Genomic DNA, 144179 nt, shown 5'->3' with positions numbered 1-144179 from the left:
TGCGTCCATCGATTCACTAGAAAAAACGCGTTCTAGCTCCAACTGCTCTTGCAATTTCTCAATAAGGGCATCTAGCTCTTGGTGCCTTGCTTTATCCCCATCGTCTGCTCTCCTCTGCTTGATTGTATCCATGCAAAAGCAATCCACTACACACTCCTCTGGTGATGACAACCAATCGGTAATGTCATTGTCAGAGTCATTCTCCGAAGAAAAATGCACTCAATATTCTCCCATACCGGCATCCAAAGCAAAGTTAGAGCACTCTCTCTTTTGCATTATAGGCTCATCCGTATCAACCATTTGCATTTGATACCCATTTTGAAGAAAACGAGCATACTTATCTTTATTTAATGCAAAGCGTTCTTGGACTACTTCCTCACCAACGGATGTATCACTTCCATATCCCGTCATTTCTTCAGTTGTAGGAGATGGTTTAGTGAACTCCCTCAAGAATTCTTTAGACACAACCCTCAATTGAACTCTATCCGTGCGTGGACCTATGGTTATTATCCCTTTATGCCACTTTTGAACACATCGAGCTTGTACTAACCAAGGTCGTCCTACCAAGATTGGAAACGCTGCACCATAGGAATGCGGTCGCACTACTAGATAGGTAACGCAAAACTCCAATCCAGCTATTATAGTCTTTACTCCTTGAAGCAGACCTAAGGGTTTCACTCGACGCTGATCTGCTACTCACAACATGATATTTGTGGGCTCTAAACCCTTGAGGCCCAACTCTTCCATTGTGTGTTCAGTCATGAGATTCACCGCAGCTCCTCCATCTAGCTGTACCCCCATGACCTGATGATGTCCAATTTCTACAGTAATAGTCGGAGCCTCAGAATCCATAAACATATCAATTACTTGCACTCCTGTTTCCAAAGGTTCTTTAGGAGTCACTTCTTTTCTCACCCGCGAACGTCGACGTGCAAGTCGTTGATACATCTGCTTTCGACATCATATTGGAGAGATCTCCGCTAATGTAGGTAGACTAATAGACACCTCACACCGTTCCAATATATCCCATAAGTCAAATTGAGGTTTTGGATCAACTTTAGCACCTATCCCGACCTTCTTAGCACGTGGTACTTTTAATCTATCAGGGAAAGGTGTTACACCAAGTTGGAAGTGAGGGCCTTTTCCTACGCACGCTATGGGAGGTTGATCAAACGATTGCTCATCCGACACTGGCTCTTGACTCTCTGCAACTTCCTCTAAAGATGCCTCCTTAAACATGCTTACTTTTCCTCCTTCTAATTGGGTTGATTTCGGCACGCTTTCTGCAGTCCTTTGCACTTTCCCCTGGGATCTAGTGACAACTCCCACCATTGGATGATTATGAGCAAATGTCACCTTTCTAGATTTTCTGTCTGTCGATTCTTTCCTAGCACCTGCTATAGGGACTACTTCCACTAAATTTGCTGAAGTACTTGGACCCTCATCTACAATTTGCTTCCCTTTGTCCCCTATTAATTTTGCATTACTTTTAGGGCAATCTTTCTCCTCGTGGCCCTCCTCACTGCATTGCTTGCATAAAGGAACATAATCTTGGTGTGCCCTTGCATTCGGGCAATATGCAGCAATGTGGCCTTCTTGGTGGCAGTTCCAACAAATCACTGTTCCTTGGGTAATTGGATGAGGACTTCCATTTCCTTGATAACCCCGGCCAAAATATGGCCGATATGGTGACCCTGGCCTTTGTCCCCTCATTCCACCTTGCCCTCGCCCTTGTGGAAATGGAGGTCGGGCTTGTGCAGGTAATCCTTGCTGCAATTGTTGCTTATAGGGTTCTGGGATTCCTCTTTGCATAAAAGGTCGAGGTGGAGGTCCAATTTCATAAGTAATATTATTCTTATCCATGCAATTAAAATTAGTGTTCATCCCCTGCGCTTGCCTTCTCTCATGTGCTTGCTTAATGAAGCAATTTTCCTCTGTATGATTGTTTCTCAAGCAATAAGTACAAAACAAGATTCGTGGTTGATCAGGTACGAGTCGAGATACAGTAGGACACTCTGTCGCCAAATGGCCATAGCCATGACATTTCCCACACCATATATTCGATCGGGGTGGAGTTTGTACACTGGCTTGCATAGTAGGCAGCTGTGGCTCTATAGCCATAACGTCCCTTACTGGAGCTCGCACAGCACTTAAGATCTCCTCTTTAAATTTTCCCAACATACTTGTCACAATGTCCCCCACCCTTGCCTCGCTCACTAAAGGTGGTGGTGGTGTTCCGGTCTGAAGCATATATGCCGGTGCAGTCATATATGGGTTTGGAGGCATGTATGGTGCTGGATTGGTATTAACAACCACTTGTGGTTGTGAGGGACCGGCCATTGTTGAGACCTCATGGGGTCTCATAGAGCTAACCATAGGTGATGTCCCCATAGGGCCATAAAGTAATTCCCTCCGTCGTTGCTGTCCCAGTTGTACCTCTTCCCAGTTTCTAGCTTCTTGTTTGGCCGCGTTCAAATCAATAGGCCGACGAAGCCCAACATACTTCTGAGCCTCTGGATCCCTTAGACGATCAATCAAACGACGCTTTTGTGTGTCATCATTAGGGGCTGCTACTCCCATCTTCCTCACAATGGGCTCCATGCATTGTATGTAATGGTCAATGCTCTCGTTCACTCCTTGCAACAAGTAGTCTAATTGCTGGGCCAATCTATCTTGAAAACCTTGCCTTCTAAATTTGGCCAAAAAAGATGTTGATAGATCTTGGTACGTGGCCTTGGAAGCTGCATCCAAGTTGCCATACCAACTTGCTGCTTCATCTTTAAAAGTTGCCGGAAAGATATGCAGCTTTTGATCTTGATCAATTATCTCAGCAACACATGTCACCTCAAACTTTTGTAAATGCGCATCAGGATCCTCGTCCCAAAGTCCCGCAAATTGCACAAAGTCGGCTAACCGGATTGTTGCTCTTTGTGCTGGAACAGCCATTTGGAAAAATGGTAATACCTCAAAAGTTGGATCGTCCAATAAATTTAAAGCTCTAGGTCTTACCCTAGGTAATCGCGGATAGCTTCTAAGTCCTTTAGGCACACTACCGCTAGTGCCTGCAATAGTCTCTCTTTCCTCTCTTAATGGGCTATCAACATGTACAAGTCGATTGCTGACTTCTAAATCCCTTATTGTTTGGTCATCACATGAAAGATCTTCCCCGCTTAGACTAGAAGGAACGCTAACCTTAAATTGACCGCTATCCAAGGATCTTCCTTGTGTCCTGTTCAGTTCTTGCTCTCTCAACAATAGGTTCACTAACTCTAATTGCGCAGCGAGACGGATTTCAGCTCGTTCAGCCCTCCTTTTCCTCCTTTCTTCCCTTGCTTGTCTTGGGTCAATTGTTCGACCCTGAGTAGACTCACTCATACACTTCTTACTTCCTGAGGTTCTTCATGATTCTCTGGATTATCTAGCTTGATGGACCTTAAAATTGCCTTGATAAACCACTTCCACCAAATTGGTGCATGGAACAAACCAAAGGGCTCTATGGATCTAAGATAATCCTTGCAATACGTGGCCTTGATCTTACGTATCACATCACTAGGAAACTGTGGGTAATATTCTTGAATGAATATGTCCTCCCACTCTTGTCGTTCATCTTCGTACGGAACCCAGTTAGCAAAACTCTCCAAAAAATCACATGTGTTTACCAATGTCCCTCTCTCATTTAACTCATCGCGGCCACTCCTAAGTTCTTCTGATCCTAGGGGTCGTGCCGTTTTTTTCCTTTTTTTTTTTTGGTTTGTTTTTTGTTTGTTTTTTGTTTTTTTGAACTCCTAAACCCTGGTTATCACACGCAAAATATATGCGCCGAGATATCCCGCAGCTACTAAATAGCTAGTGGTCTCCCGGCGAACGCACCAAATGACCTGCCTTCCCACTCTCTAGTCCAACGCACTAAATATCCACTAAAACAATGAATGCGTCCTAGATAACAACCACACAGAGCCTAACTCCTAGAAACACACACCCACACGGACACACAAATGGAAAAAAAAAAAACAAACTACGACCCCAACAGATCTTCAAGACACAACTTCACTTTTTAAACTGAATAAAGAAATTTAATATTAAAATGATTTTGTTTTAAATTGTTTCCAAGAAAGAACCGTTATTTCAACACTTCCATGTTTCAGCAGACAACAGCATCACTGCACTCCACAGTTGGCTAATCTTCACTTTACTCTACTCTTTACTCTCTCTCTCTTTCACACTTCAAAACTTTTTTTTCTTTCTTCTCTCTCTACTCATTATTCTCATGAATTCTCTTCTTCTTCTTTTCTCTTTCTCTTCCTCTTTCTTTCTCACTTTCTCTAGCTCTTTCTTTCTCCAGCCTCCTCCTCCTGAAACACAAACACAAGAATAAGGCATACAATCTAATACATTCTCTCACACTCTCATGCTTTTACTTTTAAGTATGCACCATGTCAAAGTGATCAAATCTCTTTCTCTCTCTTTCCTATTTTGCATGTACACACATAGCGCTCACATAGCGTAGTCATATTACCCTCTCTCTTCTTTCCTTCTTCTTCTACCCACACACAATGTCTCCTCTATGGTTCCCCACCTTCTCTCTCCTCATTTTAGTTTGAGAACATGGAGTCCTCCCACATACACACACACGTTTCTTTCTCTCTCGCACAGTCTACCATGGGTGGCCTTCCTAGGTGTATGCTTGCTCTCTTCATGAGCATCCCACTTTAGCGGCCCGGCCAAGGTCCTTACTATGTGGGCCAATCGGCTCCAAGACCTCACGCATGACCTTGCTCCAATTTCTCTCTCCTAAGGTGGTCTTCTTCCTAATCCTTTTTAGCCCGATCGGAACTCATGGATGTATTCTCCATGGCCTAAAACCTCCTAGGGTGCTTTTCTCCTCCTCCGTCAGCCTCCTTCACCCCGCTCTCCTCGTTGACGGTGGCAAGTAGATGTCGCGGTTTGCATAGAGTGATTCGAAAGCCTTTCTTTATTAAGTTTATTAAAGGCTTTTAAAGCCTTTTAAGCCTTTGATATTAAATATATATATATATATATATATATATATATATATATATATATATATGAGAGAGCTTGATGATGTCATAACCCGGATTTTAATCGGATCACCTCCAACTTGTCGGAGGATTGTCGGATGACGTCAGCATGTCGTCACCATCTCCGTTAGTTTGCCGGATCCGGATGATGGGTTGTATACCTGTGAGAATCACAAGCGCCTGCCGCGATCTGGATCTGCTCCGTAATCAAGATTCCACTGGACCTTGGAACCTTTGATATTATATATATATATATATATCAACCTCCTTCTCTCTCTCTCTCTGCGCCGACCACCTCCTTCTCTCCCAGATAATCGGCTGTAGCCACCGACCAACACCATCAATTTTCTCTCTCTCCCGCCTACGCAACTACAGCCATTGCTCTCCTATGTGCATCTCTTTCCCTTCGGCCAGCCCACCTGGTATGTGCGCCGATGATCAGCCTGAAATGGCCAACAATCTGCCTCCCCCATGCTACCTCACACCAGCCACGCCTCCACTCTCCAGCCCTGCCTTCACGCTCGAGAGCCAACTCATCGCTCTCTCACAGATAGTGCGCATGCTTTTCAACGCTTTGCATCGTGTGAGCAAACCAGCACAATGAAAAAAACGTTGCCTTTACCTCATTTACCAGCACGATGTTCGCCTCCTTCTCCCTCACCATGCGGTGCACACTGCAACCCCACAAGCGAAACACGGCATCTTGCTTCCTCTCTTTCCTAAAGTCAGCCTCTCTCATCACTATGCAGCATGGCACGCCTCCTTAAAAGATGCGCCCTGCTCCTCTCAAGCAACCGGCCAGCCCACACGCTGCCTTGAGAAGCAGATGGCCAGCATCAAACTCACCTCTCCAATACGCTCTCTCCCTATGCTCCTTCAACCGAAACACTAACAACCCATCGCTTCTCTCCCTCACAGATACAGACCTCTCTCTCTTCTTCTGGTTAGCGTGTTCTCTCTCTCTTTACGTACAGAATTCACACACATTCATTAATCAACAACCAAATAAACAGAAACAGGCTTACCTCCTCCTCCTCCTCCTCGTATTCTTCACGCCAGCCAGAAAGAAAAAAAACGTTTTCTCTCTCTCTTCTATTCTCTCAAAAGGGTGCCAACTGGTGCTAAAACTACCCACCTCTCCAATTTTTTTAATTTAGAATTTTTCATTTCTACCCACATTAAGGTCTACAAATTTGTACCCACATAACTATACTAACCCTCGATCTCTCTTCTCTCTACCCACTTACATACAACCTCCTCTATCTACAAAATAATATTAATCGTCACCATTCCCATGCAATGTGCTTACACCAAAGGACAACATCGACAATCATGATGCATGCAAATACCATGACATTCCACACACATATGCTTTCAAATACTATGGAAATACACCTAAAATAACCACAATTGACCCTATGTAAACCCTAAAAATTGCTAAAAATGACTTCGATCCAGGGGTCATCAACCTCAACCAAATTCAATGGCGTAATCTTGGGTGCATTAGGATTATGTGGACATTGAGCGATCAAATGATCTATGCCACAACGATTACATGTAAGTACCGGCATTGACCGTGTAACTACATTTGCGGGTACAACGGGTGTGGTTCCTCATGCTTGGTTGGTGACCTCAACCAAATTCAATGGCATAATCTTGGGTGCATTAGGATTATGTGGACATTGAGCGATCAAATGATCTATGCCACAACGATTACATGTAAGTACCGGCATTCCCGATGTGCTCCCTTGATTTGGTTGCATTTGAGTAGCGATCTTCTGTAGCCTATTAGGGCACTCCGCTACACGATGCGGTCCACCACAATCGTAGCATTGAAGAGGTGGTCTCCTTGCCAAGGTATTAAGGTTTTGCCCTCTTGTGGCGAGAGCAGCTGCTTGATATACAGGCTTGACTTACCCGGAATGATCCTCCATGTAGTACTGGGGAGTCATTTCAAACGTATCAATCCCGTATGGAGCAATGGAGTCTATCTCCTCTTCATAATCTCCACATGCACTATGTGACTCACAACCCATCTGGTTTATAGGGGTAATCCTTGGATGTGGAGGTTGTGGTCCTAGCACTGGCGGTGGTAACAGCACAGACTGGACTACATTCGGGTTCCTTGGAACTATGTGCTGTGACGGTTGCTCGACAGGTTGTGCAGGCATTAGCGTGGGTACTTGAGGTGTGTTTGACCAGGCTAGTGGTGCCTGATTTGCCAACATTCGCTTAAGTGCTAGGCAATCTTTAGATTGATGGCCATACTTACCACATGCATTGCAATTCCCATTGAATTTGACTCTGAATGTGGGACATTCACTCGTGCTATGTGGTCCTAAGCACACCGAACACCATTGTTGCTCTCTCCTTGGGTACATATGGCTATTCTGAGGAGCTCGATTACCCCTAAAGTATTCTTGGAGAGCCTTAGTAAGGTCGGTCTCACAGACATTTCAGATATCTTGGGCTCCTTGGCAATAGGTTTTACCGTCATTGGCTCATGCCCAGATACTTGCGAACTAACGGATTTTGTTTCTGAAGACACCTTTTTACCTGCAATCATCAAGTTGTCTTCTAACTGGATTGCATTGGCAGTGACTGCTTCCCACGTTGTAAGACCTCTAATGACTAGGCCATTGTAAATGTCCTCGTGGCGCAATCCTCGGATGAATCTATCGAGGAGTTGGTTGTTATTGAAGCGTTCATCGGGAGTGCAGCGAGAATTTAGATGCTTCAATCGACTTATAAAGTCTCTCACTGACTCCCCTTCCTCGCGTTCAGCTTTTTGGAGTTGAGATGCTACTCCCCAAAGCACACCCTCACGTATGTATTCTTTCAAGAACAATCTCTTGAGAGTGGGGTAGTGAGTGCGCTCTTCAACCCTTAAGGTTCGATACCAATCTCCGGCCTTCCCACTCAAGGTTAAGCCTAGGGCTTTACACTTATGCAGCTCATTGTGCTCTTCCAAGGAATCACACACGTGTTCAAAGACTTTAATGTGCTTCCTAACGTCCTCGTTACCACTGAAGTTTTGAGTGAGCTTAGCCACTTGTACTGCCTTGCTTCTAGGTTCTCTCTCAGGCATGCCCCGCATGTTTTCCGCAATGGATCATCCGATCGTCTGAGCAAACGCTGCGAGATCACCTAAGTGAGCAGGCATAGTTGGTGGAGGCACTTCTGGGATAGCCTGGCTAATAGGAGTTGGCGTTGGTCTGAGTATGTTGGCAAATGACGTAGGATATGATATGTGACTAGGCCTAGCTCCTCTTGGATAAGGGTGGTGATAAGGTGGTCGTGGAGCATACGCCATTGGCATACTAAGAGGCGTAGGAGCTACATGAGCATGAGTAGCGATAGGTACATATGGTTGATAGGCACTAGCACGCACTGTTGTAGGTACTGTTCCACTAGGTAGCGGTGTCGTACTAACTACAGTGGTAACAGGTGCACTTTCAGCTATGCTCATCATTGGGGTAGGCATTGCGGATTCCCTAATGGAAAGTTGAGCCAAGGTTGGAAAGCTAAAGTTACTACTCGTGGGCTCAACTTGCATTGAGACTCCAGGCGAAACAACATACGAAGGGTCTATGGGACTCACCGAGGGAGTCTCCAATTGTGATAGGGTTGGTTGTTTGGCCTTGCCTGTATCCAAAAACCTCATAGGGCCAGTGGAAACTAGGTCCACTTCCCTATTTTGCCTCTCAATTTGGATAATTCTATGAATAACCTCACATATCATTTGCTGTTGCTCTTCTAGATTAGTGGCGTTAGATATAGATCGTAGGACTTCTAACCAACCTACATGGTATGTGTAACCCGTGTATAGGTCCGTTAGAGTCTCTGTGTGTAGATCATATTCCCAATTTTCATTGAGAAATATCCCATCTAGACTTGGTGTGCCAAACGGTTCTCTTGAAGTGGACGCAATGTCACTTCTTATGGATTGGCTTCTAGGGACCTCTACTTTAGGAAGAGCAACGGAATGTGGTAGCTCAGTAGGGCCTCATTAAACGAAGTGGGTAGAATATCCACATGGACACTCTTTGGGAGGGTAGGGTCTACATAAGATGTGAATGGCGAATCTACTACCCCTCCTTCCTCATTTACTTCGCTTGTCGCATGTTCAAAGCGTGTAGCTCTACTAAAGGTCTCTATTAGACGACTAAACATGCTAGATCCGGGTTGTGGAGCCCACACTGGCATGTTTTGGCTTGTCTCCTCAGGGTTCTTGGTAGGGTGCCCTTCCATGGCTTCTGAGTCAGAGGATGAGTCACTATCCACTATTCGTGGATCTTGGGTTGCACTCCCTTGGGTTCCAGCCGAAGGCCAAGATGCCAACGTGGAGGGATGGTGTGAGCCTGCGTAGACTGAAACGCTTTCTAGTGGTTCAGGCTCTAGCACCCGACCAGAATGTAGATGCATGTGACATAGGTACCCTATGTGCGTTGGTAACTATCCTTGAAACTCACACAAGTGGTTTCTTAGGTGTTTCGCACCCCGTTTTTACTTGTTTTTAGATTGTTTTTAACTCGTTTTTGACCCCCTTACTTACGGTCGAACCTGGACTAGGGCGTGTGATAGCTCGAAATGAGCGTATCGTTTAAAGGGTCCTAGTGTGCTTTACAGCACTGTGTTCGCCTATCTAGAGCTCCTGTAGTCCTCAAAACAGTCCGTTTCCTTTGGGGGGAAGGGGCAAAAGCCTATTTGCTTGTGGAGGAAAGGGTGAGGGCTTTATCCCACATGCTCACTTTACTCCTTGGGGAGTGGGCTACATATAGGGCACAACTTCCCATAAGCTCTCACTTGAAAGAAAGCTATGGAGGCTCACTCTCTAAAATATATATATCAAAAGACCGAGACCAGGGCTGGGGTCGTGGGTCAATTGGGGTTCTTTCTTTTCAAAAAAATTTTCTCCAATTAAAAAACCTTTCCTCTCCACACGTTTGGTTCTTTCTTTAAAAATAAAATTTAATTTTTTTATTTTTTATTTTTTATTTTTTTTTATTTTTTTATTTTTTTATTTTCTGTTTTTTTTGGAGATAAGTTTTCTAGGGTTTCTTTAGGGTTTAGCCTTGGCCACGGCGCAGTTCGCACATAGCACAGGTCTGAGGATTCAGAAATCCCCCCTCACACGTAGAAAACCAGATAACAGAGCACACGCCCACACGCGGAGCGGCAAAAATAACAGAAATGCAGAAGACAGATTGCAGAAACAGTTTGCAAAAAACGGAAACAACTCAACAACAAACACACAGTCGCTTTCCTACAGTGTGAATTAAACTTCACGCAGCAGCCGAGCTGCAAACTGGAGCTTGGTGCAGGGCAACTCCCCGGCAGCGGCGCCAAAAATGTGCGCTTTTGCCGCACAGGTCGTAGCTGGGGACTTGCTGGGCACCGTATGCGAGCCACAAATGGCTGCAAGCATACAACCAGGGAAGGAAGCTCAAAACAGAATACAAAAGGTGTGTCACTCACCGCTTAACTGCCGCCTTGAAGGATTCCCGCGTCGCAGCCGTGAAGGAGGAGCCGCCCGTCGCCGCTCTACCGCCTCTCCGCCGCCGTGCCGCTACACAGTGCTCGATCGCTCTCTCACTCTCTCTCTCTCTCTCTCTCTCTCTCACACACACGCAGGAGAAGGAAACCAAAGAGATAAGGCAAGAGCACTCTTGTATTCACAGCACATGAGAATGAGGATTTTAGGGTTACATTTGACTCTTATAGGTGACTTGGCCGTTAACACTTGGGCGCCCATACATGGCCGGCCGATCCTAACCCTTATCCTACTGACATTCAAGGTGCGCCTCTCATCGGCGATCACCCAATCCCTTTATCCTTAACATATGGTGCCGGCAAGCCCGGCCCATGACTCAGAATATTTAAATAAATGACGTAAAACATAGTACGTCTCAATGTCCGTCATGGGTTAACAATCTTTCTATGCATAAAAATTACATTTAATGAGAATAACACTTTTGTAATAAAAAAAATTCCTTTATGCATCTTTCTATGCATAAAAATTTAAATTTAATGAGAATAACACTTTTGTAATAATCATATTTCTATGCATAAAAATCAAATTTAATGAGAATAACACTTTTGTAATAAAAAAAATTCCTAAATTCCTTTATGCATCTTTCTATGCATAAAAATCAAATTTAATGAGGAATAACACTTTTGTAATTAAAAAAATTCCTTTATGCATCTTTCTATATGCATAAAAATCAAATTTAATGAGAATAACACTTTTGTAATAAAAAAAATCCGTTATGCATCTTTCTATGTATAAAAATCAAATTTAATGAGAATAACACTTTTGTAATAAAAAATATTCCTTTATGCATCTTTCTATGCATAAAAATCACATTTAATGAGAATAACACTTTTGTAATAAAAAAATTCCTTTATGCATCTTTCTATGCATAGAAATCAATTTTAATAATTAATATCATTGATATACATGCATATTCATAGATGAATATGTACATGGAGTAATTAGAATATTTCTTTTAGATTCAAAAATGGTTGGAATTACTCTTTTGGAATAACATAAAAACAAACTTTCTTTTCCACAAAATTTTGAAAATTTTTGCCATAACCTCCTTTGTATGGCTGACCTTCTCTCATTTTTATCATTATTAATTTAACTTAAATTAACCCAAATTAGATTTATAGAACTCTAATCTACATAAGTTTCTAAATTCAAGAGAGTAAAAATAAGAAGAGTTTAATTAATCCTTTAGTTAATCTTTCTAGGATTGAGAAAGGTTGGAATGTAAAGAGGAGAAGGGGGTGGCCTTTTTATCAAAGGCATAGCATTTGAATTTAATTCAACATTTGCAAAACATAAAAATTAAGAAACCCATAGATTCTTTATTAAACAAGTAAGAAAATTAGCTTACATGGAGCTTGTAAGCTCTCCTTTGTGGCTTGAGGGATTGAGGGTTCTACTCTTGTTTGAAGCAAGAGTAGCCACCAATTCACTTTGGAGAGGATTAGGCCAAAAATAATTGAATTATTTAAAAATGTCAATGTAGATGGCTCAGGACAGGAGAGCAGATTAACAGTGCATAAACACCATTAAGCTTTTACAAAGGGGGAGGCTTCTATTTATAGGAAAAAGTGAGCCTCTAACCAAGCAAACTGATTCTAGAATTTTCCAGATCAGTTTGGTCAATTTTTGACCATTTTTGGGTCAGTTCAGCTTACTTTTTGGATCTAGTTTTGAAATAAGAGAGAGGAGAGATGAAAATATCTCATTTTATTTGATTAAAAATTGGGAGTAATGATGAGAAAAAGACGCCTACTTCATGAGGGGAGATCCCCACACTGAGGTGTTAAAATTCAGTTTTTTAATTCTTTTCTTTGGTCCTTAGTCCACTCTTCATCTTATGTGAGCATTTACTCATTTTTGGGGGGTTTTTCTTTTATTCTTCAATTTATCTCCTCCCTACATTTGGATTAATCTTATTGGTCCATAGGAACCTTAATTGGACCATAATCCAAAAATTTCTGAAAATCTGGACCCTTAGGCTAAGGTCCTTTATACCTATTTTTAATTAATTCCAATTGCACATTGAAAAGTTATTTTTGAATTTTTGTTTCAGGGAAAATCATTTTAGACACTACGAGGATTTTTATATCCAAAAATATCTCAATTTTGAATTACCTCCCTCTAGACATTTTCTCTCTCTAGGCCAAAACAGGGTAAAACAAGATCTTTCTTTTATTTCAGAGAGGGGAATAATTATAAGATGAGAAGGGGAGGTTCTTACACCTGCACACCTCAAAAGATGGAGAGAGGAATCTTACAAGATGGAAGTATTAGCAAGTATAAAGCAAGATTGGTTGCCAAAGGTTATGCTTAAACTTATGGCATTGATTATGAAGAGACGTTTAGCACCATTGCCAAGATGGAAACCGTGAGAGCTGTTATTGCGGTGGGTGCATCAAAACGATAGGTTTTAGAACAAATGGATGTTAAGAATGCGTTGCAAGAAGAGGTGTATATGGATCAGCCACCAGGTTATGAAGATGTGGGTCACCCTGATTTTATATGCAAGTTGTGTAAAGCCTTGTATGGCTTGAAACAGGCACCTAGAGCATGTCATGATAAGATAGCACAATATCTTATCACCATTGGCTTTCATGTGGTAGATGCTGATCATTCACTCTATGTGCAAAAGAGTGATCATCACAATCTATGTGGATGACTTGATTGTTGGGGGTGACAGTGGAGAGAAAGTTGAGAGTGTAAAATGTCTCCTCAAGCAAAAATTCAACATGAAGGATTTGGGTGAGCTGAGGTACTTCCTTTTGGCATTGAGGTCATTAGGACGACCAAGGGTATATGGCTGCCGCGCAGAGGTAGTATGCATTGGACATGCTGTCCAAATATGGTATGGTTGGTTATAAGCCAATTTCTATGCCATTAGATTCAAATGATGGCAAGTTGAGTGCAGTTTGCGGGTGATCTTCTGGTGAACCCCACTATGTACAGAAAGTTAGTGGGTCTATTGATTTACATGACGATCATCAAGTTAGATTTGAGCTATACAGTTGGATTGCAATGTTAGTTTATGAACATTTCTCGAAAGCCACATTTGGATGGTGTGAGGCACACATTGCACTATGTGAAGTCTACAATAGACTATGGTCTCTTTTATGAGGCTGGTACAGAGTTGAAGGTGTTTGGATACACTAATGCAGATCTTTTTATGAGGCTGGTATATGGAGTTGCAGGTGTTTGGATACACTAATGCAAATTGGGATGGTAGTATTGCAAATAGAAGATCTACTAGTGGATTTATGTTCTCCTTTTTGGGAGTGGTGATGTGACATGGATCAGCAAGAAGCAACCAACAATTGCCTTATCAAGTATAGAGGTAGAGTATAGGGGTGTTGTTTTGCAATGGCAACATGTGAGGTAGCTTGGTTGCGCAAGCTACTTGGTGATTTGGGGATTTAGGTTGACAAATAGGTTGTCATGTATTGTGATAATCTTAGCAGTTATATAGTTGGTGAGGAACCCAATTTTTCATGCACGGACCAAACACATAGAGGTCCACTATGAAAAGATGCAAGGGAGAAGAGAGCTTGAGCTCTTGCAAAAGCACACACACACTCACAAAGAAAACCCTAAAAGAGAACACACAAGGTGAGAGGCTGACGACTCCTCTTAGCGTGCTCACATTATGGACCGCTTGTGTATACTCTATTATGTGTGTTAGTCACTTTATCTTCTTTGTAGAACTCTTTTGTTGTGTGAAGAAGAAGAAGAATTTTCAGCCTCTCACCTTGTGTGCTCTCTTCTAAGGTTTGTGTGAGTGTGTGTGTGCTTGCAAGAGCTCAAGCTCTCTTCTCCCTTGCATCTTTTCATGTTCTACAAATCCCTTCCTCAATTTCTCCTTATCCAAGGGAAGCTCTTCGGGTTCTTGGGAGTGGCTCTCTAGCAAGGGAATCCTGACAGAGTGGCTTAACATCTATGTGATAATATAAGGGTTTACTACTTTATTCCCACGCTTTCTCAAGTAGTGAGTGGTCCCTATTATGGAGCATGCTCGCTCAATCATCCTTCTCGCCTCTATGTTGTCTATAAAATTTATGCATGTCAATTCTATTGTACCTGTCTCCTAGCTTAATCTTTGTAAACTGTATGCATGTCAACTTTGTTGTATTGGTGTGCTAGCTTAACCTATATGATCATCGATGCCACCCTATAGGCTTTCTATTTTGGATCCTTTGAGGGCAGATAATTTGGCTCCATTGTTCTTTACATTCTTAGCTGGGCATATATCTGAAAAATCCAAGTTTCTTGGAGAAGGGAGTGGGCTTGGTACCAAAGGGTAGGTGGAGAGCTTCCCTCTAATGAGCTTTTACGTGATTAAGATGGCATTCTTGGACCCATCTCGGTGGTAGTGAACCGTACCTCTTTTGGACCCCTAATGATAAGAGGCCATAAATTTTGCGTAGAGTTTGTATTTATGTTGCATTATAATGCTTCTATGAGACTTTCAAGCCCTATTTTATTCATCTTTTCCTTGATCTTTGCATCATTCACTAGTTGCATACACCAAGGAGAATGTGTTACAGGACCAAGGTACATGGAGATTTGAATATTTCATAAATTGATTAATAAAAAAATAAACCATAAACACCATAGCATAACTCAAGAGCATAAAAATCAAAGAACACAAGATTGGGTGCAATCTTCCCCCCTGTCATGTGTGGCTCCTTTCCTACACGTGGTATTTAAATCATATTTAATAAATTTATCCCTTGGAGCCATGAATATCATAGCTTTTAAAAATTGGGTGTTTACAAAATTGAGCCATAGTATAATTCTTTTAAATTATCTCATTGAAAATAAACCTTGCCCAATATATGTACAATGGGCCAAACCATACAAAATTAATTATTTTGCACACATGTGCATGGCTAGATAATTTGTTCCAATGTCCACCTTCACGAATTCACTTACAATCAAACTCACACCACACATATCACACATGTTATCGGCCGTTGATCGAATTAACTCACAATAAACTTAGCTTGGGCACATCTCACACGTGTTACAATTGATCGGATTTATTCACAATCAACTTAACCCAAGATATTCTTTTCACTTGTCGGGTCACCCAACAATTAATAAATTAGTTACCATGTAACATCCCTCTTGCTTGGGTTGTAGCTGTCCTTAATTGCATATTTAATTTTAGTAAGTGACAAGAGTCAGGATCACACATATAGAATCCCTCTTAACACTTAATTGTGATAAGTTATCCGTTTCACAGATAAATATCACTAAAAGTATCCATCACGGACATCCAAAAGAGTATCCTCAACAGGAGTATCCTTTGCAGACAACTCATTAATTTTTCTTGGTATTGAGATGAAGATAATTGTAATAAATTAAAGTAATTTTATGTATAATAAAATCTTTGGGCTCAATGTGAAATGACAATAAGTTAACATATATCATTCGGTGATCGAAAAACATATGTGCATCATTGTTAGTTCACTTAAGTCTGAATAGTGAATGGTCTAATATTTATATTCTTCTGCGTTTAGAAAGTACATATCAGTCATTAAAAATATTATTATAAATTATAATTCAAATTTAACTAAGCACTATTCTTGACTATTTAGGAAAATAATAAGAGAAACTGATACTTCATGTAGACATTTTGCCTGTCTAAGCCTCTCATGGCTCCTTGTATTGCAAGTACAGGCCTACAACTTTCAACCACTATAACTCTCTAGTTTTTTGCTAGAATATAGTCAAGTTGATACTTAAAATTATAAAAATAGGCCTGGTCTACAACTTTACGCACGGGCCGTTTTGAATGGTCTAATATGTCTTTTCTTTCATGTTTAGAAAGTACATATCAGTCATTGAAACTATTATGATAAATAATTTAAATTTAACTAAATACTATTCTTGACTATTTAGGAAAACAATAAGAGAAAGTGATACTCCATGTAGAAGTTTTGCCTGTCTCAACCTCTCCTGGCTCCCTGTATTTGTAGGTACATGCTTGCAACTTGAAGCCACTATAACTCTCTGGTTTTTTGCTAGAATATGGTCAACTTCATACTTAAAATTATGAGAATAGGCTTGGTCTACAACTTTTTGCAGGCCATTTTGCTAAATTCGACCGTATGCAAAAGTTGTTGAAATGTCAAGCTCATATACAGCTGGAGGATAGCACATGGGTGCTGACAGAGTGACAGTATGGTAGATAGATATCGTGTGGTGTGTTTATGACCGCGTCCAGCTGGTCATGTGTGGTGTGGACATTACATTAGGTTTACTTTGTAGTGTGGACATAACACTATGTAGTGTTCTCCTTTGTGTGTGTGAGAGAGATGGCGACTATGGCTTCTCTCCTTCTTGATGATTGATGGATATGGATTAGGGTTTGCTTCTCTTGTGTGTGCTCCCTCCTGCTTCTGTTTTTTATCATGGTATCAGAGCCTAGAGCTCATTAGCTGTGTTGTGAGAGTGAGTGAGAGAAGAGGGAAGAAGAAGAAGCTGTGAAGATTTCCATTGAAGCTGTGGAGCAAAAGAAAGCTGTGGAGCTCACCTCGGTTACAGATCTGAAGCTTGGCCTAACTGGTAAGAGTAGCAAAACTCCCTTGAGCGGATTGCAGGTGCCAAAGAGCAAGTTCAGTGAAGATTGAAGTGCATAAAGCAAGCAGAAAATTTCTGGTTTTTTCTCTAAGCTTTCATGGAAAGCTTGAAGTGAATATACTCTTGGCAAATGTATACACAAAGGCACATGTATTTGAACTAGCACATGTATTAGCAAAGTGGGCACAAGCAACATACAGAATCTTGAAGCAGATTGATGCATACAGATTTGAGCAAAATCAAGTAGTATCATTTGGTTTCAACTTTGATCGAGTGTACATTGTTGATGAATCATTGTGGGATGTAAATGCACACAATTTGCAAGCATTTGATGTGATTTGGAGAGATTTGAAGCTTTACAGGTCCTACATACAACTTGTCAAAGGGGTACATCTACTATATTTTTGCAACAATGGGAGATGGTCCGATACAGATTGTTGGAGAGAAGCTTGACAGAACTAACTTTCAAGTGTGGAAGTTTTGAATGAAGAGTTTTTTGAAAGGCAAAGGTTTATGGAGTCTCGTGTCGGCGGATGAAGACCCGGAGCCATTCCTACCTCCTCAACCAAATAATGCTCAGTTGCTGGCTCACAAGCAATGGGTAGAGCGGTCTTCGAAAGTGTTGCATTATTTTTCAATATGTGTAACAGATGCCTTGCTTATTCACATCCAAGATGCAGATACACCGAAAGAAGCATGGGGTATATTGTGCCGAATGTATGAGACAGACACTGGTGCAAGGAAGATACAACTAAAGCAACAGATTCACAGTGTAACACGAAGGAATAGGAGTATACATGAGTATGTTCAGGAAATCAAGGGTTATGCAGATTCCTTGTCATCAATCCATGCCCCAATGGATGATGATGATTTGGTTGCTCTCACGTTGCGTGGTTTAGGCAAAGAATACAAATCTTTTGACACTTCCATCTCAGTAAGGTTGGGAGGAATGCCAGACTTTAATGAGCTTGTGTCATTGCTCATTGTGGAAGAATTGAAGCTTGGACTTGTTGGTGGTATGAGTCTTACAGGTGGTGCATCCTCGTCGAGCAATGATGAGCATGCAAGGAATCAGGCTTTTTACTCATCTAGAGGCTTTTGAGGCAGGGGGAGATTTACTCCTCGAGGCCGTGGAGGACGTGGTTGGAATGACAGGTCTACTTAACCACAATCAAATCAGAATTTTCAGAACTCACAGTCATCATTTGGATCACGTGGAGGTCGTGGATTTCAATCCCATAGGGGGAGAGTTGGAACAGGTGCTCGTGGTAGAGGACGATGGCAAGGTCCTCAACAAAATTTGAATGGGATTGAATGTCACTATTGTGGCAAACTTGGACATATGGCAAAAGATTGTTACAAAAAGCAGAATGATGTGAGGAATGGAAGACCACAACATGGAAATTATGCATCTACTAGTAACAATGATGGGAGTTCAAATCATCTTTTTGCGATGAAGCACATTATGGGGACAATGGATTCTTAGAATGCTGGAGATGAGTCATGGTATATGGATTCAGGTGCCTCAAACCACATGACATGTCATGGTGAGTGATTTGAGAAGATGCAACCATTGGGTACAAATGGTTATGTGGTCACAGGAGATGATACTCAGCATCTTATAACACATGTTGGCAGTGTGCCTTTGAGGATGCATGATGGAAATGTGAAAAATATGTCAGAGGTACTATATGTACCATCCATTACAAAGAATTTGGCATCAGTAGGCCAAATGGTTAAGCAGGAACTACAAGTAAGATTCAATGAGCATGGCTGTTTTGTGGAAGACTTTAAGCATGGTTGTAGATTGATTGCCAAGGGCAAGAAGGAAGGAAGGTTGTTCAAATTGGATGCAGGAATACCAGAATTGAGCTCAGCCATGTTTTCAAAGAGCAATGGGATTGTGCAGGACATTGACATGTGGCACAAGAGGATTGGACATGTCAATATACAGAGATTAAAGAACATGCAAACAAGAGGCATTGTCAGTGGATTGCCTAGATTCAAATATGATGGACATATGCATGTTTGTGAAGCCTGTCAGTTTGGAAAGCAGGCAAGGTTGAGGTTTCCTAGAGAAGGAAATATGAGTAACAGGCCACTTGAGATAGTACACTGTGAGAATCCGGTCTCCACCGCGCAACGGATTCAGGATACTGGCAGCGGAAGTAACACATCATGCGCGGGTAGGGGTCTCACACTCAGGGCCTCGCCCACGGATATCCAGACAAGAGACTAATCCGTCGGTTTGTCCAAAACCGAAACCGGAAAAACTTCCTTTACCCGGAAAGCATGGGCGATTCCACCAGGATAACTCTTTACTCTAACGTAGTCAAGATCATTACGGATCAACTGATCTGACTGCACCTTTAACGGTACTTGGTCAAATCAAGGAAGAAACTTGCACTTGGATCATTGGGATCAACGCTTTTTTCCCCATCAAGAGGCACAGCCGTTGATTCCTATCCATAGAACAATTTCTATCCGGGATTTACTTCATCTATCGTAATAATAGAAATTAAATCTCGATTTACGGATCCATCAGTCCAGCCTAACCCCATCCAGTCCCATGGGTTAGCCAACCGCCCAACCACTGTAGTGATGGGATCCAATTTGGAATTTGGTTAGGTTTTGTCCCGGGTACCAAGGAAAAGAGTTCCAAGGCCCCCTAGCCGGAAGTTCATGCAAACATAAAACTAGCCACACCACTTACACACCCAATATGAAATTGCCTTTTCCTTAGCATCAGCTAACTTTAAAACAATCCTTTAATGAAACCATAGTACCACTGATCACAATCTTCCAATTTATCCAGTTGATTCATAATTTCCCATCATTCCTTCATCAGAGTATCTATGGCATCATTGGCAACTAGAACGCTCACCACCTGTCCACACAGGGGCCTTTTCAATAGTTCCTAGCCCATAATACTCGGAAATATAATCATTTATAAAAATCAAGATGGACTCTCGTTGAAGATCAGCAAGATCAACCAACAGATCCATATAAAGAGCCATGGACTCATCCATGGAAGACCAGCAAGGTCAATCAACCAGATCCATGCCCGGTTTCACAAAACAACTCTTACTCCTTGTTCCAATATCTTCCTCGACGCACGCGTGGGTATCCTGAGCCGACCACCGTATGGTCAGCACCCTCTAGGATCCTTCGCAGGTGACCTAGCGCTTCACTCATAGGCCGCTTCCTTGGTCTCTCATCCACCGTACCGGAAGCTCACCATTTTAATCGAACCGAGGCTGGTCAAGACCTCGGCCGACCTTGCTACGCGAGACATCCTCCATTGACTCTCCGTCAGCAGTTGCAACTTTAACAGTTAGGTCTCCACGACCTTAATCACAAGACGGTCAAAATGCTTCCCCAGCATTCTTGACATAAAACAGTCATTTACAAACAGTCACAAAATACAGTTTCTAAATCGAACTCTCGTCTTTCCACATTATCCCTCCTTAGTCCACATTACTTATTCCATATTCCATTCAATGTGTACTCATTCTCATCCATTTCCTCATATCGACGACACATTAATTCACATACACATTCACATTCACATCCATACATCCACATTTACATGCATACATCCATTTTCACATCCTCATTTATACATCCACATCCCATATCCACATTCATACATACACATCCATATCCACATCCATACATCCACATCCACATCCACATTCACATTCACATCCACATTCACATTCTCATTTATACATCCACATCCACATCCACATTCACATCCATACATCCACATCTACATGCATACCTCCATTTTCACATCCTCATTTATACATCCACATCCCTTATCTACATTCATACATACACATCCATATCCACATCCATACATCCACATCCACATCCACATTCATATTCACATCCATATATCCACATCTACATGCATACATCCATTATCACGTCCTCATTCATACATCCACATCCACATACATACATACATCCACATCCACATTCCCATTCACATCTATACATCCACATCTACATCCACATACATACATACATCCACATCCACATTCCCATTCACATCTATACATCCACATCTACATCCACATTCACATCCACATTCCCATTCACATCTATACATCCACATCTACATCCACATTCACATCTATGCATATACGTCTTCATGTATACATCCATTTTCACATTCATACATCCATACTCCCATCTCCACATCCACACATCCACATACATACATCCATTTCCACATTCCCATTCATGTAACCCCATATGCCTTCACATCTAATCTTTTACATCACATCCATTCTCGCCCTATCACAACCCATATACATCTTATCCTATCACATACACTTCTTACCTCATCCCATACACATCTTAACTCATCTTATCACATCCTAACTCATCCCATAGGTCTCTTATCACATCTTAACTCATCTTATCACATCCTAACTCATCTTATCACATCATAACTCTTCTCATATATGTCTTATCACATCATATCCCTTTCCATATCTATTTATAGAATATAAGAGAATTCTTATATTTGATATAAAATTTCTTTACGCATCTAATTATGCATAAATTCCATTTAAGGATACTAACACTTTCGAAATAAAAATCAATCTTTTATGCATCTTCCTATGCATAAATTCATTTTAAATGAGAATGACACTTTGAATTAAAATTCAATCTTTTATGCATCTTCCTATGCATAAATTCATTTTAGATGAGAATAACACTTTTGAATTAAAATCAATCTTTTATGCATCTTCTTATGCATAAATTCAATTTAGATGAGAATGACACTTTTGAATTAAAATCAATCTTTTATGCATCTTCTTATGCATAAATTCAATTTAGATGAGAAAGACACTTTTGAATTAAAATCAATCTTTATACATCTTCTTATGCATAAATTCAATTTAGTAGGAATTACACTTTTAGAATAAAAGAATTTCTCTTATACATCTAATTTATGCATAAAGTCTTTTTATGATGAAAATCACACTTTTAGTATAAAAATATCTTTTATGCATAACCCTATGCATCAAAACCAATTATGACAAAAGTAACATTTTTATAATATAATAATCATCTTTTATGCATACCTCTATGCAAGAATTTCAAATGTGATAAAAGCAACACTTTTACTATAAAAAAAATATCCTTTATGCATACTTCTATGCATGAAAATTAAAAATGATAAAAGTAACACTTTTGATATAAAAAAATTATCCTTTATGCATACTTCTATACATGAAAATTAAAAATGATAAAAGTAACACTTTTGATATAAAAATTTTCTTTTATGCATACTTCTATGCATGAAAATTAAAAATGATAAAAGTAACACTTTTAATATTAAAAAAAATATCCTTTATGCATACTTCTATGCATGAAAATTAAAAATGATAAAAGTAACACTTTTGATATAAAAATTTTCTTTTATGCATACTTCTATGCATGAAAATTTAAAATGATAAAAGTAACACTTTTAATATTAAAAAAATATCCTTTATGCATACTTCTATGCATGAAAATGAAAATTGATAAAAGTAACACTTTTGATATAAATTTTTTTTCCTTTATGCATACTTCTATGCATGAAAATTAAAAATGATAAAAGTAACACTTTTAATATAAAAAATTATCTTTTATGCATACTTCTATGCATGAAAATCAATTATGCATAATATAAAAATCAATTTCTCTATGATTACAATGAATATTTTTCAATTTATCTAGGATGATAATTCCTAGAATATGGTAGGAAGTCCTCTTTTTATGCTTTGAATGAAATTATTTTATGCATAGTTTTTATAAAAATTTTGCCATAGCTCCGCTGCTATGACTGATAAATCTCAATTTTTCTAAGGGATAAAGCTTATCATTAAGGAAATAATTAAAATGATCTCTAATTGGATCATTCATCCATAATGGATTGAATCATTAATATACATAAACTAAAAGCATAGAAAAAAGCCATTAATTTGGCCTCAAGCATAGCTTAATCTTGGGTTAAGGAAAAGCTTTATGAAAAGCTTGATTTGGATTGAGAATGGGTCATGAGTATGACCATTTCTTGAGTGAGAGAGAGAAATTACATAAAAACCATTAGAATTTAAACATAAATGGAAATTAACTTCAATAGCATTTATTAAATTATGTAACTACTATTCACCAATTAACTTCAATAGCATTTAAAAAACCATACCAATTAAGCTTCTCAAGCTTGAGAGGGGTTGAGAAGAGAGAAACCTTGAGAAATTATAGAAAAGATCAATATTCACTAATTACCTTACAAATTGCTTGATTCTTTGTTCACGGTAGAGGCCCCCAACCAATCAATTGGTTAAGTATGTTGATGGAGCCACTAATGGGGATTGAAGAAAGAGGGAAGCTCCAAAAACTAGTGAATTATTAAATGAATTCACAGTTCTTGGCTTAGGTGGAGTAGAGTAACGATGCATAAACACTATATATTTTTCAACAAGGGGGAGGCTTCTATTTATAGGAAAAATTGAGCTCCTAACCAAACAAACTAATTCTAGAATTTTCCAAATCAGTTTGGTCAATTTTTGACCATTTTTAGGTCAGTTAAGCTAACTTTTTGGACTAGGCTTGAATGAGGAGAGAGGAGAGATGAAATATCTCAATTTTTATGAGTTTAAAACTCATTCAAGCATGTGAAATATGCACCTCCTTTAAAGAACTCCCCTTCCTTACATATGTGTCATAATGGAATCATTTTAATATTGCTCATAGTTTTTTACTAATAAACCTTGTACATTTTCAACTCTTCATCTTATGTGAAATATGCACCTCCTTTAAAGAACTCCCCTTCCTTACATATGCGTCATAATGGAATCATTTTAATATTGCTCATAGTTTTTTACTAATAAACCTTGTACATTTTCAACTCTTCATCTTATGTGAAATATGCACCTCCTTTAAAGAACTCCCCTTCCTTACATATGTGTCATAATGGAATCATTTTAATATTGCTCATAGTTTTTTACTAATAAACCTTGTACATTTTCAACTCTTCATCTTATGTGAGCATTTACTCATTTTTGGATACCCAAAATATCTCATATTTTTAATATTGCTCATAGTTTTTTACTAATAAACCTTGTACATTTTCAACTCTTCATCTTATGTGAGCATTTATCCATTTTTGGGTATCTTCTTTTACAAATTGAATTTATCTCCTCCCTACACATGGATTGATGCTATTGGCCCATAGGAACCTTAATTGGACCATAATCCAAAAATTTCTGAAAATCTAGACCCTTAGGCTAAGGTCCTTTATACCCATTTCCAATTAATTCCAATTGCACATTGGAAAGTTCTTTTTGAATTTCTGTTTCAGGGGAACTTATTTTAATAAGATGAGTTATTTTTCTATCCAAAAATATTCATAATCTGAATATTCTCTTTCTAGAATATTTTCTCTCTCTAGGTTAAAACAGTTAGAAACAAGGTCTTTATATTTCTGAAGAGGGATTGATTACAGGGGAAGATACTAGACATCAAAAGGGGGTTGGGGGAGGAATCTTACATTCTACCCCACTTAAAAAATGCGAGATGTCCTCATCTCGCAAACTGGGATAATTTCGCAAGATGCACGAATATGAGACTTAGAGAAAAATTTTAATCAAGGTTAACCACCAAGAAAAGTCTTAAAGAGAGCAAGATTCAAAATAAGAACAAGATTTAAACTTTATTCATTCTTGAAACTTATACAGTAAGGATAGAAGAACTCTTTACACTTCCATAAGCCCGTCCATCATATGATCACAAAAGCAGCACTCACAAGCTGCGCAAGTATAGGGTAACTCATCTATGGGAATGATTTTGCTGGTTATTGCCGCACCTATCTCAGTGGTATGAGGTGATCTAACAAAAGGACCTCTGAGAGGTAAGCCAAAAACAGGGTAAAGGCATATCTTCTCATGAGGAAGAAAACACGCCAGTAAGAAGACTCGCTCAGAAAACCCAAGATGTCTTGATCTCATGACGCAGTAGTATCGGGGACCCAAACCCAAGGCTTCGATAACCATGGCCAAGCGGACATTGTTACGAAAGTGCTGCTGACCCCAGGGTGTTACCCTAGTTATGTCTTGATAGGTCCGCCATTTGGTCTGCGCTACAGAAGTTCCTAGGTGAGGAAAAAGTGAGCGCTCATACTGTTCTATAAAGTCTTTCTTCACAGACTCTCTTGCGTCTTGAAGATGAGAAATCATCATGGATAAAACTAATTCCTGTTGCCAAGCCATGAAGGAGATTAAGAAGAAGGGAGATCGATGGAAGTAAGATTACTGTGAGCGACAAGTAAAAGTTACGACTTATATAAAGGAAGGAGCTAGCGTAACTTAGAAGCCAACGGTATCTTGCCACTGAAGTTTTACCGTCTTTCCATGATTTGGGTTTGGCACATATTTCTATGAAATACATTAAGAACTTTGAGATGAGGAGATAAAAGAAGCTCATAAGCTAAGTCGCTTACTTTCTTTGAATTCAGATAAGGCTCACAATATCTGGGGGATAACTTCTTAAACTCCCCAATAGATAAAGAACTTCTTTTGGGCCGTACTCGAATGAAGACCAAAACCTTGGTATCCAAAACACTGATTTTTACTTCTGAACTCATTGTTCTGAATCCTTAAAACAGGTGGAACTCCTGAGAAGTATTCTAGGGAAAGGGTATTTCTTTCTTAAACAAAATCTTTCTTTTATTTTAGATATCAAAAAGGGAGATTCTTACTCCTGTATACCTCAAAGGCTGGGGAGGAATCTTACATTCTACCCCACTTAAAAAAGTGCGAGATGTCCTCATCTCGCCAAGTAGAGGACAACTCTTTTTCTAATTTATTCTAGGGTTCCTTATATTCTGGTCAACCCAACAGAATACGGGGATAAATATCTCTTATATAGAACTCATCATTAAATAACAATTCATTTTAGATCATATCATTCATATCTTTAACACGATAATGGTCCATCAGATCGAATTTTTTTTTCTTTCTGAACATTCCTCCACGGGAATTTCAGTCAAGCAAGTTTTCAATTTGTCATCCCTTAACTTGATATACCGAGTCTAGTGTTAACAGTAGCACTTTGATAGCACAATCCACTAATCTCATAGTGATTTGCTGAAATCATTATCATCATTCCAGTTATGAATATCATCACAGGGACTCGTCCCATTCATCCTCATTGAGGTTTCGCTTAGCTTATTACATTTCAACCAAATTTCAGGGATCATCATTTTTCAATCAGAATCCAAATCAATTCATCAATTCTCAAACAGAATTTAAAATCATATCAACCACATTCGAAATCATCCTCTGGATAGCATTAACGCTTATAATTTCAAGTCTTAGATTTACTCGTATATACTGTCAGTAAAGAGCTGCAGTATACTCTCGGTATATACGGATAGTCATGACCCTTGGAATTATAAGGTAAATACCATCATATCTAGGCCTCAAGCAAGTCAGGGATTCTATATAATTACGGTATTTCCATCTGAAGACCCAATTACCAATTTACGAATTGCAGTTTGAATATCAAATTGTATGAATTATATCACACAATTATAACCTTTTTGTGCTTCTTGATAAATTTTTGACATATTTGGTTTCTCAGTTGATCTTTATTAGCCAAATGCTCTGATACCAACTGTGAGAATCCGGTCTCCACCGCGCAACGGATTCAGGATACTGGCAGCGGAAGTAACACATCATGCGCGGGTAGGGGTCTCACACTCGGGGCCTCGCCCACGGATATCCAGACAAGAGACTAATCCGTCGGTTTGTCCAAAACCGAAACCGGAAAAACTTCCTTTACCCGGAAAGCATGGGCGATTCCACCAGGATAACTCTTTACTCTAACGTAGTCAAGATCATTACGGATCAACTGATCTGACTGCACCTTTAACGGTACTTGGTCAAATCAAGGAAGAAACTTGCACTTGGATCATTGGGATCAACGCTTTTTTCCCCATCAAGAGGCACAGCCGTTGATTCCTATCCATAGAACAATTTCTATCCGGGATTTACTTCATCTATCGTAATAATAGAAATTAAATCTCGATTTACGGATCCATCAGTCCAGCCTAACCCCATCCAGTCCCATGGGTTAGCCAACCGCCCAACCACTGTAGTGATGGGATCCAATTTGGAATTTGGTTAGGTTTTGTCCCGGGTACCAAGGAAAAGAGTTCCAAGGCCCCCTAGCCGGAAGTTCATGCAAACATAAAACTAGCCACACCACTTACACACCCAATATGAAATTGCCTTTTGCTTAGCATCAGCTAACTTTAAAACAATCCTTTAATGAAACCATAGTACCACTGATCACAATCTTCCAATTTATCCAGTTGATTCATAATTTCCCATCATTCCTTCATCAGTATATCTATGGCATCATTGGCAACTAGAACGCTCACCACCTGTCCACACAGGGGCCTTTTCAATAGTTCCTAGCCCATAATACTCGGAAATATAATCATTTATAAAAATCAAGATGGACTCTCGTTGAAGATCAGCAAGATCAACCAACAGATCCATATAAAGAGCCATGGACTCATCCATTGAAGACCAGCAAGGTCAATCAACCAGATCCATGCCCGGTTTCACAAAACAACTCTTACTCCTTGTTCCAATATCTTCCTCGACGCACGCGTGGGTATCCTGGGCGACCCAGAGCCCGAGCACCGTATGGTCAGCACCCTCTAGGATCCTTCGCAGGTGACCTAGCGCTTCACTCATAGGCCGCTTCCTTGGTCCCTCATCCACCGTACCGGAAGCTCACCATTTTAATCGAACCGAGGCTGGTCAAGACCTCGGCCGACCTTGCTACGCGAGACATCCTCCATTGACTCTCCGTCAGCAGTTGCAACTTTAACAGTTAGGTCTCCACGACCTTAATCACAAGACGGTCAAAATGCTTCCCCAGTATTCTTGACATAAAACAGTCATTTACAAACAGTCACAAAATACAGTTTCTAAATCGAACTCTCGTCTTTCCACATTATCCCTCCTTAGTCCACATTACTTATTCCATATTCCATTCAATGTGTACTCATTCTCATCCATTTCCTCATATCGACGACACATTAATTCACATACACATTCACATTCACATCCATACATCCACATTTACATGCATACATCCATTTTCACATCCTCATTTATACATCCACATCCCATATCCACATTCATACATACACATCCATATCCACATCCATACATCCACATCCACATCCACATTCACATTCACATCCACATTCACATTCTCATTTATACATCCACATCCACATCCACATTCACATCCATACATCCACATCTACATGCATACCTCCATTTTCACATCCTCATTTATACATCCACATCCCTTATCTACATTCATACATACACATCCATATCCACATCCATACATCCACATCCACATCCACATTCATATTCACATCCATATATCCACATCTACATGCATACATCCATTATCACGTCCTCATTCATACATCCACATCCACATACATACATACATCCACATCCACATTCCCATTCACATCTATACATCCACATCTACATCCACATACATACATACATCCACATCCACATTCCCATTCACATCTATACATCCACATCTACATCCACATTCACATCCACATTCCCATTCACATCTATACATCCACATCTACATCCACATTCACATCTATGCATATACGTCTTCATGTATACATCCATTTTCACATTCATACATCCATACTCCCATCTCTACATCCACACATCCACATACATACATCCATTTCCACATTCCCATTCATGTAACCCCATATGCCTTCACATCTAATCTTTTACATCACATCCATTCTCGCCCTATCACAACCCATATACATCTTATCCTATCACATACACTTCTTACCTCATCCCATACACATCTTAACTCATCTTATCACATCCTAACTCATCCCATAGGTCTCTTATCACATCTTAACTCATCTTATCACATCCTAACTCATCATATCACATCATAACTCTTCTCATATATGTCTTATCACATCATATCCCTTTCCATATCTATTTATAGAATATAAGAGAATTCTTATATTTGATATAAAATTTCTTTACGCATCTAATTATGCATAAATTCCATTTAAGGATACTAACACTTTCGAAATAAAAATCAATCTTTTATGCATCTTCCTATGCATAAATTCATTTTAAATGAGAATGACACTTTGAATTAAAATTCAATCTTTTATGCATCTTCCTATGCATAAATTCATTTTAGATGAGAATAACACTTTTGAATTAAAATCAATCTTTTATGCATCTTCTTATGCATAAATTCAATTTAGATGAGAATGACACTTTTGAATTAAAATCAATCTTTTATGCATCTTCTTATGCATAAATTCAATTTAGATAAGAAAGACACTTTTGAATTAAAATCAATCTTTATACATCTTCTTATGCATAAATTCAATTTAGTAGGAATTACACTTTTAGAATAAAAGAATTTCTCTTATACATCTAATTTATGCATAAAATCTTTTTATGATGAAAATCACACTTTTAGTATAAAAATATCTTTTATGCATAACCCTATGCATCAAAACCAATTATGACAAAAGTAACATTTTTATAATATAATAATCATCTTTTATGCATACCTCTATGCAAGAATTTCAAATGTGATAAAAGCAACACTTTTACTATAAAAAAAATATCCTTTATGCATACTTCTATGCATGAAAATTAAAAATGATAAAAGTAACACTTTTGATATAAAAAAATTATCCTTTATGCATACTTCTATACATGAAAATTAAAAATGATAAAAGTAACACTTTTGATATAAAAATTTTCTTTTATGCATACTTCTATGCATGAAAATTAAAAATGATAAAAGTAACACTTTTAATATTAAAAAAAATATCCTTTATGCATACTTCTATGCATGAAAATTAAAAATGATAAAAGTAACACTTTTGATATAAAAATTTTCTTTTATGCATACTTCTATGCATGAAAATTTAAAATGATAAAAGTAACACTTTTAATATTAAAAAAATATCCTTTATGCATACTTCTATGCATGAAAATGAAAATTGATAAAAGTAACACTTTTGATATAAATTTTTTTTCCTTTATGCATACTTCTATGCATGAAAATTAAAAATGATAAAAGTAACACTTTTAATATAAAAAATTATCTTTTATGCATACTTCTATGCATGAAAATCAATTATGCATAATATAAAAATCAATTTCTCTATGATTACAATGAATATCTTTCAATTTATCTAGGATGATAATTCCTAGAATATGGTAGGAAGTCCTCTTTTTATGCTTTGAATGAAATTATTTTATGCATAGTTTTTATAAAAATTTTGCCATAGCTCCGCTGCTATGACTGATAAATCTCAATTTTTCTAAGGGATAAAGCTTATCATTAAGGAAATAATTAAAATGATCTCTAATTGGATCATTCATCCATAATGGATTGAATCATTAATATACATAAACTAAAAGCATAGAAAAAAGGCATTAATTTGGCCTCAAGCATAGCTTAATCTTGGGTTAAAGAAAAGCTTTATGAAAAGCTTGATTTGGATTGAGAATGGGTCATGAGTATGACCATTTCTTGAGTGAGAGAGAGAAATTACATAAAAACCATTAGAATTTAAACATAAATGGAAATTAACTTCAATAGCATTTATTAAATTATGTAACTACTATTCACCAATTAACTTCAATAGCATTTAAAAAACCATACCAATTAAGCTTCTCAAGCTTGAGAGGGGTTGAGAAGAGAGAAACCTTGAGAAATTATAGAAAAGATCAATATTCACTAATTACCTTACAAATTGCTTGATTCTTTGTTCACGATAGAGGCCCCCAACCAATCAATTGGTTAAGTATGTTGATGGAGCCACTAATGGGGATTGAAGAAAGAGGGAAGCTCCAAAAACTAGTGAATTATTAAATGAATTCACAGTTCTTGGCTTAGGTGGAGTAGAGTAACGATGCATAAACACTATATATTTTTCAACAAGGGGGAGGCTTCTATTTATAGGAAAAATTGAGCTCCTAACCAAACAAACTAATTCTAGAATTTTCCAAATCAGTTTGGTCAATTTTTGACCATTTTTAGGTCAGTTAAGCTAACTTTTTGGACTAGGCTTGAATGAGGAGAGAGGAGAGATGAAATATCTCAATTTTTATGAGTTTAAAACTCATTCAAGCATGTGAAATATGCACCTCCTTTAAAGAACTCCCCTTCCTTACATATGTGTCATAATGGAATCATTTTAATATTGCTCATAGTTTTTTACTAATAAACCTTGTACATTTTCAACTCTTCATCTTATGTGAAATATGCACCTCCTTTAAAGAACTCCCCTTCCTTACATATGCGTCATAATGGAATCATTTTAATATTGCTCATAGTTTTTTACTAATAAACCTTGTACATTTTCAACTCTTCATCTTATGTGAAATATGCACCTCCTTTAAAGAACTCCCCTTCCTTACATATGTGTCATAATGGAATCATTTTAATATTGCTCATAGTTTTTTACTAATAAACCTTGTACATTTTCAACTCTTCATCTTATGTGAGCATTTACTCATTTTTGGATACCCAAAATATCTCATATTTTTAATATTGCTCATAGTTTTTTACTAATAAACCTTGTACATTTTCAACTCTTCATCTTATGTGAGCATTTACCCATTTTTGGGTATCTTCTTTTACAAATTGAATTTATCTCCTCCCTACACATGGATTGATGCTATTGGCCCATAGGAACCTTAATTGGACCATAATCCAAAAATTTCTGAAAATCTAGACCCTTAGGCTAAGGTCCTTTATACCCATTTCCAATTAATTCCAATTGCACATTGGAAAGTTCTTTTTGAATTTCTGTTTCAGGGGAACTTATTTTAATAAGATGAGTTATTTTTCTATCCAAAAATATTCATAATCTGAATATTCTCTTTCTAGAATATTTTCTCTCTCTAGGTTAAAACAGTTAGAAACAAGGTCTTTATATTTCTGAAGAGGGATTGATTACAGGGGAAGATACTAGACATCAAAAGGGGGTTGGGGGAGGAATCTTACATACACAGTGATGTATGGGGCCCTGCACAAAATCCATCTATCAAAGGCAGTCTATACTATGTGACATTTATAGATGATTTCAGCAGGATGACATGGATATACTTTCTGAGAGAGAAGAGTGAAGTGCCGAAAAAGTTCATGGATTTCAAAGCTCTTGTAGAAAAGCAATATGGCTGTTGGATTAAATGTTTGAGAACAGATGGAGGTGGTGAATACACCTCAAAAGTTTTTGAGCATTTCTTGAGGAAGCATGGGATAAGAAGACAGTTGACATGCAGGTATACACCTCAGCAGAATGGTGTAGCTGAGAGAAAGAATAGAGTCATATGTGAAGTGGCAAGGGCCATGCTCAATGAAAAGAGCATGCCAGATTACTATTGGGCAGCAGTAAAAAGCAACCTACAGTTGCTTTATCTACCATAGAGGCAGAGTATCGTGGAGCAGCCATAGCTACATGTGAGGCTATGTGGTTGAAGAAGTTGCGAGATGATGTCAGGTTACAGAGTGATATGAGAGTTGTCATTCATTGTGACAACATGAGTAGTATTCAGCTTGCTAGCAACCCAGTTTATCATGCCAGGACCAAACATATTGAGGTCCACTATCACTTCATCAGAGAGAAAGTGTTGATTTGACATGGGCATGTTGATTTGACATATGTACAGACAGATGAGCAGGTTGCAGATATCTTTACCAAAGCACTTGGTAAGGATAAGTTCGAGTATTTCCGTACTAGATTGGGAGTCCTAGAGATGGACATGTCGAGCTTGAGGGGGAGTGTTGAAATGTCAAGCTTGTATACAGCTGGAGGATAGCACATGGGTGCTGACAGAGTGACAGTATGGTAGATAGATATCGTGTGGTGTGTTTATGACCGCGTCTAGCTGGTCATGTGTGGTGTGGACATTACATTAGGTTTACTTTGTAGTGTGGACATAACACTATGTAGTGTTCTCCTTTGTGTGTGTGAGAGAGATGGCAACTATGGCTTCTCTCCTTCTTGATGATTGATGGATATGGATTAGGGTTTGCTTCTCTTGTGTGTGCTCCCTCCTGCTTCTGTTTTTTTATCAAAAGTCGACCTATTTTTGGGGATCTCTATAAAGATGATATTTTTATCACAAATTGATTTTCTGTATATTTTTCTAATTATTTAGAGATAATCATATACTCTCATCTCTAACTCTTTTAAGTATCAACTCGACTATATTCTGGGGTGAAAAACCAGAGAGATATAGGCGATTGCAAGTTGCAGGCCTGTACTTGCATACAAGGAGCCTGTACCTGCATACAAGGAGCCACGACAGATTATTGAGACATGCAAATATCTACAGGGAGTATCAGTTTCTCTTATTGGTTTCCTTATATGGTTTAATTATCTCATGAGTGTGAGATATATATATATATATATATATATATATATATATATATATTAAACATGGTTTGTAAGAATTGCAGGTTCCTTGGATGAAGCTCTCTTTTCTTTCCATCTTCTCTTTTCTCCTCTGATGAGAAGATGTTTGTATCCAATACCTTAATAAATCATCCAAATACACATATGTGAGACCGCGAGTCTCACATATGGGGGGGGGGCAGATTGGACCCAATGCTTTTGTCATGTGTTGATAAATATTTTCCCGTTTAAGTTTTTCATTCAATTCCTCTTCTAAGGTCTATGTATTAACTTGTAGTTAATTTATTTAAAGTAATTGTAAAAATTGTTGAAAAAGGTCCTGTTAACATTAGAATCAAAGCTACATGCCAAATACAAGATCTTTTCACATGCTTGGAAAAAGAAAATCTGAAAGATCCCTATCCCCTCCGCACAACGAATTCAGGGGTGCTCAGTAGAAGTAGCACTTCTTGCACAGGGTAGAGCCTCTCACTCGAGGCCTCGCCCACGGATATCCAGACAAGAGACTAATCCCTCGGTTCTTCCAAAACCGAACCCGAAAAAACTTCCCTCGCCCAGCAAACATAGGCGATTCCTCCAAGATATTTTATTCTAACATAGTCAAGGTCGTCACTAACCAAACTGATCCGACCGAACTCGTAAGTCTCATGGTCAAATCAATGAAGAGACTTGCACTTGGATCATAGAGTCCAACGCTTTTTTCCTCATCAAGAGGCACAACCATTGATCCTTTTCCATAGAACAAGGGTTATCTGGGATTCACTTCAACTATCGTAACTTAACAGAATTGAGTCTCATTTTAGGGATCCATCAGTCGAGCAATCCCATGGGTTAGCCAACCACCCCCAACCGCTGTAGTGATAGGATCCATTTAAGAATTTGGTTATGTTTTACCCCAGGTACCAGGGAAAAGAGTTCTCAGGGTCCCTAGTCGGCACTTCAAGCAAATTTCATAGTCACACCACTTACACACCCAATATAAAATTTCTTGTTTCACAGATTCAGCTGTCTTTAAAACAATCTTTTAAAGAAACCATAGTATCACTGATCATAATCCTCTAAAGTATCTAGCTTGAATTCTAATTTCCAATCATTCCTTCATCGGTGTATCTATGGCATCATTGGCAACCAGAACGCTCACCACCTGTTCACTTAGGGTCCTTTTCAATAGTTCCTAGCTCATAGTACCCTGAAATATATTCACTTAAGAAAATCTAGATGAACTCTCCGTTGAAGATCAGCAAGATCAACCAACAAATCCATATAAAAGAGCCATGGACTCATCCGTTGAGGACCAGCAAGGACAATCAACTGGACCCATGCTCGAGTTCAAAAAATAACTCTAATATCTAATTACATAAAAACGGGGCCGGAACCCAGTGGAGCCCAAAAAGTGACCGGGTCGGTGGGCCCGACGCCCTTTCCACTGTCTCAATACGACACGGTGGGGAGCTTGGGATCTATCCTCAGCCAAAGAAAGTGGCCCACTTGCTTTTCCACCCTCTCACATGTTCATCTGTCCAGCTTAACTGGCCCTTGTGTCAACAAGAGCCAATTTTTGGACAAGGATGGTTGGTGTGGTCATCCCTAATCATAACCAAGCTAGATTCACCTCCCAGTCTTCTTCTTCTAGGTCAACTACTTGGGCCATGTTGACCATGATATGCTTTTGCTTTAGCTTGGCTTGCCTCACTTTGGCCTCTTCTTGCGTAGTTTTTTTCATATCCTCATAGTCTTGTTTTTGTTGTTTTTTAAATCATGGATGGCCTTCAAGGTGGCCTCGGTGAGAGGGACATAGGAGTGTTTAAGTTTGCTACCATTGAAGTAACTAGCCATCTCAACACCCTCAAGTGTTTCAATGCACACTGCGCCTTGTGGTGTGATCTCAGAGACTAGGAAAGGTCCTAATCCCTTGAGCTTGAGCTTTTTCTTGTGCGTTTTGGTGTTAAATAAGAGGACCATGTCACCCTCATTCATCTACTTTTCCTTGAGCTGATCATCAAACCATTGTTTACGCCTGAGCTTCTCTACAATCATGTTGTAGACTACAAAGAGGCGGGTTTCATCAAGTTTTTCAAGTTCAAATAGGCGACAACTTAAGGCATTTTTGGTAAGTTTTTCCTGCATCGTAACACATAGACGTGGGACTAAGAACTCCATGGGCATGATTGCTTCAGTGCCATAGGTTAAACTTAAGGGGGTGGCATTAGTTGTGCTACCTTATATGAAGTTCTATAAGCCCAAAATGTAGCCGAAAATTTTTGTTCCTAGTTGTTGTTTCGGCTGGCTTCCACTACTTTGGTCAGAATGGCACACGGGATTTTCTTTGTACTTTCATCTTGGCCATTTGCTTGACAACGATAAAAGTAAGGAGATGACTTCCTGGGTGACAAGGAGCTCTTGCAAGAGGAATTTAATTACCTCGTTGATGAAATGCATTCCATTGTCACTAACAAGCTTGAGAGGACAACCGAAGCATGTGATTACAGACTCATAGAAACTTGGCCATTGATCTAGCATCAACCTTATGGGTTGCACGAGCTTCTAGCCACTTGGTGCAGTAGTCTGTGTGGCAGTGATATAAATCTGGCTTGAGTGTATTTGATGGGTCCTACGAAGTCTATGCCCCATTTTTCAAATGGTTAAGGGCACAATGGGGTTTAGGAGAATATCATCCTTAAAACGAGAGATTGCTACGCGCTGGCATTCATCACATCATTTGACATACTCATCAGCGTCAGTCATTAAGGTGGGCCACCAAAACCCAGTTTTGAGAGCCTTACGAGTAGTTATGTCTGCTGCAAAGTGCCCACCACCAGCATAGGCAGAGTGAGCCTGTTCAAGGAGGAGGACATACTCATCTTCTCTAACACAATGTCTTAGGATTTTGTCCTTACCCTGCCTCATTTAAGAATTAAGTAAAGTTGGAACAGGGTGACGTCTGGTAAATCATCGTCTACTCCCACTGGCTATCGCCATTGGGGATCCTTGACATGTGGTCTGCAAGAACATGCTGAGAGTCTTTCCTCACCGTAATGGTGAAATCAAACTCGAGCAAGATAAGTAGCCACCTAGTGATTCTACCTATCATATAGGGCTTATTGACTAGGTACAAGAGGGATTGATGGTCTACAAAGAAGACAAACTTGGTCGCCAAAAGATAATGCAGAATTTCTTAACCATGTAAACCATCTCACTAATCCTTCTCTCTTAGTTGTGGTGTAATTTCTCTCAGCTTCACATTGAGTTGGCGCTGGCAAAATTGATGGGGAAGTCCATCTTGTGTTCACTTGGTTGGCCAGCATGCATCTTATGGAAAATGCTGAGGCATCAATATGGACATGGAAGATGAGATCCCAGTTGGGGTTCTAAGGATTGGAGCACTTGCCAAGGCTTTTTTGAGTGTGGCATAGGCCCTTTGGCATTATTCTGTCCACTTGAAATCTATAAGGAGTCTGTAAAGGGGTCTAGCAATATCAGCATACATAAAACAGAATCGTCGATAATAGTTGACGGGTCCCAGGAAGCGTTGGACACCCTTGAAGTTGGTAGGTGGGGGTAGGTGAGCCACACCTTGCTATCCTCAGTTGATATCCCTTGTCTGGAGACAATGTGTCCCAGGATCACTTTGTGTCGAACCTAGAATTGGCATTTAAGAGGCTTAAACAAGATGCAGTATAGCCTGCATCACTCTAGAACCTTGCACAAACAATGTGAGGTGCTCCTTCTAGGAAGAATTGACACATAGGTCATCCATGAAGACTTACAAGAATTTCCAGAGATATTTAAGCCGTACACATTAAGCGTTGGAAGGTTCCAGGGGCATTGGTCAACCCAAAAAGGCATGACTCTATATGCGTATGTACCCCATTTAGTAGGTGAAAGCAGTTTTGTGCTGGTCCTTGGGATCAATCAACACCTGGTTGTATTCTACGAATCCATCTAGGAAGCTGTAAGCTTCCTTTCCTACTACTCTCTCTAGCACATGTTTAGTGAATGGTAAAGGATAGTGATCCCTTATGGTGGCGGCATTGATCTTTTTGAGGTCAATGCACACCCCCTTGACCTTTCCGTTTTTCTTGGGAACTATCACGATCGGTGATACCCACTCCGTATGTTCAATTTCATAGATGAATCTTGTAAGGTTCCTCCCTTCCAAGATGAGAGAAACACTTAAGATAGTCCGCTAAGTCTTATCTTGGGAAAAATTTCCTATTCATCGATACCTTGACCCTGCAGAGATTCAAGGATACGATTTATAGGTATGACCTAGCTCTATCCCGCAGGGGGAGCGTGATTTTCTAAACATCAAATCACCCATAGGGTAATCGATCATAAATTGGGCAACTACTAGACTTGATTTCTAGGGACAACGCTTTTTTCCTCATCTTATGCAAGGCACAGCCGCTGGCCTAGTCTTCTAGAATAGAGTTGCCCAGGAACCTAACTATCTAGCGTAGGCTTTCACTTAATCTGTTGGAAAGCTACCTGACTAATCGGGTCCACCCGTCCGTAGGATGGTGCCGTCAGGGCATTCCATCCTCCCACTTTCCACCCTACTCACGCATCAATTTATTTTCTAATTAATCCTACCACACTGTTTGACATAAATAAACATATTCCTTAATTAAGGCCCTTTTCACAAGGTTCGTTAAAACAGCCTTCTTACACAATACAATCATACCAAAGACAAGACATAATTATATAAAAAGTTTATACATGAACCAATTCCATACAAGCCAAACTGGCTCTCTTATTCTTATTCTGCCGATGATCTAGAATTCGGCCTTCCAGCCTCTACATGCTGGGCAAAACCCTACGGGACCATACATCTCATCGTCGGCCGCTGGCGAGGACTCAAGCCGGCCTGTCACCCTCTCAGGCTCCATCGCTCGATCCTCCCGCCCCTCAGAGGGATGTCTGCACACTAGGGTGGGCTTATTTACCGCACTAGCCTGGGCCCTCAGAACTAGGCAGCCTCATAATCTCTCGCCTCAATCGGCGATCCTTATTCTCCCAAAGGTATGAGGGATACCTTGGGCCATTCCCGAGCTTTGCTAACGACGCCGCCCGGCTACACAAGCACGGAACGGAGTTAGCGTTGAAGCCAAAAAACAAATCTTGAATTCTAAAGATAACAACTTCAATGCAATTTACTAAATATAGCATTTATAATTCATGAAGATAACAATTTCAACGCAATTTATCGAATACAACATCACATAATTCGTAACTTCATATAATTTTTATGTCATCATTTTAAAAGGAAAAGACACCATTCATTAACACTAATTTAAGAAAAATCTCTTCTTTTTAAAAATTAACCAAGCTAACCTGGCCACCGTTTCCTTGAGGGGCTTGAAAAGGGAGGACTGGAGCCGCGTTCGGCGCATCTTCCCCCATCTCGTTGTTACGTGCTCCTCTTGAGGTAATATTTTGTCGTCTCCGAGATGAGGCCATCTTAGGCGTCGCCTTGTAGAGCTCGCTGCTACGATCGAAACGCTTCAGTCGGATCTAAATTCCGAGCTCGTTTGCTCACCGTATGAGCAAAAGAATATGGCGCACGAACCCTCTCTTGAGTCAAAAAACCCTTATTAAAGTCTACGCAAATGGGGGGGATTGTGAGATGTCCTTAAGGGCAAAGGGCAAAAACGTGGAGAGGGCTGGGAGGGGTTGCTGCAAGCCTCTCTGTAAGTCTCTTCACACGGGGGGGAGGGGAGAAGAGTTAAGGACACTGGCTAGCAAGAGGGGGATGGAGGAAAATTGGCTTATCTGAAAAGAGCCAAATGAGGGGGTGTGAGAGGGGTGGCTGCAAGGGCGGCTGTACTTGCAGCAAGTATGCTACACAGGGACGGACGGCGGTACGGACGGCGGCACAACAGGGTATACGCTACCCAGAAATGCATGCCGTCTGAGGAGCACCCCGGGGGTTTATATAGCTGAGGGGTGAGGGTACGGGCGCTGCGCAAAGCAGGGACGAAAGGACGGTGTACCTTCAAAGGCTATGGATCAGTGGCCTGCATGGGTCTAGGGGAAAGGTACGATGTCGGTTGTCCGGGAAAGGAGTGGTACGCATGTACCTTATCTGGTCTGGGGCAGCATGGGTGTCCACGTAAGGGTACGCGTGGACCATACAGTGGGCGACCGTCCTTTGGTTCTTGGGCGGTCATTGTACGGGCACCCTAGTAAGTGTGTATGGACCAAATTTTGGGGCGGGGTACCCAAATTTGGGACGCCCGCCTCGATTTGCGTGCCGGACCACCCCGGGGGGCGAAATTTTTTTTTTGTCCGGGAGGTTCTCCTGGTCGCAGGGGTTCAGACCGTTCGTCAATCGGACGTGCGGTCGTGCATTTATTAAGGTTTAAAGGTCGCCGTTTTTTAACTAAAATGATTGAAATTAGCGTATAGGCTTGATCCGGTGTCCGTTTTGGATGCTGTAAAATCCTATATTAGGGTAAAATCGCACGCAAATTCCAAATTTGGGCTCAGAATTTGAAGATTCTAAGTAGAAATGACTCAAATAATAAAATCATTGATATTTATACCATAAAAACTCATAATTACATGGACATTTCTTTATTAGTGAAGATGGGTACGTTACATCCTTCCCCCCTTAAAGAAATCGAGATGTCCTCATCTCGTCATGAATTGGGGATAATCCTTTAAGAGTGTAGCTTCATCTTCCCAAGTTGCATCCTCTTCAGGGTAATCTTTCCACTGAACTAGATGTTCTACAAGAGTTCTATTTCGGAGTTGCCTTTCCCTAGAATCTATGATGCTACTGGGCTGTAATTCAAGGACTCCTTGAGTAGGGATTACAACTTGTTCATCATCAAGAATATGATCGAGACTGGGGACATATGGTTTTAACAAACTTACATGAAATACATTATGGACTTTGATATGGGCTGGGAGTTGGAGTTTATAGGCACTTTTACCTAGACACTTGATAACTGTATAAGGACCACAATACCTAGGGTTGAGCTTCTTATATTTCCCGAGTGATAGAGAACTTCGTTTGGGTCGGACTCGTAGAAGAACTCTGTCTCCTTCCTTGAAGATCCTTTCAGACCTCTTGTTGTCAGCATAAAGCTTTTGTCGATCTTGGGCAGCTTTAATATCTTTTTGGATTGCCTTGGTTTGTTCCTCCATTTCTTCGAGCATTTTCCTAGATGCCTCAACTCTTATGGTTGGATCAGAGAAATTTAGAGGAGACAGGCATTCTTGCCCATAGAGTGTCTTGAATGGTGACATTCCTATGCTTTGATGATAAGATGTATTGTAGGCAAATTCTACCAGAGGAAGGTATTGAATCCACCTTCTTGGTTCCCGTCCACAATATGCTCTGAGAATGTCTTCAATTACTTGATTGACTCTCTCAATTTGGCCATCGGTCTCTGGATAGTAAGCTGTGCTAAAGCAAAGTTGAGTTCCCAGGGCTTGAAATAAAGACTGCCAAAATTTTGAAGTGAAGTCAGAATCCCGATCACTTACTATCCTTTTTGGGAGACCATGAAGTTTGAGGACTTCCTTGATGAATATTCGAGCAACATCAGAAGCTTTGAAGGTCTTCTTTGCTAGTATAAGGTGAGCTACTTTGGTAAGTAAGTCCACTACTACTAGAATGGAGTCATATCCTCCTTGAACAGTGGGGAGACTTGTGACAAAATCCATACTAATGCACTCCCACTTCATTTGGGGAATATCTAATGGTTGAAGTTTTCCAGGCATCTTGACCCTTTCAGCTTTGATCCTTTGGCATGAGAGACATTGCTTCAAGTACCGAAGCACATCATTTTTCAAGCCTGCCCAATGAAAGCTCCTTCTTACAGCATTTAATGTTTTTGCATAACCTGGGTGTCCTGCAGCAGCAGGGCTATCATGAGCTTCATGGAGGATTAGTTTCTTTAAAGCAGGATCCTTAGGGATACATAGCCTGTGATTGAAGTAGAGGCTTCCTTCATGAGTGGAGTATTCCTTGATTAGATTCTTCTCTTTCTCTGAATGTCCCCCTTCTTCTACTAATTTTTTCATCCTTTGATAATCTGGATCATGAGATGAGACTTCTTCCACCTTGACCAGTATGGGATTATTTGGCATTGAAACTGCATTCAAGAAAGATTTGCGGCTAAGTGCATCGGCTACCACATTATCTTTCCCAGGGCGGAATTTGATGTCGAAATCATATTCTTGTAGAATTTCAATCCATCTCCTTTGCCGCATGTTGAGGTTAGGCTGGGTGAAGATCCACTTTAGACTTTTGTGGTCAGTTACAAGCTGGAATTTGCCTCCCAAGAGATAATGTCTCCATAATTTGAGGCAATGAACAACTACTAAGAGCTCCAAATCATGGGTGGCATAGTTTGCTTCATATTGCTTCAGCTTGCGAGAAGTATAAGCGACTGGTCTTCCTTCTTGGCCTAAGACACCACCAAGTGCTAGACTACTAGCATCGGTAACCACTTCAAATTCCTTGGAGAAATCAGGAAGCTTTAAGACTGGGGCAGAAGTAATAATGACTTTCAGCTGATCAAAGCTGTTTTGATGGATTGGCAACCACACTATTTTGCAATCCTTCTTAAGAAGGTCCGTCAAAGGTGCAGCTACCAAGGCATAATCTTTGATAAAAATCCTATACCAACCCGTGATTCCCAAAAATCCACGAACTTCACGAACTAATTTAGGAGGTGGCCATTCTAGAATATCCTTGACCTTGGCAGGGTCTACTGAGATGCCATCTTTGGAGACGATGAATCCAAGATACTCAATTTGATGAGTAAAGAAGGTACATTTGCTCTTCTTGGCATAGAGTTTGTGTCTGTGCAGCAATTGCAGAACTCTACGCACATGCTCCTCATGCTCTTCCATTGATTTGGAGTAGATTAAGATGTCATCAAAGAAAACAAGCACAAATTTATCCAAGTAAGGACGGAATATATCTTGCATTAGGCGGTTGAAGGTTGCAGGAGCATTGGTTAACCCGAATGACATTACAGTAAACTCATAGTGGCCATAACGGGTATTGAAGGCTGTTTTGGGTATATCTGCTTCCTTGACTTTGATCTGATAGTAACCAGACCTCAAATCTATTTTTGAGAAGACTTTGGCCCCATGAAGCCTGTCAAGAAGTTCATCGATGCGAGGGATAGGATACTTATTCTTGACAGTGACTTGATTGAGCCCTCGATAATCTATGCAGAGGCGGAGAGTCCCGTCCTTCTTTTTTTGGAAAAGAACAGGTGCTCCCCAAGGAGAGCTACTGGGGTGTACAAATCCTTGTTCAATGAGTTGGGAAAGTTGCTCCTTAAGTTCAATGGCTTCAGGAAGGGACATTTTATAGGGAGTTTTTGAGACGGGTTGAGCTCCAGGGATCACCTCGATTTCATGGTCGACTTCTCGAGGAGGCGGTAACCCTGTAAGCTCGTCAGGGAAGATGTCAGAGAATTCTTGGAGCCAAGAGGATTCTGTCTCCATACTAGGTTCAATGACTTTGTTGAGTTTGACTAAGAAAACTTGCTGACCCTTACGTGTTCCCTTGAGAAGATGTTTTGCCTTGACTACCCTAGACTTAGGTTTTCCTGTGATCCCTTGAACAGATATTACTTGGCCATGCTCATTTTCAAAAGTGATACTCCCCTGGTTACAATGAATGCTAGCTTTGTTTGTAATTAACCAATCCATCCCAAGGATTCCATCATAAATTCCTAGTGGCAAGACTCTAAAGTGACCATGAGTTTGCTCATTACCCAGCTCAAAATCAAGGTTTCCTATAGAGTGGCGAGATACTACTTCTTTCCCACTGGCTAACTCTACAATCATTTTTCTAGCTGTTTTTTGACTCAAGTTTAATTTTTGCAAGCACCTAGGAGAAAGGAATGAATGGGTACTGCCACAATCAATCAAAAGCTGAAATGGCTTACCGTGATGAGTGGCGGGGGTTTGGATTACGCCAAATTGTTTATTCGGACCTTGGTGTTCTACTGCCGCATGGACGGTGGCGCCCTCTTCTTTAGCCGTTTCCAAGGTCAGTTCTTCACTTATAACATAGGCAGTTCCAGCAACTGTTCCTCCGCGGCCTCTGCCACGGCCACTGCCTCTTGCACCTTGGTGGGTAGGGGTTCCACGGCCTTGATTTCCTCTGTTACCTTGGGGAAATGATGTTACCATCTTGGGACAGTTGGCTCTAAAGTGTCCCGGCTCATTGCACTCAAAACACAGAGGGCCTTCTCTGGAAGAAGCAGCATATGAGCGGGGGGCAAAAGAGTTGCCTTGTCGCCCTCTGTTGTAGTAGGGGAAATTTTGTTGAGGTTTCTTGTAGGGTTGATCTCTAAGGTTTGCCTCAGGGTAAGATCTCTTTTGATTCTTTGGTTTGTTAGCCTTCATTTCTTTCACAAGGGGCTTTGCTCGTATGAGAGCATCTTGTAATGTGCTTGGCCTCATTGCTTCAAGGCGGGAATCTAGGGGTTCATTTAGCCCTTGGCAGAAACGAGCCACTTGCTGGGAAGTAGTCATAGCTGGGGCATACTTCCGAAGGGTAATAAATTTGGAATAGTAGTCCTCAAGAGTTAAGCTGCACTGCCTAAGACTAAAAAACTCATTCATCTTTATGGATTCATGGGATGGAGAAAGATATCTTTCCTTCACTGCCTGCTTGATGTCTTCCCACGTTTGAGAATGCTCGATGACTTCCTTGTCACGGCACCACTGTTTCCACTAGAGTTTAGCATCTCCAATGAGGCGAAACCGTGCGAGCATAGACTGATTTGCTACTCCAGTACCGGCAGCAGAGAAATAATCGTCCATCGCCTCAATCTAGACTTCAGCATCCTTCTCAACCTTTGAACCTTCTCCTTTAAATGAGGGAGGTTGCATTTGCTTGAGCAGGAGCTTCTTCTCTTGGGTATCGGTGTAAAGCGCATTGGGAAGTGGAGGGTGGTCGTCCTGGCCATCATTGTAAAAACAATTTTAAGATTACAAGATTCATATTTGCACAATGCTTAATTTTTGGAGAGTAAAACATTGAAATTATTTTATTTCCAAATATTTACAAGGACAAGTTTTATTACAAAGATCTGAGACTAATATAATTAGCCTTATTTGACATCAAGGGGAATTCCTAGGCTTGACTATCTATGACATAAGGGTAGAGCGGTCCACATGGGTGAAATATGGGGGTTCCGCTGTAGTTTCTAAGACTCTAAAAACTGATGGTAAGGGTGGTAAACTCTGGATTGGGGTAGATCCCAACACCGCTCCTCTATCAGTAGGTAAGACCTGCATCACTTTGTCATACACCCAACGATCCTGAGGTATGCGAACCCCATCTATAGTCACCGAGGTGTCGGCCCTGGGGGTACCGACGAACCAAAATAAGCGGATCATCTTCAGCTTCTCAATCCAACGAATCCGCTTAAGGTCGGTGGTGAGGTTCCCAATCTGATCTGCTCGGATGAAGAAGTATCTCGGCCCACGACTCCAGAAATCTCTACCCCATCCTCTTTAATACGAGAGAAATGAGGGAGGAATATCTTCTCTAATATCTGCACCATGGTGTCGCAGAACTCGAAATTCGAGGAGTGACTAGCAGTCTCGAAGATGCATTGGAAAACTAGAAACTTGGAGTAGGCATCTTCCTCTTCCTACAATCATTCAAACATCAATTCAACTTATTTGTTTTAGTAGGATGTCTTTACTAATTAGCATTATGTTAGGTAAAACATTTATTACTCGCAGTCCTTAAACTGCAATTCCTAGGAGCCAAACTTGCTCTGATACCAATTGTAAGGTTCCTCCCTTCCAAGATGAGAGAAACACTTAAGATAGTCCGCTAAGTCTTATCTTGGGAAAAATTTCCTATTCATCGATACCTTGACCCTGCAGAGATTCAAGGATATGATTTATAGGTATGACCTAGCTCTATCCCGCAGGGGGAGCGTGATTTTCTAAACATCAAATCACCCATAGGGTAATCGATCATAAATTGGGCAACTACTAGACTTGATTTCTAGGGACAACGCTTTTTTCCTCATCTTATGCAAGGCACAGCCGCCGCTGGCCTAGTCTTCTAGAATAGAGTTACCCAGGAACCTAACTATCTAGCGTAGGCTTTCACTTAATCTGTTGGAAAGCTACCCGACTAATCGGGTCCACCCGTCCGTAGGATGGTGCCGTCAGGGCATTCCATCCTTCCACTTTCCACCCTACTCACGCATCAATTTATTTTCTAATTAATCCTACCACACTGTTTGACATAAATAAACATATTCCTTAATTAAGGCCCTTTTTCACAAGGTTCGTTAAAACAGCCTTCTTACACAATACAATCATACCAAAGACAAGATGTAATTATATGAAAAGTTTATACATGAACCGATTCCATACAAGCCAAACTGGCTCTCTTATTGTTATTCTACCGATGATCTAGAATTCGGCCTTCCAGCCTCTACATGCTGGGCAAAACCCTACGGGACCACACACCTCATCGTCGGCCACTGGCGAGGACTCAAGCCGGCCTGTCGCCCTCTTAGACTCCATCACTCGATCCTCCCGCCCCTCAAAGGGATGTCTGCACACTAGGGTGGGCTTATTTACCGCACTAGCCTAGGCCCTCAGAACTAGGCAGCCTCATAATCTCCCGCCTCAATCGGCGATCCTTATTCTCCCAAAGGTATGAGGGATACCTTGGGCCATTCCCGGGCTTTGCTAACGACGCCGCCCGGCTACACAAGCACGGAACGGAGTTAGCGTTGAAGCCAAAAAAAAAAATCTTGAATTCTAAAGATAACTTCAATGCAATTTACTAAATATAGCATTTATAATTCATGAAGATAACAATTTCAACGCAATTTATCGAATACATCACATAATTCGTAACTTCATATAATTTTTATGTCGTCATTTTAAAAGGAAAAGACACCATTCATTAACGCTAATTTAAGGAAAATCTCTTCTTTTTAAAAATTAACCAAGCTAACCTGGCCACCGTTTCCTTGAGGGGCTTGAAAAGGGAGGACTGGAGCCGCGTTGGGTGCATCTTCTCCCATCTCGTTGTTACGTGCTCCTCTTGAGGCAATATTTTGTCGTCTCCGAGATGAGGCCATCTTAGGCGTTGCCTTGTAGAGCTCGCTGCTGCGATCGAAACGCTTCAGTCGGATCTGAATTCCGAGCTCGTTTGCTCACCGTATGAGCAAAAGAATATGGCGCATGAACCCTCTCTTGAGTCAAAAAACCCTTATTAAAGTCTACGCAAATGGGGGGGGGATTGTGAGATGTCGTTAAGGGCAAAGGGCAAAAACGTGGAGAGGACTGGGAGGGGTTGCTGCAAGCCTCTCTGTAAGTCTCTTCACACGCGGGGGGGGGGGGGAGAAGAGTTAAGGACACTGGCTCCTAGCAAGAGGGGGATGGAGGAAAATTGGCTTATCTGGAAAGAGCCAAATGAGGGGGTGTGAGAGGAGTGGCTGCAAGGGTGGCTGTACTTGCAGCAAGTACGCTACACAGGGACGGACGGCGGTACGGACGGCGGCACAACAGGGTATACGCTACACAGAAATGCGTGCCGTCTGAGGAGCACCCCGGGGGTTTATATAGCTGAGGGGTGAGGGTACGGGCGCTGCGCAAAGCAGGGACGAAAGGATGGTGTACCTTCAAAGGCTATGGATCAGTGGCCTGCATGGGTCTAGGGGAAAGGTACGATGTCGGTTGTCCGGGAAAGGAGTGGTACGCATGTACCTTATCTGGTCTGGGGCAGCATGGGTGTCCACGTAAGGGTACGCGTGGACCATACAGTGGGCGACCGTCCTTTGGTTCTTGGGCGGTCATTGTACGGGCACCCTAGTAAGTGTGTATGGACCAAATTTTGGGGCGGGGTACCCAAATTTGGGACGCCCGCCTTGATTTGCGTGCCGGACCGCCCCGGGGGGCGAAATTTTTTTTTTGTCCGGGAGGTTCTCCTGGTCGCAGGGGTTCAGACCGTTCGTCAATCGGACGTGCGGTCGTGCATTTATTAAGGTTTAAAGGTCGCCGTTTTTTAACTAAAATGATTGAAATTAGCGTATAGGCTTGATCCGGTGTCCGTTTTGGATGCTGTAAAATCCTATATTAGGGTAAAATCGCACGCAGATTCCAAATTTGGGCTCAGAATTTGAAGATTCTAAGTAGAAATGACTCAAATAATAAAATCATTGATATTTATACCATAAAAACTCATAATTACATGGACATTTCTTTATTAGTGAAGATGGGTACGTTACAAATCCGGCATCGATAAGTCTTTAAATCTCTTTGCGGACCATCTTGGAGTATTTGGGGTTCATTGGGTAAGCTCATTGTTTGACTAACCTAGCTCCATCTACCATGGGAATGGTGTACCAGACTACTTCTAGGGGTACTGGTGATGAGAATGAATGTGATGGATATGAGTGAATGTGATGTGAATCAGGATGTGAATACATGAGATGTGATGGATATGAGTGAATGTGATGTGAATCAGGATGTGAATACATGAGATGTGATGTCATGTGAATCGGGATTGATGTGAATGATTGAGATGTGAGGTAAAATGGATGTGATGTGGATCGGGGTAGTTATGAATGGATGAGATATGAATGAATGTGATGTGGAGATGGGTAGATGGGAGTGGATGAGATCTGATGAGGATAAATGAGGAAAGATATGATGAGATGAAAATGATGTGATTGGATGAGAATGGGAACACATATGAAATGGATGTGATTTAAATCAGGTGGATTGATGTGGAACAATGGATGTGATTTAAATCAGGTGGATTGATGTGGAACAATGTGGAAAGACGAGAGTTTGCTATAGAAACTATATTTATGACCTGTATTTAAAATGACTGTTTTATGTCAAGAATGCTGGGGAAGCATTTTGACCGTCTTGTGAATAGGTCGTGAAGATCTAATCTGATAAAGTTGCAACAGCTGACGGAGAGTCAATGGAAGACATCTCGTGTAGCAAGGTCAGAGAAAAAGATTAGTAAATCTATCTATGATTAATTCCTAACCATTTTTTCACATAACTCATTAAGGCTAATGAGCAGTAGATGCTCTTGAGTTGTCAAACTGTCCATTTTGGGGGTCATTTATGAGGTGTGGAAGGGGGTGTCATAAAAAGGTTCTTTTTTTATTCCCACTTACCTTTTTGGGAAAATGCCCATATCTCTCCATTTTTAAAATTTTAAAATAATTTTCCCAAAAATATTTATCCCACTAGACTTCCAAAAAAAAATCAAAAATTGTTTCACATCAAGTGTTTCACGGTGTGAATCCTTAAGTGTTTCACGGCGTGAATCCTTAAGTGTTTCACGGCGGCGTGAACCCTTAAGTATTTCACATCGTGAAATAGTCCCCGTGCAAAAAAATAAAAAAAATCAAAAATCGGTTCACGTCTTTAGCGTTTCACAACGTGAACCCTTAAGTGTTTGATGTCATGAAACAGTCCCCGCACAAAAGAAAATCAAAAAATTGATTCACGTCTTAAGCATTTCACGGTGTGAACCCTTAAGTGTTCACGTCATGAAACAAAAAAATAACAAAAATAAATAAATAACAAATTTAATAAAATCTATGAAGTTCGTTTCACGCCATGAACTACACCCTGCTAGTTCAAATCATGAAAGGGAGTCCATCGGCCCCAAAAAAAAAAGGTTGTATCTTCTAAACCAGGAATTCGATATGAAGGCGCTCTAATGCTCATTGAAAAGCCGACATCGAGCTCTTCGAAATTGGTCTGCTATTCGAGGCCAAAATTGATCATTTTGGCCTCCGACCAGTAGCCTCAAAATTCAACCCGAAAATGGAGCCACAAAACGACCCTTAAAGCACTAAACAGCACCCAAAACAGCGTGAAAACGGCTGCAAACCATATTCAGGCTACTTTTTGAGGGTTTAAACAACAAAATCATGAAAGACTTAGAGAGACAAAGTTGTGGTACTCCAAAAATACTACAACTCTCTTATACAGAGTTTTTCCAAATTCCTTTGGAACACCTTCAAAAACGGGCTGCGAAACGAGAAACAAATTCTCAAAAAAAAAATCATCTTGAGAACGTGATGGAAAACAGGTTTTAGGACCTCCTCTTCCATCTAGGAAAATATGTTTCCGGAAACATATCCCTAAGAGGTCGTTCACGTGCGTGTAGCACCTAAGCTAGTTAGGGCAAACGGACACTCGTTTGACCCAACGAAGAGTACGCCAGGCTTCCTCAAGCTGTAACGGGCTGTGAGAAAATATGTTTTTTTTAAAACACTTGTAAAAGCTTTCAATCGATATCTCTAAGAGAGGATGAGATCCTTCAAAACCAAACATCCTTAATGCCTCTCCAAGTGATGAGTGAAATGCGTTGTGTCAAGTGCAACCACTACGACTATCCCAATCCCTATTGTGTGTACAAGGCACCTATTTTTCTGTACTGTATATATTGCAAAATCTTTGGTCATGAAACTACCCAATGTCCCAATTCATCTACAAATAACTCAAAACCTCCATCTCTCGTGCACTAAACAGAAATAGTCCAAAGGGTAGAAACCGCTCAAGAAGTAGTTAAGCAAACACTTCAGTGGTTCTGTTGTCGTAGACTGCACAAGGTGGCAGATTGCACAGTTTGAAATACTTCCATACCCACAAACAGTGACACTTTACAACCCCTGTGTGAATGTTATGGCATATCGACCACATGTTCCAAGATTTTGTGGCATATCGACCACATGTTCCAAGATTTTCCAAGGCGAGTTGCTTCACTGCAGTAGCCTGCTCACAGAATATAACTCTAAACATCTTAAGTGTACAAAACGGGCCCTTGAATGTGCTTACGTGATTGCAAGCCAAGGCACAAGAAACAGTCAAAAAGAACGTAAAAGATAACACTTCGAAATGGGTAGAAGAACATTTCTTAAAGCAAAAAACCAAAAGAGAAAACAAAACCTTCTAAACCCAAGAAAAACAAGGGACAACAAACTATTAAAACCAAGGTTGAAAGAGAGGACATGGAAAAGGAACCTGTGGAAAACATAAACCCAAAAGAGCCAGAAGCTACACATGATGCAAAAGCATCCACCTCAAAGGCCACCACTCAAACAACACCCACATGTGCGACACATGATACAAAAACCCAAATTTGATCTCGTCACATGGGCAGATATAATGAAAACCTAACGATCCAAAGAAAGTCAAAAGATGAAACAAGTTCTAGTACGTCACTTAGTGAGGATGAAACAAGTTCTGATTCTGTACTAGGTGCACCTCACAGACCAATAAAGAAACTAGAACCACCCCAGATTAAAAATCGTGATCATATAACATATGCAAAACGCAAAAATAAGCAAGCTCAGGAGAGCATGCTTAGCATTGTTGAGTATCTTACAAGATCACCGGTTGTGATTGAACCTCATAATGCCAATCCTAAAAAAGCAACCAAAATACAAAAACCTGAGGAGTATCGCGTTCCCTTTCAAGAGAGGAAGACGTACTCTCTACTATGGAAGAATCATTAGAGGCAGACTGCATGAATTATGAAGTTGAAAAAGAACATAAGGAATTCGGTGCATCCCTTACAAAATTAAAACAGTCTCTCAAAACCTCATTTTCAAGAGTTCTCGTCTCTCATGGGTGGTAAAGCTAGCATAGCATCCCCACTTGCACCTTTAAAGGCTAAACATGAGTTATACCAAGACATAAAGAGCTCCATAGAACAAGACTATGAGGATTTACAAGTTTCCAAATAGAACTTAGTTAGAATTGTCAGAGGACCGAGTGTACCATTGTACACATTGGGTACTATTGAAAAAGCTAAGAGCTAAAACGAGGATGGAAGTGAATGGGAATATGAAACTGAAACGGGATCTGAAGAAGCTAAAACGCAAACTGAAACATCCATGGTTCCTCTTGAAGATTCTATCATGGTGACATAAAGAGCTCCATAGAATAGGACTGTGAGGATTCACAAGTTTCCAAATAGAACTTAGTTAGAATTGTCAGAGGACCGAGTGTACCATTGTACACATTGGGTACTATTGAAAAAGCTGAGAGCCAAAACGAGGATGGAAGTGAATGGGAATATGAAACCAAAACGGGATCTAAAGCTAAAACACAAACTGAAACATCCATGGTTCCTCTTGAAGATTCTATCATGGTATAGTTAGATTTTCCTACGGGCGGACAATGATGTTAAGCACAAACGCACGTTGATTAGCCCTCGAGCTAGTCTCATAACATCATGATGACAATAGACACTTGGGTGTCATTGGGGTAACCTACACTCATCCCTAAAGACAATGGTCTTGCAAGAGGAGCCAATGGACAAAACATTGAAGTTCTAGGTTACTTTAGCTATGCTACTCAAACAATCGATGGAGATGTGGAATTTAGATTCCATGTTACCACAGATCCCCTTGAGTATGATGTCATCCTTGTTGGTGGAACTTGGATACATGACTCGTTGTTTTCACTTGATGAATCCATGCAAACAGTCACCTTGAACACTCCTACATAGGCATTGTGTAATTGCTCTTATAGGAGGAAGAGACCTTGGAGGAGCTGGAACTTCCAACATACCTTACTAAAAATATTCCAATAATTATGGTTGGATTAAAAATTTCCAATAAAATCACCACAATCCAAGCATAGCTTTATCCAACTCGGGAACACAATGTCATGGCCCTCAAGTTATAGGATTTGTTAGGTCAACCAACACTTACCGCTCATCCTGAAAGAATTCCATTAACATACACGAGACTTGAACATACAATGTATATTGAAAATAACCCCCTTACTTGCAAGTCTTTGTGGTTGAGTATGTGTTGTGGAAGCAGATGTGATCTTGGAGCATAAATGGACTATTGCTGCCTAAGCACCACTGTGCTTTGCTAGCAATAGGGTCATCATGACGATCAACGGTGACACAAAGTTGACAATATAATACTACATGGAAGAGGATCCAACCCTAATGGATTTTTATGATGCTAAATGTAAAAGGTTACAAGCCTCTTCCATAGAAGTCCCTCTACACAATGACCTACCATCTACCAATGACCGACTCCAACAAAGCATCTATCCCTTCCACTCCATCCTCACCAACAAATTCTAATGCCACAACCATGCAATCAACCGCTATTCCTTAAGAAGTTCCCCAAGAGCAACCATCTAACAAGGAACTCAAGGGAAAATCCCCAGAGCAAATGCCTCTTCATCATCAACCAACCTCGCCAAAAGAGGGGGCTGCATTCTCAATAGTCTCCACATTAGTAATAATCACCACTCCACAAGAGACTTGAACCTCATCGTTAACAATGCCCATGAGTCTCAAACCTGCAGCCTCAGCGCCAACCAATGTGAAGGAGGGCCCAAAACCTTCCACTTCCACCAAAAAGAAAAATCCACCAAGACAACACAAATCAAGGTATCTTTATGGTATCAAAAGGTGGGTGGAGAAGAAGCTACTAGTAGCCCAAGGCTACTATGAACAAACCAATCCAATTTGGGTGCCTCGACCATCAAAGCCTCTTCCTCAACATAGCACTCAGAGGCCAAGGAAAAATAAAAGTACTACACAACACTGTCCACAAAAGCCTACGCGAGTTCCTCAAAGAACTCCACCAAGTCAACAAGTGTGGGTACCAAAAAAATTACTACAAGGAAACAAACCTCATCACCAAAGGCATCAGCCACCAATTTATAGTGTTCAACATGTGCTTCAACAACAAGGATACTCTGATGTAATCCCATCATAGGGTTGCCAAAATCGAACAAAGTGAAGACAGCCTCGCTCTATCGACTTTAATCCCAACAACTTCACCTAAAGTGCACCAAGAATGGAGGCCCAAGCAACACCAAGCAAGTCACTCAACCACTCTCGTGCATTCAATACCTACACAAGAGCTTGTGTATTCAAGCAACCCCAATGGTAACCAACCACAGGAGTCTTACCTACCGCCTCAACAGCATTTGAGTCAAAAATTGAAGAATCAATTCCCACGTCTACAAAACGGAGACTTATGAGCACATCAAAGACAAACTCACAATACTCTTTTCACCCCTCTGGATGTGAAGTGTAAGTGCAGAACCTACGCAGTAGACATAAGAACCTATTCTCTCAAAAAGGAGAGTAGCCACAAGACCCTATTTCTCGCAAGGTGGTAACCAAAAAAACAAACACACAAACACAAGGAAGTCACACATATGGCCTACCTATAAGTGGTAGAATATCACAAACAACTCCCAAGGATCTTAAATAGGCATGCCATTTTTGTTAAGCTTATAGCTTACTATTCTTTTGGCTAAGTTAATGTAGTAGTTCCTCCATGAGTAAATATCCATACTCATGCACTGGAGGACATTTGCACCAAAGCCTCACCATCAACAACTTTCGAGGTACATCCTTAGATGGGGGGGGGCATGGTGAGCAAAAGCTTGGTCAATGGTACAACCCATCGCCTAGAATTTTCCTTCAGATTACAAACCTCTCCAAACAACGCTACCATCTTCACAAATCAATAATATCCAATCCTTAGTGAAGATATCTATATTATCCTCGCAAGTCGACGTAATTCTTTTAATCCTCACCAACAAATAGCTACTTCAACACCAGAGCAGTTCAATAAGAGTCTATATGACTCACTTCTTATACTTCATGTATATATGCTTCATAAGAGTACTTAAATATACATAAAAACATAAAAAGCACATGGGAAGAAGCATGCAAGAACAAGTCCTACTCAACAACATTTGACAAGAATCCTGCCACACAAAGGGACATCATTCAAGGCCAATTTCTTCAAATGATGAATGTCGCTTCAATGAATCAAATGAGGAACTTAGAATCATCATCTCGTTCTGATGATTATGTCTATGTTCCTCCGGATCCTTCCCTCTCTTCGCTCCCATTATTTACATCTCTTTGCGTCCCCACTAACACAATCACATGTAACCTTGCTTATGATTGCCAAAAACAAAGTGAGCGAAAAATCCCCAAAAAAAAACATGCTCAAACAAATATAAAAATGCAATCACTCATAAAAAACCCCCCAGTTAGGAATTCCCAATAAACCACTAACCTTTTCATTCACTAACTAGATTTTCTTATTCCTTCTTGAGGAACAAAGACCATTGAAGGTTACTCAACATCAAAGCCATCTACAAGCTTGTCAATTCTCCCCACACAAAAGTCTTCAACGTGATCATGAGGACATGATCGCCATCAGGAAGGGGGGAATGTAAACCCTTTCCTAGCGTTAACAAGAGTTACCGCCATTATCTTACATCAAGGAGTCAAGGTGGATATACCAAAAGGTCATACATTCAAGATATGAAGCAATGGTGTCCAAATCTACAACTTGGACAGACGCCCATAATGGTGTGATGGAGTATTTATGGCGATTCTCGCTTCAAAAGCATGTGGTAGTAAGCTAGGATGAAGTCCTAAGTGATGTACTTCATGGATATATTATGAGAGTAGTCATTGTAATAGCATTATGCCTCTTATGAGCCTAAATTGCCTGGTCGGCCACAGTTTAAGTGAGTGTGAACACTTATGGCCATGTATATAAGTGAATATCTCTCATAATACAAGGATACTCTCCCATTGTGCAATAAAGTCTTTATCTTTCTAATCTCTCTCCCTATAATGCATGCTAGTGAGTGTGTGTGAATGAAGTGAGGTGAGAGGAGGGACGAGTACTAGTAGTACAACGCGACGGTGTGACGACGCTCGGGTCGCGGGGAGGCATGGTGGAATTGCTTCTCAAGGAGTTGTAGAGCTTGGAGACCTCAAGGGTTACGAGCTCGGCCATTGGAAAGATCCTCACGACAATTGCGGTTCACCAGGTAATCTCTTGTTGGATGTGTTTCAAGGGGGGTTAGGGTGAGCCATAACAATGTCATCTTGGTAGAGGTGGTTTTTCGGGCTAAGTGAAGCAGGAGGAAACAACCATTGTTACGTAGCAATACTGCCAACAAAGGAAGGGGCCCAGCATAACATGGTAGAGGAGGAGGGCAAAATAAGGCTAAAAAAAGCCCCAATAGCAGTCCCATGAAGCAAATGTGATGTCGTGTTTGCTTTATGGGACGGCTAGGGATTTTTTTCCTTCTTTTTTCCTTTCTCTCATGTTCTCATGGCACTCAAGGCATTCAAGGTGGTAGGTGGACCTCATGGCCTCAATGCCCTCTCACAGCCTCTGTTGAGAAATGTGGTGCCAAAGAGCACAAGGAAAATATGGAGTGAGTGTGTGAGAAGCCACATCACCTCTAGTGAGAATTATCCCACATGCAAGAGAAAGGCCAAGTTGTACTCTCCTCATATAAAAGGAGGATATTTCAAGCATTGGAATATAAGCACAACATCTCAAGTCTTTTTAGGAGTACAAGTTTCCATCTTGTGACCTAACTGAACTTGAGTCTAAACTTAATTAGCACACACTCATCACAATGAGTCTTGTTCATTTTTATCCACCTTAGATTTGTGTTATCATTAGTTGTAGGATTAGTTTATGATTAGATAAATGTCTTGTTATTAGGAAGTTATTTAGGAGAGCTCGATCCATGATTCTCAACATGGTATCATAGCTTAGGTCTAACTCTTCTAGCTTAGTTCATTAGTATTAGTATGTAATTATTGTGTCATTAGAATAGATTAGGACACTCCTTCTTTCTTCTTCTTGCTTCATTAAGGTTTATCATTATCCGTCTACTTTGCTTTTGGTTTTATCATTTATTTAGCTACATACCTTCAAGCAATAGCTCATCAATACTCCCTTCACTCATCAAGTGCACCATTCTCCATTACCATCTATTTCTCTTCAATAACTCTCCACTAAGCGCTCAGCACCACTAATTTGTTCCCCATTCTCAAGTATATGCAAGAATTCTGTCACACTATTTCTAAAATCCTTCACTCCAATCACCCATAGTCTCATCAATCTACAAAGTTCATAAGGTTTTCTCTCATAAAGCTACCTCATGATAGGTGACCTTCCTTGCTAACTGCAAAAGCGCACACCATTGCTATTACCACAGCAAGCTATCAAGTAACATCGTAGCCCAGCAAATAAAGAACACAATGAGCGGAGTCCTACATGCTCCCAGTAAAAGAAACAGTGTCACTAGTAATCTTAAAGTAGCAGAGCAACACAATAAAGAGAGAAGAGTGCAAGCGTTCAATGTGTAGCAAAAAAAAAAGCACACACGACTGCAAGCAGGCCCAAAAGCGTAGAATGATGCATAGAAGCTATTGTCGTCACAATAGAAGCCCAGTATAGGGGCCCAATAGTAGAGAACACAACAGACACCATGGGCAGCAGCGCTGTAGAAAAGGCGTTGATACACGCGCACAGGGAGAAGAAGTAGATATGTTTGTCGAGGAGAAAGAGAAATCAGCTCGTCCGCCAGCCAAGGCCAATAGTGGAAGACGCAGCGCAACCAATAGACTCACCATCACCATCACCAGCACAGCAGTCGCCTGCTATCACCACTTGCAAAATGAAATGCCAGCGCAGCAAAAAACAGCACCAAGCGACAGGGAACGTCGAGTTCACAAACGCAGACAACAGATAAGGTTTTTTTATAATTTAAAAAAACATAAATAAACTAAGAGATAAGTATTTCTTGGTGCAAAAGAGATCCCTTCTAAGAGGTTGTTCACATGCAAAAAAAAATGTGGAACTCAAAAATGCCGTCGTCTTGGGTCTTGTCTCATCAATATGTGCAGTTTGGGCATCATCACATGTGTCAAAATCTTCATATTGTAAAACTTATAGCATGCTTGCATCAAATACATCTTCATCAAAGTGTGCATTGACACATAAGTCCTTAACCGGATCATTATCAAAAGACATAAGAAAAGAATATATTTTTTCCACTGTCATGATGTTCCAGATCTTTAATTGTATTGATCCCTAACTAAGATATGTTTGGAAGAAAAGGTTATTTGCATTCCAATATGGTGACAAAGACTCCATAGTGACCCTTGAAAAGTTGAAATGCCTTGTCACCTCTCTGAAATGAAGAGGAGGACCTTTTTACTTTCTTTGCTGGAGAGTAATCCCATGATGTGAAACATGTATCCGTGCCCATGCAAGATGTGGAATATTGAGGGTTGGTTTCTATCACTCACTCTTGTTGATGTGTACATAGATATCCTAAACTTCATAAATGATTTTAGGAGATTTTGATACCCTAATCTTTTCATGATTTGTATATGCATGCATGCATGAATGTGTGTACGTGGCTTTTGTATACAAGAATTTGTATTATGCTATTGATTTACATTGTGTGTTTGTGTTGTGAAAAAGATGGTTAAGAACAAGAGGTGTTATTGGATAAGATTGAGAGGAATGTCATTACCTCTTTGGAAATCCTATGTGGAGTTCTTTTAGATATGTGCGCCCATTGGTGATCCCAAGGGATTACTCCCTTTCGCATTACATGGATGAAATCAAACTAGAAGAAAGAAAGCATATCTTCACTAAAAGATACCAAGGCAGAGTCAAAGAATGCAATGCAAGGTGATGCATCAACTGTGAAGCCAAATGTTAAGCTTACACAAGTTGCAAGTCGAGTTATATACACGAACACTACATTATCACCGTTGCCATTGAGATGGGTTCTAGTTTGAAATGTTGCTCTAATATGCATGAATAAAACTATGGTTGAATTGTTTTTTTTTTGGTGTTAGATATCTCTTACTTGTTGAAAGAAAAAAGGATTTATGAGATGCCAAAGCAATGCACAAGGTGGAAATAAATATCTCATGTCCATTGTGCCTCTTGTAAATGAATACATAAATATGGGAAGAAAGGTAAAATGGGCAGCAGACTTTGTTATGATAAGACTTCCCCATTGAGACCACCATGGAATAGATTAAGCAAGGACACTGTCAAACATAGCATGACTCGATGCAGCACTGCGGTCCTGGCAAATATTGGTGGTTGGTTCTTTTATGTTCTTTATTTGGTGAGCATTCAACATGCATTATGCCTTTTGCTAGGTTTAAAAATGTTGGTGCATGCCGATCATAAATTGTGTGGCATTGTCTTAAAGGTACTTGCCTTACTTGGGTGGAGCACTACATTAGAGTGTAGGACCTTGAGGTGGCTAGGCGAGTTGTCATGCATGACAAGCGCCCTTATGGGTATACCACATGCATTAGAGAGCGCTGGTGGACAATGAGGACCCTAACCAATAAACATTGATTTGTTTCAAATAATTTTTGTGTGCATGAAGAAATGCATTATAGAAGAATATGTTGAAGCAAGTGTCCTTTTTAAGAATACATGGGACCCTATGACACTGTCATGATCACTATGTGCAATTGTGTGCTTCACAATTATTTGACACATTGCGGAGGGAGGCCCGCCATGTTTATTGTAGATAGTTAGCATCTATTTGACATGCATCAGATCATCCCTTTAGATGATGTCCAGATACAATACATACCAGATGTCCATAGGACTACTACATCATCATCATAGCCTGTTCAAGGTGGCTTGGAGCGCTCTACTAGTTTTGTTTCCTGCATCTTGGAGTTATTATGTATGGTAGGTGGTGTTGTGCTAGAGATGGGGTGTGGGACAGCTCCCCTCATGAGAACTTAGCAGGCATCTAGAAGGCCATGTTTCTCCTTCAACTCGGATGTCTCTATAGTAGATGCCTTGTTTGATGTCCCTCTTGTGCAAGCTGCAGCCTAGCAACGGGCAAGAGTTGAGGATAGGCAGGTGGAAAATGGGGATGAAGACTATGGGAAGAGGCTAGTTGTAAGCCTCTTTGACTAGTGAGATACATCTTTGCTACACTCACTTTTTTGATCACTATGTATATGAACATATTTTGTTTCAGTTTGTGTCTTTACATTTTGAGTATTGGTAGTACCATTGCGGGCTACACAATTTTTATGTCATTTAGTTACTTAACTTTTGTATAGGTGCTTACATTGAGGGCTTCACATTTTTTGTCATTTAGTTGCTTGGAGCATGGCTTGCAAATCAGAATCTTTTTGGAATGGTGTAAGAAATGATCACTCACATTGAATTATCAAATTCATGTGTTCACGTAGCTACCTATTAATCTATGTAGAATCCATGGCTAAAGAAATGGCCATGAATAGGAGATATAATCCATGGAAGGGAGACCGACATCGAAAAAAGAGTGGCTCCATAGATGATACGTGTGAAGAGGATTAGATGTGATTACAGCTGCTTATTGATCATGAGTTGTATAATTTTGAAAACAAATATTTTCATTTATACTATGCCTATGGTGGTGTTACAATAGTTCTTAGTAAATTTTAGTTTGAATTTATTGGAGAATTCTAAATATTTGTGATGACCACATGTATGGCAGTGAGGTTTCAATATGCCATAATATATACTACATTAAGTAATTCTATTAATCCTTGAGAAGGCATGATGCCTCTAGTGCTAATAAGATAATACTAAGAACAGTGAAGTGGATAAAGAATATCAATATTTATAAGGTTGAACAGTAGTCTTGCTAGCTCTATGAAGTGAAATTCCAACAACTTTTGCTTTGTTTTTGGGGTTTCTGGCTTATCGACTACCTCGAATAAAGAGATAATCAATCTTCTTTCATCTTCAATATAGATCCGATGCACATTTCAAGAATGCAACATCAAACATTTGGGACCATCTTGTTGGTGAAAAAATACAAGGCAATAAGGAAAGACTTAAAGGTGATCTATTGCCTAGAGAAACCATGGCTAAGGATAGGTAGTCCTACCCAAGGCACCATAAATATTGACAAGAAAACAAGGAAATCATGTGAAGAATCAAATTGAATCTTATCATATACCTACCGACATCATGTATTCATTTAAAAGTGTGTTTACAACAATTAAAAGAAGAGGGGGTCATCTCAATTGTATGGTTTGAAATCACATAAGACACAAGATGTTATAGGTATATACATGGACTTGTACTCCTTATCTCTTTACTTTCACAACTTTATATGTATACATGTATAGATTGGAATGCCTTTTGCAATAGTATATTCCTTGAGTTTCTATTATTGGTTGTGAAGATGAGAAAGTTTGTGAGGCCATTTATAAAATGGGATGAGTGGTTAGCTTAGCATATTCTCCTCAATTCATGATTTTATTTCTCTTTTCTACCAATATATCTTTTGGATTAACCCAAGTTCATTTGCATGACTCCATGCAATAAGGATATATTCAAAGGAGATGAATTCAGTCTTCATGACTGAGAAGGCTCGAATTACTCAATTGTAGCTTGCGGTATACTTAGTGAATGAGTGGGGCTATGCAATGTTTCATGAGAACTTTGAAGGATGTTGTGAAACAAAGAGCAAGCCCAAAGGGAAGCATGGTGGAGGGTTGATTGATGTAAGAATCCCGTGTTTATATTTTTGAATCTCTCTTTCAAATATATCCTCCATCCCATGATTATGGAGTTATAAAAACGATCAACAAGTGCTATCACAAGTACTACAAGGGAATGGAAAAGTTTGGAAGATGACTAAAGCCATATAACCAAAAGTTGAAGATATCTTATCTCCTCAATGGTTCAATTATAAAAACGTAAAGTGAGATGTATAAAGACGCAAGGAATATACATAATAAGGAGATCGCATAACATCTTGCCCTGCCCATCTGACCTAAACTCTATGGAAAAAAATTTACAACATTCAATTGGTTTTAGAGGTGATCGACCATGCATAAAAGAGGAGAGAAATTGTCATAAGAGAAAAATGGGAGCACGTGAGGGGGGATGCAACTTTCATGTAATTAATTTTTCTTTTCTTCACAAGAGTAGATGTCACAATTTTGAGTTAGTTGTTATATATATGCTCAACATGTATATTGTACTTTTGTTTGGTGGCATTATAAAAATCCCAATGTAATGTTATTAGAAGGGAGACACTTTTACACTGAGCATGTGGACTTTAGAAGAACTACACATGATTGTGTTGTGATGGCAAGTTTTGAGTAAGAGAGTTCAGCTAGTAGGCAATTTATCAATATTATTGCTAATAACCTTGATTATTGGGAAACTATTCAAGATATCTTGGAATTGATTTGTGTTATCTAATGTGTTCATATTTGACGTCATATGGTTCAATGAAGTATGTAAAGATGTTCATGCAACAAACAAGAAGCATTTAAATGGGTTTTTTACAATCAACTCCACCAAATTATGGCAAAATGTAAGACACTAATTTCACCTCAACATTGTGAATAGGTTTGTTTTTAATCTATGCACATGTGAAAGTAATATTGTAGTGAAGGTCGCATTTACGAGTCTTGATACATATTCTACATAATTGTTTTTACTAGGTTGTATTTTACCCCAACCAAAATGATGCTTAAAAGCGGTATATGATACAAGTCACTCCTTCAATTGAAATGGATATAAGTGGATCATGCCACCTCAACAACCAATCAAAATGAGAAGAACAATGTGCAAAAGAAGAAGTCGTATCATACCATGAACAAAATTGCACCATATAAAGGGCTTGCCTTTCATTTCAAAAAATGAGATCAATGAGCCATGTGATGTAACCTCCTCATCAAGTAGTGGAAAAGATATTTTCATTGATACGTGGCATTGATATGCCAAACTTAGTATACAAATTTTCATGGATACATGTGGCATTGATCTGCCAAACTTATAGACATAAAAACATTTGGGATGTATGGATTTATTGGCAAGACAGAGTCAATAAAGGCCCTAGCTAATCATAGAATGCTTTAGGCTTAAATTTCATCTATTTGAGCATCACGCTATCTAAAATTTAATGTGAACATATGTATGTGCATGTTGATTTACGACTCTATCTAATTTGCAGTTTTATCTAATTCAAAATTTATTCATATCAAGGAATTTCACAGCCATTCGTTTTTCACTAAATTGCAAAAGGCTAAGTTTTGCTATTCGCTAAACTGGAAAAGGTAAGTTCTATCTTCATTTGCAAGTGTGATTTTTTAGTTGTAGTGGGTATTGCCCACTTGAGGAAAGGTGAGGCAAACTAGCAGGGCCTTCAAGGCACAAATTAATACAAAAGCTGTAACAATAAGTGCACCTACAGATCAGCAGGGTGAACACAGCTTTTTTACTAGATAAAGCATTGCATCGGCTACGTACGTTAAACCCAAAGTTCATGCTAATAAATACATAACAACAAACATACAGTACTGAGAAGCATGCAGGTATGCTCACGAGGTGCTTCCATTGGAGCGCAGTGGAAGTTATGAAGCTTTGTTCGATAAAAAACTTGTAATTAGCACATCAAGGAAAAGCTTGACATGCTACCTCATTTCAAGAAGTACAGCAAAAACTTTGACATTGCCATAGGCCTCCGTAGCAAAAAAGAGTGGAGTATAAATATGACAAGGTGCACTGGTTTTTCGACTAGATTAGGAAAGAGACGTGCCCAGCACCTCTTACACCAAATATCTGCTGTTAAGTTTCCCCGACTTCTTTGCATCATCCTGCAAAAATCAAAATGTACTCCGTGAAAAATTTAAACGTGGCCCTCAAAGGAACATAAAACATAAGGACAAGGCTGAACTTACATGAGCAATGAAGCTAATAGTCTCGTTGTAATCTAGGAATTCTTTCCATTGCCTGCCGATGCTCATCTGGAGGAGGACATAGCATAGAGTTAGCATATCACCATTACTAGTTTCAAAGTCATTGAAATAACATAGCATTAGCATACATCACCATTATTAGTACCACAGTAGTTGGAATGCTATGTTATTTCAAAGTCATTGAAATAACATAGCATTAGCATACATCACCATTATTAGTACCACAGTAGTTGGAATATTGATTCTAAAGGAAAAAAAACAATAAAATTTCCCGTCTCTAACAGAGTATTATTTGACAAGGGTACATTAAGTATAACTCATAGAGAGGGCCTCAGCCTTCATGATCCTTGCATTTGCAAGGGTCTCAGACAGGCTGTCACGACCCTGTGTTTTTCTCTGGACAGTATGCAAGTGTGCACGGGGACGTGGTGGACAGTGTGAATGGCATCAGATTGGAGTTAAAAAGGAAGCGGACAACCCCAAGTGTGAAGGGGGCAAAGATACTTTAATTTAAAAAGGTCTTATAACCTTTGGTGGACAAAAAAAAATTAAAGTTATAAAGGTTTTAAAGCCCTGAGAGGCCCCTAGGCAATTTATAGAGACTACTCCACTTTTGGAGGCCCACGTCTCTCTCCTCTCTCTCTCTCTCTCTCTCTTGCTTTTGCGGAGGCGTGCAAGGAAGCTGCGTGGAAGAGAAGGAAAACATGGTCGTCAGACTGCATATGTGGGCTGCTGGGTTTTGGCTGCGCACAGAAGAGCCCGTGTGGATCTGTACGACTGCAGTACAGTGTACGGCTGCTGCAGGTACAGTGTACGGCTGCTGCAGGTTTAGACGATGGCTGTGGTGCAGGTGCAGACCTGAACAAACTGACGCAGGCGCATATCTGTCCAGCAGGTACACACGTGTGCAGCGTGTACTACTGCAGTCCTGTCCAGCAGGTACAGGTAGGGCAGTACAGTATCGTACAGCTGCAGGTGGCGCCTCATCTGGTACAGTCGACACATCACCAGGGTACATTGATACGGCTACTACAGGTGTTGACCTGTACGGACAGGTGCAGGCGCATCGTACAGGCAGCAGTGTATCTCATAGGCGGCCAGGCGTGTGCTTTTAGGACGGCGTGTTTTTGCAGAAAGGAGGGGCTGTTTTTAATGGATTCTCAGGTGGCCAGGACTACAGAGGTGCACACGGTGCTGATCCTCCTTGCAACAGGGCTGTTTTGGAAAAGGTTTATGGACTGTTTCGTGGCAGTTCATGTGGCTATGAACATGAGCAATGCTCGGGACTGTTTTGAGATCAGTTTGAGGACTGTTTAAGGGCTGTCTTTGTTTGGCTGCAAATTCAGCTATGTACTTGGGTTATTGGCTGCAAGTATAGGTCACTTGGTTATGTTTCTTGGCATGGGAGTGATGCAAGCTCGCATGGCTGCGTGCTCATGGAGCAGATTGTTTTCTTCCTACTAGAAAGGAACAGAGGGACCTACAATTATGGGCATCTCTATGTTTCCAGATGTTTCATGAGGGAACAGGTAACTAGATGTATGCCGTTGTTGGCAGTGTTGTTGAATGGTGCCATGAATGGTTCTGTATGGAAACACGACAGAAGTTTCAAAGGGAAACAGGCCTAAGGGTTTCATGTGGAAACAGGTCGTAGGTTTCTCGAGGAAACATGTTTTTGGGTTTCTCCAAGAGATAGGTCACATGCAGGCAGAAGGTACAGGAATGGACACATGTTTGGTACAGCCTTGCTATTGATTGGGCAGGGGTCAGGGAATCCATGACAGAGATGGATAGTACCCTTGGAAGGTAGAGAGGGTTGGTACAGGTGTGTCGACTGTATGGTATGCTGTGCTGTGATACGAGTTCTCTTTTGAGAGACAGTTTGGGAGTCTGTGTTGTGATGCAGAAGCACTGGATGTGTCAGGGTGTGATGCTGTTCATAGTGTGAGAGACTATGGATGGTTGTGGCAGCCCTGATTATGGGAGAAAGCTTCTGTATGCAGACTCAATGTGAGAGAGTCTTTTGATGTGAACAATGGCTGGACTTATTTGTGGATGCCGAGTGGACAAGAAGCCATGATGCATCTTTGCAGGCTTCAGGGGTTCTACTGTGACGGCTGAGTTTCCAGCCTTATTGTAATCAAAGCTCTTATAATCAATTAAAGAAATACCGCAAGGAGCGCCATTGCGTTTTGGGGCCAATCGGTGTCCGTGTACTGTTTGCAGGAGCACTCTAGCTCCCCCTATTTGTTTTCCTTTTCTAGGTTCTCAATGGCGTTGAAGTGTTTTATGTGCGAGTGTTTGTTTCACCGCCCGTCAGGCCGGTTTCAAGGTTCCGTTTGCCGGGACATCGTCGACTTTCTCAAGGAGGCGAGCCCCTGGTTGTCACATCAAAAGCTTCAACATGAGGAAAGTGAAAAGGAAGTGCAGGAGACAGTGCAGGATTGTGTGTCTTTGCCTATATGAGGTGAAGAGCAAGAGCTGATGATGAAGCTCAGGAGAAAAGACACCAAGGACAAGAAGTAGTCGGCCAGGAACAAGAGCAGTTGAAGTGTTATGGTGCAAAACATTCGACAGTTTGTCACCGGTTGTATCTTCATAGAGGCTTCATGGGTTCGGAAGACAGTTTCTTTCTATGTTCAGCAGTGGTGATCTACTATGCTTCATCGAGGACTTGTGCTTACCACTTGGGTGGAGTGCAAGCAGGTTTTGGGTGCCTAAGGATGTATCAGATGAGGCTCACACGGAAGTGGAGGAACTTGACGAGGTTCTTATTCCCGAGCAGATACTCGCACATAAGGAAAGAAAGGTACAGGGTAAAGTTTCCCGTCGCTATCCTGTGAAGTTCAAGAGCTGTTCACTGATGGATGCCAAGTGGATGGAGGAGGTTCACTGATGGATGCGAAGTGGATGGAGGAGGGTGACTTAGCAGATTCACCTCAGGATTTGCAGCTTTATCTTGATGCCTTTGAGTTGGAGTCGACAGCTCGCATGGCTGCGTGCTCATGGAGCAGATTGTTTTCTTCCTGCTAGAAAGGAACAAAGGGACCTACAGTTATGGGCATCTCTATGTTTCCAGATGTTTCATGAGGGAACAGGTAACTAGATGTATGCCGTTGTTGGTAGTGTTGTTGAATGGTGCCATGAATGGTTCTGTATGGAAACAGGACAGAAGTTTCAAAGGGAAACAGGCCTAAGGGTTTCATGTGGAAACAGGTCATAGGTTTCTCGAGGAAACATGTTTTTGGGTTTCTCCAGGAGATAGGTCACATGCAGGCAGAAGGTACAGGAATGGACACATGTTTGGTACAGCCTTGCTACTGATTGGGTAGGGGTCAGGGAATCCATGACAGAGATGGATAGTACCCTTGGAAGGTAGAGAGGGTTGGTACAGGTGTGTCGACTGTATATGGTATGCTGTGCTGTGATACGAGTTCTCTTTTGAGAGACAGTTTGGGAGTCTGTGTTGTGATGCAGAAGCACTGGATGTGTCAGGGTGTGATGCTGTTCATAGTGTGAGAGGCTATGGATGGTTGTGGCAGCCCTGATTATGGGAGAAAGCTTCTGTATGCAAACTCAATGTGAGAGAGTCTTTTGATGTGAACAATGGCTGGACTTATTTGTGGATGCCGAGTGGACAAGAAGCCATGATGCAGGTTCTTTGCAGGCTTCAGGGGTTCTACTGTGACGGCTGAGTTTCCAGCCTTATTGTAATCAAAGCTCTTATAATCAATTAAAGAAATACCGCAAGGGGCGCCACTGCGTTTTGGGGCCAATCGGTGTCCGTGTACTGTTTGCAGGAGCACTCTAGCTCCCCCTGTTTGTTTTCCTTTTCTAGGTTCTCAATGGCGTTGAAGTGTTTTATGTGCGAGTGTTTGTTTCACCGACCGTCGGGCCGGTTTCACAAGCTCAGGACATGAGCCAATTGCGGCTGCAGGTTTGCAAACTGCCTCCAAAAAAATTTGGCCAAGAGTCCCGTGGTAATTCAGTGGGGACTTAAGACAAGGCCAACCCTCCACAAGCTTAGTGGATGCCTGCCTTCTGAAGCCCATGTGGGCAAAGTGGAAGAGGCTGTAGACAGGGTCACGGGCTGAGCAAGGAAGAGGGAGAGGCAGCTGCTGAGGGGAGGAGGGGATGTTTCAAAAGAAGCCTAGTCATGCATGTTTGTTTCCAAAAACGTAACCATACAGGTGCTTTCACCGACCCCCCCTAGTTTTACAATAGCATTGTTGGAATATGCCTACTCTGCCAAAACAATGAGATTCAAAGTACCTGTGCAGCTTCGTTGGATGCTGTCTTTGTCCACAGAGAAATTTTGTCTTGCTTGGGTCTCACACTCACAACTACTCCACAAATTTCATCCCCTTCATCAAATTGCTCCCCAATCAAGGCCAAAAGCTGCCAATCATCAAAAATGGATTATTATCTTTACTCCACATACAACCCTTTTTTTTTTAAGAGCCAACTTATTGACCAATAAAACAGAGATATACAGCCTAGACATATAAGTAATCACAATCTCTGCTTGCATCAAGAGAGCTCCATGACCTTAATGTTTGTGTACTTCAACAAGTCTCATCGTCTTATCCAACAGCCAAGCTTCCTTTTCTAACTTTCTAAAACATTTCACGTTTAGAAATTCTATCGCATATCAAATTTTGTGTTAACTCCTTTCACACATGGCCTTTTTTGCCCCCCTTTTACATTGGGGCTCACAGCATGGGCTGATTCTTCTGGTAGACTCTAGCCCTATCCCTAACCAGAAGCCTAATCCTAACCCCACTCGGTAGCCGCATGACTACGCATCCAATGACTTAAGGATGATGCGTGTACAAAATGGCAACCCCCAAAACATTCTGAAGCAATTAAAAATGAAAACAAAAATGGACCCCAAAGTCGTGTCACTGCCTTCTATAGAAAGAAAGATACACGCAGGTGAGCAAGATCAAGTTGATGAATACACAAGGTTGCATCACCAAAAAATGTTGATTGAATACGCACTGCAATGGCAACTGTATGGCTGTTGTAACATGCAGAAGCTTCAGTAACTTCAATGCTGAGAATTCAGCAATTTTTCATGACGAATATAACGCACAAGACTAAAGTAGATGTGCAGAAAATAGAGAGAGAGAGAGAGAGAGAGAGAGAGAGAGAGAGAGAAATGAAATGAAATGATATATTAACGTCTTCAGAAGGCCAAAATGACCTATGAGACCAAAAAGGTTACAACAATTGGTGGATCTGATACAATGTCTATGTAAGAAAAGCTAAAAACAACTAAACAACTAACTGAAACTGAAACAACTATGAGGAAAAGTACGGTACTAGGAGCTCCTAATGGATAACACTAATGGATAACATCTGGGAGGAAAACTCCAACAAATAGAGAGAGAGAGAGAGAGAGAAGAGGACACAGTATTGGGTCCCAAATACCCTCTACAGGACCCCCACCATGAATGGTGTATTTGCTTTATTAGAATGATGCGAATCAAAAAATAAAGACTGAATCTTGACCTGCAATGTTCACCTTGGTTGGAGCCCTCCCCTTGGCTGTCCTGGCCCTTGGAACACGTCAACCCTTTGTGAAGTCTGAGATAGCAAACCTGAATTCAGGCTGGGTTTTTTATACCCTGTCATGCTTCAAGTCCACCAGCACAAAGAAGTCGGCCTGCTAAAGAAATGCTCACGACCTGCTGAAATAGCATTAAATGCTATTTAATCTCAAAGTGTTGTTATTTATGAAGTAGAGCTTGCCGATGGTTCCACATCCTTGTGTAACACCGTTGCCAAACACCTCTCCTTTCGAATTCAGCACTATCGTGACAAATTGGATTTCCAAGTCATGTCTTTGGCACATTATGATATGATTCTTGGTCAAGAATGGTTGTATCAATATGATCCCCTCATCAATTTCCAGAACCATTCCATACAATTTGCTCAAAATGATAAGCTTTTGACACTCGAAGGCATCAAAGACCAACCCTCTACACCAACCCTTTCAGCTCTTCAAGCAAAACGGTGGGTCCACAAGAGTGGTTGTTCCTCAGCACTTTTAATGGTCTATTCAACCAAAGATCCTCCCAAGAACATGGATACGAAGATGATGTACCTCAAGCAACCTTTCTTTGCTCCATACTTGGATCTTTTTCCTCAAGAGTTTCCCGCGGTTCTCCCACCTCGGTGACCAGTTGACCATGCTATTGATCTCCTTCCTAGCAGTGCCTCCCCCTACTCGTGCTCCATATCAAGTTTCTTTTACGGAATCTCAAGAAATACAGTGACAACTTACTGAACTTTTGGAGAAAGGACATATTTGACCAAGCAAAAGTCCTTTTCGAGCTCCAATACTTTTGGTGAAAAAGAAGGATAAGTCTATGCGCCTTTGCATCGACTATCGCGCCCTTAATAAGTTGACTATCAAGAATAAATATCCTCTTCCGCGCATTGATGAATTGTTTGATCAATTGCTCCATGCAAAGATCTTCTCCAAAATTGAACTTAAGTTTGGATATCATCAGATTCGCATTCGCTGAATATAAGACAGCTTTTTGCATAAAATATAGTCATTATGAGTATCTAGTCATGCCATTCGGGTTAACCAATGTCGTGCAGCATTTATGAGTCTGATGACTGATCTCTTTCATCCTTTTCTGAACAAGTTCGTTATTATCCATCTTGACGTCATCCTAGTGTTCAGCCATAATATGGAAGAACACAAGGCACATCTTAAGATCGTTTTCCAGGTGCTTCGTGGCAATGCTCTTCACATTAATCCAGGCAAAAGTGAATTCTTCAAGACATCCTTGAAGTACCTCGAACATGTTGTTTCAGCAAACGGTATTTCTGTGGATCCAAAGAAAATACAAGTTATTGTCAATTGGCCAACTCCCACAAACATCCATGATGTTCGTTCTTTCTTGGGACTTGCCAACTTCTATCACACAAAGGTTCATTGATTTTCAGAAATAGCTGCTCCTCTCACAGAACTTTTAAAGTCCGCTCCTGCATTCAAGTGGACTGAAGCCACAACTCAAGCTTTTGAAAGTTTAAAGACAGCTTTGACCACAACTCCTGTCATGGCTATTTCTAACCCTACTCTCCCCTTTGATGTTTATACGGATGCTTTCGATATTGCCATTGGTGCCGTCTTGATGCAACAAGGACGTGCTATTGCATTTGACAGTCATAAGCACTCTGTGATTCAAGTAAGATACCCAATATATGACAAGGAATTTTTGGCTATGTTCATGCCTATCGTGCATGGAAACATTATCTCCTTGGTGCGGATTCAGTGGTGAAAACACATCATCATTCTTTGAAATACATCTTCACGCAGCCAGTTATGAATGCTAGGAAAGCGCATTGGGTCGAATTCTTAGCCAATTTTTATATGACAATTAAGTATGTTCCTGGTCTTACCAATGTGGTTGCAAATGCTCTCAGTCGTATGCCGCCAACTTCGGTCTTGGCTATTTCTACAATTGAAATGGATATACCTCAAAGTTTCAAGGATCGTGATTTTGGAAATGCATTTCGAATTCTCAATTCTCAGAATGCAACTCCTTCCGAATTGAAGATTTATGGAGCATATACATTGGTGGATGGTTTATTATATTATCAAGATCGTATTTGTGTACCTCATGATACTCATGTTCAAAGAGTCTTGGTGAAAGAACATCACGAGGTCACTTATGCTACACACTGTTACATGCGGAAGCTCTGAGAGTCTTCTTTCAGCCCTAAACACCACTTAGAACATATTGATGCAAAAAAGCAGACAAAAGGGAGAGTAGAGAGACAGAGAGATGGCTAGAAATCCAATATTTCATATGGTACAAAAAGGTACATAATCCTTACAGCCATGGGCTGCCTTGAAAAGATAGTAAAATACCTATTCTAGTCCTAGTCTAGACCCACACCCATAGGGGGAGTGAATGAAAAACACAATGTGAAACCGACCTTCAGAAATCTGACGGGCGGTGAAACAAACACTCGCACATAAAACACTTCAACGCCATTGAGGACCTAGAAAAGGAAAACAAACACGGGGAGCTAGAGTGCTCCTGCAAACAGTACACGGACACCGATTGGCCCCAAAACGCAGTGGCGCCCCTTGCGGTCTTTCTTTAATTAATTATAAGAGCTTTGATTACAATAAGGCTAGGAACTCAGCCGTCATAGTAGAACTCCTGAAGCCTGCAAATACCCTGCATCATGGCTTCATATCCACTCGGCATCCACAAACAAGTCCAGCCATTGTTCACCTCAAAAGACTCTCACACATTGAGTCCTGCATACAAAAGTCTTCTCCCATGATCAGGACTGCCACAACCATCCATAGTCTCTCACCCTATGAACAGCATCACAACCTGACACATCCAGTGCTTCTGCATCACAACACAGACTCCCAAATTGTCTCTCAAAAGAGAACTCGTATCACAGCACAGCATACCATACAGCCGACACACCTGTACCAACCCTCTCTATCTTCCAAGGGTACTATCCATCTCTGTTATGGATTTCCTGTCCCCTGCCCAATCAGTAGCAAGGCTGTACCAAACATGTGTCCATTCCTGTACATTCTGCCTGCATGTGACCTATCTCCTGGAGAAACCCAAAAACATGCTCCTCGAGAAACCTACGACCTGTTTCCACATGAAACCCTTAGGCCTGTTTCCTTTTGAAACTTCTGTCCTGTTTCCATACAGAACCATTCATGGCACCATTCAACAACAGTGCCAACAACGGCATACATCTAGTTACATGTTCCCTCATGAAACATCTGGAAACATAGAGATGCCCATAACTGTAGGTCCCTCTGTTCCTTTCTAGCAGGAAGAAAACAATCTGCTCCATGAGCACGCAGCCATGCGAGCTTGCATCACTCCCATGCCAAGAAACACTACCAGGTGACCTTGTACTTGCAGCCGGAAACCCAAGTACATAGCTGAATTTGCAGCCAAACAAAAACAGCCCATAAACAATCTCAAAAAATTTCTCGGGAAAAAAAAAAAATCTCAAAACAGTCCCGGTTGTGCGCCTCCTTCTGCCCGCCTCCTTCCAAAAGAAAGAGATGAATGGGAGTTAATTAGGGTTAGAGATTCATGTGGGAGACATACATAGAGAAGCATGGGAGAGAGAGAGAGAGAGTTGTGGGGATAAGTCAACTCGCCAAGTTGAGTGTGTGACTCCCCTATCACACATGTATATTGCACTAGTACACATAGTGCACTTAGTACATTAAAAGTACTAAGTGTACTATGTCAGGCTGTAGGCGGCTCTGTCCAGAAGTTGGCGGCAGCAACACAAACGTTAACAGGTGGTGGTGGCAACAGCAGCACATCTAGGACTATAACTTATGGGCTTGTACACACTATAAGGGTGGGCATAATGCCTTTACCCCAACAACCTCCCACTTAAAGGCAAAGTGCCCTTAAGTAAAGGAAAAGAAAAAATCAGCGTGTACATGATAATATACAAGGCCATATCAAGGCTGAAACTGGCCTCATCCAATGCCCATCAAGTGTCTGCAATGAGCAAACCGCTCCAGAGCAAACTCTTTGTCAACAGATCAGCCGGGTTGTCATCCGTATGAATCTTAACAAGCTGAATTTGCTTGTTCTCTATCACCTCTCTGATGAAGTGATACTTCACATCCACATGCTTCGTCTTTGCATGAAAGACAGGGTTCTTTGCCAACTGGATGGCACTCTGACTGTCACAATGCAACAATGGAATATTCCCTGTATAGCCCAAATCAACCACTAACCGAGATAGCCATAATGCCTCCTTGCAAGCCTCTGTGGCTGCAATATACTCGGCCTCTGTAGTAGATAAGGCTGTGCACTTCTGCATCCTGGATATCCATGACACAGCACCTCCTGTGAATGTAAACACATAACCGGTAGTAGACTTCCGGTTATCTGGATGACCGGCATAATCCGAATCCGTGTAACCATGCACTAATGCATCCTGTTTGCCAAAGCAAATGCACATATCCTGTGTGCCCTTCAGGTATCTCATGACACCTTTCACTGGTTCCCAATGCTTCTTGCCAGGGTTGGCCATGTATCTAGAAACCACTCCCACTGCAAATGCAATGTCCGGCCTAGTAGCAACCATGGCATACATGAGACTGCCACAAGCTGAAGCATACGGAATCTTGGCCATATCAGCCCTGCCACTATCTGACTGTGGGCTGTCCATAGCACTGAGTTTCACATATGGAGGCAAAGGAGTACTAGTCTTCTTCCCCCCGTCCATATTGAACCTTTGCAAGACTTTGCCAATGTATTCCTTCTGAGACAAATACAACACATGCTGATTTCTGTCCCGAAGTATCCGCATACCCAAAATGTGATTTGCATCACCCAAATCCTTCATATCAAAGGTTTGATGCAGCCTCTGCTTCAAGGTATCCATCTCCTTACGAGATTTCCCGGCAATCAACATATCATCAACATACAAGATGAGGATCAATAGACTGCCATCCAAAGCTTTCTTGGTGTATAAGCAGTGATCTATGTCACTTCTCCTGAATTTTTGGGATTTCATGAATGTATCAAATTTATGATACCATTCCCTTGGTGCCTGTTTGAGCCCATAAAGACTCTTTTTCAGCTTGCATACAAGCTTCTCCTTTCCACTCACTGCATAACCCTCTGGCTGCTGCATATATATCTCCTCATGGAGATCACCGTGAAGAAAAGCATTCTTCACATCCATCTGAATCAAGTCCAGATCATCATGCGCAACCAAAGCTAACACAGCTCTAAGTGTGGTCATTTTGACCACTGGAGAGAAGATCTCATCAAAGTCCACACCATATTCCTGCTTAAAGCCCTTAGCCACTAACCTGGCTTTGTATCTTGGCTTTGCATCTGGTGCAACTTTGAGCCTGTAAACCCACTTGCATGGCAAAACCTTCTTGCCTGCTGCAGGCAAATGCACCAACTTCCATGTTCCATTTTTGTGCAGAGAATCCATCTCTGACTTCATGGCACGCTCCCAAAGAGCCTTGTCTGCCCTCTGTAAAGCCTCCTTATAACATGAGGGCTCCCCACAGTCAGTAAGCATCAAGTAGTCAACCCCTGGAACAAACCTATCAGGGGCTCTGGAGGGTCTTGTGGACCTCCGTACCCAATGACCATCATTTGCAGGTTGCTGTCCAGCCTGCATATCACCCATTGGTGGCTCCTGTTCCATGCCATAAGGCTGAAAAATCATGCCCGGTATCTCCTCTAACTGTGGTATATCCATAGGGATATCTTCTGCCATCTCTGGCTGTCCATTTGGACCATTTTCAGCACCATTTAAGGGCTGGTTTTGCTGCTGTAATGGTTTACAGCCCTTGGTTGTTGTCCATGATGTCCATCATCATCAAAGATGACTCTGCTAGGCTCCTGTTGCCTTGCAGGCTCCTTATACATGCATGTTTCATCAAAAATGACATCATTGCTGCGTATAATCTTTCTATTCACGGGATCCCAAAGTCTATACCCCATTTCACCTCTGTCACCATATCCTAGGAATATGCATTTGTGAGACTTAGGATCAAGTTTGGTGCGCATTTCCCTGCGTATGTGCACGTACGCAACGCAACCAAACACTCTCAAGTGCTTGTATGACGGAGGCTTCCCTGTCCATACTTCTTCTGGCACTTTCCCACCAAGCCTCGTGTTAGGTGACCTGTTTATAAGGTGAACGGCTGTCATAACAGCTTCAGCCCAAAAACCATGAGGTAACGCAGCATGTGACAACATAGAACGGACCTTCTCCTGTATGGTCCTGTTCATCCTATCTGCTGTCCCGTTTTGTGGAGGATCATAAGGAGTAGAGAGCTTCCTCTTGATGCCTTTAGCATCACAAAAGTCCTGAAACTGTTTCGACATATACTCTCCACCATTGTCGGAACGCAAAGCCTTCAGTGTTCTGCCAGTTTGATTCTCAACAAGAGCAACAAACTTCTGAAACACTGAGAATGTATCACTCTTCAAACGAAGAGGATAAACCCACACCTTGCGTGTGGCATCAACAATAAAAGACACAGTATTTTGCCCCTCCCAAAGAAAGCTGAGGCATCTCACATACATCTGTATGCACAAGCTCTAACTGAGCATCTTTCTGTCCAGGAGCTTTCTTGTGGGGGCACTGCAGTTGCCTGCCATATATACAATGCTCACAAAACTGAAAACTTGAAAACTTTAGAGAAGGCAAGTAACCCAATCGAGACAATTGCTCCATTCCTTTGACACTCATGTGTCCCAACCGGCTATGCCCCACAAAGATTTCCGGCAGCTCGGTTGCATTTACATTAGCATGGTGACAAACACCTGCATGCATGAAGTAAAGAGTGTCCACCTTAGAGCCTCTGGCAACAACCAGTGAGCCCTTACAAATCTTCCACTTTCCACGACCAAATGTGGTAACATAATCAGCATCATCAAGCTGTCCAGTAGAAAGCAGGTTCTTCTTGATCTCAGGCACATGCCTGACATCATGGAGCATAAGCTGTGAGCCATCTGAAAACACAAGCCTCACATCACCTCTGCCAAGAATCTTGCATGCATGGTTATCACCCAAATAAACTACTCCTTCATTGCCAGCAGTATACCTGACAAACAAGTCTCTGCAACCTGTGACATGAAAGGAGGCACCTGAATCAATGATCCATGAGTGCATACCATGACCATCTCCTGTAAGAAGTGAATGGGCATCAAGTGAAGACGTAAATAGGACCTCATCCTCACTGTCACCTGCATGTGACACATTGATTTCTTCAATCTTGACTCCACTTTTGCCCTTTGGCTTTACATCTTTGGCTTCATCTTTGTCTTTGTCTTTGCCTTTTCTCTTTTCCTTTTGATCATTCTTCCATTTGTAGCATTGCTTTTTGATGTGTCCCTTCTTGCCACAATAATGGCATTCCAAGTCCTTTTTGGAGCGGGACTTGCTCCTTCCCCGTTCTTGGCTTTTACCCCTTTGCTGGGATCTCCCACGTGCATTCATTGCATTGGACTTTCCAACAGAATTGTTCTTCCTGTTCATCTCTTCTTGAAGAAGAGCACCCTCCACATCTGCATATGACAGCATAGCATTCGAATTGCTAGTGGCTGTCCTGAATGTGTCCCAACTCTCTGGCAAAGTGCATAAGAGAAAAGTGGCTTTGAACTCATCGTCCATCGCCAACTTTTGATTAATGACTTGGCTGACAATACCATTAAACTCATTTAGATGGGCTGCCATAGACGCCCCTTCCTTCATCTGAAGACCTATGAGTTTCTTCAACCAATACACTTTGCTTGAGGCACTTTGCTGGGCATACAAGTCCTGCAATCTCTGCCACATTCCCCAAGCTGTCTTCTCTTCACGAATGCTGAAAAGTAAAGTGTCTGACACAGACAACATCTTGCTAGCTCATCCATATCTTCCCACTCTTCAGCAGTAAGAGAAGCGGGCATTACACCCCTTTCTTTGATAGGCTTGTGCTGCTTTTTCTGGAGCAACACATTATAGCACTGGGTTTGCCAAATATCATAGTTATGTGAGCCTTCAAGCTTCTTGATGTGAAGCAATGAAGAGCTCTCACCTGTGGTTGCCATAGCAATATGCAACCTGTCAATGCCTGACTCCCTGCAAGTGTGCAAACACTGCACCAAAAGCACACAAAGTGCTCACAGTTGTTCTCCCAAGCTTTATCTCCCACTGCGGAAGCAAGAATGCAACTTTTCTCCCACTGTATGTGATGAAATCACCAAAATCTGGTTGCTGCAGATTTAGGACAGCACCTTAAATGTGCTTTGTTGCCCTTCCAAAGTACTGTACAACAGTACTAAGTGCTCACCTGTGATGTACCAAACCTGTACCGACAAGTACAGCAGCTGAAATTGAACCTTTTCCTCACTCAAATCAGTGTACAGCCATGCCAAAACTTGCACAAAGCTGTGCCAAATCTGTACCAGCAGGTACAGTAGCAATAAATGCTCTCCTGGCTGTCCAAATGAGTGAAAATCAGACTTTTACAGTCCCGAACACTACATACAACAGTCCCGAACAGAAATTGGGCAAAAGCCCCTTGACTGCAAGCTGATTTCAAGGCATAAATGTCTTGCCTGCTGCTTTGCCAAGCTCAACAAGCATACAATCTTGAAAAGCCCCTTGATTTAAGATCAATTGCTGATCATACATGGTACATTGACGCACATGAAGGCATTTAGAGTCTTCGCGATGCTTCCCCCTAATCTTGAAAAGCCCCTTGATTTAAGATCAATTGCTGATCATACATGGTACATTGACGCACATGAAGGCATTTAGAGTCTTCGCGATGCTTCCCCCTGGCCACATATACATCCAATACATGAAAGCCCCTTGATTTACAGGCACATTGAGTGCTTGTAAGGCATCAACACATTATCCACAGCATCAAATGCGATTGCCTGCATGCAAATCAATCCAATCGGCACAAAAGCCCCTTGATTTGCACTGCAATTTGCTGCAATTTTGCCCGAATGTGCGATTTCTCACATCATACAGCATGTATGAGTGCTTAATTGCACAATTACATCAAAAGCCCCAAATTTCGACTTCAATTTCCTGCAAATTGATCCTGATTGTGACCAATGTCACCCAATTTTGCCAATTTTGCTCAAAAATTGAGCAATTCGGCACCTGTACCTGCTCAATTGATGATTGTATCTGCTCAATTGCAAATCCCAAAGAAAAAAAAAATTCCGGAAAAACGATCCTTCTATCAGTTAATGAGAAAACGCCATAAGGCTACAAAGCTCACCTCGCAAGGAGGGATAAAAAACACAGTGAACACCTGAGCTCCACCCCCGTGGCTGGCCGCTCTCTAGGGAGGGCTACCTAGTAGTACATGTGGGAGGTGAGAAAAGCCAAACTGGAGGCCTATAGTGCCAAGTGACATCCTCGCCCCTCGCGGTGAGGAAAGGGCCAGGCTGCCAAGTGCGGAGGAAAGCCTTGCGGCGCCCTCTCATGCGATCCGAGTCGCCCTGGTGGAGTTTCCCCCAGTGTCCTCTCAAGGTGTGAATGATGTCCACCCAGAGGGCCTGTATGACCTCCGCCGGTGGAGTCGCCTGGCGGTCAATGGCCTCCCTGCATCGGGCTCTCCATATGTGCCAAGCCGTCATGCTGCTGATTATCTCCCATCTGTGCCCGACCCCCTCCTGAGGGGCTGCCGAAGAGAAGTCTGGCGTCGGAACCACCGCCATCGCCCTGTCAGAGACCTGGATGGTCGCACTGCCAAGGACGTCCTCATATCCAAGGGCCGGGCCGCTGTCCGTGGCCCAAGCCACCGCACCCCACGTCACCAGCATCTCACCTGGTGAGCCTGCAAAAACCATCCTGAGAGCGCACTGCCAGACCTGCTGTGCCTGAGGGCAATCCCATAAGCAGTGCCGCTGCGACTCCTGTGCATGGCTGCACCGAGGGCAGGACGCTGGGTGTCTGCCAAAAGCTAGCCAAGCCCCCACAGCCAGTCCTGTATGCGCTGTGAGCCAGAGAAAAAGCGTCACCTTCCGGGGCCGAAAGCTGGCCCAAAGGCGCTGCCAGAAGTCCCTAAGAAAGGCAGGGGAGAGCCCCTGTCGCCGCCAATGCTCGGCCGCCGCCGGGGTGCTCGCTATCCTGCGCCTCTGAATCCGCCGCCCCAGCCTCGCTGTGTACTGAAAAAAGGGGATGCCTGGGCTGGTAGGGGCCGAGTAGGGATCTCGCCAAAACCACTCACCTGGATCCCACTGAAGGCGAATAAGAGGCCTGCTGTCCCAAGCCCATAATCTCCAAGAACAGTCCTCCCCTATCGAGGCCGGTGAGGGGTCTACATACCACTGTCTCTGATGAAAGCCGACCATCCGCACCCTCTGAAGAATACAACCCTGGAGCCCATCCAAATCTAGTCGTGTCCTCTGAAGCTGGCCACCCTCTCCCACCTCGAAAGTGAGTGGGGCGACTCTCTCCGCTGTGCCGCAGACCGCTAGAAGGATCTCATGCCGAGTAAAGACACCCATCCACTGTGGAGGTGGAGGGTCCTGTACTGGGGTCCGCCACTCCCGGCGGATGGCCGCCTCAATGTCCTGTCTCATCAACTCTCTCCCCTCATCCCACTGAGTCTCCTCTCCTGAGCCTCTAGAGGCAGCTGCTGAAAACATCTCCAGTCGTCTAGGGACTGGGCTGGGCCGGAGCTCAACGGGCCCCACGACACGTGAGACCGCGATCCAACCATATGGCCACTGGGAAGTCGAATCAAGGGGTTCCAGATCAATGGCTGCCTCAGGCGCTCCTCATCGGTGCCCGGGGGAGTCTGGAAGAGTGACGGCCTCAGATGCGCCCAGGCCCTCAGAAGGCTAGCTGCAAAACGCTCCTCGAAGCCAAGGCCCACTCCTCTGGATCGCTGCTCTGTAAAGATCCACCTGATGCTGGGGGTCCAGGGGCCGCTAAGAGAAGGAGTGCGGCTGAGCATCCTGGAAACAAGAAACTCCTTCCACGGCTCAGCGCCTGGCAGGAGGCCACGAACTACCAACTTGCCAAGCAAAGCTCGGCTTTGGCAAATAGGATCAACAATGCCCAAGCCGCCTCTCTCCCTCGGCTGAGTGATCACAGCCCATGCCACCTTGGCCCTTGCGGGCCGCCCGTCGCCACCGGACCAAAGAAAGTTCCTGATGAGCCTCTGCACCTGGCCAATGCACGCCCGAGAGAAGGCCCAGCAAGAAGTACCACATGGTAGCAAGCAGAACCTGGTTGGCCACAACTACTCGGCCAGCCAGAGATAAACGAGCGGTACTCCAATACAAAAGCTTCTTCCAAATGCTCAGAAGAAGGGGGGCTATCTGCTGCTCCGGAGATATGTCAATGCCCACATAGCATCCCAAATAACGCACTGTAGTGCCGGGGGGCAGCCACTGAAAACCATCAACTGGCCTCCAAGTCGGGGGGGGCATAGAACTGACCCACAACCCACACGACTTGTGCCAGTTGATCAGCCCGAAGCTCTGCAAAACCTGTCCATGGCTGAGGCGAAGCGGCGGAGGTTCTCCTCACCTCCCTGAAGATAGACAGTAGTGTCATCCGCAAACTCCGAGTCTAGGAGCTCCTCCGAGGTGCGGATGGGAAGCTGGAGGCCCCGCAAACCTGTATCCTGTGCCGTCAAAAAAGTGCTCATGGCCTCCGCCACAAAAAGAAAAAGAAAGGGCGCCAAGGGACACCCCTGCTGCACCGAGCGCGAGAGCTGGAACCTCTCTCCGCGCACGCCCTGTATCAGCACCTGACTATGAGCCGATGTGTAGAGTGCAGAGACCCCACGGATCCACTGAGGGGGGAAGCCCATCCTCTCCATAGTGCCTTCCAAGAAGTCCCAGTCCACCCGATCATATGCCTTCTCGAAGTCGAGAAGGAGCACTGCCAGATCCTCCTGCCGAAATCTAGCCAAAGCCGTAGCCTCCCAGAAAGAGAAAATGTTATCCAGAATGCTCCTATCCTGGATGAAGCCTGTCTGCGTGGAGTGGATGATGTCCGGAAGGTGAGGCTGAAGCCGCCTGCTGATCGCCTTAGCTAGGACCTTGTAGGCCGTGCCTAGCAAGGTGATCGGTCTCCACTGTCTAATCTCCAGTCTGTCTCCTCCCTCTTTGGGGATCAAGTGAATCAACCCCTCTGCCATGCTGTCCGGTGAAACCGATCCCGTCAAGTGGGAAAGACTCAATTGGACACCTACACGTTTAATAGCACAACTTTAAAACCACAAATATGAAATGGACAACTTAAAACAACTTGAAAATTAAATGAACAGAAATGGAAAGATGGACACCAGCACTGGGGCCGGAACGGGCCGACCCCCCCCTCAATATACGATATATTTATTGGGAGTATTTAAAGAATACAATGCTCCATGGGTTCTGAGAACCAGATCATGTCCATGTACATATGAAAACAGTACTAAACAAATAACTCGAATTTTGATGTAGAAGCTCGAAGCAGATTGACCACTAGTGTGGTCCAATCGCTACGGTCCTGTGCTTTCACTGGACTCCGCGGAGAGCACCACACTGGTGTTCCGAGACCACGCACAGACAGGCGCTCTCGTACTAACGCCTGGCTCTCCCGATCTCAGCACCTTTGGACCGAGGTTCGCCCATATAGCTTGGACAACCCGGCACCGAACGGGTGTAGGCCGAGCGGGACGACTCTTTTACCAGATTTAAACATTAAATGCTTTACTCAAATCTGAAAAATCACTTACTTGCAATTGGTTGATAGAAGACCAAAACTTGTAGTGTTTGTGTAGTCTTTGAAACCACCTTTGTTGGAGAAAGAGGAGCCTCGTGAAGACTCACCACTAAGAGTCCCACCAAAAAGGGCACAGCCGGTAGGAGCAGTCGCCTGTGGGAGCAGCAATACAGCAGACACCGGGTAGAGGAGTAGGTGCTCCAGGAGAAGGGGAGCAGCCCACTGAAGCTGGTCGTACAGTTGCAGCAGCAAGGGCAGTAAACTCCAGTCGTGTAGAGGGTAGTTTGCAGCCAGCCGCCTGGGGAGAGGCAGGTACAGCAGCGGCCTGTAGTAGCAAGTGCAGCCGCCTCAAAGAAACATGCGCAGCCTGTGTGTAGCACACCTGCAGTCTACGCTGGCCACCTGTAGGAACAGAGGCGCAGCCAGCCTATGGAGGGGCAATGGTGTAGGCGCAGCCACCTGCAGCAGCATGTGGAGAAGCAGTCGCCTGTGAGAAAGGGTACCAGCCAGCCTGTAGAGGGTAAACACCAGCGCACAGGAGGGAGATGGCAGCCGTCTGCAATAAAATTCAGTCACCAGCAGAGATGGGAGAGTCGCCGGTTGGTGAAAATCAACGCCCAAAAGCCAACGATGGATCTTTACGCTTGAAGGAGAGGTTCTTTTTAATAAAATTAAGGGGGAGTTTAACTCCACGCTTGCATGAGGGTGGGGGAGTTTGGGTAGGTGCCTTTGCCCACCCCCACACTCACTTAAATGGGGCTCCCCACCTTGGCCCCAAAGTGGGTGCCCAAAGTGGTGCCCACATTTAAATGAATGTGAACACTTCACCTTATAAATCAAAGGGTTAGTATTTAAAACATTTAACACAACATGTACCATATACTTACCACCTGTTCACATGCACTGAAACTCGTCAGAATACAGGGCACACTTCACGACTCACTGGCAGGCGTCCCCGCTCAGTAAGTAACACGTCAGGCAGGCAAACACACGAATACATGTCATGCGAAAACAGTTTCAAGCATGCAAAATATGTGTGCATGTGCAAAAGTAACATGGACATATCTCCCGTTCATGGAACATGTACAAAATATCTGTCGGCACAAAACTGGCACGACATAAAAACATAAAATCCTGGTCTTCCTATGGAGTGACAGTCCCATAGGTAAGACACAGTTCCAGGCACGAGTTTCCCTAGGTGTGACAGTCCCATAGGTAAAACACGGCACGAATACTGGCCCTTCCATGGCGTGACAGTCCCATGGATCGAACACAGTCCAGGTCATACACGGGTGGCACTGATCTGGCTCCCGTCCATACAACACCATCCTGCTAACACACGGGTGGCACCAGTCTGGCTCCCGTCCATGTCGGCAAAATACTGGCCTCTTCACATGAGACACTGGCCTGGCCTCAAGTGAACGAGACGCAAAAATGTGGGAATGGACCAAATGGTCGGCCAATTGGTGACATCCCCCCGGGCTTCTAAAGAGTTGACCTCAACTTAAAAGCCTCAAGATATGCCTGCAACAATTGCGGATAATCTGCAAAATAATCCTCATTTACCCATTTGGCATCAATAGGCAAATAATTCTTAAACTTCACAAGGTATCTCCTGGAAAGCTTTCCTGCAGGTAGCTTTCTCTCCTTGTGAAAAACAATCTGTTCTGGCTGGAGGATCTCCTCAAGCTCTTCAATTTCTGGCGGATCTTCTGTGACAGGCTCATCAGGATCTGGCCCCACATATTTCCGAAATAGACTCACATGAAAAGCATTGTGAATCTTCCAATGACTAGGTAGAGCAAGCCTGTAGGACACTTCATTGATCTTGTGAATCACCTTGAAGGGTCCATAATAGCGAGGAGAAAGCTTAGGATATGATCCTTCTCGTCCTGGCCTCTTTCGAAGCCTAGCCTTCTCAAATTTCAGCAATACCCAATCACCTTCTTTGACTTCCATGTCCCTTCTATGCTTGTCAGCAGCCTTTTTATGCTTATCCTGAGATCTTGCAATGGCTGTCCGCACCTGACCAAAGGCAACATCCAAGTCACGAACATATTCATCAGCAGCAAAAATCTCATCCTTGGTACGAAGGATGGGTGGCAAGACCACTCTGCCATAAACAACCTCAAATGGAGCCTTTCCTGTGGAAGCATGGATTGTATTGTTGTAGGCAAACTCAACAAGTGGAAGATACTTCTCCCATGCACTCTTTTGATCTGCCACATAACACTTCAATAAATCCAACACAGCTGAATTCGCAGCTTCACTTTGGCCATCCGTTTGGGGATGATAAGCTGATGAAAACTCAAGCTTAGTACCCATATTATCAAACAAAGCCCTCCAAAATAGGCTTGTAGTCCTGGGATCTCTATCCCCAACAATGGATTTAGGCATACCATGATGCTTGAAAATATTAGCAAGAAAAAGCTTTACCATATGATCAGCTTTAATGGTTTTCTTGACGGGCAAGAAGTGAGCTTGCTTGCTAAACCTGTCCACAATAGTCCAAATAGCATCATTCCCATGCTGGGATCTAGGCAAATCCATAATAAAATCCATCGTGATACTTTCCCAAGGTTGCGAGGGAATAGGCAATGGCTGAAGCAAACCTGGAGGCTTTTGCCTATCAAATTTCACCTTTTGGCAAGTGATACATGCACGCACATAAGCCTCAATGTCTTTACGCATGCTTGGCCAAAAGAAATACCTCTCAATCATGCGAGTAGTAGGCATAATACCTCTATGACCAGCATAAGGTGGAGCGTGACATTCGTCCATAACCTTTGGACGCAAATCCTTCACCACACATAGGCAATTATCCTTCATGAGATAACCCTCGTTGATAACATAAGAGGCATGTGAATGACCAGCCATTAAATCAGTCCATACATGGCAAAAATCAGCATCCAAATGATATAAATCTCTCATAGTAGATAGATCTCCATGAGAGGCCACTGAGACTGCAGCAATATAAGGCCTCCTAGATAGTGCATCGGCCACCACATTTTTCTTTCCTGGAGTATGCACAATCTGAAAATGAAACATGGAAAGAAAATTCGCCATTCTCATTTGCTTCTCTGAAAGCTTGGTTTGAGATAGAAAGTATCTCAAGCTTTGATGATCTGTCTTGACCACAAATTCAGCCCCAAGAAGATAGTGTTTCCAAATCTTTAAGGCATGAATTACAGCCAAGAGCTCTTTCTCATAGATATCCATATGAAGCTCGGCATCATGCAAACGACGGCTCTCGTATGCAACTGCATGCCCTTCTTGATTTAGGACAGCTCCTATGCAATCACCACAAGCATCACATTCAACCACGAATGACTTGTGCAAGTCAGGAACTATCAATACTGGACCACATATGATCGCTTGTTTGAGCTGCAAGAAAGCATCCTGTTCCTTTGAAGTCCATTTGAAAACAGTTTTCTTCTTCGTGAGATCATGTAGAGGAGTGGCAATCATAGCAAAATGCCTTATGAAACGCCTGTAGTATGAACATAATCCCAGAAAACTTCGTACTTGATGTACGTTTTGCAGTTCGGGCCAATTCCGAATAGTCTCTATCTTTGCAGGATCCATTGTAACTCCATCCTTGGATACAATATGTCCCAGATAATGAATCTCCGAAAGGAAAAACTCACTTTTCTTGGCATTGACGAAAAGTTTGTGCTTTCGCAACTCTTCGAACACTGTGACCAAATGAGTTCTGTGTTCCTGCTCATTCTTGGAGAAAACCAAGATATCATCAAAGAAGACTCCTGTAAACTTACGATGGGATCGGAATATCCTATCCATCATTCGATTAAAAGTAGCAGGAGCATTGGTGAGACCAAAAGGCATTACCAAGAATTCATATAATCCGAAGGCTGTCCTGAATGCAGTCTTATGGACATCTTGCGGCACCACGCGTATCTGGTGATAACCACTCTTCAAATCAAGTCTGCTAAAGCAAGCTGAGCCATCAAGCTTATCCAAGATATCATCAATACGTGGAATAGGAAATCTGTTCTTGATGGTAAGCTTGTTCAAAGCTCTATAGTCTACACACATACGGAATGATCCGTCCTTCTTTTGAACAAGAAGCACAGGAGAGCAGTAAGGTGAGGAACTGGGCTGAACCAAACCTTTCTCTAAAAGCTCATTAACCTGCTTCATAATTTCTTCTTGTTGTGCAGCACTCACTCGGTATGCGGGTTTGTTAGGTGGAGAACTACCTGGCACAAGATCTATGCAATGATCTTCGGGCCTTTGGGGAGGTAGTTCACCTGGCAATGAGTCAGCAAAACAGTCTTTGAATGCATTAAGAAAATTCAGCCTATCATTAGACATAGCATCCACACTTTGATGATTTGGCACAAGACTATCACGCACAAAAACCAAGTACGCTGAAAGACTCTTTTTCATTGCTTTATTAATTTGGATGTGTGATACAACTGGGATGGAATCCCCTTCTTTGCCAGCATCAATAAAGTGCATGCGGCCTTTATGCATAAAAGAAATCATATTGGACTTGTAGTCTTTGCGGGGCTCAAGCCTATGATGCCACGGCTTGCCCAACAATGCATCACATCCATTCAAAGGAGCAACTAGGAAATGCTCATTGTCAAGGTAGCCCTGAATATGAATACGCAACTTCCCAATCAAAGGGGTAACCTGCACCTCTTTGCCAATAAATGCAGCTTCGGCTTCAATCTGAGGTCCCATGTTTTCAACCTCAATTCCCAATGCAGCTGCCATTTGCATAGAGATGAAATTGTCAGTTGCACAGTCATCAAACATAAAGAGTGCGGGCTGATCCTTGATTTGCCCCCAAGCCTTGCAAACCATTCTCTCTTTAGCATCATGACCTGTATTACCTTGCACATCAGGAACTGCATGAACATTTGCTTTGGTGTTCTTGTCCTCGTGCTTTGGTTTGCGATCTGGGCATTGCCGGAACATGTGGTCTTTGCTACCACAAGAAAAGCATTTTCCATCCTTAGCATATTGCTCTCTTTGCTCCGGGGTTAATCCAAATTTGTTCTTTCTTGGGCCCTGTTCTTTATTTTCAGCTTTACCACCCTTGTAAGGCTCCCGGAAGTTCTTTTTAGGTGGCTGTCCGCCCTTTTGCTGATTTGGGACAGCCTTGTCCTTCGCCTTGGAACCTCCTTGATCTTGCTTGATCTTGAGCACCAATTGCTCAGTAGCAAGGGCAGAAGCTGTGAGTTGCTGCAACGTATGTTTTGGGTGCAATTCAATACCCGATCTATAAGCAGGTTGCAATCCAGAACGAAACTTCCTCTTTCTTTCCTCCTCAGAGATTAGCATGAAGGGAGTCACTTCCAGCAACACTTTCCAAAATTTGTTCACATACTGTTGCACACTCTCATTATCTTTTTGTTCTAGCCTGTCCCACTTTTGAGTGAGAGTTTGCTCTGCATTGGGTGGCAAGAACTGAGCATAAAATCTGTCTTTGAATTCCTTCCAAGTAGAGATGGGATCCTTGGTGATCTTTTCGGTGATCCACCAATGGGCAGCAGTGCCTTTCAGAAACATACTAGCATGGCGCACCTTCGACTTTTCTGTAAAGTCTTCATCGCTAAAAGCAATGTCGAACTGTGCCACAAACGCTAGCACCTTAGAGGCATCATGTTCACCATGAAAGACATCAAATTTGACAGATTTATCACCTGCTTTGAACTCCTTGAGCTTCCTGGCATGAGGCTCATGGTCCTCTCTTTTTCTTTTCCCCTTATCCAACGGGGTAGCCTTGTCTGCATGGGCTCCATGGGCCGTCAAAGAAGCTTCATGGGGCACGGTGGCATGTGCTCCACGAACTCGAAGCTCAGATGCATGTGACTTACCTGCATATGGCATAGTCTCTCCATGAGACAACTCAGAAGGCAAAATTTTTCTGGAAGCAGACCTGTCACCATGAGATACATATCTTGCATGCATGTGACTCTCATGCCCTCCATGAGCACTGGCATACATATGTCTGTCAGGCTTAGTGCCTTGGGGAGAGGATGCATGACGAGAAGTGACAGTCACCTCTTCCTTTTGCATATAAGATTTCAGCCTCTGGGATGCGGGATCTCCATGCTTTAAACGAGGTGGATTTCTGAATTTTAGTTCTCCGTCATCCCCCTCTTTGATATCACCTTTGCGAAGGAGATAGGCAAGTGCCAACTCCCTTGGTTTCTTGCCCACTTCACGAGCCATAGATTCAAAGGTTACATCAACCATAGCATCAGCCTTCCTGGCTTCAATAGCACTTTGCAGATGAGGATCTTCATGCAAAAACTTCAATTCTTGCTCTTGAGCCTGCAAAAGTTTTCTCATATGTTCCATTTCAGCCCTCATAGCATCAGGGTCTTGTTCAAGCATAACTGTCTTTCCTGGAGACAGTTGACCTTTGGATTCACTATCCATAACCCTTTCAAGGGGCTTGTGCCTACCACGCAGGGCATCAGACCCACGAGAAGCACTAGAGGGACCCCTCGAATTTGGTACTTCCAAAGGGTTGCCTTGGCTGTCCATTGTGTTCAAAGTTTGCTAGAAGCGGGATGTCCAATACACAGGTTCGTTTCCCCACTAGGAAGAGGGAAACAACCGTGCTCTGATACCAATGAAACCGATCCCGTCAAGTGGGAAAGACTCAATTGGACACCTACACGTTTAATAGCACAACTTTAAAACCACAAATATGAAATGGACAACTTAAAACAACTTGAAAATTAAATGAACAGAAATGGAAAGATGGACACCAGCACTGGGGCCGGAACGGGCCGACCCCCCCCTCAATATACGATATATTTATTGGGAGTATTTAAAGAATACAATGCTCAATGGGTTCTGAGAACCAGATCATGTCCATGTACATATGAAAACAGTACTAAACAAATAACTCGAATTTTGATGTAGAAGCTCGAAGCAGATTGACCACTAGTGTGGTCCAATCGCTACGGTCCTGTGCTTTCACTGGACTCCGCGGAGAGCACCACACTGGTGTTCCGAGACCACGCACAGACAGGCGCTCTCGTACTAACGCCTGGCTCTCCCGATCTCAGCACCTTTGGACCGAGGTTCGCCCATATAGCTTGGACAACCCGGCACCGAACGGGTGTAGGCCGAGCGGGACGACTCTTTTACCAGATTTAAACATTAAATGCTTTACTCAAATCTGAAAAATCACTTACTTGCAATTGGTTGATAGAAGACCAAAACTTGTAGTGTTTGTGTAGTCTTTGAAACCACCTTTGTTGGAGAAAGAGGAGCCTCGTGAAGACTCACCACTAAGAGTCCCACCAAAAAGGGCACAGCCGGTAGGAGCAGTCGCCTGTGGGAGCAGCAATACAGCAGACACCGGGTAGAGGAGTAGGTGCTCCAGGAGAAGGGGAGCAGCCCACTGAAGCTGGTCGTACAGTTGCAGCAGCAAGGGCAGTAAACTCCAGTCGTGTAGAGGGTAGTTTGCAGCCAGCCGCCTGGGGAGAGGCAGGTACAGCAGCGGCCTGTAGTAGCAAGTGCAGCCGCCTCAAAGAAACATGCGCAGCCTGTGTGTAGCACACCTGCAGTCTACGCTGGCCACCTGTAGGAACAGAGGCGCAGCCAGCCTATGGAGGGGCAATGGTGTAGGCGCAGCCACCTGCAGCAGCATGTGGAGAAGCAGTCGCCTGTGAGAAAGGGTACCAGCCAGCCTGTAGAGGGTAAACACCAGCGCACAGGAGGGAGATGGCAGCCGTCTGCAATAAAATTCAGTCACCAGCAGAGATGGGAGAGTCGCCGGTTGGTGAAAATCAACGCCCAAAAGCCAACGATGGATCTTTACGCTTGAAGGAGAGGTTCTTTTTAATAAAATTAAGGGGGAGTTTAACTCCACGCTTGCATGAGGGTGGGGGAGTTTGGGTAGGTGCCTTTGCCCACCCCCACACTCACTTAAATGGGGCTCCCCACCTTGGCCCCAAAGTGGGTGCCCAAAGTGGTGCCCACATTTAAATGAATGTGAACACTTCACCTTATAAATCAAAGGGTTAGTATTTAAAACATTTAACACAACATGTACCATATACTTACCACCTGTTCACATGCACTGAAACTCGTCAGAATACAGGGCACACTTCACGACTCACTGGCAGGCGTCCCCGCTCAGTAAGTAACACGTCAGGCAGGCAAACACACGAATACATGTCATGCGAAAACAGTTTCAAGCATGCAAAATATGTGTGCATGTGCAAAAGTAACATGGACATATCTCCCGTTCATGGAACATGTACAAAATATCTGTCGGCACAAAACTGGCACGACATAAAAACATAAAATCCTGGTCTTCCTATGGAGTGACAGTCCCATAGGTAAGACACAGTTCCAGGCACGAGTTTCCCTAGGTGTGACAGTCCCATAGGTAAAACACGGCACGAATACTGGCCCTTCCATGGCGTGACAGTCCCATGGATCGAACACAGTCCAGGTCATACACGGGTGGCACTGATCTGGCTCCCGTCCATACAACACCATCCTGCTAACACACGGGTGGCACCAGTCTGGCTCCCGTCCATGTCGGCAAAATACTGGCCTCTTCACATGAGACACTGGCCTGGCCTCAAGTGAACGAGACGCAAAAATGTGGGAATGGACCAAATGGTCGGCCAATTGGTGACATCCGGCATGACTCCCGACTCCATAATCTCCTGGAATGCCAATCTGAAGCCCCTATGTAAGAGGCCCCAGTACCTCTGGAAGAAAGCCACTGAGAGACCGTCCTCTCCTGGGCATTTGCCCCGAGGTAATGCCTGAAGAGCCTCCTCCAGTTCCGTATCCGAGAAGGGGGAGAGAAGGGAGTGCTGCAAATGGGCCGGCACAACCGGTCTCGTGAAGCTCCAGACTGCCTCCCGAGCCTCTCTCACCCTGTCATCTGCTGGCTCAGCAGAGAGAAGATCCCTGTAAAAATCTGTGGCTATCGCCCGAACCCTGGGGGGATCCACCACAACCTGGCCATCAACCTGCCGAAGACGCCTGAGACCCTCTCGTCTGAAGCGAGGCCCTGTCGCCTCAAAGAAATCTCGAGTCACTCTGTCTCCAGCCTGTGTCCAAAAAGAAGCCCGAGCATGGAATCGGAACTCCACCCTCCTCTCCTCGATGGATCTGATCTCAGTGCGAGCTGACTCCATCTGCTCTGAGATCCAAGGGCTCGTAGGATCCCTCTCCTGGAGTCTCTGGAGGGACACTAGACTCCTCCGTAGGCTCCTCTCCTGCTCTCTGAAGGCCTCCAGACGGTCCAAGGCAGCCTGTCTGAGCATCCGACTGATCTCCTGCAAGCCACTGGCAAGATCGCTGGCTGCCGATCCTCTCCTGAACTGCAGCTCCTGCCAGACCTGCTCAACTCTGATCGCAATCTCGGGCTCCTCTATGAGACAATCTGGAATCCGGACGCTCTGGCCCCGCTCTCCTCTCGTAGGGTCCTCGATCTGGAGAAGCACTGGAAAGTGGTCTGAAAACGAGGAGCATGCAAGTATGCCCACAGTGCCACCTCTTGTCAGAATATGCAGCGGAGATGATGACCAAATCTGGGAACACAAGAGCAAAAGCAAAAACGCAGGCAAAAAAACAGCACAAGAGAGAGAGAGATGTAGGCGTGTAACTCTGCTCTATATACACAAGAAGATCCCGAGGAATGATACAAATAAGGCATGGGGGCTGGGGTCCTATATATACCCCCCTAGAGGGCAGTCGGCCAGCATCAGGAGTGCCCACGACTGATAAAAAAAGACCCACGACTGCATAAATGCAGTCGGCCAGCAAAACAGGTGCCCACGACTGATCAAATCCAGTCGGCCAGCAGCCCTGAAGCCCACGACTGATGTAGATCCAGTCGGCCAGCAATAGGGTGCTCCTGGCATCACCTGGCAGCCCTCCCAAGCCTCAGAAAAATGGGAAAAAATACGGAGAGTGGGGAAAAATGGGAAAACACCTCATAAGGGCGGGCACACCCACAACAAAGGCCCTGTCAGCCAGCATCAGGAGTGCCCACGACTGATAAAAAAGACCCACGACTGCATAAATGCAGTCGGCCAGCAAAACAGGTGCCCACGACTGATCAAATCCAGTCGGCCAGCAGCCCTGAAGCCCACGACTGATGTAGATCCAGTCGGCCAACAATAGGGTGCTCCTGGCATCACCTGGCAGCCCTCCCAAGCCTCAGAAAAATGGGAAAAAATAGGGGAAAAATACGGAGAGTGGGGAAAAATGGGAAAACACCTCATAAGGGCGGGCACACCCACAACAAAGGCCCTGGTGTACAAAACTGGACAGGAGATGACTTCTAACACCCCCTCTCAGCTCCTGGCTGTGTAACCAACCACTGGGAAGCTGGGGTGCCGCCTGAGCAAATACTGAGAGCGACTTCGTGAAGAGGTCCACCGTACTGTCCTCCGTCGAACAGAACTCCAGCAAGATGTCATCAGCAACAATCTGTTCACGAACAAAGTGCCTCTGGATGACCAAGGATTCCGCCAGTGGAAGCCCAAACCTGCAATGTAACCTCCTCCTGCTTCGTAAAACTGCTCCTGGGGCATAAGTAGATCTCCTCGTGTCCGGATCTCCTCCCCAAACCGAGTCACTCCAACCGTGGAGTCGGACTCCATCCAACAATCCCCCTCCTGTGTACAAGAGTCCATGATCCTTCGCATGCCGCAGAAACCACAGGAAACGCAATCCTGCCTCCCAAAGAGACATCTGCAACCAAGAGCTCAACTGCCTCATCAGGAAGCTCCCGTCCAATCTGGTGTCCATCAACCAGATCAATGAACCATACAGCTTCTGAGTCACAGAGACATCACACTGCTCACAAGGATCAACACCTGTTACAGTGCACAAGCAAGTCCTGGAAACCTGATGAAACCTGTCAACTACCCCCTCTGAATCCGGAACCACAAAGCCTGGAGAAACCACCTCCTTCTGCAAGTAAGCACCTGTCACTTGCCTGGCTTTCCGAAAGGTCCCCGTGGAAAGAACATCCTCAACTACTGGAAGTTCTATGTCTCGAACACGACGAGACATCAGAGCATAAGTGACCTGTTCAGCTTCCTCTGACTCACGAACACAAGAACTACCAACCTCAGTACTGGAAAGTTCCTGCCAACTACTGCCATCTACTGGCAAGCTATCCACCACCTGGTCTCGGAAAGCCCGCTCCTGCAGCGTATCCACTCTTGAGTAGCCATTACCAAACTGCCACTCATCACAATCCTGAGGACCTGGGAGAGAGAGTGCTGAAAGCCTGTAAACTCCATTCTCCACTCCACCTTCCCAAACAACTTGGCCTGTTGCTTTGTCCCGGAGAGCAACAAAATGCTCATCAAACTCCACCCGTACGCCAGTCTTGCAAACCTGATGCACTGACAACAGATGAAAACCAAGTGCCGGAACATACAACACCTGGGAGGAATGCTTCCCCCCTCTGCCATCGGGAACTATCTCCATCCTGCCCTCACTGTGAACTGGAATAGTGGACGTATCCCCAGTAAGAATATGACCAGAAAGCCTGCAGAGATCCTGTAAACCGGAACGGGAAGGAGTCATGTGCCTGGAAGCACCACTATCGAGAATCCACTCCCGAGTATCCGTTGCGAAGAGTCCTCCAATCTCCTTCCTGCCTGAAGAAAATGAAGCATCGGTGTCCATCACCTCCAGGTGCACAAAAGCCAGAGTCTTCATGATTGCTGAGGAGTCTTCACCCTTCTCGGTCTTCCGCTTGGGACACTGCCTCCAGTAGTGGCCTTTCTCGCCACAATCATTACAGGTCCTCTCTACCTTCAGTTTCTCGCGGTCACTAACAAACATCTTCTCAGAAGACTTCTCTGACGAAGCCTTCCCCTTGCCCGTGTTACGGCCTTTCGACCGTTGGCCAGTAAAGGCCTCCGAACCTCCATCCTGAGGAGGGTTCGTAAATCGTTCCTCCTGGTCCAGGACCATAGGCACAAGCTCCTCCCACGTGATGGTGCTGAGCCTGCCACTGGTAATCAACGACGAGTAAAATGCTGAGTACGAAGAGGGCAAATGTGACAGCAACGTTATGGCCATGTCCTCTGACGATATCCCCTTCCGAGCCTGGAGAACTTCCTGCTGAAGAGCCTGCAGCTTGTTAATATGCTCCCGCATCGTCGACGACTTTGCAGGGCTCATAACCCGCATCTGTACTTCCAAGGAAATCCTCTTCATGGGCGATACCCTGTTGTAAAGTGAGGCCAAATGCTGCCATATACCTCTGGCCAGCGTCATGTGCTTTACATGATTGATTACCTGTGGTGTGCAGTTGAGGAAAATAAACGAACGGACCCTGGCGTTGACACGATCCCACATCTGTGTCTGGGCCTCCCGGTCCTTCCGGATCGACGGTAACTCCCCTTCCTCTACTTCCGGCCGTGGAACACCAACAACGACAAAATCGGCGAGGTCGTAAGACTCCAAAACGGATTCCATCATCACCTTCCATATGCCGTAGTTGCTCCCGTCCAACTGACGGTCCACCGGGAACGTGGGGAGTGTCGGGATCTTCACATGTCTCTCGGCCATCTCTAACAGATCTGCCATAGCGGGGATGTACTCTGAAAAGGGTGGGTGGGTGGGAACAAAGAAGAACTGATACCTGCAAGTGGCTATCCAGCAAATCAGCCTGCCTTCCTCTTGCTTCTCCTCTTCCCGAACAGTCTAAAACAGTCCACCAATCAGCCACAAAACAGCCCCCTCTTGCTCACACAAATCCCAAGACCTATCTAGAGCCTAGGGCTCTGATACCATGTCAGAATATGCAGCGGAGATGATGACCAAATCTGGGAACACGAGCAAAAGCAAAAACGCAGGCAGAAAAACAGCACAAGAGAGAGAGAGATGTAGGCGTGTAACTCTGCTCTATATACACAAGAAGATCCCGAGGAATGATACAAATAAGGCATGGGGGCTGGGGTCCTATATATACCCCCCTAGAGGGCAGTCGGCCAGCATCAGGAGTGCCCACGACTGATAAAAAAGACCCACGACTGCATAAATGCAGTCGGCTAGCAAAACAGGTGCCCACGACTGATCAAATCCAGTCGGCCAGCAGCCCTGAAGCCCACGACTGATGTAGATCCAGTCGGCCAGCAATAGGGTGCTCCTGGCATCACCTGGTAGCCCTCCCAAGCCTCAGAAAAATGGAAAAAAATAGGGGAAAAATACGGAGAGTGGGGAAAAATGGGAAAACACCTCATAAGGGCGGGCACACCCACAACAAAGGCCCTGGTGTATAAAACTGGACAGGAGATGACTTCTAACACCTCTATCACAAGCCCACTCATCAATGTAAAACCTGTCGATGCGGGAAAGGTTAACTCCTGTGGCTCGTCTATCCGAGCGCGAGAAAGATAGACTCCCCTGCAACCTGCCAAACTCCGGGAGAGTCCACGGATCCTGGCCTCTCACCTGCAGCACTAGTTCCTCCCCGGCAGCGAGCTCCGGCCCATGAATGGTCTCCTGGCTGCCCCCCATCCTGTCCTCTGCATCCTCCAGCATGTTGCAATCCCCTCCTAGGCACCAGTGGTCTGCCAAGGGGAGGGACTGCCTAATGGTGCTCCAGAACTCGGCTCTCCCGGTCGCCCCATTAGGGGCGTAGAAGTTGAGGAAGCCAATGCGGTCTTCCCCAACCCGAAGGATGATCCACTGCGCTCGACCCTGGACGAGAGTGCCAGAGTCCACAACCTTGGATAGAAGCTGCTCGCTGACTGAGATGCATACTCCACCCTGGTTCCCCTGGGAGCCATATGCCGGTGACCAAAAAGTGTGACTCCTGCCTGGCAAGATCTTCCCGCAGGTGCGGGTACGCCCGGCAGAAAGGTGGTGCTCCTGGATGAAAAGGATATCTATGGGTCCTCCAACGAGAGCCCTCTGGATCTCCTGGCGAAGTCTGCCCCGACCAATGTAGCAGCGATGTCCACCGAGACCCTGGATGTTCCATGAGAGGATCCTCATGGATGAGCTATGGCAAGTGAAGCAGCCGCCACTGGCTCACCCCTCTCAACCGGCCCGGATGATCTGCCCTCCACTCTGTGAGTCTTGGGCGCCGGCTTGGAGGGAGAATAGTCACTGTCTGTCCGGGTGCGGAGTCTCTCCAAAAAGAGGGTGACCTGTCTCTATGTCCAGCCCCACTCCGCCTTCGCCCTGTCCAGGGCATAGACGTGAGACCAATCCTCTGCATATATGTATCTAAAGGTAGGCTGCACCCTCGGGGCGGCATGGAGGAGAATCAGTAGCACCGCCTCAACTGAGGTGTGGACCGGATCCGCCCGCCAATCTCCTATACCAAACAAGCTCATGCGGGCTGAGTGTAATCGGGTCTGCAATAGGTCCGTGAGCCCCAAGTCACTGAAGTGGTGAGAAAACTCCAATATCTGATCACGCAAAACTTCCTCTACAGAGTTGCAATCCCATGCTGTGTCTGGGGCAACACTGAGAGGAAAGGAGAAGGCCACCATGCTACTCACCAACTGAAGGAGAACGAGAGGGATGGCACACCACGCAAACTCGCAAGGGCGCGACCAGTGTCTCAAACGAGCCAGCATCCAGCTGGAGGCACCTGAAAAAACTGTAATCCACTGGTAGCCCCATCACTCGCGGGGGCCCCCAGGGGAGGCCCCCGCGAGTGATGGGGCTACCAGTGGAGAGAACTCTGTGGCGGGCGAAGCTAGGATCGCCATCTCCACCGGCCCGGAGTGGCGGTGGAACAGCCGCTGGACTGAACTCTGGCCTACCCAGCTGCACTACCCCGGGGCAACGGGTGGTCTGGCGAAGTATCCTGGAGAGGCCGAGGGAGGGATGGGGGCTCGCGGCGAGGAGGGGAGAGAGCGAGGAGAGGATGGAGAGGCATCTGCCAGAGGATAGGTGTCGGGGGGGCTGCCGGGGGAGGCGGGAGGGGGGGGGCTGGGGGGGGAGAGGGGGGGTGGAAGGAGTGCTCTCCGGGTGAGGGGAAGGGGAGCCGGGGGTCGCAGAGTGCGGCCCGGGATCCTCAGGAATCTGCTCCAAGGAGGGGGCGGGGCCCCCCGCGGGGGGAGGCGGGAAGCAAGAATGCAACTTTTCTCCGACTGTATGTGATGAAATCACCAAAATCTGGTTGCTGCAGATTTAGGACAGCACCTTAAATGTGCTCTGTTGCCCTTCCAAAGTACTGTTCAGCAGTACTAAGTGCTCACCTGTGATATACCAAACCTGAACCGGCAAGTACAGCAGCTGAAATTGAACCTTTTCCTCACTCAAATCAGTGTACAGCCATGCCAAAACTTGCACAAAGCTGTGCCAAATCTGTACCAGCAGGTACAGTAGCAATAAATGCTCTCCTGGCTGTCCAAATGAGTGAAAATCAGACTTTTACAGTCCCGAACACTGCATACAACAGTCCCGAACAAAAATTGGGCAAAAGCCCCTTGACTGCAAGCTGATTTCAAGGCATAAATGTCTTGCCTGCTGCTTTGCCAAGCTCAACAAGCATACAATCTTGAAAAGCCCCTTGATTTAAGATCAATTGCTGATCATACATGGTACATTGACGCACATGAAGGCATTTAGAGTCTTCGCGATGCTTCCCCCTGGCCACATATACATCCAATACATGAAAGCCCCTTGATTTACAGGCACATTGAGTGCTTGTAAGGCATCAACACATTATCCACAGCATCAAATGCGATTGCCTGCATGCAAATCAATCCAATCGGCACAAAAGCCCCTTGATTTGCACTGCAATTTGCTGCAATTTTGCCCGAATGTGCGATTTCTCACATCATACAGCATGTATGAGTGCTTAATTGCACAATTACATCAAAAGCCCCAAATTTCGACATCCAATTTCCTGCAAATTGATCCTGATTGTGACCAATGTCACCCAATTTTGCCAATTTTGCTCAAAAATTGAGCAATCCGGCACCTGTACCTGCTCAATTGATGATTGTATCTGCTCAATTGCAAATCCCAAAGAAAAATTGAAGCAGAATACCTTGTAATTTCTGATTTTTTTTTTTTGTTGCAAGAAAGGGGGGTGTGCTGAATTTGGTGCTGCTGCAGAAATCTGATGCTCTGATGCGCCTGCTGCTGCAGTTTGACGGAGGGCTGGGGCAGTCGTGAAGAGCCTTTGTGCGAATTCTAGTCGCCTGTGCACCTACAGGCAAACAGCTCGAAGCCAGGCTGGGCGAGCACGTGGTTTAGGGCTGGGGCAATCGTGAAGAGCCGACGGGCTGCCTTGTCAATCGCACACCATCGAAACTCCTTAGCGGGGACAGACGCACACGCCTTGACGTGGAGCGAAGCGATGGACGCCCGCCTGCCTTCGCCTTCGCGCTACGGGTGTTTTGTTGACGCCGCCTCCGACCGGTAGCCAGCGCTACACGTCGCCACTTCGCCTTCTTCTCCACCTGCACCTGCCCTTCTCCGTGCCCGAGCTGCCACCTCTCTCCGCTTCTGGACGCCCCGCCTGTTTTATTGACGCCCGCCTGCCCAGTGGATAGCACTACACGCGATGGGCCTTCCTCTCACGAGTCGGCGTCTCAACAGCTTCGCTTTGTGTGGGCTGACCCGATTTCGCCCAGCCACTCGTCGTGTCGAGCTCGCCTTCGCCGCCTCCACCTATTGACGCCTTGTGGCTGCGCCTAGGTTCCCCTTTCGCACTACGGGTTCTCACGTAGGCGTGTTCGCCTGTTAACGTTCCTGCCTACACTCTTCGCCTTGTGGACCAGCGAAGCGACCAAAGCTTGTGTGTTCGCCTGCGGGTACTCGCTCACGCCCAGCTACGGCACTATCTGAGTGACCTTTGAAACTCTATGAATCAAAGCGTTGTTGCTGCAGGTCGGGTGTCCTTCTACATGCAGAGCATGCTGGGATATCGTCTACAGCGATGGAAGCATGCTGTTCTTCACCGGTGCAATACTTCATAGGGCGGCGATGGCAACAATCGGCAGAGAAGAGGCGGGGGGAATGACCATAGCTCTGATACCAGTTGAATGGGAGTTAATTAGGGTTAGAGATTCATGTGGGAGACATACACAGAGAAGCATGGGAGAGAGAGAGAGAGTTGTGGGGATAAGTCAACTCACCAAGTTGAGTGTGTGACTCCCCTATCACACATGTATATTGCACTAGTACACATAGTGCACTTAGTACATTAAAAGTACTAAGTGTACTATGTACTATAACTTATGGGCTTGTACACACTATAAGGGTGGGCATAATGCCTTTACCCCAACAAGAGAGATAGAAAGTCTTGCACTTCCTAGAGCTGGCCTCCTTTCAAGAGAGAGAGAGGGCATGTGAATCGGTTGGCTGGGCGCTTCCCGCAGCCAGCCCACCAGCCTCTTTTCCAAGCCAGTAAAGCATGCATGTATCTCTGCTGCATCTGCCCGACCAGCCCTTCCCCGTGCACACCTGCATATACTGTCCAGAGAAAAACACAGGGTCGTGACATAACCCCCTCTTGAAAAATAGCAAGCGTCCTCGATTGCACTCAAAGGCATCTTATGAGCAAAGACTCCCCATACGACAAAAGCAATGGCCCTAAAATGCATCTGGGTGATAAAACAATCATCCTGCACAATATGGCCACACTGTCGCGCCAAAGTGACAAACAACTCTTGCTTGTTCCTTCAGAACCTACAGCGAAAGTCTAAAACCAAGTGGAAACATGTTAACTGTGTTAGCCAAAAACAAAACCATGCATCATTCTACATATGGCACACATATGCATGACACACATATGCATTCGCAAACAATATGCTCCTCAAGTTGCTCTACCTACTCTAAAGTAACAGTCTAAGGGCCACTCGCAAGCCTTACGCCCATGGACATCCCGCAGGACCCACGACTGATGGTACAACATGAGCATATGAAAGCATTCAATGCATCTAAACACTACATCCACTAAGTACTTCCCACATATGTCTCATGGCCATCCCGCAGGAGTCACACCTAGTGGCGCATCCATGAACATAATAAAGCACTTGATGTATCATACCAATATACATGCAGCACACGACACAATCCAGAGTATTACCCAATGTATTCTCAATGGTACCAGGATCCAATGGCACCAGAATACAATAATACCACAAAAAGTGTATGCATACATGCACAAATAGAGTTCAATCCATATATGAACCAAACCAACTCTAGGACTGCTCGCAAGACTTATGCCCTCCATAGAGTTATCCATAGTTGCAGTTATAGTTCAAGGTGCGCGCGACTGTGAACCATACTCAACCATCATCTCATGTGTCTAGAACACAAGATCATAGAAGTCCCATAAGCAGATGTAGTGTCAGCCTCCAGTACCTTCGGGTGAATACAAAGATGTCACCAAGCGACTCCTAGATAGCAAATGAGCCTGTCTGTAACAAGGGAGCGGAGGTGCTACCCCCCTCTTGAGCATCAGGCAATGCTCCAGACCTATGCTCTGCTGAACCTGAATGAGCCGTAACAAGAGTCGACTCCAACTCAAAGGCATCAAGATAAAGCTGCAAATCCTGAGGTGAATCTGCTAAGTCACCCTCCTCCATCCACTTCGCATCCATCAGTGAACAGTTCTTGAACTTCACAAGATAGCGACGGAAAACTTTACCTTGTACCTTTCTTTCGTTATGTGCCAGTATCTGCTCGGGAATAAGAACCTCGTCAAGTTCCTCCGCTTCCGTCTGAGCCTCATCTGATATATCCTCAGGCACCCAAAACGTGCTTGCACTCCACCCAAGTGGTAAGCACAAGTCCCCAATGAAGCATAGTAGATCACCACTGCTAAACATAGAAAGAAACTGTCTTCAGAACCCATGAAGCCTCTATGAAGATACGTCCGGTGACAAACTATCGAATGTTTTGCACCATAACACTTCAACTGCTTCTTGTTCTCCTGGCTGACTACTTCTTGTCCTTGGTGCCTTTTCTCCTGAGCTTCATCTTCAGCTCTTGCTCTTCACCTCATATAGGCAAAGACACACAACCCTGCACTGTCTCCTGCACTTCCTTCCTCATGTTGAAGCTTTTGATGTGACAACCACGGGCTCGCCTCCTTGAGAAAGTCAACGATGTCCCGGCAAACGGAACCTTGAAACCGGCCTTCAAAAATCTGACGGGCGGTGAAACAAACACTCGCACATAAAACACTTCAACGCCATTGAGGACCTAGAAAAGGAAAACAAACATAGGGAGCTAGAGTGCTCCTGCAAACAGTACACGGACACCGATTGGCCCCAAAACGCAGTCGCGCCCCTTGCGGTATTTCTTTAATTAATTATAAGAGCTTTGATTACAATAAGGCTGGAAACTCAGCCGTCATAGTAGAACTCCTGAAGCCTGCAAATACCCTGCATCATGGCTTCATATCCACTCGACATCCACAAACAAGTCCAGCCATTGTTCACCTCAAAAGACTCTCACACATTGAGTCATGCATACAGAAGTCTTCTCCCATGATCAGGGCTGCCACAACCATCCATAGCCTCTCACCCTATGAACAGCATCACACCCTGACACATCCAGTGCTTCTGCATCACAACACAGACTCCCAAATTGTCTCTCAAAAGAGAACCCGTATCAGAGCACAACATACCATACAGCCGACACACCTGTACCCAACCCTCTCTACCTTCCAAGGATACTATCCATCTCTGTTATGGATTCCTTGTCCCCTGCCCAATCAGTAGCAAGGCTGTACCAAACATGTGTCCATTCCTGTACATTCTGCCTGCATGTGACCTATCTCCTGGAGAAACCCAAAAACATGTTTCCTCGAGAAACCTACGACCTGTTTCCACATGAAACCCTTAGGCCTGTTTCCTTTTGAAACTTCTGTCCTGTTTCCATACAGAACCATTCATGGCACCATTCAACAACAGTGCCAACAACGGCATACATCTAGTTACCTGTTCCCTCATGAAACATCTGGAAACATAGAGATGTCCATAACTGTAGGTCCCTCTGTTCCTTTCTAGCAGGAAGAAAACAATCTGCTCCATGAGCACGCAGCCATGCGAGCTTGCATCACTCCCATGCCAAGAAACACTACGAGGTGACCTTGTGTACTTGCAAGTACATAGCTGAATTTGCGGCGAAACAAAAACAGCCCATAAACAGTCTCAAAACAGTCCTGGCTGTGCGCCTCCTTCTGCCCGCCTCCTTCCAAAAGAAAGAGAGAGAGAAAGTCTTGCACTTTCTAGAGCCGGCCTCCTTTCAAGAGAGAGAGAAGGCATGTGAATCTGTTGGCTGGGCGCTTCCTGCAGCCAGCCCACCAGCCTCTTTTCCAAGCCAGTAAAGCATGTATCTCTGCTGCATCTGCCCGACCAGCCCTTCCTGCAAACCTGCCTACTTTTCAGCAGAGAGAGAGAGAGAGAGAGAGAGAGAGAGAGAGAGAACGCTGCAGTCTGGCTGCTTTCCAAAAGGGGAGAGAGAGAGTGGGTGAGCTTGCTGAGCTATACGTTGCCCTGCAGTCTGCCCACCTGCGCTCCTTGGTGACCAGCCGTCAAAGAGAAAGCACCCCCGTCTGCTGGCCCGACTTGTAGCTAGAGAGGGAGAGCCTGCCAGAACTTTTTTCCACGAGCCAAAAAGCACATGCCACTGAAGCTGCAGCTCGACTCCCTCTAAAAGAAGCATATGCCCCCATAATAGCATAAAGGCCACGATTATCCCCTAAAAGGGGTTCTTTTATTTTTCAAGGCTTTTAAACCTTTGTCCCCTCCAAACCCCTTTGTCCCCATGGGTTATGACAAAAGACTTTAATCACTTGGCCCCCTTCACACTTGGGGTTGTCCACACATGGGTTTACTTTTTGACTCCAATCTGATGCCATTCACACTGTCCACCATGTCCCCGTGCACACCTGCATATACTGTCCAAAGAAAAAAACAGGGTCGTGACACAATGAGCAACTATGCCTATTTATAGGCTCGATATGACAATCAAATCTGGCCGACTGCTGGTCAGCCAGCTTTCTGGACATCAATTTTTCACTTGCTGCAACCAACTGAATATCACACCATATTCTGGCCGACAGCACTCCATGTCCTCCAATCAATCAAATCCCTGCCAAAACAGCAGCACATGCTCCAAATCCCTAGTTCTAGTCTCTTTTTCTGGCTGCCCCTTCAGGATTAGCTCCAAAGAATGTCCATGGCAAAACTTTGCACATGACATCCCCCTCTGCTAAACTTGATGATGAGATTCCAACATGTTCTTGGATGACTGTCATCATCCCATTCTGTTCCCGGAGTCCCTCTGTCATCCATCCATCTCTGGCAACCCTTTTCACTGAAAACCCAGCCCGGTCTCCAAAACCACTCAAACTCTGAATAAGATCTATGCATCTGTTCCATCCAGTCCCCAATCCGTTCTTGCCCTGTCTCTGAACACCATCTTGGTCTTCATTCCTGAGAAATAAGTCTAGCACTCTCACTCCACCCCCTTGGAGGATCATCCTCCCTTGGAACCATTGCCTGAAAGCCTTTCCTGGCTCACAGGACTGCCATTCCCTTTGGGCTTTGTGGAACACCACCAACCAACCTCCTAGGAGCTCTTCCCGGTCTTGTGTTCCTTTCCTTGGGCTTCGTACCTGTGCACTTTCCTATACCTTGGACCTGTACACCTTCATATGGGCCTGAATCAGGGTTTAGCCTTGCTGAGCCTAATGCTCTGATACCAATGTTACATGCGGAAGCTCTGAGAGTCTTCTTTCAATCCTAAACACCACTTAGAACATGCTGCTGCAAAAAACGCAAACAAAAGGGAGAGTAGAGAGAGAGAGATGGCTGGAAATCCAATATTTCATATGGTACAAAAAGGTACATAATCCTTATAGCCATGGGTTGCCTTGAAAAGGTAGTAAAATACCTATTCTAGTCCTAGTCTCTAGAACCACACCCAAAGGGGGAGTGAATGAAAAACACAATGAGCAACTATGCCTATTTATAGGCTGGATATGACAATCAAATCTCGCCGACTGCAGGTCGACCAGCTTTCTGGACATCAATATTTCACTTGCTGCAGCCAACTGGATATCACACCTGCATATTTTGACCGATAGCACTCCATGTCCTCCAATCAGTCAAATCCCTGCCAAAACAGTAGCACATGCTCCAAATCCCTGGTTCTAGTCTCTTTTTCTGGCTGCCCCTTCAGGATTAGCTCCAGAGAATGTCCATGGCAAAACTTGCACATGACACACACCCAGGCATCAACAAGACGTATCGTCTTTTGACGGCTACATACTATTGGCCTCAAATGAAGCAAGATGTTATTAAGTTTATCACAGCATATCTTTCGTGCCAACATATGAAAGCTAGCAGACAAGTTCCCCAGTTTCCAATGAACACTGGAAAAGTATTAGTCTGGATTTTATCACTTCATTTCTACGTTCTTCTAAAGGCAATAAACAGATTCTTGTGGTGGTTGACAGATTTTCTAAGATAGCACATTTCATTCCGTGCAAGAAAGCAACCCAAGCTTCAGATATTGCAATATTGTTCATACAATATATTTTCAAACTTCATGGATTGCCAAAATCTGTAGTTTTTGATCGCGATCCAAAGTTTACAAGATATTTTTGGACTTCGATATTCAAGTCTCTTGGTACAAATTAGCTCTTTAGCTCTGCTTATCATCCACAGACAAATGGACAAACAAAACGAGTTAATCAAATTCTGAAAGAAATACTGCGTCTTTATGTTCAATCTCGATTAGCTTCATGGGAATAATATTTACCTTTGGTAGAATTTGCTTATAATAATTCTTATCATTCAGCTATTGGAATGACACCTTTTCAAGTAGCTTATGGCCATACTCCCCTTGTTCCTGCCAACTTTGTTCTTCAACATAAAGTGACTTTAGCAGACCAACTCATTTAAGAGATGCAAGATATTCTGTTGCAGATTAAGGATAAGATGGTCAGCGTACAAGAGCAATATCAGCGCACAGCTAATAAGCATCGTCGCCACATTGAATTTCAAGGAGGAGACTTGGTATTATTATATATTGGCTCTCATCGATACAAGACAGCGAAATCAATCTTTCCAAAGCTTCGTCCAAGATATTATGAACCCTTTCGTATTATTAAGAAGAACTCATCTCTCTGTTATAAGTTGGAATTACACCCTTCTTGGGGTAGAATTCATCCAACTTTCCATGTTTCTTGGCTCAAGAAGTTTGTGGACGGTGATTTTCCAATTTTAGATGTTTTGGATTATGTTCCAGAAATCGAAGATGAATACATACTCTTTCCGGAGACAATTCTTGATGTCAGACAGAAAGAAATACGACATAAGCTCACTACATAATTTTTGGTTAAATGGAGAGATCTTGATGATTCTTACTCTACTTGGCAAAGTGATGAAGACTTATAGAAATATCTAGAACTTCTTCGAGAATTCTTTCAAAGACAACTATCTCTTCTTAGCCGGAGTCTTATTTTAAGTGGGAGGGAATGTCACGATTGTGACTAACTCTCTTAATCTCTCCCTAATTACTCCTTAATCTCTCATCAATTGTAAAGACACCTGTGAGGAGTCACACCCTTGCACACGGATCACTATCAAAGGACATGCCTATTCATTAAAGACACACCCCCTCACAGGGATGTGCCTCTTCAATTGTAACTTTTCGGCCTCCATTTAAGAAAGGCCCCCGTCTCAATGCAATCATTCAGTCTTTTCCTGTAGCGTTTACCTTATGTTCATTAATCAAGTCTTTAATCATGTTAATTATGCTATAAAAGCTTTACAATTTGGCAACCCAATTGGTCCACTCATGCTTTCTCATCATGTATGTACATTGGACTGGTGTCCATGGCAGTTGTATATGCCGGGGATTGATGCCACTCATGTGATATTGTGGACTTGGCTTTCCGTTGGGACTTGTGCCTCTGTGTACATGCCCGGAAATGCCTGGTGGATTGGTGTTTCATTGGGTCTGGTACCTTGTGTACTTGCCTGGAGCACGTCTATTTTGGTATAGTCTCTTGAACGGGGATTATCCATACCAATGCTGCATTACATAGTATCTTTATGTGCTTGCCTGCAATTGAAATTGCATGTTATTTTCATGCTTATTTGACCAATGTGTAGTTCCGGGTAAGGAAACACCCGCCCGTGAACCGTGCATGTGAAACTGTCTATTGTTTTGGTTATGTGGCATGTGACAGGTGGTAAGTATTGGTCATAAACCTAGCCTTAGGAGTTAGCACTAATTTATAAGTGAGTGTGTACACACTTCATTATGTTTTGGGCAACCAAAACTCACTTATAAATTATAACCAGCCCGGTGTTCACACACTGATGTCTCAAGCTGGACAAAACCCAATGTCCACCGCCCAGACCTTATCCCCTTTGTACAAAGGGAGTAACTAGCCATGTGTCTATTCTAGCCTGCTCCACAAAGCACCTACCTGCCACCTAGAGTGGACAACTCACCCCCTCTCTCTCTAGAAGAAGACACCTCCTTCATGAGGACTTTTGGGCTGTATTTTCTACACTTTATCCTTCCCAACTCCATATCCAAGCTTGCTAAGGTGTTTCCCAAGCTTCCAAGAGTGTTTCCGGATGCTATTCACTCTCCTAAACACTCCCAATGAATGAAATTCAGCAAAACAGCTCGCTTTTTTGCTGTAATTTCTAGTCTTTTTGCTGAAAACCCTAATTTCAGCTTTCATTTCTCAAGTTGAACCATAGGGGAAGCTTTTCCAAGGTTCCCTTCATCCTCTTGAAAACTTTTGTCGTGAAGAATTGCGACAAATCAAAGATTTCAACCCTCCAAGCACTTCCATCGCGAAGACTTCCGCTGTCATCGACTCTACTTGCAATTAGTAAGCTTTTATGCTTCATTGGTTTATGCACTTACTATCGTCGATTTATTCGACACGTTGCTTCCTTGGCTTCTCCGTTGCATGATTTAACGAAGAAGAAAGTTGCATTCCGTTGGTCTAACCCAGAAAAGACAGCTTTCCAAAAGTTGAAGGACACCATCATCTCAAGGCCTGTTCTTATTATTCCAGATTTGCATAGACCTTTTGTGGTCGAGTGTGATGCATGTGGAGATTGTTTGGGGACTGTTTTGAATCAAGAGAGACATGTAATGGCTTTTAAAAGCCGCCGCCTACAAAATGTGGAATTGTATTTGCAGGTCTATGAGAAAGAGTTGTTGGCCATTATTCATGCCCTTCAAACATGGAAGCATTATCTTTTGGGGGCTGAATTTATAGTTAAAACAGATCATCAAAGTTTACGGCACTTTCCCACACAGCCTAAACTCTCAAAAAAGCATCTAAGGTGGGCAAATTTCTTGTCCATGTTCCATTTTCAGATTTTGCAAACTCCAGGCAAGAAGAACTTGGTAGCAGATGCTTTGTCACATAGGCCTCAAGTGCATGCAGTGACTACCGCTTATCATCAAGACTTGTCAGCAATGCGGGATATGTATGCTTTGGATACAGATTTTCAGCTTATTTGTATAGATTTGAATGATAGTACTGTTGTCCCATCTTATTCAATTCGAGATGGTTTTCTGATGATGCAAAACCATATTTGTGTAGTCCATGAATTACATCAAAAGGTTATGGAAGAGTGTCATGCTCCTCCATATGCAGGTCATCGTGGTATTCTAGCTACTACACAGGCTTTGGAAAGATATTTCTTTTGGCCAACTCTACGCAGGGATATTAAGGCTTATGTTTGTGAATGCTTGGTGTGTCAGAAGGTCAAGTTTGACAAGCACAAGACACCTGGTTTGCTTCAACCCTTTTACCCATTCCGTGGGAAAGCATTGCCATGGATTTCATTATGGTGCCATGGATTTCATTATGGATTTGCCGAGATCAACACATGGTAATGATGCTATATGGACTATCATAGATCGATTTAGCAAACACGCACACTTATTCCTGTGAGGAAAACAATCAAGCCACGGCACATGGCAAAGTTGTTCTTGGCTCAGATTTTTAAACTTCATGGCATGCCCAAGTCTATTGTGGGAGATAAGAGATCCTCGAACAACCAGTTTATTTTGGCGAGCATTGTTTGATAACATGGACACAAAGCTAAGTTTTTCATCAGCTTATCATCCTCAAACGGATCGTCAGAGTGAAATTGCAAATTCAACCGTACTTTACGTGCTCAAGTGTTATGTATCTGAGCAAAAGTCAGAGTCAGATTGGGAAAAGTATTTGCCATTGGTTGAATTTGTGTACAATAACACTGTGCGTTCTTCAACAAATAAGGCTCCGTTTGAGATAGTCTATGGCAAGGTGGTACTTCCACCTATCTTACGAACAAAAGATGAAATCTTTGCAACCGATGAGTATGTCTGAGATTTGGATACTACGTTTGCATAGGTTCGGACAGCCATAGAAAGATCTCAAGCTAAGCAAAAACAGGCAACTGACAAGCACAAGCAAGAGGTTATTTTCAAGAGGGTGATTGAGTATTACTTAAGTTTGAGAATGTAACATGCGAAAGCTCTGGGAGTCTTCTTTCAGCCCTAAACACTCCTGGAGACATGCTGATGCAAAATGCAAATATAGAGAGAGTAGAGAGAGAGAGAGAGAGAGAGAGATATGCTGGAAATTCAGGTATATTCATATAGTACAAAAAGGTACTCTTACACAGCCCTAGGCTGCCTTCTTCTAAAAGGTGAACATCACCCAAAACTGTCCCCCTATGGGACTCCTAGAGACCCAATCCCTAGAGGATTGAATGAATTGAAAGAGGAGCACTCTTGCTATTTATAGTCCCTATGGACTTCATGGAGAGCTGGCTGACTGCTGTCGGCCAGCTGACTGGACAAATATTCACTGAATATCCTGCGCCAATAGTCGCCTTGGTCTTCTTGATGCGCTTCAACCCCCTTTGCTCTCTGGTACAACCGACAGCTCCTAGATTCAGCCGACAGTACCTCCTTCATACAGCCGACAGCATCCTCTTTCATGACCTCCATGCCTTGCTCCAAGTCCACACCAGTTTCTGCACCCGAGGCTCCTATATTCTCGTTCTACTGATCTTTTACTGGCTGCCCCCTTCTGGATTAGCCCTGAGAAGGTCCATGGCATTTATCATGCACATGACATCCCCCTCTACTAAACTTGATGACGGGATTCCAACCTGCTCTTGGATGACTGTCATCATCCAATCCTTTTCCCGAAGTCCCTCTGTCATCCATCCATTCCTGGCAACCCTTTTCTCTGAAAGCCTGGCCCGTTCTCCAAACCACTTTGTCTCAGACTAAGATCTATGCATCTGTTCCATCTAGTCCACAATCCATTCCTGCCCCGACTCTGAACACTGTCTTGGTCTTCATTCCTGAGAAATGAGTCTGGCACTCTTACATCACCCCTTGGAGGATAAACCCCCCTTGGGACTGTTGGCCTGAGAACCTATCTGGCTCACAGGACTGCAATCCCCCCCGGCTTTGTGGAACACCACCAACAAACCTCCTGGAAGCTCTTCCCGATTCTGTGTTCCTTGCCTTGGGCTTCGTATCCGTGTACTTTCCTGTACCTTGGACCTGCACACCATCATATGGGACTGAATTAGTGTTTATCTTTGCTGAGCCTGATGCTCTGATACCAATGTAACATGCGGAAGCTCTGGGAGTCTTCTTTCAGCCCTAAACACTCCTGGAGACATGCTGATGCAAAACGCAGATATAGAGAGAGAGTAGAGAAAGAAAGAAAGAAAGAAAGATTTTATTAACGTCTTCCAAAAGACCGAACTCGGCCTATGAGACAAATCAGTGTACCTATGTAGGGTATCCTCTGTCATCCCAACAAAATGAAAAAGTACTGAACTAAAAAAGCTGAATCTGAGTGTGCAATAAGTACAATGTGTGGGGGAGGTGATGGAGCTCTACTACTAGGAGAATGCAAAGCTATATGCATGGAGTATACAATCATGATATGCAACCTAGCTAGCTCCATCCTGTACCATACTGGAAATTCAGGTATATTCATATAGTACAAAAAGGTACTCTTACACAGCCCTAGGCTGCCTTCTTCTAAAAGGTGAACATCACCCAAAACTGTCCCCCTATGGGACTCCTAAAGACCCAATCCCTAGAGGATTGAACGAATTGAAAGAGGAGCACTCTTGCTATTTATAGTCCCTTTGGACTTCATGGAGCAGTCGGCCAGCTAACTGGACAACAAACAGGGGAGCTAAAGTGCTCCTGCAAATAATACAAGGACACCGATTGGCCCCAAAACGCAGTGGCGCCCCTTGCGGTATTTCTTTACTTGATCAAATAAGAGTACAAAGTACAATTTGTCAAATCCTTTACCAATAGGATTCCTTTTAGCTTTCACCCAAGACTTTCCAAATAAGAACTCTCGTTATCACAGCGAAGCATTCCATAGAGAAGGCACACATGTACAACACCTCCCTGCTAGAAAAGGTCTTCCCCATCTCTACCATGGATCCCACAACCCCTTCCCAATCAGCAATAGTGTTGAACCAAACCACATGTCCTTCCTATAGTCACAGCTTGCATGTAACCTCAAGAAAACTAGAACCTGTTCACAAGAATCCAGAGAATTGCTTTCCACACGAAACCAAAGACCTCTATATGATAAACCATAGACCTGTATCCATAAACCATAGGCCTGTATCCTCAATACCAAAGTCTTGCTTCTTCTCGAAAGACCAATAACCTGTTTCAATGACACATAAATCCACATATGCACCATCCAATCACGATGCTAAAAACCCAGAGAGAGAAAGATAGAGGATGTGTCAAGCACTCCCTGAATACACATAGGTCCAAGGTGAAGAGCAACACACATCTCTTCCAAGAACATCATCCTGTGCATCTTAACTTGATCCTCTTCATCCCAATCTCGTAAACAAAGCCTGTTTGCGAAGAGAGAGAGAGAGAGAGAGAGAGAGAGAGAGAGAGAGAGAGAGAAATGAAATGAAATGATATATTAACGTCTTCAAAAGGCCAAAATGACCTATGAGACCAAAAAGGTTACAACAATTAGTGGATCTGATACAATGTCTGTGTAAGGAAAGCTAAAAACAACTAAACAACTAACTGAAACTGAAACAACTATGAGGAAAAATACGGTACCAGGAGCTCCTAATGGATAACATCTGGGAGGAAAACTCCAGCAACAAAGGTAAGCATCATACACATCACTATCCAAAGATGTCTCTCATCGGTCGATGGCGGATATCCTCAATGTCCTCCATGGTGAGTACTCTGACTGGACGTCTCCCATGCCGTGCTAGTATGGTCCTGATCCTCTGTTGTAGTCTCCGCCGGTGTCGAGATGGGCCTCTCATCTTGGGGCGCCTGGACCGCCCCAGCTCTATAGCCCGATCAATCAGTGTACCTCTGGTGCGGCTGTACTCTGGGGCTAGCTGCAATGCCTGCTGACCTGACTGCTCAATCTCTGGTCGAAAGAAGTCTGTAATCTGCCTCTGTAGGTGTCTCTCCCTCTCTGATCCCCTCCCTCTCAGGAGACCCTCTCTATGTCTACGCAGCTCCAGCAAGTACAATCCGAGGCATCTCTGATCCTGGTATCTCATGACTCTAGAAAGTGGTCCAAAGCCCTCTCTGAACAGGCAGTGAAAACGGCCTCGTATCTCATAATATACTGGACAGTGACATATGTAATGTAACTCTGTCTCTGGCTCCATCTGGCACAGCTGACAAATCCTGGCCTCAGCTGGTACTCCTCTGAATCTGCCAGTCTCAATCTCTAGCTGGTGTGAGGATGTGCGCATCTGACCAATAGCACACCGTACCCCATGAGAAAGATGAGTATCCATGTAGCTGGGTCTAATCACAAATCCATCCTCCGTGAGCTGGAGAAGATGATCTCTATAGAAAGCCATCTTCGTACCAAGCTCGTGTGTCGGCTGTATCCATGTCCTCCTAGTGTCCAGCTGAGTCAAGTCTTGCCTGATAAGTCTGGTAATCTCTGCCCGTGTGAGAGAGAGGGAGGGTGCATCCAGGGAGTACTGAAATGGAGGTAGCCTGTCCATACTAAAGCCATGCAGTTGGAACCAAGCTGTCATCTGTGCATACCAACATGATCCGTCTCCCTGTGATGCCAACTGTCGTGAAGACTCCAGGGCTAAGCGAGCATATCTGTCTCTAGGGAGAGCCCAAGTGCTATGTATAAAGGAGACTGATCGAGTGAGTGCCTCTACTACCAATGGGGGGGCAGCCATCTCTGCACGGATAATATCATGTGGTACGGAGGCCTTGGCCCTAATCATCCGGGAAATCATAGAAACCAAGGACCTCTCCATACGTCTCCATCCTTCAGTGCTACCAGCTCGGCTGTGGTGATCCACTGAGGGTCCCCATATCTCCACTCCATACAGCATGGCTGAAGTGACCAAAGTGTCAAAGAGCCAGAGCTTTGTTCGAGGTTCCTGAAACTGAACCTGCGAACACATCCTCTCTAGTCTCCCCAATGCTGCATAAGCTCTGGTCAATCTGGTCTCCGCTGCTCTCCTCAAGGAAAATAGTGGGCCACTAAAAACCACACCAAGGTAAGTATATGCATCTGTATACTCCACTGTCTCCTGACCATATGTAAAGGTGGGCATTGACCTCCTGACCCACTGTGCTGTGGTCTTAAACACCATCACCTTGGTTTTACCAAGGTTAACAGACAATCCACTGTCCTCTGCAAACATGTGCAATGCATCCAAATGACGCTGCATCCCCTCTGGAGAATCTGAGATCAGCACAATATCATCAGCATACAATAACAGCGGAATCCATGTCCCTGCTAGCTGTGCTCCTCTGTCACCCTCCCGCTCTACATAGTCCGAAACCTCATCCACATACATCCCAAATAAGGTGGGGGAAAGGGGGCAGCCCTGTTTCACCCCAATAGTGGAGTGAACCATCTCAGATATACCCTGGGTAGTACGTACCTGCCCCACAACTGTCCTGTATAAAGCCATGATTCCCCAAATCAGCTCTGTGGGCACTCCCATCTCCTGTAGTCTGCGCATCAGTCTGGCTCTCGGTACTGTGTCAAAAGCTTTGCGGAAATCCACAAAGCAACAATAAATCCTCCTGCCATATAATCTGCCCTCCTCAATAATAGCTCTGAGTGTCAAGATATGGTCAAGAGTGGAGAAACCTCTCCTGAACCCTGCTTGCCCTGATGCACGTATGCCCTCTCTCTCTGCCCATCTACTCAACTCCTGCTCAAGAATAGATGCATATAATCTAGCCAATGTGTGACCAATCATGATGGTACGATAATTCCCAGGAAGCATAGGATCTCCTGACTTGAAGATAGGCACAATCGTGGACATATTCCAAGTCTCAGGAAAACCCTCACACATGGCTCGGTTAAACATCATAGCAATAAGCTCTGCAAGCATATCTCTGGCATGAATAAAGTGCTCTGCTACCAAACCATCATGATCATATGCTCTCCCAGTCCTCATCCTGTCAATAGCTTTCCTTACCATCTCAGCAGTAAAGAAAGCACACGTCTCTGGGCATGGCTCCGATGGGGCTGGCAGGGGCGGCTGTCCTGGTGCTGTGTACAGGGATGCTGCATACTCACCCCAAATCTCTGTGGAGGTAATGGCTGGTGATGGTGAATGCTCATGGAATAGTCTCCATGCCTCGCCTGAGTCCTGACTCATAAACAACTGGTACAAATCCCTCTCTAACTGAGCAAGATAAGCCCTCTTCTTCCGTCGCACTAGGTGCCGGAAGGTAATCCGTGACTGTCTGTGAGTGGTAACACCCATGAGCACCTCTCTCTGTAATCTGATCCTCATCCCTCTGCACTCCTCATCATACCAACTATTCTGGGGCATGTTCCCAGATCGTCTCTGTGTAGGCTGACTATGGGGATATGCCTCTGATGCTGCAGCATGAAGCGTCTCTATCAATATCTGAGTGAGCTCATCTAATGGCCGTCCCGGCTCCTCGGCACATAGGCGTCTGTATATCTCATCCGTGTATACGGTGTCAGTCTCCCTCGTAAAGGTATAACGAGTGTGTGTGGAGACCTGTCCCAATGGAGCGGTGCTGAACTGAAATGTGAGAGTGAAGGACAAGATAGCATGGTCCACTGCTATTCCAACCGGCCTAGTGCCTACCATAAAATCCTGAAAAGAGGGAATGAGACTGGGCTGAGCCATAACATAGTCCACTGTACTAGCACCATGCCGATGTGGAAAGCTAGTGAAACCGCCCGATGTCGGGAATCTCTGTAGGCCATTCAGGATGGCCAATCCATGTGCAGTCCCCATGTCTATCAAATACCGCCCATACACTGTATGTTCCTCATCCTGTGAGAGTCTAGATAGGCCCATATCCCCAACATCAAGCTCCCTCAACATCTCCTCTGAGGTATCATAAAATACTGTTTGGTTATGGGCGGTCCTGGCATTGAAGTCCCCCAAGAGAATGATGTCACCATCCCTGGAGAACTCCCAAATGTCATCATCCAAAATAGAAAAGGGAGACTGCCCGCTAGGTGATGCATACACTGATGTACTAGGAGCAAAATAGCATATAGCAATGTAGAGATATCTGCCGGTCTCTGCCCTCAGTCTAACCCACATGTACCTAGCCTGCTCATCTCTGCGGACTATATGTATCAGTGGCTGTAGCTCCTCTCTAAACAATACTGCCACTCCTCCTGAGCCCCGTCCTCTATGCTCTGAACGAGTCTCCTGTCTACAAGCTGTCTCCCATCGGTATCCACTAACATGTGGCATGGACTGTCCAGGAGCCTGATGCGTCTCACAGTAGAATATGATGTCCCTCCCAGTGAAACTATCCTCAAAAGCCCCTACATCAAGGCGTAGAGATCCATTACAATTCCAAGTAGCAACTTTGAGTGTAGTCCCATAGGTCTCGCGCCGTCATGAAGAGCGCCTCTCCATAATCACCACTCTACCATCTCTATAGAAGGCCACTTTCCCTTTCTCTCGGGCTGCCCTTATCTCGGGCATAACTTCTTTCATGTGGGCAAGTTGCGAGAGTGTGAGGTCATCTCCAAGAAATATTCCCGTTTGCTTGAGTGTAGGACGTCTCTTCAAGAAGTCCTTCTTCGCTTCCATGGAGGGGAAACGAATGATAAGTGCTCTCTCCTTAGAAGAAGATTCGCCACTACCTTCCCTCTTCTTTCCCACTCTCCGTGCCTTTGTGTGCGTGGCTTCAATGCCCATCATAGAGAAGAGCTCCTTGGTTTCCAATTCCGCATCATCACGGTCTTTTAGACCGGACACTCGTACATGTAAGGCCCGGGTCTTCCTCCTTTGCTCCTCTTCAAGGGTCATGTTGATGATGGTGGGAGTGGGGATGGGTGGCGATTCTTTACCTTTCCCTTTCTTGGCGACCTCGATCCATTTCTCGGCCTCGTCCATCTTCTTTTGTGTCTTTGTGATCACCTCCACCCATGAAGATGTCTTCTCTTTATGTTGCTCCTCCTCCTCTCGAATGATCCTCATTTGTTCCTTGATGGTAGTCAGCTCTTCAATCAAGGAGGGCTGAAATTCTCCATCCTCAAGCTTGCTTTTTGAAGTGGCTTCCGACTCCTTTTTGAGGGCTGAGATTTCAGCCGCTTGACTTTTAGCATGCAGTTTGGCCTCCACTAGTTCCTCCCTTAAGGCTGAAATCTCAGCCTCTTGCTTGGAAGATCTCTCTTCGAGCTCTTGGATTTTGTCAAATCCCTTCTCAAGTTTGGAGAGGCGGTTTATGATTGCGGTAACGGAAGAGTCGACCATCTTCTTGTTTTCTTTGATAATTGTGCCGAGCTTGTCCTCCACCTTCACGAGCTCCTCTTTAAACCCGGTCTTGGCCATGACTTTTTGCAGAACTTCCCACAGCCAATGGACTGAAAGTCAATCCATGACAGCAGCACGAAACAACAGCAACAGGGAGGGGGGGGGTCAAGTCATGCAGGGGGAAAGGGAAAGAGAGGAGATTCAGCGGAGAGAGAGAGTTATGTTGCTGCCTTGGGGGCCTGAGGAGGGGTGGGTGAGGACAGGGAGGCGGAACAGAGTGAAGCGAAGAGAGAGAACGAACGTGGGAACAGGCGGGAGGGAGGCGGAACAGAGTGAAGCGAAGAGAGAGAACGAACGTGGGAACAGGCAGGAGGGAGGCGGAACAGAGTGAAGCGAAGAGAGAGAACGAACGTGGGAACCGGCGGGAGGGAGGCGGAACAGAGTGAAGCGAAGAGAGAGAACGAACGTGGGGATGCGGAACAGAGTGAAGCGAAGAGAGAGAAAAGAGAAAAACAGGCGGGAGGGAGGCGGAACAGAGTGAAGTGAAGAGAGAGAGAGAGAGAGAGACCCCTTGGCTGTTAGCCCCTCGGTGCTTCCTTCAGCTCACCTTCTTCAAGAGAGATAGAGAGAGACCCACAATGACTGCTTCCACATATGCAACCACCTGGCGTAGAGAGCCTCCCATCTGAAACTCATGTGGCTGCCCAACTATCTGCAGAGAAATTCCTGCTTGACGCCTCCCTGGCTACCCATCACTGGTTGCCCATCTGGTTGCCTGCTTGGCTGCCCTATACTGCCCGTCTGTAGTCCACAACCAGCCGTAGCAGCATACCTGGCGTCAGCAGCGGCACACCTAGCGTCAGCAGCGGGCACACCTAGCGTCAGCAGCGGGCAGCAACGGCACATGCAGCAACATCAGCGCGGCAGCAATAGCACTCAGCGGCGGCGGCGGCGGCGGCGGCGACGGCTGTACCTGGCGGCGGCGGCGGCGGCGGCGGCGGCGGCTCTGTAGGCGGCGGCGATGCTTGTACCCTGCAGCAGCGGTGGCGGTTCTGTACCCGGCAGCAGCGGCGGTACCTGGCGGCGCCTGACGGCAGCGGCTGTACATGGCGGCAGCGGCGACTGTAGTAGTACCTGATGGCGGCAGCCCTATACCTAGCGGCGATACCACCACCCCATGCGCAGTAGCGTCCCTGTACAGCAGCGCCACGTAGACCATCAGCCACCCTGAAGATCTATACGGCGATCTCCCCACACAGCTTCCTCATGTTCGCCACCCTTATAAAGAAAACGATTCGCTTTCTTCTCAAAAACGCCAACGCAAATTTTTTAAGAAAACACATGCTTTACAATAATATTTTAATCATCAAAGGTTTTAAAAACCTTATAACTTTTAAAGTTCCTTTTTGTCCCCTTTCACACTTGGGCTGGCCACCAACATGGGTTTCCTTTTCACATCTAACTGATGCATGTTCACACTTGTCCATCTCGTGCCCGTGCCCGTGCCTGTGCCTGTGCCCACCTGCTTGTTGTCCAGAGGGAAAAACACAGGGTCGCAACATACCCCCCTTTTTAAAAAAATAGCAAGCGTCCTCGATTGCACTCAATAACACAGTAAGCATCCAATGAAGAAGGATTCCCCATATGACCAAAGCAATGCCCCTCCGGTGCATATGGGTGATGAAACAATCATCCTGAACAATAAGGCCAAACCGTCACATCAAAGTGACAAACAACTCTTGCTTGTTCCTTCAGAACCTGTAGCAGAAGTCTAAAACCAAAACACGTAACCTGTGTTAGCCAAAAACAAATGCATGACACATATATACATTCGCAAACAATATGCTCCTCAAGATGCTCTACCTACTCCAAAATAACGGTCTCAGGGTTGCTTGCAAGCCTTACACCCATGGTTATCCACGACTGGAGGTACAACATGAGCATATGAAAGCACTCAATGCATCCAAACAATACATCCACTACGTACTTCCCACATATGTCCCTCTTGATGCTTTACCCACTCTGCTCATGGCCATTCCGCAGGAGCCATACTCATTCAGTGATACACCATGAACATAGTAAAGTACCTGATGTATCATACCAACATACATGCATCTCATCCTGACACATCTAGAGTATTACCCAATGTATTCTCAATGGTACCAGGATCCAATGGCACCAGAATACCATAATACCTCAAAAAGTGTATCAATACATGCACAGATAGAGTTCCATATAACTATGAACCAAACCAACTCTAGGACTGCTCGCAAGACTTATGCCCTTCATAGAGTCTCGAAGTGTTAGCTCAGGTTGCTGCAAACTTTGAGCTCAACCAAACCATATCATTCCAAAGGAGACCAACTCCACAAATAGCATCATCTCAATATTCAATTGACCGATCCTGTGGTCAAAAACAGCCAGAACCATATGACAAAGATCAATGTCCCAATCTTCCTCAGTCATACTTTAGTTCCAAAGGCAAAAACCATTTCTAGTTGCAGTTATAGTTCATGGTGCGGCCGAATGTGAACCATACCCAACTTTACCATCTCATGTGACTAGTACACAATATCATAGAAGTCCCATACGCAGATGTACTGTCAGCCTCAGTACCTCGGGTGAATACAAAGATATCACCAATCGACTTCTAGATGAAAAACTGAGCCTGTCTGTAAAAAGGGAGTGGAGGTGCTACCCCCCTCTTGAGCATCAGGCAATGCTCCAAACCCATGCTCTGCTGAACCTAAATGAGCCGTCGCAAGAGTCGGCTCCAACTCAAAGACATCAAGATAAAGCTGCAATACCTTAGGTGAATCTGCTAAGTCACCCACCCTCCGCCATCCACTTCGCATCCATCGGTGAATAGTTCTTTAAACTTCACAAGATAGCGACGGGAAACTTTACCTTGTACCTTCCTTTCCTTATGTGCCAGTATTTGCTCAGGAATAAGAAACTCATCAAGTTCCTCTGCTTCCATCTGAGCCTCATCTGATACGTCCACAGGCACCCAAAACCTGCTTGCACTCCACCCAAGTGGTAAGCACAAGTCCCTAATGAAGCATAGTAGATCACCACTGCTAAACATAGAAAGAAGATGCCTTCCGAACCCATGAAGCCTCCGTGAAGATACCACCGATGACAAAGTGTCGAAAGCCATAGCCTTCAACCCGTCTTTTGCACCATAACACTTCAACTGCTTCTTGATATAGGCAAAGACATACAATCCTACACTGTCTCTTGCACTTCCTTTTTACTTTTCACATGTTGAAGCTTTTGATGTGACAACCACGGGCTCGCCTCCTTGAGAAAGTAGACGATATCCCCCGGCAATGGAACCATGAAACCGGCCTTCAAAAATCTGACGGGTGGTGGAACAAACACTCACACACAAAACACTTCATCACCCATAGGAACTTGGAAAAGAAAAACAAACAGGGGAGCTAAAGTGCTCCTGCAAATAATACAAGGACACCGATTGGCCCCAAAACGCAGTGGCGCCCCTTGCGGTATTTCTTTACTTGATCAAATAAGAGTACAAAGTACAATTTGTCAAATCCTTTACCAATAGGATTCCTTTTAGCTTTCACCCAAGACTTTCCAAATAAGAACTCTCGTTATCACAGCGAAGCATTCCATAGAGAAGGCACACATGTACAACACCTCCCTGCTAGAAAAGGTCTTCCCCATCTCTACCATGGATCCCACAACCCCTTCCCAATCAACAATAGTGTTGAACCAAACCACATGTCCTTCCTATAGTCACAGCTTGCATGTAACCTCAAGAAAACTAGAACCTGTTCACAAGAATCCAGAGAATTGCTTTCCACACGAAACCAAAGACCTCTATCTGATAAACCATAGACCTGTATCCATAAACCATAGGCCTGTATCCTCGATACCAAAGTCTTGCTTCTTCTCGAAAGACCAATGTCCTGTTTCCATGACAGATAAATCCACATATGCACCATCCAATCACGATGCTAAAAACCCACAGAGAGAAAGATAGAGGATGTGTCAAGCAATCCCTAAATACACATAGGTCCAAGGCGAAGAAAAACACATCTCTTCCAAGAACATCATCCTGTGCATCTTAACTTGATCCTCTTCATCCCAATCTCGTAAACAAAGCATGCTTGCGAAGAGAGAGAGAGAGAGAGAGAGAGATCACCCCTTGGCTGTTAGCCCCTCGGTGCTTCCTTCAGCTCACCTTCTCCAAGAGAGAGAGAGACCCACGCTGACTGCTTCCACACATGCAACCACTTGGCGTAGAGAGCCTCCCATCTGAAACTCGTGTGGGTGCCCAACTATCTGCAGAGAAATTCCTGCTTGACGCCTCCCTGGCTACCCATCACTGGTTGCCCATCTGGTTGCCTGCTTGGCTGCCCTATATTGCTTGTCTGTAGTCCACAACCGGCGGTAGCAGCACACCTGGCGGCAGCAGCACATGCAGCGTGGCAGCAACAGCACTCAACGGCGGCGACTGTACCCAACGGCGGCAACAGCAGCAGCGGCGGTACCTGTACATGGTGGCGGCAGCGACGGTACCCGACGGCTGCAGCGGTTCTGTACCCGACGGCGATGCATGTACCCTACGGCGGTGGCAATTCTGTACCCGACGACAACGGCGGTACCTAGCGGCACCTGGCGGTAGCAGCGGTACATGGTGGCAGCGGCGGCTGTACATAGCGACAGCGGCGGCTGTAGTAGTACCTGATGGCGGCAGCCCTGTACCTGGCGGCGACACCACCACCCAGAGTCAGGACTAAGCCTTAAGGAGGCAGAATACATGGACGGACTCAAATGAGTCAATGACAAAAAAGTGCTGAAGACTAGAGGCTAGAGCTAAGTAGTAAGGCCCATGAATCATGATCCATGAATGTTCATCCACGTGAAGTGCTCGCCTCATGGTCATGGGTAGCTTGTGCCAAAGAAGCATCAAGCTCATCCTCAGTCTCATCCTCACTGGTATGCTGCTCCTGCACCTCATCCTCTTGTTGCTCTTCTTGTTGACTCATCTCCCACTCGGTGAAGGAATCTGCCTTCTTGGTCACGCTCTTGCAAAGCATTCGCAAGTTCGCGCTGACGAAGACAAGGTCATTGGCACGCTCTACCCCGAGTCGGTTCCTCTTCCTAGAGGCAATGTGGCTGTAGGTACTCCAAAGTTGCTCCAAGCAAGAGGAGCTGACGGCCTGGCTAAGTATGCGGATGGCAAGCTGTTGCAGCTCCGGTCCATCTGAACCAAAGTCCTCCCACCATAGAGCAGCACCAACTTTGGAGCGGTCAACCTCTGCATCATGACAGCCATAGGAGCCATGAAATGACCTGTACATCGAAAGCTGGTCCCTGATCTTGCGCCTAAACGATGCATCAGGCACAAGACGATCCAAGACGATCCTCTATCCAGCGCTCACCTCCCAGTCGCTCTCCTGCTTGTTGCCTTGGAATTCTGGGTCCACCACATAAGCTGCTGCATGCAATGGAGAGTAGTAGGAATTCCACCTTCCTAGACACAAGGCATGGATCTCCTCGTATCTATCTTCGTCAGGCACGAAGTCTTTCAACTTCTCTATCATGCGATCCATGGCCTCGTAGACCTTGCCTATGCATGGTTGCATAGCATCTAGGTGGACTATGGGCCTCACCATAGCATCTGTGGTCTTCACACGCTCCCACCAAGAGGCGTCATCCGCCCGTAGCCTACACTCTTGGCCAATGTTTGTATGGGACTCTTGCGTGGCAACAAACTCGTCGCTAAGGAAAAGCCCCCTCAAAGCACCGCTACAATCCTTCAACCGGCCCAACATGAGAAAGTTGTAGGCAAACCGGGTGTCGGAATATTTGAGGAGAGAGAGACAGGACCTCTTGTTCAACTCATGCCGAAGTCTTTGGTGGTTGAGGACAAAGGAGACCATGGTGTTGGCCTCCTCAATGAGCGGGCTGATCCATGGTAATGCCCCGATGTCCTTGAGGAGGTTGTTTAGGCAATGAGCCATACAAAAGGACACCGTGACATGTCCATACATACCTTGGAGAATAGCTCCCGCCACCCTATTGGAAGGCTCCCCATCCGCAACAAAGCCCACTACATGCTCGGGGCCAACCATCTCCATGGTGGTAGCCCACTCCGCCGCAAGCACATCCGTGCTCTTCCCAGAGCTGGATGCATCATGAGATGAGATGAAGTACATCTCTCCGCGGGAATATGCAACCATGCCGTGAATACTCCTCTTGCGGGTGTCACTCCATCCATCCACAATGAGGGAGACTCCGTTCCTCTCCCATTGCCGCTTTGTGTTGTCGGCCCCTTGCTCTACAATGCGCTTCTCCTTCTCGAGCAATGTAGTGCGCAAGCTTTCGGATTGGGGGGCGTATAGGTTGAGCCATACTCCCCAATCTTCTTAACCATGACCTTGAAGTATTCCGACCTATTCAAGAAAGTAATTTACTAATGAGAAGGGGACTAGGATGATGAAAACATGAATGATGAATTGGCAATGATCAATTGCACTAACCTAGCCGCTTGAAAGGCAATGTGGTCATGGAAGAAGAAGCGGGCCACCGCCATATCCACCTCCTCCTTCAACTTGGGGTTCCAATTCTCCCCAAGTGTAGATTGTCGCCGTGGGACACGTAATGATTGAGAGGCCGTGGAGATGGAGGGTGCCGGCGTCGTGGATGGAGTAACATTCCGACTTGATGGTGAAGGTGATGGTGTGCATGATCCTGATCCACCACATGACTCCATTGTAGAGGCTTGAGTTCCTCTCCCCATCATCGTGGGATCCACGGCCACTCGTGGTGTCCTTGTCGCTTCGACCACTTCGTAGACGCTAAGCTTGTCAAGAAGTTCCCGTCTCTTCACGGGCGTGACATTCGTGCAAAACCTCACCTCATGCCCACTCTCATGCAAGAGGTGGGCTCGCACTTTGTCGGCACCACCGGTTCGCCGGTACGGGCAAAGCTTGCATACCCATGGCCAAGAACCGCCTCCATGAACGGATGTGGTGTAGTTAACCTCCTCCCACCATGTCCATCCCGTTGTCCTTCTACGAGAAGCCCCGACACGTGAGGAGGATGCCATGGTTGAAGATGGCTTTGTTGGGTTTTATGCTGTGTATGCACCCAGAGGAGTGCTAGTGATCATCAGTAGATTACTGGGGCACTTTTTACTTCAGTTAGTGGAGGTTTTTTCCCCCAGTTTAGTTCAGTTTCACTTATATGCAGTTTATAAGTGTTTTGGTCCACCCGGCACATTTATGGCCGGACATGTGAACACTTATCTTTTAGGGTCACTATCATGTGGCTATTGTACTTCACTTTTCTCATCATTGAAGCATACTGAAGTCGTGTTCACTCCTCTCTTGGTTTCCACGCCTGATTGTCTTCTGTAAACCCTAACCCTAACATCCAATCCCTTCAATTGGTATCAGAGCATTGAAGCTCTGCATTGCCCTGCCCGTACACTGCCAAGCTTTTGTTGCTGCTCCCCGTACAGCATCCGTACATCCAGTCAAGCGCCGCCTACAACTTCTGTACCACGTCGCCTTCAGTCGGGTACTGCAACAGCCATCGCCTTCAGTTACTGTACCTGCCCGTACAGTCAAGCGCAGCCACCATCACCTGTGCGCCGTCAGGTAACCTCTGCGCCTGCTGCCCGTACCTGGTCGCCTTCAATCGGGTACTGCAAGTCGTCGCCTACAACTACTATACTGCGCAGCCTTCAGCCCGTACACCTGTGCGCCGCCTACTGTACCTGCTTCGAATGATTGCGCCTGTCATCGCCTGTACCTGAAATGTACTTCTGAACCTGCAGCGCACGCGTATACTGTACCTGCTTTGAAGACTGCGCCTTTGTACAAACCTGCGCAGGACAGTACTGTGGAACTGGTCACCCTGCTCCGTACAGTGCACAGTACAGTACACGACTGCAATAGTACAGTCAAAGTACCTGCACAGTACAGTCGACCAGAATCTGCTACGTCAACATTTGACTGCAGTTTAGTCTACTGCTTTCGTACATGCTTCCGTACAGCACCTCGACTGAGTTGCTGAGTACCTGCACAATACAGAAGTGGTAAGCATTACATATTTTGAATACTCGGCATTTTTATTTTCTCTGTGAAAATATACAGGCACAACAGGCAGATTTTCTAGCAAGGAAATATACAGGTTTTTTGCAGAGTTTGGGTGCAGCAAATTTGGGCATTTTTGGGGCATTTTGGCCTTGTGTACGCCATTTGCTGCTCTACTCAGTCATTGGTGCATTGAGCTGCACATTCAGAGGATTGAGAGTGCAGGCAGATTTGGGTGAACTGTATTCAGTGGAGTACAGTTATTATCAGGGTTTCTGCTATTGGGTTTTTTGGTAAACAGGTACAACATTGTGCGTAAAGCATAATGGCAAATCAACAGCTATGTATTCACATATTTGTCTAAGGAAGACAAATTGGATGGCACGAACTACTCCTTGTGGAGTTTTATGCTGAAAAATGTGCTTGTGGCAAAAGGTCTTTGGGATTTTGTTAGTGGTGATGAACCACGTCCAGGTCCATTGGCTCCAGAGACTCCTCCCCAAGGAGGTGCTCGTGGACGAGGACAACAGGTACAGGCTCCAGGACAGCCATTGCCTGTTCAGAGAACAAATGCTCAAAAGACATGGGATGCCAGGGATGCACAAGCTTTGTCACTCATTGCATTGTCAGTACAGAGGTCCATTATACCTCATATTCGTTCAGCTGGCTCTTCACAGAATGCATGGGTGACTTTGGAGCAAATGTATGCTGCTCGTAATGAGGCTAGGATCTCATTTTTGAAAAGAGAGCTGGAAAATCAGAAAATGAATGAAGGAGATGATATGTCTAGCCACTTAAACAAGCTGCAGGATTTGAAAGAGCAACTCATCAATGTGGATGAGATTATTCCTGAGACACAGCTTGTGTCCACCATCTTGCACTCTTTGCCAAGATCTTACTTGGCTTTTCATACCTCTTTGAATCTCAGCATGAGGAATGCTGTTGAACCCCTCAAGTATCAGGAACTTGTTGCTCTCTTACTACAAGAGGAGCAAATGAGGAAGAATATGAATATGAACACAAATGCTGAACAAGCATTTACTACAGGTCAAAAGGGGAAAGGAAAAACTCAGCCAAAGAGTGCAAATCAAAACTCAGGTGATGGTGGTTCTTCACAGGATACCAAGAAAGGTGATGGACAGCCCAAGAAGAAGGGCAAATGTCATTACTGTAAGAAGCCAGGTCACTACATCACGGAATGTAGGAAGAGGATTGCCAAAGAGAAGGCAAAGGAAGCTGGGATGTCTGTTAATGATGCTTCTAAAGCTCCTCCAGAGACTGCTTCTTTTGTTGAGGACAGGGATTACTGTTTTTATACATGCAGCTATGATGCCTCATGGTCTTCACAGGCACTCAGTTTGACAGAGCATGCATGTACTTGGTATTTTGATAGTGGTGCCTCAAAGCATATCACATCTCGCAGGGATTTGTTTAGTCATGTTGGCCCTGCCCCTGTTGGCAAAACTGTTCAGTGTGCAAACAATGCTTCATATCCAGTTCGTGGCATTGGGGAGATTCAGCTCACAGCCATTGATGGCTCCATTCTCCGCCTTACAGATGCCTTATATGTACCAGGGATAAAGAAGAATTTGTTGTCCATTTCTTCTTTAGCACATTGTGGAATGCAAGTCCACTTTGTGATGATAAATGCATGGTCAGAGACAAAGCTAATGCCTTGACCTTGATGCTTACTGGTACACTATGTCATGGACTTTATCAGTTGGATGCATTTCAGCCAGTGGATCAGTCTGCTTATCATGCATTCACTCTTACTCCAGCTATGGTTGATGCGGAGTTATGGCATGCTCGCATGGGGCATGTAAATTTTGGTAGTCTTATGCTTATGCAGCGACATAATATGTTTACAGATCTACCTCTCATGGAGAAGCCTCCAGATCACATTTGTGAAGGATGTATTTTGGGAAAAATGCACAGGTTTTCCTTCCCACGTGATCAGGCTCTAAGAGCAACTGCAAAGTTGCAACTTATACACAGTGATCTTTGTGGTCCCATGCAGACGAAGTCATTAGGTGGTTGCTTCTATTTTGCAACATTTATTGATGACTTCTCTCGTATATGCTGGGTCTATCCTTTGACACAGAAATCACAGGTATATGATGCATTTTTGGCCTTTGTAGCACTTGCTGAGACAGAGTCAGGATGCAAGGTAAAGACTCTCCGTTCTGACCGAGAGGGGGAATATATGTCACATATGCTGAATTCCTTTCTTGGGAGTAGAGGTATAAAACATCAGTATACTACTCCTTACACTCCACAGCAGAATGGGGTTGCAGAAAGGAAGAATCGGTCACTCATGGAGATGACCAGATGTATGCTAAAGGCAAAAAGACTACCACATATCTTTTGGGTGGAAGCAGTAATGTGTGCTTGTCATATTTTGAATCGCTGTCCCACAAAGGCATTGGTTTCTATTACTCCTTTTGAGGCTTGGCATGGCCGCAAGCCTTCTGTATCGCATTTTCGTATCTTTGGGTGTCTTGCATATGCACACATACCCAAAGAGTTGAGGAGGAAGCTGGATGATAAAGCCACAAAATGCATTTTTGTTGGGTATAGCCGTGAGAGCAAGGGCTACAAGTTATATGACCCACTATCCAGGAAGATATTCATCAGTCGGGATGTGATTTTTGATGAAAAATCAGCAATATCCATGGCTGGTTATGAGGCAAATCAGGCTAAAAATGATGTGTTTGAAGGTCTACTACCCATGGAGTTTCATTCCACAGTTGGTGATCCAACTCATGAGGGTACTGGACAGCCAGCAAATGATGTAGGTGGTGCAGAAATTCAGCAGCCAAATGAGCCAGAAGCTGAACCAAATATGGGACAGCAGGCACCACAGGTCAGACATATACCTAGATGGTATTTAAGGACATTACAGGACAGCCATTTAGAGGGTCCTCTTGCTGGTCGTACTCGTAGGGGAACAAGGACCAATGAGCATGCACACATCATGGATTTGAATCTGGTTATGGCAGCCAGTTTACAGGATGATGATGAGCCTGATTCATTTGTGGATGCACGAGATAATGTGCATTGGAACAAAGCCATGCAGGATGAGCTTGATTCTATTAAAAAGAATCAAACATGGGATTTGGTTGATCTGCCCAAAGGCAAGAAAGCAATTGGTACTAAATGGGTCTATAAGTTGAAAAGACATGCAGATGGATCCATTGACAGGTACAAAGCCCGTCTAGTTGCAAAGGGCTATGCACAGAAGAAGGGCATTGATTATGAGGAGACATTTGCTCCTACATCCCGCATGTCGACACTTAGGTGTGTCATTGCATTGGCTGCACATCGTGGTTGGGTTGTTCACCAGTTGGACATAAAGACTGCATTCCTACATGGGGACCTCAAGGAGGAAGTTTGTGTATTTCAGCCCATGGGATTTGCAGAACATGGTCATGAGGGGAAAGTATGCAGGCTGAAAAAGGCCTTGTATGGTTTGAAACAAGCTCCACGAGCTTGGTATGCAAAAATAGATGCTTTTCTACTCACTCAGGGATTTGTGAACAGTCCATCAGAAGCCACTCTGTATGTAAAGAAAGAAGAGACAGATCTGCTGGTCATCAGTCTTTATGTGGATGATCTCTTGCTCATGGGATCAAATGATGACAAAATTGCAGCTTTTAAGGAGATACTGCAACAGACATTTGACATGTCTGACTTGGGCCTTGTACATTACTATTTGGGCATACAGTTTGTGCAGGATAACAGAGGCATTGGGTTGTTGCAATCACGTTATGTTGCTAAACTTCTGGAGAAGTTTAAATTTCAGGATTGCAAGCCTATTAGTACTCCTATGGAGCCTGGGATGAAACTGTCACTACAAGATGACAGTGTTTCCTTTGATGCCACTACATATGCTCAGGCTGTTGGGTGCCTCATTTACTTGTGTAATACAAGGCCAGATATTCAGTATGCAGTCTCTCAGTTGAGCAGATTCATGCACAGCCCACGGTTGTCACATTGGCAAGCTGTGAAGCGTGTATTCCGTTATTTGCAGGGTACCTTGTCTCTTGGATTGCTTTATCCTGAGGGGGGTGACATGCAGTTACACGCTTACAGTGATTCAGATTGGGCTGGTGATTTTGATACCAGACATTCCACTAGTGGAAATTGTTTCTTCCTTGGCGCTTCATGCATTTCTTGGCTAAGCAAGAAACAGACCACAGTGGCCACTTCGTCTTGTGAGGCAGAGTACAGAGCAGCCTACACTACTACTGTTGAGTGTGTTTGGCTACGTCGTCTTATGACTGATATGGATATTTCAGTGGAGGAGCCTACACCTATCTATACTGATAGTCAGAGTGCCATTGCTGTGGCCAGGAATCCTGTGTTTCATGCTCGCACGAAACACATTGAGATTCACTATCATTTTGTTCGGGAGAGACTCCAGGCAGGAGATATCAGTCTGATCTACTATCCTACAGATCAGAATGTGGCAGACATCTTCACCAAGGCATTACCACGTCCGAAATTTGAAGCATTCCGCGATGCTTTGAATTTGTTTCCTTTTGGTGGATGATGTACAGTGATCACATATCACTCCAGGGGAGTTTGTTGGGTTTTATGCTGTGTATGCACCCAGAGGAGTGCTAGTGATCATCAGTAGATTACTGGGGCACTTTTTACTTCAGTTAGTGGAGGTTTTTTCCCCCAGTTTAGTTCAGTTTCACTTATATGCAGTTTATAAGTGTTTTGGTCCACCCGGCACATTTATGGCCGGACATGTGAACACTTATCTTTTAGGGTCACTATCATGTGGCTATTGTACTTCACTTTTCTCATCATTGAAGCATACTGAAGTCGTGTTCACTCCTCTCTTGGTTTCCACGCCTGATTGTCTTCTGTAAACCCTAACCCTAACATCCAATCCCTTCAAGCTTGACTCTTGAGCCTTGAGGAATGAGAGAGAGAGAGAGAGAGAGAGAGAGAGAGAGAGAGCCTAGAGGCTAGAGGCCTAGAGCCTAGACTCTAGAGGCTTGGAAGTTGGAAGACTCAAGAGGCTTGAAAGTTGAGGGAGAGGTGAACCGTGAGAGAGAGAGAGAGAGAGAGAGAGAGAGAGAGAGACCTAGAGCCTAGAGTCTTGGAAGTTGGAAGACTCAAGAGGCTTGAGGGAGAGGTGAGAGAGAGAGAGAGAGAGAGAGTCTAGATTCTAGAATCTAGATAGTAGGGCGGCGGCCCTCGGGCCTTGTGTGAGAGCCTAGAGGCTTGGAACTTGGAAGTTGGAAGCTTGAGCCTTGAAAGCTTGAGCCTTGAGAGTTGTGTGTGCTTGTAGCCTTGTAGAGGCTTGTTCTTATATAGATAGGCAACAGAGAGAGAGAGGGCCATACCTCAAAGGCTCAAGGCCATGGCCCAAGGCCAAGCCAACAGCCATAAACGGGAAGCGCAACGGCAAAAAACGGCGAGCAACGGCTCTCTGCCGTCCCCTCGTAGAGCCGTCCCCGTCGCCGTCCCCTATGAGAAACGTGCCGTGGGGGACGTCCGTCCGTCCCCGTCGCTATTCCGTCCCGAATCGCCGTCCCCGCGTTCCAAGCAGCCGTCCCCTCCGTCCCCTGTGACTATGGCCCTGAACATTTTATCTGATTCAACTGACCAGATGGGTATTTCTTCCAATCTAGTTGCGGCTCATGTGTGTGCATGACTTTGATTTTACCTTTGGATGACTTGTCTTGTTTGCCTGGACAATGCCTAAGATTTTTGCCTGCGTTGTCCATGGGGCCGAGGACGCCTGGGCACCCTGTGGTCGTGTATGTGCACACCTGTTTGGGACTAACAGGTGATCTACATGTGTTTTACAGGTGGTAAGTGTTCCCAAAAACCCAATTTACGGCTTTACGATTTCACATACTAATAATTATGGGTACAGGTTCACACACACTTATAAGTGACCGGACAACTTATAAGTTGTACACACTAGACTGGACTTATTAATACATGTGGCAGCCATAAGGCGGGCACTGGATCAAATTTGTACCAACCTCTTGTAGGCGCCTCCTCCTAGATCAATAAAGCACACGATTCAGCTATTTTCAGCGGATAGACTCTATTACGAGGGAAGAACTCAGATTTGGGGGATGCGCATGCTTTCCTGGTGTGCATGAGAGCTGGTCGACTGGTTTTCAGCCTGCTGGCAGCCAACTACAGCTATTTACCACGACGGATATCCGCCAGGTGTATGAGAGATGCTGGCCGACTCCGCCTGGATGTTTCCCACTGCTGGCCGGCTGTTTTACAGCACTGAAAAACAGCTGTACAGGTCATAAAAAACAGGGGGAAGAGCTGGTCGATTTTGGCTGGACAGCTTCTCTACTAACCAGAGACTTACCGGCTCGAGTACTGTTGCTGGTCGCTTCCTCCTGTGGCTACTAAGGGCTAGTCGACTGTTGTGAAGAGCCTCTCCAGGCTGGTCGACTTGCCCTGTGAGACATACAGGAGGAACGTGAAGATTCAAGGTTGTTCCTTGCTGATGTGGGAGTGCTATGGGCTGTCCATACTACATAGTTGTCCTGCATGTGCTTGATGCCGGAAGTGCCCTCTTGTGCTGAGGATCGTCAACAAGTTCTGCATATGTTTTTGTTTTGCTTTCATACTGTACTAGAAGAGATAGGTGCTAGCCAGTGGAGAATCCCTGGGCACCTTTGAAGTTGTACTTGGAAGCAAACTCCTTTTTGGTAATCTAAACATAATGGGGGGGGGGGCGGTGGCGGGGGGTTCAGCCTATCTTCTGGCCCCTAGTGTGGTGTAGTGTGCAGAGTTGTCATCTTCTTTCATCTGGCATGCCTATGTGTATTTCTCAGTTTTCATGATTGATAAGATTTCCGTGTTACAGTTGCCCTTCCATTTATAGGACACAATCCTAGTGACCACAGCTATGACTTCTTCAGTAGAGGTTAGGGTCACATCGGATGAGGTTGAGGATCATCCACTAATTTCTTCCTCCGTTAACATTGCAGATGATCATGCCTACCCTCTCCATGGTGTTGATGATATTTCTCTGGGTTCCTCTCCTATGCTACAAGATATGCTTTCAGAGGAGGATTCCGCTTCTTATGTTCTAGAGGAGGCATCTTCAGAGGGTTCTATGGAATTCTCATTGGTGGTTACTTCCACTATTTTAGAGTCTATTTTGGTTCAGACTTCAACCCTAGCGGATTCAGTTATCCCTAATGATCCTCTTGTGCCAGAGGTTACTTCATTTCCTCCTTCTCCAGAGAAGGATTGATCGTCTGAAGATCATCTTTCTCCTATTGTTGGAGAATCTTTACCCCGGACAGTATTTTCATCTAGCGTACCTTTGGTGGATTTAGGAGTTGCTACCTCTGCGGTGTCACATGCACTCTGCACTCAGTGCATGGTGACAAGATGGCTCATCATCAGAAGTGCAACAGTTGTACAATTTTAGAACCCAATAGGATGATATTTGTCGTACGCCGTGACCCCATTGTACATCCTCAGTCCAGGATAAGTCAGGCACGAGCTACGTAGGTCATTCCTCAGCCTTAGTGGGTCAGTCAGTCAGTCAAGTCCCTTAACCCACTTGGAGAGAATCATTCATGCATGTAGAGTCAGTAGAAGCCTTAGGGTTTGCATCAGAAAGCACTCTGCATCTTGCATAATATGCATACATAGGCCTGTGCATCATTTAGAACATCCCCAAAGCCTTAGGGAATTTACTGGGATTTATCTGGTATTTTTTCCATATTTATTAGTATTTATTTAGCATTATTTGCATTATTGGGCATTTATAAATATTAACTTTATTAAATGACCAACCTCCAGTTAGTATAAATAGGCTTGCCTAGAGCCTCTTTTCCTCATTCAGTCTTCATTGTGCTAAGAGCTCTCCTCCTTCTTGCTTTCAGCCCAAGACTAATCCAGCCCTAGAGCCCATAAGCTTTCTTCTCCAGCCCTTGAGAACCATAGCTTCAGCCCAGCCCTAGGCGCCTGCCTTCAGCATCATTCAGCCCTGAATTCAGCATCAGTTCAGGCCCACAGTTCAGCATAGTTCTACGCCAGCAAACAGTGCCTCTTCTCTGCGTTTTTGCCCAGCCGTACAGCAGCAGTCCTGCGTTTCAGTACAGCAGCAGTTTGCAGCCCTGTTTCTCATGCGTTTCAGTCCACAGCATCCTCAACACTTCAGCGTTTCTGTCCACAGCAGATTCCAGCCCTGAAGGTTCAGTCTACAGCAGTTTCCAGCCCTGAATCTGCTGTTTGCATCAGTGTCCAGCATTCTGTGCATCATCCACACATTCAGCAGTCATCTGGTGAAGGTAACACAGCATTCATATGTGTTTTCAGCATTCTAACAGTGTGTAGAACAGTCCACCTTCTTCTTCTTTGAGCCTCAGGTGTGCAGCCCTTCCTCGTGCCCTTGGGAAGAGTGCATAGGCTCGAGATCAAGTCATCGAGGTGTTTCTACAGCAGTGTACAGATCAGCCGCTCTCCGATCCTCCGAGATCTTGCGTTTGGCTTATCTACAGTCCAAAGTCATTCTCTCTAGAGTAATAAAGCAAATACTATCTCGTTATCGGGATAGGGGGCCCTTCCGTGGGTAATTCGGGACCCAATCTGGTGTACAATTCTCATATCTCTCTCTCTCATCTCTTTAAAGTTTGAAGTAATGAAATGGATTGCTAAACTCACGAAACTCAGGATACAGAAGACGGTGTGAGCATTTGTGTGACAGGATCAACCAATACAAAGACTCCTGCTGCATATCACATGCGGTTTCTCTGGTGATTGCTCTATTGGTGGTGGTTTCTAGCCCTTCTCCAAGCATTTTGGTGTCACCGACTCCTACTTCACCAATACCTACAGTGGTTTCTTCAGAGGAGGAGGAGGAGTCTCCTACGCTACCGATACTTGTTGCAGATACAGAGGAGGTACCATTTTCCTTGGAGCTCCCCGTGGTTCCCTCTTGAGAATAACTTCTTCTAGATTGATCCCAATGATGCTTCTTCATCACTTGCTTTGGATGTGTCCATTACTGCAACTTGTACCTCTTCCTTCCGATTCAGGCGGAGGTGTTCTTCTTCGTCCAGTATTCGTCAATCCTTTTCAGTCTTCCATGCTTCATAGAACATTGATCAACCAAAGGATCCCACGGACTGAACTTCGGCTACTTTTGGAGTTCTTACTTCAGCGTGCTGGTATTGGATGAACCCTCTGGCGCTGAAGAGGAGGTGTTGGATGATATCATCTCCAGATGGTCTACATCACTATTTTCAAGCTTGTATTGGCTATTTATGAGGCCTAGCATTGGCATATATTAGCAAATATTTTTCTACCATTTTTTAGGTATTTCATAGCATTTTATGCTACTGTCGAGCTGTCGGCCTGGTGCAACTGGCCGAGGGAGTATATAAGGGCTGACCCCCTTTCCCCCATTTTCATCTCATTCTTTTGCATCAAGATGAGGTCATTAGCAGCTGCTTCTACTTCTTATCATTAGTATAGCACCTACTACGGGCTTCCCTCGTGCTCAGTTTTCAACAATAAACATTAGTTTCCAACATTTACAGGTCTTGTACCTGGGCCTACATCTGTGTTTTCTATTTGCTTCACTTTCTTTCAGTGCAAAGATAAAAGATTTACTAGATGCATGACTTGTTTTTGTGTCTTGCATGCTTGCCTATGTTCGGTCTCGTAGCGCTGGAGATGCCCAGAACTACTGGCGAGACTATGTGGATGCCTTTGCTTGTTGATTGGCGATTGGCTTTGCAGCACCAAAATTGGCCATTGAAAGGTTCAAAAACCATGTCAAATGCTTAGTTATGTTTTTATAAGGTGGAGTGTTCACACCCACATTAAAAATGGGTGTGAACACCACAATGGGCATCCCAACTTTTAAGTCATTTATATAGAAAGACTTATGCCCTTTTACGAAGGCTTGTGATACTTAAAATAAAACAAATAAAAAGATGGTAAACAAAGTAACGATGGCCACGTGGGAAATTTATGGAGCCTTCGCTTGCATACAGCAAGGTGGCCGACGTACGAGGAGGACGACAGCCGACTAGCGTGAGACTCGCTCTCTTCAAACTAGCAAAAACTTAAGCGAAAGAATACCCAACTCTCTCCTTCTCCTACAGCCGGCGAAATGAAGTGACTAGGTACATTGGATGCTCTTTTTTGTCTCCCACACGCAAGACAATTGAAGCGTTGATGCTATCTCGCACACAAGAAAATTAAAGCAAGGAGAACCCTCTACTCTCAGCTGGTGGACTGAAGCAAACGGACTCCTTCGCTTTCTCTCTCCTACAGCCAATGGACTGAAGCGAAAGGAATCCTATCTCTATCTCACTAAGACCACTTGTTCACTAATTTCAGTAATATTTACTCAAATCTTTCATTGCTCAATGTTCTCGCTTAAATTTTAAACCACAACTAGCCTTCAACGCATAGTCACAGGGGACGGAGGGGACGGCTGCTTGGAACACGGGGACGGCGATTTCAGACGGAACAGCGACGGGGACGCACGGGGACGGACGGACGTCCCCCGTTCCTCACAGGGGACGGGGACGCCGGTCGGGGATGGCTCTACGAGGGGACGACAGAGAGCCGTTGCTCGTCGTTTTTTGCTGTTGCGCTTCCCGTTTCTAGCCGTTTATGGCTGTTGGCTTGGCCTTGGGCCTTGGCCCTTGAGCCTTTGAGGCTTGGCCCTCTCTCTCTCTCTTGCCCTTGAGGCTTTCCTCTCTCTCTCTCTTGCCTATCTATATAAGAACAAGCCTCTACAAGGCTACAAGCACACACAACTCTCAAGGCTCAAGCTTTCAAGGCTCAAGCTTCTTCTAGCTTCCAACTTCCAAGTTCCAAGCCTCTAGGCTCTCACACAAGGCCCGAGGCGGTTCTCGGCCATGGGTATGCAAGCTTTGCCCGTACCGACGAACGGGTGGCGCCGACAAAGTGCGAGCCCACCTCTTGCATGAGAGTGGGCATGAGGTGAGGTTTTGCACGAATGTCACGCCCGAGAAGAGACGGGAACTTCTTGACAAGCTTAGCGTCTACGAAGCGGTCGAAGCGACAAGAAGGACACCACGAGTGGCCGTGGATCCCGCGACGATGGGGAGAGGAACTCAAGCCTCTACAATGGAGTCATGTGGTGGATCAGGATCATGCACACCATCACCTTCACCATCAAGTCGGAATGTTACTCCATCCACGACGCCGGCACCCTCCATCTCCACGGCCTCTCAATCATTACGTGGCCCACGGCGACAATCTACACTTGGGGAGAATTGGAACCCCAAGTTGAAGGAGGAGGTGGATATGGCGGTGGCCCGCTTCTTCTTCCACGACCACATTGCCTTTCAAGCGGCTAGGTAAGTGCAATCGATCATTGCCAATTCATCATTCATGTTTTCATCATCCTAGTCCCCTTCTCATTAGTAAATTACTTTCTTGAATAGGTCGGAATACTTCAAGGTCATGGTTAAGAAGATTGGGGAGTATGGCTCAACCTATACGGCCCCCTCATCTGAGAGCTTGCGCACTACATTGCTCGAGAAGGAGAAGCGCATTGTAGAGCAAGCGGCCGACAACACAAAGCGGCAATGGGAGAGGAACGGAGTCTCCCTCATTGTGGATGGATGGAGTGACACCCGCAAGAGGAGTATTCACGGCATGGTTGCATATTCCCGCGGAGAGATGTACTTCATCTCATCTCATGATGCATCCGGCTCTGGGAAGAGCGCGGATGTGCTTGCGGCGGAGTGGACTACCACCATGGAGATCGTTGGCCCCGAGCATGTAGTGGGCTTTGTTGCGGATGGGGAGCCTTCCAATAGGGTGGCGGGAGCTATTCTCCAAGGTATGTATGGACATGTCACGGTGTCCTTCTGTATGGCTCATTGCCTAAACAACCTCCTCAAGGACATCGGGGCATTAACATGGATCAGCCCACTCATTGAGGAGGCCAACACCATGGTCTCCTTTGTCCTCAATCATCAAAGACTTCGGCATGAGTTCAACAAGAGGTCCTGTCTCTCTCTCCTCAAATATTCCGACACTCGGTTTGCCTACAACTTTCTCATGTTGGGCCGGTTGAAGGATTGTAGCGGTGCTTTGAGGGGGCTTTTCCTTAGCGACGAGTTTGTCGCCATGCAAGAGTCCCATACAAACACTAGCCGATTAGGCGCAAGATCAGGGACCAGCTTTTGATGTACAAGTCATTTCATGGCTGCTATGGCTGTCATGATGCACAGGTTGACCGCTCCAAAGTTGGTGCTGCTCTATGGTGGGAGGACTTTGGTTCAGATGGACCAGAGCTGCAACAGCTTGCCATCCGCATACTTAGCCAGGCCGTTAGCTCCTCTTGCTTGGAGCAACTTTGGAGTACCTACAGCCACATTGCCTCTAGGCAGAGGAACCGACTCGGGGTAGAGCGTGCCAATGACCTTGTCTTCGTCAGCACGAACTTGCGAATGCTTTGCAGAGCGTGACCAAGAAGGCAGATTCCTTCACCGAGTGGGAGATGAGTCAACAAGAAGAGCAACAAGAGGATGAGGTGCAGGAGCAGCATGCCAATGAGGATGAGCTTGATGCTTCTTTGGCACAAGCTACCCATGACCATGAGGCGAGCACTTCACGTGGATGAACATTCATGGATCATGATTCATAGGCCTTACTACTTAGCTCTAGCCTCTAGCCTCTAGTCTTCAGCACTTTTTTGTCATTGACTCATTTGAGTCCGTCCATGTATTCTGCCTCCTTAAGGCTTAGTCCTGATTCCTGACTCTTAAGTCATGACTCGTTTTGTATCTACTTCATTATTAATATGACTCAAAAGCTTACCATTTTAGTGTAAATTTGTGCTCATTTTGATGTACTTCCAAAGTCGAATAAGTGTAGAGTAGAAAGATTTTAAAAAAAAGTATTTTTTGAGTGCCGTTCCCTCCCCTGTCCCCGTTCCCTACTTATGGCCGTCCCCCGTCCCGTCCCCGATCCCCGTCCCTTGTGACTATGCTTCAAGGATCTGCATGCCCTTAGCCCTAGCTAGTCTATTGAGCAAGACATTCATTGGTTAGCCAATACACGCTACATCAGAAAGTTACCATGGATATTCTAAAAACTACAGGTAGCACATACCGTGTTAAGCCAGTAGATGTCGACAAGCTTCCCTCGACTGCACACGATTGTCCACTTTCCACCGTTGGCACAGTTTGGATCCTCCCATTGTGGAGAGATTCCCTCCTTGAAACAGTGAAAATCGGTTCCTTGGACCAAACGGCTGGGCTGAATGACATTATTATACAGACTGCAAGCAAGTATAATGCATAAACCTCAGCGTTGATAATGCAAAAACCCTGCCAATGCACAATGAATGCAGAAACCCTAATACGGACATTGATTGAGAAAAGTTCACAAGACTGTCCCGCACAGTTTGCCCTTAATTGCATGGAGTGTGCCATCAACTGTACCCTGACACAGGCTAACCCTAAAACCTGATTTTTTTAGTACGGATGCAAAATCAACTTGTACATAATTGTACGGCCCGGTGTTGATCCTACCCTTAAAAAGATGATTAACGATACCAGGCGATTGCGTGAGGAAACATCAGATTACCACCAAAAGTCCTCGACGGTCGAAAAGGTATAGACCGGGCGAAGAGCGCTGCCCCAGCTGCTCTGCTTGCTCTTGCCTGTGTTGTCAAACCAGATGGTCCAGCCGTGCTCCAGGGGGTGTTTCTTCGAAGACTCTGCAAGTTGAGAGGCATCCTCGTGGGACACGGCTTCTGCGCTGTTGCCAAAAGCGTCTCCTGGTGTAGGGTTAACGGCAACTTCCGCCATAGCTACAAAACAATTCTAAAGTAAAAGCTGTGTGAATATATATATGGGTGCCAAATATATATATATAAATCTCGCATTACAAAATATATATATATATATATATGGGTGCCAAATTTTGTTCTCCATTAATTTATTTTGAGACAATGAAGATACAAATTTTTGAATGTCGGACCTTAGACAATAGAGGACTTATACACGTTGCACTTTTGGAGCCTTTGAGTTCTGGACTTTTACTCTACCGATACGAGCTAAGCAACGTGCCTAACTTCCGTGTGTACCGACGGCTACCAAAAAACGGCAAAAGTTGTCATGCACTTGTCTAGTGATGGCTGAATAAGCCCCTCTTGAGTCTCTGTCTCTCTCTCTCTCTCTCTCTCTCTCTCTCTCTCTCTCTCTCTCTCTCTCTCTCTCACACACACACACACAGAGATGGGGACATACTTGAGAGAGGCGGATTGGAAGAGGATATAGGATAGATAGACTGCACGTGATCGGAGAATCATATAAATCAAAAATCTCCTTGCAAAGCCCCTTGAGCTCGACGTCATGCGCGGATATACGTGTTAAGAGGTCATCATGCTCCTCCTCTACCTCCTCTCCTCAGGCTTAGGCATCCAGGGTTATGCACTCTACATGAAACAATGACCACCAAAGGTGACAATTGGCACGAGCATCGGTAGAGACAATCTACTAATGCGAAAGCACAATGCTTGTGAAGGCGCCTAGATGGCTCTAGCATCAACCACAATAAGGTAGCACTAAGGGGGCTAGGGCCGAAATCAAAGTAGGTGGATGGTGGGATGGTGATGGGGGCCAGGGATGGAATCAGAGTAGAAGGTGCAAATAAGGTAGATGGTAGGATGGTGATGGGAAAAAGTCATGGTTGAGATGCAAAGACAGGGCCTGAGGAAGATGGGACGAAGTCGAGTGTCAAAGATGAGGGAAGAGGCCCATATAACTAGCCCACGTTAAAGTGAGAAACTAAGGATGTCACTTGTGGCATTGAGAAAATAGCCTTGGGAGGCTGACCCTATGTATGAAGCTTGGGAACAACCTGCCCAAAGGGAAATGTGGCCACGAGGAAGGGAAGTGTGGGTACTTACATGAGGGGTGCCAATGGGGCACTATCAATGACGAGGATGGGGAACACATGGAAGATGGAAGAGAGGGCGATGATGAGGGCCTCTTGATGTTCTACCTACTCAAACTCTTACTCTGTGTGCTGCCAAGGATGGTACATAAGCACTTAGAATGGCAACATTAGTAATGATAGCTTTTTGAAATATAAGCACTGTAGTAATAAAAGCACACACTTCCATATGCAAATTAAATCTACAACTTTCCCACATGAATGACTCACATGTAGACATCATTCCCACGTATTTTTCTCTAGCTTTTGACACACACCCACACAATGTATACTTATAGAAACTTTGGGGATATCTTGAGATGCCAATTGACATGTGATACGTGGCACATAGAGGTGCTCACATAGATGTGTTGTCAAGGTGTTGCAGGGTCACTTAATATATCCTTAGTCTACTTACTAATTCTATAATGTCTTATCCATCTGAGCTTAAACTTACTTGGGTGTGGTTTGAGCTTAAACTTACTTGGGTGTGGTTTGAGCTTTGAGTTGAATACTGAAACATAATATTCGACTTCAAAATTTTAAAATTTGTTATCCTAATCAACCTATGCTTTTCTCCTTTGTTGTACTATGTCTACTATCCATGCACTTCTAAGCCTTTTCTCATCTAACTCCAATATTTTTTGCATTATGTGATTGTATTGTCGCCTAGACTACTTTATGTTCATAATCTAGCACACATCTTCAGATGATTTGATGGATTCCCATTCTGCACAATTGCTACTACACCTATGAAGTTTTTGCTCTTCAATGCCATTTTCTTTCTCTGGTCTGTCGTCATATTAGATGGAAATGCCCCTTTTGTGATAAACTCTAAAACATCATAGTCCTGATGGAATTTCATCGGTGTTCTGGTTGGAACACAATTGTGTTATTTCAATGTGAAGAGTTTGTAATGCAGCTATGTAAGTGCAATGTTCAATTCCAGTTTGGGAGCTACCCAGCTCAACAATATTGATATTGTCAGTATTTGGAGGTCCCAACTTATTAGTAAGAGTGCAAAGTCCTATCCCTTATCATGTTTTTCTTTCAATATCAAAATCGGCCCTTAATTCTTGATCTTGATGTTGACATTGATTCCTAGCTTGCCTATTTTATAGGTTGCCTGGGTTTGCGAGAGAGAGAGAGAGAGAGAGAGAGAGAGAGAGAGAGAGAGAGAGAGAGAGAGAGAGAGGAGTTGAAAGGAGATCATCAACCAAATTGGACTACTATCACAAATTATGAGTGCATCAGGATTCACATGCCTCATCACCTCTACATTTATACTTTGTGCACCTCTATCTTGAAATTGGTGGCAAGTGCCTTTAACACTTTCATCTTGTATAAAACTTGCATGCCATAAACCTTTGTCGGAGTAAGCCACTTTATGTATGTTTATGCTTAATGCTACAAATTTGATGGTTGGTATGCATGCAAAGAAGTGCAAACCATTATGATACCACCAACTGTTTTTTTGGTGAAATATCATGCATAATGGTGGCAAAAACATATCCAGGAGAATCAGCTAGTTCAAGATTGTATAACTTGATAGTGGTAATATACATATCTGTATGCATGAGGGCATAAAGGTTAGCATCATACCACAAGACATTGGTTGCAAGACAAACATGCTAGTCTTTATAGGCATGTGTGGACCTGCACCTACAATGTAATGTATAGATACCATCACAGGCAAGCTTGAGCAATAGCAATGACATAATTATACCTAGTTGAAAGTATTGGTTATCACAGGAGATCATACATGGAGCTATGGAGGATGAAATATCATCATCATGGTGGAGTGTGTAGAAGAGAGAAAGGGAGAGAGATACTCAAGCTAAGAGAACAAGTTTGCACCACTGTGACACAAGAGTGATTGTATTATGATAATACTCCCACCATGTATAATAATTTTATAGGCATAAAGCCTCATCTTTTGACCTAGACCTTAATAAGGGTTATTCACACCTAAGAGGGTGTTCACACCATTAAACTCCAAAATATCGAAAACATCCAACACCCCCCCTCGGAGTGATAGGAGAGACACTTGGAAAGCCTTCAATAGTCCTCCCTGAACTCCAACACTAGCATAGAAGCAAGACATGTTTCCCCAATTCAAACTCAGAGGCTAGTAAACATGGCACTCAAAGGCTAGTGAGCTTGGCACAAGAGGCTCAGGGCTTAACAAGCATGGTCTTTGGTGAAAGACACGAAGATCAAGTCTTGCTCTAGAGATAGAAGACAGCCTACATCGGCCAACCAAAATAACCCCTTGCTCTAAGAAGATGTAAAAAGAATATGATGGAGCAATACAAAATGAAACCCAAAAATATTCTAATTTTGAGGAACAACCTAGGCAGAGAACCCTTGAATACAATATTCAAGTTTTGGGGGACTTCCCACACAGAGAACCCATTACTCACACATAAAAAGGTGGATAAACTTAATTCAATAACTCTCGATGATGATCTCCAAGGCTCTGACACTTGATGGTCAAGTGCAAGATGAGTACCTATAAGGAGTAGATACTTTGTGATGAGATTTGCAGTACTAATGGTTAAAACCGTTTTTTTCTCAATGATGGTGGCTAGAGCAGAGGACCCAAGGGAAGGAAAGAAATCCTCCATGATACTTTATCACGAAAGTATAATGATATGATCAATTATTACCTTTCTAGGCATGTTATGTTTGTAGAATCTGATGGAGTAAAGGAGCATGACGGAGGAATGGGGACAAAGATTGATGTCCTTTATGATGTATTCTTTGAAGAGGTGATGATGACATGGCGAGGTCCAACAACGCTTGAGGTAAAGGAAGAAAACACATAGATTTCATGTAGGAGGAGGAGGTGAAGCTCACAAAAGAAGAGCACAAAGAGATGTTGGAAAGGCTTAGAAAACTGCTAGGAGTGAATGGAAAGGGTTAACACAAGAGGAGATGTGGAGCATCACTGGTGACGGGCATAGTTAAACCACTAGAGAAGGCTGGTGGAGGTGTTGGAAAGGCTTAGAAAACTGCTAGGAGTGGATGGGAAGGGCTGACACAAGAGGAGGTGTAGAGCCTCACTAGTGACCGACATAGTTAAACCACTAGAGAAGACTGGTGGAGGTGCACGGTGCACGCTAGGACCGCGCGAGTGGTGGGACAAAGATGGAGGCGCTGGAACCCAGCCACAAGTGTCGCACATCATTTTGGTCTTGGTAAGGACACAAGGCAGTGGGCAATGGCGATCATTAGAAGGTCATAGTGGGAATGAGCTTAATAGGTGAAAGTGGAACTTTCTAGGCAACAACGCCATGTAGAGCAGAGCAATAGGTGAAAAGATGCAGGGGAGAAGAGAGCTTGAGCTCTTGCAAGCACACACACACTCACACAAACCCTAGAAGAGAACACACAAGTTGAGAGGCTGAAAATTCTTCTTCTTCTCTTCACACAAAAAAAGAGGTCTACCAAAAAGATAAAATGACTAACACACATAATAGAGTATATACAAGCGGTCCATAATGTGAACACGCTAAGTGGAGTGGGTAGGTGTGGACTAGTCGGTGTAGTCCAGCTATAGATATGTCGATGCCAACTACCAAACCTGCCAGTGATGTAAATGTCGAACAGTCATGTAGGCACCTCGTGAGTGTCAGCTCATGTTGATCTTGACATCTCAACACTCCCCCTCAAGCTCAACTCCAGCTTATGAAGTCCAAGCATATCTCAAAATTTACGGAGCTTCTCAGCTCCTAAGGCTTTCGTGAAGATGTCAGCGACTTGATCCTATGTGCTCACGTAGGCCAAGTCGATGTCGTCTGTGCCAAGACTCTCTCCTTGATAATGTACCTCAATGTGTTTCATCCACACATGGAAAACTGGGTTCTTGGCCAACTATATACTACTAAGATTGCAACCCCAAATCAGCAAGTAGCTTGCGTAACCAAGCTACCTCACACACTGCCACCGTAGCTCCTCTGTACTCGACAAGGCAACTATGGGTTGCTTCTCTGCTCCATGTCATGGCAACATTCCCCAATGAAAACATAAATCCACTCATTGATCTCCTGTCCAAGATGCTACCTACCCACAATCTGCATCTGTGTACCCATATAGCTCCAATGGTACACCTACTGCATAAAACAATGCATAATAAACAATGGCCCTTAAATACCAAAGTGTGCATCGCACACTATCAAGATGTGGTTTGCACGAAACCTGCACACGAAACCTGCATAAACTGGCTCTCTAATCCAATAGTGTAGCTCAAATCTGGCCTGCTGATCCTCACATAGATCAAACTCCCTAAACAATCTTCATGTACGTAGTGGGATCCTCCAACACATAACCTGCATCCGCACTAAGCTTGCCGTTTTGATCTAATGGCACCTGACTTACAATTAGCCATCCCATACTTGGACAACATGTCTAATACATACTCTCTGTGACATCCAAATACCATTAGGTATGCAAAAGACTTCATTTCCCAAAAAGTCCCAAATTCTTCATCTCAAACTTCCTTTTGATAAGACTTTTCACATGCTCAATCTCATCCAAGTTGTCACGCCCAACAATAAGATCATTTACATAGATTGTGATGATCACAATACCCTTATCACTCTTGCGCACATACAAAGAGTGATCTACATCTGCCATATGAAAACCAATAGTGACAAGATACTCAACAATCTTGTCATGCACTTGTCTAGTGATGGGGAGGGCACGCTGCTGGCGAAGGTCTTGGGGGGGGGGCAAGCACAACATTTGTTGCTGCACATGGCTTTTTCAAGCCGAGAGAGAGAGACATGAGCGCTTAGAGAGAGAGAAAGAGAGAGAGAGAGAGAGAGAGAGAGAGAGAGAGAGAGAGAGAGAGAGAGAGAGAGAGAGAGAGAGAGAGAGAGAGAGAGAGGGACACGAGCGCTCAAGGAGACAGACACGCGCACATAAACCTTAGATAGCTAAGGTTTTAATTAATTAATCAAGCCCGATAGGGCTTGATTAATTAATTAATGTCTATATTGACTGAATATGTCTATATAGACTGAATAAGCCCCTCTTGAGTGTCTCTCTCGCTCTCTCTCTGTCTCACACACACACACACACACAACGTGCCCAAAGGGAAATGTGGCCACCACGAGGAAGGGAAGTGTGGGTACTTACATGAGGGGTGTCAATGGGGCACTATCAATGCGAGGATGGGGAACACATGGAAGATGGAAGAGAGCCATGATGAGGGCCCCTTGATGTTCTACCTACTCAAACTCTTATTGTGTGTGCTGACAAGGATGGTACATAAGCACTTAGAATGGCAACATTAGTAATGATAGCTTTTTGAAATATAAGCACGGTAGTAATAAAAGCACACACTTCCATATGCAAATTAAATCTGCAACTTTCCCACATGAATGACTCACATGTAGACATCATTCCCACGTATTTTCCTTTAGCTTTTGACACACACCCACACAATGTATACTTATAGAAACTTTGGTGATATCTTGAGATGCCAATTTGACATGTGATATGTGGCACATAGAGGTGCTCACATAGATGTGTTGTCAAGGTGTTGCAGGGTCACTTAATACAACTTTTCCATAGTATATCCTTAGTCCACTTACTAATTCTATAATGTCTTATCCATGAGAGCTTGAACTTACTTTTCCATATAGTATATCCTTAGTCTAGTTACTAATTCTATCCTTAGTCTACTTACTTTTCCATAGTATATCCTTAGTGTACTTACTTTTCCATAGTATATCCTTAGTCTACTTACTAATTCTATAATGTCTTATCCATCTGAGCTTAAACTTACTTGGGTGTGGTTTGAGCTTTGAGTTGAATACTAAAACATTTTTAAAATTTGTTATCCTAATCAACCTATGCTTTTCTCCTTTGTTGTACTATGTCTACTATCCATG

At 44.0% G+C, this 144179-nt stretch overlaps 1 protein-coding gene across 3 annotated transcripts; it reads right to left on the bottom strand.

The window, feature by feature from the left end:
• Nucleotides 1–62788: 62788 nt before the first annotated feature.
• LOC147602832 (eukaryotic translation initiation factor 4E-1-like) lies at nt 62789–137218 on the bottom strand. 3 transcript variants are annotated; one of them, XR_015265690.1, is made up of 6 exons: nt 136927–137216; nt 136450–136618; nt 67560–67685; nt 63270–63335; nt 63029–63185; nt 62789–62916 (listed from the first exon to the last, which is right to left on the bottom strand). XR_015265690.1 is itself a non-coding variant. In XM_086797154.1 (5 exons), the coding sequence occupies exons 1-5, from the start codon at nt 137148–137150 to the stop codon at nt 63138–63140; spliced, it is 633 nt and encodes a 210-aa protein (XP_086653280.1). In that variant the 5' UTR covers nt 137151–137218; the 3' UTR covers nt 62789–63137. The 3 variants fall into 3 exon arrangements, 2 of the variants coding, with proteins under 2 accessions (XP_086653280.1, XP_086653281.1); XM_086797154.1 differs by having other exon boundaries at nt 62789–63185; nt 136927–137218; XM_086797155.1 differs by lacking the exon at nt 67560–67685 and having other exon boundaries at nt 62789–63185.
• Between the last annotated feature and the right edge of the window lie 6961 nt (nt 137219–144179).

Source organism: Cibotium barometz, chromosome 65, assembly GCF_041138505.1.
Source record: "Cibotium barometz isolate CiBa-2024 chromosome 65, ASM4113850v1, whole genome shotgun sequence".
Lineage (NCBI taxonomy): Eukaryota > Viridiplantae > Streptophyta > Polypodiopsida > Cyatheales > Cibotiaceae > Cibotium > Cibotium barometz.
Note: the sequence above shows the minus strand (reverse complement) of the source record. Positions and strands in the feature narration are given on the sequence as shown.

Bases quoted from the DNA above. Each gene is read 5' to 3' on its own strand.
- LOC147602832 (XM_086797154.1), bottom strand. From the start codon at position 137,150: ATGGCGGAAGTTGCCGTTAACCCTACACCAGGAGACGCTTTTGGCAAC. The intron at 136,619-136,926 runs GTAATCTGATGT...ACTTGCTTGCAG, and splicing joins ACCGTCGAGGACTTTTGGTG to TCTGTATAATAATGTCATTC. The intron at 63,186-63,269 runs GTAAGTTCAGCC...TGATTTTTGCAG, and splicing joins CTATTAGCTTCATTGCTCAT to GATGATGCAAAGAAGTCGGG.